Below are 144,179 nucleotides of genomic sequence, written 5' to 3' on the forward strand. Positions count from 1 at the left end.
GGGCTACTGAAGCCTCCGTTCGTGTTTCTCACCTCCCACATGTTGTCCAAGATGTAGGGGGGAAAAAAGTATTTCCAGAATAAATTACTGTCTTGGTGGGTTATTGATCCTTTATCTACAGCACTCTTCCAATAGTTAGGATGCTTTTCTCCAATCAGATCCTACTATAGCTGGCACCCACTAAGAAATAAGTCTTTGGGCCAAAGTATGGTGGCTCATGTGTGTAATCACAGCCACTCAGAGGTAATCAGGAGGATAATGGTCTAAAGCCAACAAGGCAGAGCTCAAGGCTTATCTGAAAAAGGGAAAAAGGGCTGGCAGTATGGCCCCAAAAGCATGTGTTTAGCAAGTGTAAGGCCTTGAGTTCAAATCCCAGTACTGGGGAAAAAAATCTTATTTGTTACCTCTTCATCTTTGCTTACTGCTGCTCCCCTTGAAAGTGTATAATCTTTACTTCTGAAGGAATTCTACCTGTCTTTAATGATAAAAATCAGGAACATTCTATATCCTGTCCCAATTTCTCTAAAGCCACATGAATATCACCTCCCTCCATATCATTTTAGCAGTTACCATTTTTCACACACTATTGAGCTGTATTCTCTACTTTTTATGTCACACTGAATAATAGTACATATCTATAAGAATCACCTTTTATCTGTCTTCTATATATACATATCATCCTTATAGTATGTATAGATACATTTTTATATTTATACTATCTGTACAAATACCTATTATCTCTAGATAAACACTATCGTTATTCTGTTCCTTTTTCTTCAACACAGCTCTCCTCAGATGGTCCCTTGGGTCAGAAAAACAGGTTACTGAAATGAGCAGGATCTTCAGTATCCTCTCCTGGGGGAAAGATGAATAGAACATAAAACCAGGAAGATCCTGTAAATTTCCAAGTTGCTTAACCTTTTCCGAATGAGCTCACTGAAGACCAAGCCAGATGAGGTTGAGAGCTGCAATAATTAAGGGGACTTTATCCTTAGCTCTTCTTTGCATTTGAAAAACACAGAGACATGAATTATGGGCTCTAAAAATCTGAAACATTTCAATTCATCTACTTCAGAAAAGTAAATGTTAAAATGTAATGTTTATTTGAAAGTTTTCTCCTAGTAGCATCTAAAAATCTAAAATCCAGATGAGTCACAAGTCTATCTTTATGTTTAATTCAGGGACCAGAACTATCCAAAGGTCAGCCCAGAGCTAAGTAGCTACAGATTAACATGTTTAAAAAAATCCTCCTGGCAATTTATGTTGTTTTTTTTTTTCAAGGGGTGAAACAGTTGCAGGGTAACTCAGCAAAGGATTAATTTATAGTTATCTAGTTCAAAGTTAAAGTATTCCATTAGGAAAAATATTGATTAAAATGTTAATTACTGCCCCTCTTTCAAATTGGCAAGTGAATTATCTGTTTTCTCTTATAACATTTTTACCTACAGAAGAACACAGAAAAATGATTTAGAAGGAAGATTTTATAATGCCAACTGGTGCTTCCTTAAAACTCTTCCATGTAAGACCGACTTTTAATAGTTTCTTAGAGTGCCATGATTCTCCTCTTGATTCCAAGGAAATAAGAAAGGGTTTAATCATTTAAAAAGAAAAAAACATTTCTCTTAACCTCTACAGCCTTGAGTAAGAGCTCACCAGGTCATTCAGTGTTGGCAGAATGTGCCTTGAAGGTCCTTAGAACAAGAATCAAGAACAAAAGACACTATCCCTGGAATCACAATCTGCTGTCAGAAAATTCCAATACATTTAACTTAAAGACCTAAATGGACTTTGTTAACAATTCATGAGCCCTGTGGTATCCCACCTAGAGATTTTAAAAGGTGTTCCATTAGTACTACTTTCAAGAACTGTTGAATTTACTTGCTCATTTATTAATTGGATTGCATTGGTGTTTAATTGTTGGATCGCTTTATATATTCCAGACATTAAATTCTTTATCTAATGAATATCTGCCAACCTTTTTCTCCCATTCTGTAAGTTGTCTCTCAACACTGATAACAAGAAAGAGAAATACCACATATTCTTTCTCATGTGTGGAATGAAGAACGTAAAAAGGTAGACACAAGTATAAAATGACAACTTTGGGAAAAAGCTAGTCAAAGGCAGTAAGGCAAAAGGAGAGGGAATGACAAAAAAATAGATTATATATGCATTTATAAAAGTAAAATAATGAAATCCATTAAAGATTGATCAAGAGGATATGTTCAGGGGGACAAGAAAGCAATAGAAGGCATGAATTCAATCAAAGTACATTTTATGCATAACAAAACTCCTCTGTAAAATTAATATATGCTCACAAGGTTAATGAACCAAAATCATAAAAGTTAAAAATAAAAAGGCACTTCATGAGCTTAGCAGAAAGCGTAGAAAAATGCAGAGCAAAGCAAAACTAGAATAAAAGGTAAATGGATCATTACAGAGTTGCTTTCCTTAAATGATTAAAACAGAGAAGTGTTGCCTATCACATCAGCTGACGTACCTTGGACCCCTATGATCTATTGCTATTTTTCACTTCCTGTCCATGAGGTAAGTGGTTTTGCTTTGTTTCATGCTATACCATCATGATGTACATTCCATCAATCATAAGCCAAAGTCAACTTTTCTTTGTACATTGTTACAGTAATAGACAGCTGACTTCCACAAAAGGGGGAGATAACCCAAATATCCATCAACAAGTGAATGGGAAAACCAATGAAACAGCTATAAAATTGAATATTATTCAGCCACAAAAGAACTAAAGTCTTATTATATATTGCAATGTAGATAAATCCCAAACCATTATCAAATGAAAGAAGCCACACACAGAAGGACATATATTGAATGAATCCATTCATACAAAATCTCTACACTTGATCAATCCTTACTGTATATGATGCTTTGCTACGAAACAATGAAAATATTTTGCAAAGATGCAGAGGTGGTAGTTGTACAACCTTGTGGTCATACTAAGTGCCCTTCATTGTTCATTTTTTTTTTCAATTTTTATTTATTTTTTGATAGGGTCTATTTTTTCCCCCAGCTGGATGCAACCTAGCTGGATTATAACCTAGACATGTGCCATTTTTCCCAGCTAATTTGTTTTTTTTGTTTTTTTTTTAATTTAATTTTATTTGTGAACATACTGTACAGAGGAGTTACAGTTACATGGGCAGGATAATGCGTACATTTCTTACCAAGCATTGCAGCCTCCTCCTTTGTTTACCCTTCACATCCCTTCCCAGCCTCCCCCCTCCCCCCCTAATCCCAATCCTTCTCCTTCCCCCCCCACCCCCCCCAACCAACGTTGTAAAGCTCGTTTTGGACATGACAACTTGTACTTCTCATTGTTGCAACAGGTCCACCTGTATCCTTAAACAACTGGTTTTTCCCCATCTCCTCCACAAGTTATACTGACATCAAATATAGTGAAAGCAGGGGTTATACTGTGGGGGAGGGACATACAAAGCAACAAAGAGATAATCTTATAAATGTGTTAGAAACACATGCATGAAAGAAAAAAAAACATTAAAATACACATCTAAGGGTTCATTTTCCTGACATCACATTATCTGACCTTTTCCGCTTGACTCATACATATACTAGATATTACAAATAAGGGAAACCTCATTTTTAAATAGTTCAATTTAAAACAAAAGTGATTGACCTTCACCACAATAAATTATTCCTTAAAAAACACATTGATTAACAACACAACAGATGTCATTCACAATCTAGTTTTAGATATGAATTCCAAAGCAGTCATTAAGCTTTGTAGTAAACAACACAACTCATTTTATCCAGAGTACTTGATGGAAAGATTTCTAAAAGATAAGATCCACAGTAAATGGCAGTCATTATTTCTCAAATAATGGCATGACACGCAAAATGGCACCTTTACTTGCATTTCACAGAAGAAGCTGGCATTACCAAGAGAATGAGGGTGGCCACTGATGATAGAACTCGGCCACTCTGCCGGTCTAATGCTTCAAAGTGCTTGTAGTAGCCGGATGCTGGTGGCTCATGCCTGTAATCCTAGCTACTAAGGAGGTTGAGATCTGAGGATTATGTTCGAAGCCAGCCCAGGCAGGAAAGTCTGTTAGACTCTTATCTCCAATAAACCACCAGAAAACCAAAAGTGGTGCTCTGTGGCTCAAGTGATAGAGCACTTGCCTTGAGATGAAGAGCTGGGGGACAGCGCCCAGGCCCCAGAGTTCAAGCCTATGATTGACAAAAAAAAGTGCTTGTAGTATTGTAGTATGTGTGTGTGAGAGAGAGAGAGAGACAGAGAGACAGAGACAGAGACAGAGAGACAGAGAGGGAAAGAGAGAGAAAGAGAGACAGAGAGAGAATATGAATATGTATGTTGGTAAGGGATTTGAACTCAGGACCAGGTGCTGTCTTTTAACTTTTTTGCTCAACACTAGCACTTTAACACATCTCTACTTACGGCTTTTTGATGGTTAATTGGTGATTACAATCTCAGCTACTTTCCTGTACAGGCTGGATTTGAACTACAGTCCTCAGAATCTCAGCTTCCTAAGTACCTAAGATTACAGATATAAACTACTAGTAGCTGGCAGTACTTAGATTCTTGAAGAAATGCATTTGATTCAACAGTATCACCACAATGAGTAGAAAACTTCTCCTAATTCAAACTCATATGAAGATGAGGATTATAGCTAGAAATATAACCAATGCAAGCTACTTAGATGAATTCAAATGTCCTTGGTCATTTGGCAGCTTCTTAATCATACTTTGGTGTATTGATTGTGAAGATCCTATTTAATCCATGTTTCATGTACTACAACAGCATTGCACACTGGAGATACAATGATGTAAGGTTTTGTTTACTTTTCCTTTGAAGGGAAAATCAAATGATATGGGAACATCCTAAGCATTTTGGTTTTTTTGGCAACACTGCCCTTTTCTGCATTGTTAACAAGAAAAATAAATATTAGCTTTTTAATGGGTTTCAGTGAAGAGGGAATTCAGTGAAGGGAATGCAAATACTAGCTTTTCAATGGATTTCAACATAGACGTAGGGATTGTGACATACAGAAAATGGTGCTTGGAACACAGAAGGATTTAGCTCCAAAACCTGGCCCTACCTTTCTACATTTACATCTCAGTGCATGAAGCTGAAGTTCAATTCACAGTGGGTGTGATTACTATCATTACTCAGTAGGACCCGAGGTCTGGAACTGAAAGGAAATACAGAAGACAGTGGAAAAAAATCAAGGCAAGGAAGGAGCTAGAGAGGAAAGAGTAGGAAGGACTTGGAGAACCTAATGGCTGTAGATGCTGAAATAGATGAACGAATCCTGGACCTCTCTTTCTCAGGTTTTACTATTGTGCTCTTTTTCTTCACTCTTTTCAGAGATGTTACTTCCTAGGGTCCCACGTCTCCATGGGTAGTACAATATGAATGCACAGAGTTCATTAATGGGCGACAGAGACAGTAAACCAGCAAGACAAGACAGTGTGTGAGGTCAAATTTTAACTACAACTGAACATAATGGAAATCTAGCTGCTTAAGACCCAAGAAAACACTTCATTTTTCCTAATGACTCTTTTCTCTGAATATTAAAATAATAATAATAGTCACCACAGTGTATTTAGAAACACAAGGAATCAGAAGAAAATTTAAATCTCAATGAGTCTCCCCACCAGAAATAAAATTGAATACTTTTTTCCATCCAGTCTTCTTTTTTTCTTTTTCCAAGTCCTGTGGTCTCAGATGATAGTATATGTCATATTGTTTCCTGATTTGGGGTTTTTATTATAGAGTGACTATTTTCTTTGACATTGGGTATTTTTCCAAAACATCATCTCAATTGCATTCATTTGACACTAAAAACACATTAATTACAAGCCTTCTATACTAACCTCTAACCCTCCACACATAACCCTCAGCATATAATCACAGCTGAAAAAAAAAGGCAAAAAATGTTATTTGTCTTAGGGATGGTGTACTGCTGAGGTGTTTTTTAATTTTATACATAATCACAATGATGTATCTGAAAATTAAGGGGAATAATGCTGCCTCTTCCCAAGTATTTTTTCCTCTTCACATTCTACCTGTCATTGATAAGTCAATTCCCATAGTCCCACTACATAAAGAAATCTCCTCTGGAGTCTTCCACTTGAGCTTATGACTTGCTTTAGACATAGTACCCTCTAAGGTACAAAGAGATTATTATGGACGCAGAGATGCTCAGGCCTTCACTTTTCCTTTGTCAAGGAGACAATTGTCAACAAAATTAATTATGGTATATCTCAGTTTACTACAACCAAATAGTTTTCCCTAAAATTCAATCCAACTTGCCCTAGACTTGAAATTAAAATGAAAAGATAAAAATAAAAGCTCAGGACACCATTATTACACTAGAAGGACAGCCAACAGACTGGGGGAAAAAATCTTCACCAGCAATACATCCAACAAAAGCCTAGTCTCCAAAATATAAAAGGAGCCCAAAGAACTAACACCCCCACCCCCTCAAGAAACTAATAAGCTAATCAATAAATGGGCAAAGGAGATAACGAGAGACCTCTCAGAAGAGGTAAGAATAGCAAATAGATACACGAGGAAATAACTCAACATCACCAGCCATAAAGGAAAAGCAAATCAAAACAACTTAGAGATTCTTTCTAACTCCAGTTAGATTAGCCAATATCAAGAACTCAAACAACAACAAAAGCTGGCAGGCAGACAAATCTAGCCCATTAGGCTTCTTTGCCCACAGTCTCTAGTCTCCAGCTCCTAGGGCTCTCATATGGCTTTTCTTTAGAACTATAATTATTACCACTCACTAAAAACTTTTCAGATACATACTTAGTAATCATTAAGTTTTAAGAACTCTTGATGCTCTGATAATAATAATAATAAAAGCAAGAAAACCTGTTTGTCTTTTCCCCTCTTCTAGTTTCTTACACAGTATAAATTTTATTATTCATGAGATACCTATCAGGCAGAAGCATTTCAGAGCTAGTATTTTTTTTTCATGGATTTGTTTTTTATTTTGAAACTCTTCTCAAAAATGTCAGCTACTCCTAGAGGCCATTCTTCTAAATAAGACCAAAGGTGGCTCTTGCTGATTCTGACTGGAAGCAAAACTCCTTTTAATTGAGGAAGCAATACTACCCACACTCAGAATTACATCTTAAGTCTTTCCATGCAGAAGTTTCTTCAGAACTATTTCCTAGAACTAATTGCTACCATTCTACCTGGTCCATTTATCCTCTCTGATAGAAATCCAATGATGAAGAAACTATAAAATCCAGACAGAAAAGAAAACTTACTCCACAGATATTCAAAGGTTGCTTCAAGGTTCTCAACCAGCATTCTACACAGAACTCATACTGAAGGTGATCTTGTGACAGTCCTGTGTGTGTCACATCATCTAACAACAGCAAGTGACCAACTGAGGACCATATAGGGGACCAGGACACACCAGTACCTGCTGGGATAAGGCATCTTTTCCTGTTCTTTTTGTACTGTCACAGAGACATCTCACAGTCTCTAAAGTCTAAGCACACAGAATTCTCTCCAGGATAAAAGCAGAAGGAAAACACTAGAAAAAGAAGACAACGCCCTCCTTGAGGGTAAATCAGTTCCATAGCAAACTTCCACTTCTGGACAAATTCAAATGACTGTTCCCTGATTGAACACATCCTTCCATGACCTGGAATAAGATGCTCAAACACTGGCAGTTCAGGGCAGCCAGTAACATAAGAAATGAATGGCAGGTCAATGGGATATTGGAAATGGTTGACATTTGGGAACATTTTGAGACTCGATCTGCCTTGTTGGGTTAGAATGTGGGTCTGAGCTGCAAAATCTCTCACACATGCTGGCATAGTCTGGCTTGAATGGCTGGTATGCCGGCGGAATCCATCTTTGGGGTGACTGCCCTTTCTGAATCTTTACAATCACATTGAATATCTGCTGATCACTGTAACAGGCAGCATAAGCAGCAGAGCCCTTATCTGTGTCAAGGTTCATTGACATCTGGGACATCAATACATCAAAACAATATGGAGCATTGTTTTTAGGTTCATTCAGGCCCTGTAAAAACCAAGCCAGTGTTCTCTGACATGGGAGGGGAGCTGGGGGCAGGGGGAATCCAACTTCTTAACATACCTGCTCCAAACCTCTCGAAGACCAAACCTCTTCCTTGTCACTGATCTTCCAAATGATCACAAGTGATACTGAGCTTGCTAATGTGGTTTAAGTTTATTCAAAAGATGGTTTGCTTCCACTCACTCTCCTGAATTTTTTTTTTTCAAAATTTATCAGACTGTAAAGGAATTTCAGTTTAGGAGCTATCTCCTGCAAGGAGATGACTCATAGGAGGCCATAGAAACACCTGTAAGAAATATGTTAGTTCCGTGATGGATGCCGGCCCCCGGAGTCTTATAGTAGTTCCTTTACATATCATGCAAAACATGATCTTTGCAACAGCTGATGTCCCTACTGCTGCCATAATTGCTTCCCCTCCAGACAAGCACATCTTTCTCCACCACAGGATGAGGCCAGGGCCTTTCTTGCTGAAAACTGGGGTGCACCATGGAATATGTCAAGGAAATGCTTCTCTGAAGCCAACCTAACAAGGCAGGGATTCACACGTATTTTAATAGAATACTTCTCTTCACTCTAGCTTTAGATAATACTGAAAAGAGGACTGAAACAGAGAAGTAACAAAAGTTAAAGAAACTCTGTCCTAAAGTAATACTTCACCCCCCAAAAAATATTTCTCTCTCACAAAGGGGTCTTTTCTCATAGCCTAGTATTACAATATTTATGCATTTGTACGTTTCCTTTTTAGCAAGCTCTTTTATACTGTTAAAAGTTAAAAGATACTTCATTTTTAAATTTTTTCCCAAGCCAATATACCATTGATTAATGGAAATATTTGCCATTTAGAAAGCTCTAAAAAAATTGTAACTTTATTTAGAAAAGAAGGGAACCCACAGTACAGTCCCAATTTGTTTCTACTGCATCACAATCACCCCATTGATAATTTTGCTTCTGTTCTCAGAGAATCTAGATATGATGTTTTGGGGTTTTTTTCTTATAATCTTTTTATTCTTATATTTTATCTCAAAGGTCATTTGCATTTAAATACATCTTAATTGTAGGTAACTTCAACCATGAAGTTTAAGTATCATAATTTTGTATTTTTGCATCCATTTCCCAGTCATTTTTATATCTTCCAAATCGAGTTAGCATATTAAACTGATGTTCAATCCAGGCAGTTAGAGTCTCCAACCTTTCTTTTCAAACACATTGTTATTGCCAACTCTAAAATCTGAAGTTAAACTATTGAATACTGTGTTTATTGGTTTAAATTCTTTAGACCTTGATGGAGGAGCTATTTGTCACTACAAATTTCTGTTCTATCATGTGTAAAGCATGAGAGAATAGGCATATAAGTCTCTTCTTCTACAAATCAGTCTCAGGGTGGATCCACTTCAAAAGCTCAGGGTCCAACTTTGAAGTTCTTTCCACTTCAAAAGCTTTGCCTTGAAGTATGTTATGGGGAGAAACATACAGGGACACATCCTGAATATTAAAGTTTATGGAAAATTTACTTCCTGTGGTGAAAAATAAAAGCAAAAATAATCATTTGGGGGAGGAGCACTGTGATGTACTCATATTTTCCTTCATTAAAAAGGCATAACTAAATGTTCATTTTGTAGAAGTTTCGGTGCAGTAGTTTATTGTTTTAGCAACTAAAAGGTTCAAATTTTTCCACCTGAATAAGACACTTTTGTAAATCCAGTATCTTTGGTACTAATAAAATGTAAAGTACGGTATCATCAAGGATAAAGATCTCTGCATAAAACCAAGAATTTTAAAAAAATTAACACTATTTGTCTTTGTCATCTAAAAATGAAGTATTTCGTAAAGAAATACTTCATCCCCAAAATGTAAACATTACTGTCACTTATCTTAAGATTTGAAAGAACAAAAATTCTCACAAATGCATAGTTAAGAAGAATTTAGGCTGGGAATATAGATAGGCCATAGAAGGCTTGCCCCAGCCTGCACAATACTGACTCTTATCCCCACAAGTGTAAAAGATAGAGGAGAAGGAGAAGGATAAAAAGAAAGAGAAGGAAGGAAGGAGGAGAAGGAGGAGGAGGAGGGTTAGAAACAAAAAGAGAGAGGAGGGGCTGGGAAGGTGGCTCAGTGGTAGAGCGCTTGCCTTGCATGCATGAGGCCCTGGGTTCGATTCCTCAGCACCACATAAACAAAAAGAAAAAAGCCGGAAGTGGCCCTGTGGCTCAAGTGGTAGAGTGCTAGCCTTGAGCTGAAGATCTGAGGGACAGGGCCCAGGCCCAGAGTTCAGGCCCACAACCGGACCCAAGAGAGAGAGAGAGGCCGGGGCGGGGGGAGAAGGAGTAAATGAATGTAAAGGACTTTGTTCTTCTAATTCTCCTGAGTGCTTGCAAGGCAATAGGTCCTGTGCCAAATACTTTGCTCATTCTGTCACCAATATCACAATGGCTTTTAGAAAAGAAAACTCAAAGGAGTTCTGCAAATACCTGACACCTACTCCTCAGAGCTGACTCTGAACACTTCATCCTAAGAACTCAGTCCTATTGGTATCTTGAAATCAGCCAAATAGAAGTATTTAGACAGTGGAAGTTGACATACTTACAAACTGAACCTCTCACAAAGCTATGAACAACTCTACTCAGCAGGAATCTCTTTTTACACCACACACAGCTAATACGGAGCCGGACTCAACCTGAACGCAAGCAGTCTATTAGACTGGATAGATTTACAACTTTTTGCACAATACCGAGGCATTTAGAATTTGAGAGGGCAACCAGATCCAGTAAAGTAGGCTATACCAGAAAGCTTCATAGGTTTAGAGGCCAGGAGGATGAAGCAAATAGAGAAGAAAACACTAAAGACATAAAAGAAGCACATAAGGGTAAGTGGAAAGACAGAGAAAATGAAATCACAGGCTCCCATGATGGCTTTGGACAAGAGACCATCCTTATCTAGAAAAGAAGGATCGAAGGTCCAATGCATATACTTGGCAGTTTGCAGGTGATAAAGGAAGAAGATTAAGACATGCGTGTGATACACAGCTCAGTCCTGTCTCTCTGAAGCCCACGTTATCAAGGAAAAGACGACAGGGTCACATTTGAAACTGCAGCAAGGGTTTGAAATCCTATCATCTCTAGTGTCTCCTGAGTCCCATCATAGATATTTGAAATTATCTATAGGGAGAGAGAGACTGTAATCCCACCACATGATTAACATGTTGTCATCTACTCCTCCAGCCTTGCAAATCGCCACTTGATTCTCTCAACAAGTCTAGGTACCACACTTTACACACGTGCTCCTGGCCAGCGGAGCTCTGCCAATGGCAGGTCTCATGGAAGAAGTTGCCCTTATTAACTTTCTTCAGTCAGTGTTGACTAGGGAGAAGAATGCTTAGTAAATCATGTTAAGTGAAATGATAGATATTTGCACTCGCTTTGACCACACACACAAGGCCATTGAGAAACAAAACCAGAACTCTGCCCTCGAGGAAATGTGTTTGCGAGCAATTTGTTTTTAGCTAAAATAATTACCATAATGTATTCCAATCTTCCCAGTGATTGCTTCCTCAAAACTTTCTAATTTCCATGTGATTTGCATTTCACTATTTTCTGCTAACTGGATCAGAGGCAAGGTTCATTTTATTTCTGAAAGAAACATTATTTGGTTTTCAAGTGATTCACAATAAGGAAGATAACCAGGTGGACTATACTTTTTCAAAGATTGGTCATTAACTTCTTTTTCTAAAACTATACTACTAGCATAACAATTGTATATATTCATGGGATAGAGTGTGATAACTTGAAATATCTGTATGATATGGAAGCATCAAAACAGAGTAATTAGTATTTCCAACTTCTTAAATATTTGTCACTTGTGTTGGGAATCCTTAAACTTTTCTCCTAGCTCTTTATAAAAATATATAATAAATTGTTGTCAACTGTAGTCTCTAATATAGAATATTGGAATGTGTTCCTCCTACATAATTGCATTTTGATACCCATTACCTAATCTTTCTCTATTAGTCTTTTTGTTTTTCATTCTTTTTGACAGGGTTTCACTATGTAGCCCGGGCTGGCCTCAAACTCACAATTCTATGACCTCAGTCTCCTGAGTGCTGGGATTACAAGGGTGCAGCACTATACCTGGGACCACTCTGGGACATGTTTTTTTGTTTTTGTTTTTGTTTTTTGACAGTCATGGGGCTTGAACTCTGGGCCTGGGTCCTGTCCCTTGGCTCTTCAGCTCAAGACTAATACTCTACCACTTGAACCACAGTGCCACTCTCAGCTTTTTCTGCTTATGTGGTGCTGAGGAATCAAACTCAGGGCCTCATGAATGCGAAGCAAGCACTCTACCACTGAGCCACCTTCCCAGCCCAGACATACATTCTCATACACAGAGGATGTCAGCATACTAGTGTTTGGTTTCACATTTATCTTCCATGACAGATTTGTGGAAGTAAAATGTGCACATTATATAAAAATTAAATGCCACTAAATGCAAAAAATACACTAAATCTAAAAAATAGTATTAGATTTGTCATGGTATAAAATCAATAGCTAATCACCCTGTACCAGAATCAACTCCAAATGGATCAAAGACCTTGAAGTCAAAGCAGACACCCTGAGAACATTACAGGGCTCCTTGGCACAGGCTGAAATTTTCTTAATAAAGACCCAGAAACACAACAAATCAAAGAAAGGTTGGACAAATGGAATTGCATTAAACTGAAGAGCTTCTGCATGGCAAAAGACATAGCTAGTAAAATAATAGAAAGCCCACAGATTAGGAGAAGATCTTCACTAGCCATACAACAGACAAGGGCTTCATATAAACTATATAAACTATATATATATAGTTTATATAAACTATATAAACTATACTAAGAACTCAAAAAATTAAATCCCCCAACAACAAATCCTCAAAGAAACAACCTCTTAAAGTCTCTTAAAGAGAGACTTCTCTGAAGAAGGAATAAGAATGGCCAATAGACATATGAAGAAATGCTCAACTTCTCTAGCCATAAAAGAAACGCAAATTCTACTTCACCCCAGATAGAATGGCTATAATCAAGAAATCTAATAACAATAGATGCTGGAGGGAATGTGGCCAAAAGGGAACCCTACTGCATTGTTGGTGGGAATGTAAACTTGTTCAACCACTTTGGAAAGTAGTACGGAGGTTCCTCCAAAGACTCTATATAGAGCTCCCCAATGACCCAGAAATCCCACTTTTGGACATTTACCCAAATGATCACAAACAAGGCCATACTAAAACTACCAGCACAACTATGTTTATTGCAGCATTATTCACCATAGCTAAGATATAGAACCAACCCAGATGCCCCTCAGTAGATAAATGGATCAAGAAAATGTGGTATATATACACAATGGAATTCTATGACTCCATTAGAAAGAATGACATTGCCCCATTTGTTAGGAAATGGAAAGACTTGGAAAAAATTCTATTAAGTGAAGTAAGCCAGGCCCAAAGAAACATAGGTCCCATGGTTTTCCTTATTTTCAATAACTAGTACACGTCAAGGATAATCTTACCAGACAAGCAGCAAAGGTCAAAAGCTATGTACATTATGACCATATAAGCTGATGCTAAGTGAAATGAACCACAAGATAGAGACACAAGGTTTTATCTTTGTCATTGTTGTTTTTAATGTACTATGTGGGGTTTTTTGTTTGTTTGTTTGTTTCTCTTGTATGTTCTCCTCCCATGGTATAACCCCTTTTTCACTGTATTTGATTCTGGTGCTCTGCATCTTGTATATACATTTTTCTAATTTGAGGAGGGGAAGGGAAATAACAAAATGCTGAAATAAGGATACAGGTTGACCTATTATAACAATGAGATGTACTATGAGAAGACACTATGCTGAAAATGAACTTTACAACTTTGGTGGGGGGGGGGAAGATTTGGGGAGGTGGGAAGGGAAGGGATGGTAGGGGAAAAACAAAGAAGGGAACAAGGCTTGCTAGGAAATGTACTCATTACCTTACTTATGCAATTGTAACCCATCTTTACAGTATCTTTACAATAAAAAATATTTTAAAAATAAAATAAAATCAATAGCTATCAATTACTGTAGGACTGGTGTTTACATGGTGTTTTAATTTTTACTTCTAATGAGTTTGTAGGCAGTCAAAAGACATTGAAGGAAAAATGGCCTGAAATCTTTTTAAATGATTCTGTCTTTTCAATAGAAAGGAACTTCATAGAAAGAAATGTGTTCTCACAGTGATCCACCCTCTTCTACCTCTTCCATTCTCTCCAGAGTCATTCTCCTTTCTAACCGCTTCTCTTCCACATGACTGGGTTCATCTTGTGCTGGTTTGCAACTAGTTGTTACTGTCTCCATGTTTTCTTCAACCACAGCTCCAGACACCACCTGACAGCGATTCAGAGCCAGACTGAAATATAAACTCAATCTCTTTTCACAGGAAGGTGTGATGCATTTCTTTGGGATTTATTACTGTAAGTTAGATATTTTTACTATTTTCCATGCACAACAGTTGTCCTCTGTGCATTTTCCCCAGTGAGCAAGGACAACCTCTGGAATCTAATGCCAACACTCCATGTGCCTTTATATCTTTTATGTTTCCCCTCTCCAACTACAGTGAACAACACAAAGAAAATTATTGTGCACAGTAAAAGAAATGAATGCCTACTTTGTGTTGCTTTCCCTTTTATCTCTCTATTGTGCCTAGTCAGAGCTCCATATTTCAGAACATTAAAGTCTGTGATGTCATTCTTCATAATGCATCAATATACCACATTAGGAGAAAAGGATCAGCTGAAAGAAATGTAGATATTGAAGGTTGTATGATTTTCAAATTTTACATTGGCTCTTTGCACCAACAACTCACACAACAATTTCCAGAAATCTAGCTACAATTCATAGAGGAAATGTCCACTGTGATCCCTGAAACATTATAGTTCATAAATCAAAACAGTTCTCCAGGCATACAAAGGTAAAGTGCACAGCTCTGCCTACAAGAAAAGAAATCAGAGTTCCTGAAATTGTTCATGATGCACCCAATGAATATGAGAGACCTCACACAAGGACAGGACTGCTCCCTTTATTGTACTTCTGTATCTTTCTGTGACTATTTTTCCTGTGTACCATGCTGTTTCAGCACCCGTGACACACGCTACAGAAAAGCATCTGTCTCTCTGATTTCAGTTACTCCACGTTTAGATTCCAGTTGTCCCCTCAACCATGATTTATGTAGCTCACATCAGACCTGTTTGCAGTTTTCAGAATTAAGTACTTCTCCTTGTGATGGAGCACAAGCTTTAGTTCCCTGTCATGCTGAGTAGTCTCCTACCCAGGACTGATCTAAGCCAGCATGCCTCCAGCCACCTGTAAACACATCTGTGCTCACAGATGCTGTTGAAGGCCAGGGTCTGTTCAAGGTTGGTAGTTGGCATGTTCTCCTACTGTATGGGAGAATTCAGTCTTTTGTTTCCTGTGGCTCTTCAGCCAACATGTTCTTCCCAGCCTCAACACTACTTACCTACCACAATGAGAGCAATCTAACATTTTGCCACTTCAAATGATTTGAACTTACCTAGATTACTAGGAATTCTATACCATGAAGGGAATTATTACATAAGTACCTCAAATGCTTTAACTTTAAGTGTTTGTGGATTATACAAAAAAGTAAATATTTTCTACATTTCTAGGTTTAAAATAATCTCTAGCCTCCATGATATTTTTAAAACATTAATCATCTTCATTTGGCTTATAAATAGCTCCTATTTTTCTTGACAACTAGATACATCACATTAAGGTAAAAAGTTTGCTGTAGCCAGGCACCCATGGCTCTCCCTTGTAATCCTAGCTACTCAGGAGGCTGAGATCTGAGGATTGAGGTTCAAAGCAGCCGGGCAGGAAAGTCCATGAGACTCTTGTCTCCAATTAACCACCAGAAAACTAGAAGTGGAGCTGTGGCTCAAGTAGCAGAGCACTGGCCTGGAGCTTAAGAGCAAGGGACAGCACCCAGACCCATAGTTCAAGCCCCACGACCAACAAAAGAAGTTTGTTGTATATTTTTTATACTGATCTTTTTGTTTTTTAAGCTCTTTCTATCTACAAGAAAACTTAGATTGACAAAAAGTTCACTGGATTTTTCTTCTCAAAACTATAGTTTGATTTAAAAATTTTTAGTATCTTATAATTTCACTGTTTTGCTTCAAACACAACTCAGCAGTATCAAGTTTCATATGCTAGTTTTAACCATTCATACTTCTTTCTGCTTGTTTTCCTTGGGCCTATTTGAAACTTCTTTGTTTTCTTAAAAACTTTTGGCATGATGAAAAATTTCAAGAGTTCAGTTGCTTGCTGAGAATGAAAATACAAGCCACAAAGTGGAGGAAAATATTTGGCAAACCACATATTCAACAAAGGATTGTTATCTAAAATACATGTGTAGAAGCCCCAAGACTCAACCATAAGCAAAAGTATCAATAATCCAATTAGAACATGGACAAGACATATAAAGTAGGACTTCCCCACAGAAGATACACAGATGGCAACTAAGTACATGAAGAAATACTCAACATCAATAGCTACTAGAGAAACGCAAATTAAAACCACAAAGAGGAGGTGGTACTGTAGCTCAAGTGATAGAGCGTTCACCTTGAGCTGAAGAGCTGAGGGACAGTGCCCAGGCCCAAAGTTCAAGCCCCATGACGGACCAAAAAACAAAACAAAAAAAGCTCTCACTACACTCTCATCAAATTTACTAAAATGCAAAATAGCAATATCAAATGCCTAAAAGTATGCAAGGAAACTAGATCGATCATTTATTCATTGCTGATAGAAATCTCAACTATCTTGGCCCTTCTGGAAAATAGTGTGGCAGTTTCTTAAACAAACTAAAACCTACAACTACTATATGACTCCACTTTGCATCTATTCCAGAGAAATGAAGGCTTATGTCCACAAAAACCAGGTACCCTAATGATTTATAGCTCCATTCATAATTACCAAAGACTGGAAGCAATCCTAATGCTCTACAAGGATTGACTGGATAGACAAACTGTGGTGTCCACCTATACCATGAAATTAGAATTAAAAATATATGTAACTATGTACTAATAACACACAATCATCTAGATGAAGCTCCAGAGAAGTTAGGATGAGATTTAAAAAAAACAATACCCTTCTGTGCAGCATCTTTACAATAAAATAAAAAAATTTAAAAATCCCCATTGAGCAAGGAATCAAGATGGCAGAGCAGCTCCCTCTGCTCAAACAGAAAAGCAGGACCTCTGGTGTGAAACTCCAAGAAACCACATCCAACAAACTAGAAATAAATAAGAGTTTGGCACCAACCAATACGATTCAAATTAAGCGTCTACTAGAGGGAAACCCAAACAGGTGCCCAGCCCCGCTGCACTGCAGCTACAGGCTCCAGCCCAGGACCCATCGCCATTTCCCCCACTTCTTTTTCCCCCTCCCTTCCCTCCAGTGACTCAACCCCACCAGTAGACAGCAAGCCACAGCATACCTGGCGTCCGCAAGCTGAATCTCAGAGCCTGATAAGGCAGCCACCGGGTTGCACACCAGGAAGGCCAGTTTCAGAGACAAAGCGACTCCACTATGAAAGTGGGCCTCTAACCCCAGGAAGGGACTAATTCCCCTAATGCTGGGAATGAATAGACTCAGGGATGGGTGGGGGGACTTCTAACTGGGGTCCCTAACGCCTTTAAGCAGACACAGTGAGGACACTATCCTCTGGAAGGGACGCCCCTCCAAACAGTGTCCATGGAGCGTCCAAGGCCTCCACCACCGCAGGTTTCTAACGCCTGCTGAAACCCTGGGAACTATTTCTGAGCACCTGCAAGTTGACACACCTGAGCCTTTAACTCCAGGCATGGTCTCGGGGGATCTCTAACGCTGGGAACAGACTCTGTGAGTCTCAACGCCAGTAAATGGACACAGCTGGGCACTCCTAAAAGCCTGTGCATGTATCCCCACATGGATTTTATACCAGAGATGCAAGGCTGGTTTAACACCTGTGAATCAGTCAGCATAATGCATCAGATTAACAGAGCCAAGAACAAGAACCACATGGTTGTCTCAACAATTGTAGAAACAACCTCTGACAAAATCCAACATCCAAACATGTTAAAAGCTTTGGAGAAGCTAGGAATAGAAGGAACAGTCTTCAAAACCATAAAGGCTACGTATAACAGACCAACAGCCAACAACATACTTTAAGGTGAAACACTAAAACCATTTCCTCTCAAATCAGAAACAAAGCAAAGATGTCTCAATTCCTCTTCAATATAGTTCTGGAATTCCCAGCCAGAGCAATAAGTCAACCAAAAGACATAAAAGGAATTCACATTGAGGAAGAGGAAACCAAACTATTCTGTGCAGATGACATAATCTTACATCTAAAAGACTTGAAAAACTCCATCCCCAAGATCCTAGAGCTTATCGCTAACTTCAGCAAAGGAGTAGGATACAAAATTAACCCACAAAAATCAGTAGCCTTTCTGTATACCAACAATGTACAAGCAGAGAGGGAAATCAGGAAAATAACTCCATTTGCAATGCCTCAAAAAATAAAATATGTGGAAATAAACCTAACCAAGGAAGGAAAAGACCTTTACAGCAAAATCTATAAAAATTTGAAGAAAGACATTGAATACAAAGATGAATATCAGAAAATGGAAAAATCCATGTTCATGTACAGGTAGAATTAATATTATGAAAATAGCCAGACTGCCAAAAATGATCTACAAATTTAACACAATCCCCGCCAAAATCCCAATGACATCCTTAACTACGTTAAAGAAAACAATCCAAAAATGCATGGGGAACAGCAAAAAGACCTTAAATAGTCAAAGCAATTCTAAAAAAACAAAAAACCAATGCTGATGGTACCACAATCTCAGACCTCAAGCTCTACTACAGAGATATAATAATTAAAAAAAAAAAAAAAAAACAGCTTGGTATACATACAACAATAGACCTGAAGATCCATGGAACATACTAGAAGACCAAGAAATAAAACTACATACTTACAGTTATCTGATATTTGATAAGGGAGTCACAGGCATATGGTAGGGGAAAAGATAGCTTCTTCAATAATTGTTGTTGAGAAAGCTTCTTCAATAATTGTTGTTGAGAAAGCTGGGTATCCATATGAATGAATGAATCCTCATTTGTCACTATGCACTAACATCAACTCAAAGTGAATCAAAAACCTCAGTGTCAGGGCTAGGAATGTGGCTCAGTGGTAGAGTGATTCCCTAGCATGCATGAAGCCTTGGACTAGATTCCTCAGTACCACATAAACAGAAAATACTGGAAGTAGTATTGTGGCTCAAGTGGTAGAGTGCTAGCCTTGGGCAAAAAAAAGCTCAGGGACAGTGCCCAAGTCCTGAGTTCAAGCCCCAGGATGGGCAAAACAATAACAAAAACAAACCTCATTGTCAGACTGGAAACTTTGAAATTACTGCAAGAGAGAATAGGAGAAATACTAGAACTTATAGGCATAGGCAGAAACTTAAAAAAAAAAAAGTCCCAAGGGCACAGCAGATAGGGAGAGACTTGATATGTGGTTTACATCAAAAAGAAAAAAATGTTTCTGCACAGCAAAGGACATAGTTATTAAACTAGAAAGACAGACAATAGACTGGGAGATCATTATCAGCAAAATATCTGGCAAAGGCTCAAGAAACTAACTACTTCCAAAGCTAAAAGCCAATCACTAAATGCACAAAGGAGCTAAGGAGAGACTTCTCAGAGAAAAGGGTCAGAATGGCAGATAGACACATGAGAAAATGTTCAACATCCCTGGCCATAAAGAAAATGCAGTCAAAACAACTCTTACCCTAGTTAGGTTGGCCAAGATTGTGAATTTTAACAACAAATGCTAGCAGGGATGTGGGGGAAAAGGAACCCTACTGCACTGTTGGTGGGAGTGTAAACTAATATAACCACTCTGGATAGCAGTCTGGAGGTTCCTCAAAAAAACTAAACATAGATCTTCCCTATGAACCAGCCATACCACTCTTGGAACTTGATTTTCTGATGTCTGTTCAATAAGATTTTCTTTCCTCACTTTCTTTCCAGTATCTAGTGTTTTTTATAGTTTTATTTGTAGTATGTGGAACTTTTCTCCATCTGGATGTTTTTAAAAACCTAGTAAACCTTAGTGTGTCTCCCTCTGGACCATTCTGCAGGTCCCTTGGTAAAACACTACCTGCAGATATGTTCTTTCCACATCTGGCACCTTACCTGCACTCTGATATAACATTCCTCTACCTGTTTTGTCCTGAATCCCACAAACTGCTTTCACAATCATGATACATTCTATAAGTTCTCAAAGGAAGTTGATAATGGAACATGTTCTATTCTGGTGGTTTTATAAGCAAAATACAAGGCCTCAATTTAAAAAAAAAAAAAAGATGGTTATCAATGCTAAAGTAAGTCAGTAAGTTGCAAGTTAAATTCATTATACCATTACCATGAATAAGGTCATTAAGGGTCAAGCAACATCAGACAGCACCATTAACATGAACCTGCTCCAAGTTCAGCGCAGTACCCTTAATGCCAACAAGTCACACTGGGATTCATTTCCCCGCATTCAGGGAGTAAGGTTTATAAGTAAAAATGTTAGAAAAGCTTATCAGCTCACATCTGTAACCTTTGCACTCTGGAGGAAAAGTCAAAAGGCTGGTGACTTTTAGGTCAAGCTAAGCCTCAACAAAGGAAAGAAAAAGAAAGGCAAGGGGAGGGAAGGAAAGAAGAAGAGAAAGAAAGGGAAAAGAAGGAGAAAAAAGGGAAGGGAAGGGAAAAGAAGAAAGAAAAAGGAAAGGGAGGGAAAAGTGAATGGAAAGGAAGGGAAGAAAAGCAAAGGGAGAAGGGAGAAGGGGAGAATGGGGAAGGAAGTAGGGGGAAAGAAACAAAGGGAAAGGAGAAAGGGAAAGGGACCAGAAACATTGTGGGTAGAAGAGAGTGAAAACTGACTACACCATCTTCCTAAACAGCCGGACCAGCATCTGACTGTATTGAGAAATGCACAGAAAAGCCCTTTTTCTCTACCACACCCCCTACTTCCCTGGCTGTCTCTGGCTGAATCTGAAGTGGAGACCCCAATGACTCAACAGAATGAGAAGGGTCGCGTGTCACACAGGAAGTATATTCAGAGCCATGAGGCAACCCATGGCCTTGACCTTCCTAAAGCCACAGGGCTTCCTGACATTTGGAACCATTTCCTGGACATTCTACAGCCCAGGTTTTAGAAGTGCAGCCAGAGGAAATCAAAGAAGGGACCATAACCTTGACTTCTAATCAGCACCAGAGACATGTGATAGTCACAAGCAAACTAATGACCATGAATTTGGAGTCTTGTTGGATGTATTACTTACACATCCATAAACATTGCCAGAAAAAAAAGTCTAAACTGTATTTTAATTATTTGGCTTCTTTGAGGGAATGAGAAAATATTATCATATCAAGTTTCTATAATTGGATGGATGGGAGGAAGGAAGGAAAGAAGGAAGGAAGGAAGGAAGGAAGGAAGGAAGGAAGACAATGCTGTCAAAATGCTTAAACACCGAGACTGGTCATAATAATAGAAAGTTATTGAATGCAACAGAGTGCTCTAAGCCTGAACTAAGATATAATCTTGTAGGTAAATGTCTTTATCATCTTTTATCCACTACCACCACCACCATCCCACCAACAACCACCAGCCCCACTTATGAGTCAGCATACAATTTAATCAAAGGAAAAAAACTACCAGTGAAATTCTAAATAGAAATCCTGCTTCCACAACCAGTTCACCATTGACCTAACTGCCTTCTAATTTAGAGTAACCCATTTTTCCCAGTAAATCAGACACTAAGAATTTTATATTAGGGCTAGAAATAGGGCTTAGTGGTAGAGAGCTTGCCTAGCATTCATGAAGCCCTGGGTTCAATTCCTCGGTACTACATAAACAAAAAAGGCAGAAGTGGTGCTGTGGCTCAAGTGGTAAAGTGCTAGCCTTGAGCCAAGAAGCTCAGGGACAGTGCCCAGGCCCTGAGTTCAAGCCCCCAGGACTGGCACCAAAAAAAATAATTTTATATTAATTTTTTGCCAATTTAAAAATGATTTATTTGTGTGAGGAAAGGGCAGTTCTAGAAGCTGTTTGGTCTTTTTTTTGATTTGCATGCTGCCTTCAGTATTAAGTCCAATAAAGTTTCATGGTGAGGGATTTTGTGTGCCCATAGACCTGGGGATTGTTCCCATTCAAACTCTTCTCACGTGTGCAACCTGATTTATGCTGTATCCTAGAAACTACTCTCAGTAAATATGACTCGAGATAAGCAGGAAATAGAGCTTTATACTAAGATTCTTTTTCATTTGGTTTTCCTAATAAAAGGGCTTGCATCCAACAGTTATATACTAGTTGCAACACATTTAATTTTTTTAAATCACTATGTGCAATTTCTAAAAATCTCCCTCTAAAGAATACTTGAAGGGCTACTGTTTTTCAATAAGCTTAGTGTGTCTAGTTAATAATAGCTACCTTTCTAAAGTCTTACCATCTTCACATACCTAAAGCTCAGGAAACCCTCACAACAGCCCTATTAAGTAGATACTTCTATTGTCACCATTTTAATTATGAGGAAATTGAGCCTTAGAGAAATTGAATGACTCTCCCACAGCACAGAGTTAATAAGTGAAAGAGATAAAGCAAGACCTTGATCCATCGGTTTCCCCAAGTGTGTACTTGACCACTAAGCCAGATTGCTGTCTAGGAGCTCTTGGCATGTTAATATGATGCACAATTAAGGGGGCATCTCCCAGTTGCAGGGTAGTAGGACTGACTTTAGCTTTCCCGAAACAGAGTATGTAGGTGAGTTTCCTGGATCATGTACCAAGCAGTCATCTTTAGATCTAAACAACCAATTAAACATGTTGTTATCTAAACATTTGTGTTTAAATCTAAACAAACAACTATCTAAACGATTAAAGAACTAAAAGAATACGAATTCATACTATTTTTGTTCTAATTTTGCAGCACAGAGCTGTGTTTGTGTATGTGTGTGTGTATGTGTGTGCGTGTGTGTGTGCATTGTGTGTGTGCATGTGTGTGCGCACGTGTGTGTGTGCGTGCGTGTGTGTGTGTGTGTGTGTGTGTGTGCGCGCGCGCGTGCGCACAGGCATGGGCACTTTCCCTTAACTTTCTCAAATAAGCCACACCACCACTTTCAATTTATTTGTTTTTGTTTTTGGGGGGGTTGTGTGTGATGGTCATGGGACTTGAACTCAGGGTGTGGGCACTGTCTCTGAGCATTTTTGCTCAAAGCTAGCATTCTACTACTTTTGAGCCACAGCTCCACTTCTGGTTTTCTGGTAGTTAAATAGAGATAAGAGTCTTACGGGGACTTTTCTGCCTGGATTGGCTTCAAACCCTGATTCTCAGATCTCAGCCTGCTGAGTAGCTAGGATTACAGGCATGAGCCACTGGCACCCAGCTACTTTCAGCTTGTTGATGGTTAATTGCAGATCAGGGTCTGACAGACTTTCCTACCTGTGTTGGCTTTGAACTAAGGTCTTCAAATCTCAGTCTCCCTGGTAGGATTACAGGCCTGAGTCACAGGCACCTGCCGAGATTTTTACTGAGAAGATGTGGTTAGTAAGCAGCAGGGATTCACACCCCAGCAGTGTGGCTCCAGGACCTGAATATTAAACAGCACTGTACTGTAGTGTCTCCCACCCCTCCCACCCCTACCATTTCCAAGCTTGAGCTACATGCTCAGTTCAGTACAGGGTTCCAAGAAAGCTAATGTGATCCCAGCAGATATGGCCTCTGTCCTGGGGTTAAGAGTCTGGTGTGAGAGACATCAGTGAGTCACATACCATGTATTTATGTACTAACAACACTTCAGTCCTCAATGCAGTGTCTATACCATGGTGGGCCCATGAGATGGTCATGGAGCTAGAGACTTTCTATTTCCTAATGTTGTAGCCATCATAATGTCCTGCACAAAAACATGGTACCCTGATGTGGGTGGCAATGTAGCTGCAAGCAAACCTGCCGTGCTGCTGGCCATGTCAAAGTACAGCATCTACAAACATGGATGGTACATAAAGCTTATTCATGATAACAAATGATTGTTACTAGTTTGTGAATTTACTATGCTATAGGTTTTGTTGTTGTTTTAGAGAGCATTCCTACATCGGAGAAAAAAAAAGGCTTTACTGGAAAATAGCATGCTGTCATGAGCCGGCAATAAACTCACACCTCTTGTGTTTACTTAAGCTCTTGATGGCATTGTGTTTCTCTTGTGTTTTATTTGAGCTTGTGTTGTTTTGGTAATCATGGTCCAAGGAATAAGAGATTCTATTATGTGTTGTGTCTGTTTGTGTATCTGTGTGCATGTGTGTGTGTGTGTGTGTGTGTGTGTGTGTGTGTGCGCGCGCGCGCGCACCTGCTAGCATATAACCTGGGGCTTTGTAGGCTGTTCCACATAGGTTTGTGTAAACATATTCTATGATGTCCACACAGTGACAAAAATCACCTATGATGTAGGCCTCAAAATCAACAGGTGGCTGGCATTAAATACTACATGACTGTAGAGTGACAAATTGTAATTGTCTATGAATTGAAGTGGATGGGCAAAGCAAGTTTCTCAGCTGAGATCCAAAGTGGAAAAGAAGCCATGTAAATGATCTCAGCCAGGAAGTAGGTACATGGGGGAGCAGAGAATTGGAAGGCATTCTTACAACCCCAACTTGTTTCTTTATTGCACTGTTTTCAAGTTGTAAGGGAATGCTGAAATATGGATGTCTGTGTTTGCTCTACCAAAAGACAGATAACAGAATAACAGACCCCAAGTACTCCCATAGGACTTGCAAAGAGAATACCCAGAAACAATTTGTAAATCCATAGTCTACTACCAATCTCAAGAGTACAGCAGAGTTACAAAGATTAGGAACAAGAATTCCTCAGGAGAAACTATAATTATGCTTCTTTTCCCTGTCCTCTCCCACAAATGGGGAGAAGACAATATTTTTATTCCCACACTTTGAGAACTAGTGATGAACTCAGGGGTCTACTCCCTGGACCGGCATCAGAAATTACTGCTGTAGAGAAATGGAATTCAGGGCTGAGCAGCACTGGACTGAACTGTACATCCACAAGGACAAGGAGATGTTCCAGAGTCATGGCTTCTGTGGCTCGCGTGGGAGCCAGGCTGGAGCCATCTTCAAAGATGACTGGCTCAAGAGGTTTACCAGACAGAGATTTGTGAGGCTAAAAGCCCAGGCTGCTGAGAATTTGTTTTATGTCATTAAGTGGTCAACCTTATCCCACATCAGAAAAAACTATAATAACTGGAGGTTTCCATTGGGGAGTTTCCTAGAAACCCACAAAATGTACCCCAAAAGAAAGACCTAGGTCTACATTTGCCAATTTGTGTACACAGAAGCTGGGTCATGAGAATAGCCGTGTCTGAACGCTGTACAGCTCCTCACTGTACTCTTTCCAGCTCAGAAAGGGTCAAAAGACAAAGCTGGTGAGCTGGGGTTGAAGAGGAAATCCAGATGGAAGCCAGCTGCTGGTGGGTCACACTTGTAATCCTAGCTATTCAGGAAGCTGAGATCTGAGGATCATGGGTCAAAACCAGCCTAGGCAGGGAAGTCCATGAGATTCTTATCTCCTATTAACCGCCTAAAAACCAGAAGTGGAGCTGTGGTTCAAGTGGTAGAGTGCTAACCTTGAGCAAAAAATGCTCAGAGACAGTGCCCAAGCCCTGAGTTCAAACCCTATGACTGACCAAAAAGAAAAAAGAAGAAAGGAAGGAAGGAAGGAAGGAGAGAGAGAGGGGTGGGACAGAGAGAGAAAGAGAGAGAGAGAGAAAGAGAGAGAGAGAGGGGGAGAGGGAGAGGGAGAGGGAGAGGGAGAGGGAGAGAGAGAAATCCAAGTGGGATGTGGAACTGATTCTACCCATATTTCTTCCTCCCCCCTCAGTGACAGGATGCAAAATCCAAGGGGGAAGAAGTACTTTGTCTGAATGAAGGTGGAACTTTATTACTATGAACATGGAATTAAGTCATTTAATTCAGTGAAATATTACTGTTCTACTGGCAAGAAGTATCCCAATGCCTTCTTCTCATCTAATTCTTACTGGAACAACTAGAGGGCATTGTCAATCATTTATCTAGGAGCAGAGGAGAAAATATGGAAACCTCATCGAATAGGTTTGAAGATTCCTGGGTAGGTTACAAAGAAAATTGTCTTTAATCATTCTTCACATATTTATTGGGTATCTACAGTACATCATGTATAATTCTATTACTTGGAATATATCAGTGAACAGAAATATATATATATATATATATATATATATACTTTCTTATATAATTGGTTTTCTATAGAGGTAGGAGGAATGAGGCAAACAAATCTGACAGATAAGTAAATTATGTATGTTAATAAAAGTGATTATGCTCAGGCTATTGGGAATGTTATGGGATGGGTTCTCTTATTGTTTTAAGTCCCATGTTTATGGTAGGCATTATTGACTAGATGAGATTTGAGGATATTTATATTTAATATAAATATTTGAGAATATATTTTCACACATAAATTAAACCTTCTCAGTCCTCTGCTTGGAAATACAGAGTGGCCTCTAACCTTTGACTTCCGGTCACTATCAAGGATAAGGTTGGAGGCAAAGAAAAATGCTAAGAGGCTATTATGATAATCACAACGGGAGTCTGTAGAGGGTGGCAAATAGTCTCTGGTGGAAGAGTAGAAAGGAGAGAGGTCCTGGAGATATTTTGAGAAAGGATTTGGGAAGATAAGGGATGTGAAGGGGGAGAAAAAGGAATTAAGGTCAATTCCAAGATTTTTCAGCCAAACAATTAGAATGCCAGATTTACCAAAAGCAAACATGAGGAAGAATGTTGGTAGACTCGATCTGGAGGTGAAGAACAGACTCTGACAGTTTTACGGCTGAGATGACCACCAAGTGGAAAGCCATGAAGATGACTGTGTGTGTGGATCTAGATATCAAGAGAAGAGTCAAGGGCTGGGGTCAAACCATTTGGAGATAGAGGCAGAACTCTCTCTAACTTGCCGTAACAACCCCAGGATAAGAAAAAATGCACCCATGGTTTCCCTTATCTGCAATATCTAGTATAGGTATGAGTCAAGCGGAAAAAGTCAGAGAAGGTGATGTTAGGAAAACGAACCCTCAAATATGTATTTTAATGTTTTTGTTTCTTTCATGCATGTGTTTCTAACGCATTTATAAGATTATTTCTTGGTTGCTTTGTATGTCCCTCCCCCACAGTGTAACCCCTGCTTTCACTATATTTGATGTCAGTATAACATGTGGAGGAGATGGGGACAAACAAGTCGTTTAAGGATTCAGGTGGACCTGTTGCAACAATGAGAAGTACAAAACGTCATGTCAAAAGCAGCTTTACAATGTCGGAGGGGGGGGAGGGGGGGTATGATTGGGTGGGAGGGAGGGGGGAGGCTGGGAAGGGAGGTGAAGGGTAAACAAAGGAGGAGGCTGCAATGCTTGGTAAGAAATGTATGCATTATCCTGACCATGTAATTGTAACCCCTCTGTACAGTATGTTCTCAAATAAAATAAAATAAAATTTAAAAAAAAAAAAAAAAAAAAAGAAAAAATGCAGTCCATTGCAAACTAAGGTCATTATAACAAATAAAGTATCTAGAACCTCGATGGAATGGAAAAAAGAAACTTGATTTGTATAAAACCAAAGAGCACTGTTTGCCAAATCTCAAAGCTTGCATATATACATCTTTTACTAATTTAGAAAGATTCTCGTACTAGAAATTCTTCTAAGGATCTTTATGTTTGGATTTATGCTCTTTTTAGTTTCTTAAAATAAGAAATGTTGGCATGGCTTGCAAGCTGTTGAGAAGATCAGAATGCCCAAAATGAAACAGAGGGGGCTAGAAAATGAGATAGAACCTTTTGACTCTCAATAGAGCAAATGTCCTGTGACTAAACCTCTCTCTTATTTCATCTACTCATCTTTCCTCTTACTTGACATAATCTGCCAATCACATCATTGCATTGCTGACCTTGGAGCAGTGAGCATCCTACTCACCTGTGTTGCTAAGAGCAGGAGTAGAGTCTCCACCCACTTTTCCAAGTCGGCTTCATATGCCATCCCAACTTCAGCAAAGCCCAATTGGTTGTAAGAGAATTGCCAGCATATTCCTGGTAGAACCAAAGCCATAAATATCCAAATCACTGTTATCAAACCAAATGTAGTGATTCATATCCCTAGAAGCTGGGGTGACACCTCTCTCACAAAATTTACTTAAAATTTAACGTAGCGTATTTTTTAATAGAAGAATGCTTTGATTTCTTTAAGCCAATTACTCAAGAATATTTTGGACATCTCCTCTGTCTATAAAGTATTATATGTTATCCATGATTGGAAAACACAAAGTGACATTCCTACCACTGTGTCTTGGTAAGACCTCTAGCCACAATAAAAGAAAAAGACTGCCTCTCTTGTGGTGGCCCAAACAAAGAAGATTGCAGCTAGAGGTCAAAAGAGCAACTTCAGGGTCACTATGACCCAAAGCTTTGAGAAGAATATAAAAATCCCACTGTGAAAATTGAGGGGCAAGAAAAGAGGTAGTCATGTCAAACTGCAAGAATGTTCTGGAACTGATTATGTTCCCAAGAATGATGGGGACCAGCAAATACTCTGTCCAACTGAACTCTGAACTAAAGACAAAGAGAAAAACTATCTACTCTGTCCTTAACGGTGCTGCAGTTCAGAGTTGATGAGTAAGGAATTAAGAGATATAAAACAATGGAACAAATCCTTGGAGGAGGGGGGGGAGGGATCGGAGTATAGATCTGAGAATAAGCATAACCAAGCCAAAAGAAAATGTAATAAATTTCAATTTGGAGGTTTTAGCTCCCATTTAGGCAGCCCTGGAAAAACTGCTTCTAAATCAGTCTGGGAGGGTTGTTTGTTTTGCCTCGCTCAAGTCAGATCTAATGATCCTAATGACTTTAAATGTTCTTAAATTATTCCCTAGACTTGGTTATATTTTTGCGCTGGAACCATATTTCTGACAGCAAATCCTGACTTATTTAGCACCCAATTCAACCCAACACCCAAGTCTCAGTTTGCCAGTATTCTGGCCCTCCATCAGAACAGTGACTGCTGAAATTCATGCCCTCGCTGCTAAAATATTCAAGATTACATCTCTTCAGAATTATGGAAGTGGGAGGTGGGGAGGGAAGGGATGGTGGGGAAAAAACAAAGGAGGAGGTAACAATGCTCAAAAGAAAATATACTCTTCCTTACTCTTGTAACTGTAACCCTTCTCTACAGTATCTTTACAATAAAAAATTTATACAAAAATAAACCAATAAAGCAGAATTATGATGTTACCACCCTCCCATAGTTTGAAATAATTTTCTAATTGTAAAGACAGAAGATATATCAATAAGTAAATGTGTAAAATTATAATAAGCTTAAAAAAAGAAAAACAGAATTATGAAAATACTGTGTCTTGATTAACTCTATTGGGTTCTTTGTTGTTTTCTTTTCATTCCCCACCTCTGCCCTGTGGATATGAGATATTTCTCTCTCAACTTTCATTTGCTAAGAATTCCTTCTCTCACTGTAGAGTTTCTGTGACAGACATGTTTAATGCCAGTACTATCCAAGATAGCCTGTAATCCTACTTACTCAAGAGTCTGAGATCTGAGGATCATGAATTGAAGCCAGCCCAGGCAGGAAAAGTCCTCAAACTTCAATTAAACACCAAAAAGAGCTGGAAGTAGAGCTGTAGTTTGAGTAATAGAGCACCAACCTTAATCAAAAGAAAAAGCTCAGGGACAGTGCCCAGGCCCTGACTTCAAGCCCCTGGATTGGCACAGGAAAAAAAAAAAAAAGAGGGCTGGGAAGGTGGCTCAGTGGTAGAGCGCTTGCCTTGCATGCCTGAGGCCCTGGGTTCGATTCCTCAGCACCACATAAGCAGAAAAAGAAAAAGCCGGAAGTGGTGCTGTGGCTCAAGTGGTAGAGCGCTATCCTTGAGCTGAAGAGCTGAGGGACAGCGCCCAGGCCCAGAGTTCAGGCCCACGACTGGATCCCCCCCCAAAAAAAAGAGTAATTTTTTTAGGGCTGCCTTAACAAAGTACCAAATTCTAGATAGCTCTAAACATTATCAATGTGTTGCTGCACAGTTTGGGAAGCTACATGTTCAAGACGGAAGGATGGAAGGGGCCTTACTGTTTGACAGCTCTAGAAGATTCTTGCTAGGCCTCTCACCACTTACGTTGGCCAGCAATCTCTGGGTGTTCTTGCCTGCTAGGTGCAAGACCACACACGGCCATCTTATCTCTGTGTGTCTTTACCTTTTCTCTGCATAATTTCCTCTTTATAATGACACCAATCAAAGAATAGGGCTTATAGTAAATGAGCCAATTTCAACTTAATTGCTTTGTAAAGACATTTCAAAAGTCACATTCTGGATTACTAAGGTTAGGACTTCAACATGTCTTTATGGTAGCATAAAATTCAGCACATTTTTTTTTGTTGAATGACCATCAGTCAACAAATGGGCTTAAGGCTCACCTGTATCCTTTCCTTATCTAGTCTTTCAAAGTCAACAAGACCAGGGTGGAGATCTGGATCTCAGCTCTCTGAGTAGATAGAATTACAAGTGTAACTCACTGGCACCAAGCTCCATTTTACTCTTTTGGGAAAGGAAGATAATCTATTTGTACACATCAGATTAGCCAAACAGATGGTTGACAAGGAACAATTTTACATTGCCTAGAAGGTCAGCATTGTCCTATGCTCCCCAAATGTATCTCTGCTGTCCCTAATACAGCCCACAAAAATCACCCAGACCTTGTTACCATCAGAAGATAAAGGAGAAATGGCACTGGGATGGGGAACTCACTGGACCCTGGCTCCAATCAGAAAAGGTCCATGTCATATCTATTGTTACACATTATCAAGAGTATCTCTGCATGTTTGTCACCTGCCTGCTTCCTGAAGATGGTTGTTGCCACATCTGCTCACAACTTACATGCCTCCCATCATCATCAACAGAGGGCCAACTGAAGTTCCTGTCTTTGCTGCCCCTTTCATCTCAAAATATTTGACTTGACATTATCCTTATGTGACCCCCAGAAAATGACTTTATTCAAGGAAAGTTCCAAACAACTCCTACGTGTATCTCTTGGTTTAGTCATTCTTCTAAACCTCTCTACATGGCTGGCTGTAATTGTTGGACAATTTCCCACAAAATACCCTTCTGCTCCTTTTCTTTGGGTTTTTCCCAAAGCAGACTCCATATGGGTCTGTTGCTTCTTATTGGATTTGAATACGGACTTCTTATGTATGCTTTAATTACCTAAAATGTAGTCCAAACAAAGCAGGAAGAAAAAGAGGAAGATTTTGGCCATAGAAAGTTGCATCATTTGAGAGATGACTATCAGTTTCCTAGTGAAACTCCAATAATCAGAAGATAGAAAACCAGAAACATGATTTTTTTTAATCCATATTTCTGCCTAAGCTAGCAAAATGCCTACACTGTTCAGAGTTTCATCTCAACAACAGACTCCCTAGTAGCCAGAATTTGGATGCATTTCAGAATAATAAGCATTCTATTCAGGAGGCTGTTTAAAGGATATAAAAAGTCACAAAAATCTCTATCATCCAATATGGTTTGTATTAGAATAAATTGATTACCCAAAAACCTAACGTGATCAGAATGTTGCCAAGAGCCTGGCAAGCAACACTTGCTGACATACCCCAAATCTTAATCAGCTATTTGTAACAAGTGATGACTTAATAAGCATTCCCATCCATTCTTGCTCCTCCAGCCAACTTGGGGGTCGGGGCAGGGAAATAAAGAGGAGAACACTCAGTGGAAAGTTAAAAAAAAAAATCTATTTTTTTTCCCTTTGTGAGTTTAGGAAAATGTGTTCATAGGCAAGAAAAATTCAATATTATAGTCAGACCCTGCACAGTGAAAATTATTCCTTCACCCATGAAACTCTGTAAGAACGGTGGATATGGATTTAGTGGACTGTTTCTCAGAATACAAATATTGGAAGAGGAGATTTGGGGTCATGATGTTCCTCTGAAAGCCCAATTATTTTTTTTCTGATGGACCAGATAGGAAAACAGAATAACAAGGCTAGAAGTTACTATAAAGAAATGTGTAATTCTCCTTCAGTTATATTCCACTGAATAATGAGTCCATGACATCAAGCCTCTGAAATCTTAGAAAAGCATAGTAAAGTTGAAGAAAGAATGAATAACATATTTAAAAAGTTTTTGTGGTCTACTAGTAAGCAATAAACTTAAAATTTTACAGGAATCTTGAACAACAAAAACAACCATTTTTCAAAATGAAGCATGCTTATTAAAATAAAATTGAATTTGGTAAATGAGTTTGATCTTAGCTGATTAACTTTCTAACATTATATATACTTTATATGAAACCCTGTCATTTTTTGTGTTAATATCCTGAGATCTTATGAGAAAATGTACTTTCGTAGCTGCAAATGTGATATAATTTTCAAAGGCACATGAATTAATTGTATAAATTTTGAAATACATCATGGTATCATTTGTTCCTTAGTGACATATGTTGTAAACTAAGTGGCTAATACCATAAAACTTCTATAAGACAACATAAAAGAAAATCTATGCATGTTTAGATCTGGTAGTGCATTATTAGAAACAACTCTGAAGTATATGGTATATGAAAGAAAAACTTGTAAATAAAATCCCACTAAAATTAAAAATGTGTTTTGTAAAATATACTGTTGAGAATAAAATGGTAAAATACACAATGACAATATACTTGTGCACATTTATCTGTATCCAAAAATATATAAAAAACTCTTTTCACCAAATAAAAATAAAGCTATATTTTAAACTGTCCTAGAAAGTAGCCCATTTAGAAATTTAGAAATCAGTTTGAGTCTGGCTTACTTCATTTAATATAATTTTATTCCAAGTCTTTCCTTTTCCTCACGAATGGTACAATATCAATCTTTCTGCTGGATGACTAGAATTCATATATATATCACAATTTCTTGATCCACTTATCTATTGAGGGGCATCTGGGTTGATTCCCTATCTTAGCTATGGTAAACAATGCTGCAATGAACATGGTTGAGCTGGTAATTTAAGTGTGGCCTTGTATTCTATTGGACCCAAAGAAATAACTAGAATGTGCCTATAAATCTATAAGTAAACACGTTAAATGGTAAAAGGAAAAACTGGGACAGGTCTCTAGGTATTTACACAGCGTGAGACTAAAAGGAGGATATTCTTAGACGAGAATCACAAAGGCACAATAGCTATGCACATCTGATCATATAAAATAATCTTTATCAGAATGAACTCCAGGAAATGGAAACAAGACGGGTTTATTTTTCCTTTGTTGCTGTTTTTTTTCTTTTCCTTTTGTCTAATTTGTTTATATGTATTTGGGAGGATAAGGGGAAACACAGAAATGGTGGGACAAAGGGGAAACAAATACAGCAGTGATACTCACTGGACACTATGCTGAAAATGAACTATACAACTGGAAGCAGAGACCAGAGGGGAAAACAGAGAAAGAAGGGATGACATTATTTAAAAAGAACTATACTCACTATCTGACTTACGTAAATGTAATCCCTCTGTACATCACCTTTACAATAACAATAAAGAAATTTTTCTAAAAGAAATTTAGAAATCTGAAGTATTAGATTGTAGATCTCTAAGACAAGATTTGCCATTTTCTTCAGCAAGCTAAAGAATTTTCTGGTTAGAAGAACTTTTTGATATCATTTAGATCCCTGTCAATATACACAGATAGGACAAGTGGACAGAATTTGTGGTTTAAAGAAAGCTTGACATTTAAAAAGCGTGCATTTCATTGACTACGTAGGTGTTGTTGCATTAATTGAAAGACTCCAATTCATCTACAAAATACAGACAAAAATCATGGCTTCCCAGAGCTAATTTAAAAGAAAAGAGCGCTTATGGCAGCTAGAGGACTTTTAATAAATCTTTTATTTTTTGCTTCACCCTAACTCAATTGTAACTTTATGTAGTATATCCTATTTGTTAGGTTTTTAAAAAGAGGTAGCCGAGTAAGAACTGCACCACGCACGTGGTATTCAGGTAAGGGGTAGGTTTATTCAGTAGACCTGCTGGGACCAGGCAAGGTTGGCACTCCACGTGGCTGGGAAAGAGAGAGGAAAGAGCTAGAGCAGAGAGAGAGCAGAGAGAGCTAGAAAAGAAGAGCAAGAGCAAGAGAGCTAGAAAAGAAGAGCAAGAGCAAGAAACGAACAGAGAGAGAAAGAAAGAGCATCTGGGCCTGGGCTAGGCCTTATGTAGGGTATGGGCGGGGAAAGGTGTGGCCACATCAAATTCAGATGTGACCTCAGCGGATGCAGATGTGACCTCTTCCAGGTGTTCCAGTTGCCTAGGTAACGCAGGTACTGGGTGGAGACTTTGCTGCGAGGAGGGTGGAGTCTGCTCACCATCCAGGAGCGGACCTTACACTATTAACTTAAGAGATGAATTTAGTGATCATCATCCTTAATGAGGATATAAAAAATATATGACAGAGAAGCAGAAATAGCTATGAAAGGGGTAAAAGCAACAAGTATCATATTTGAGAACTGAAGTTTTCTCCAGGGAAAAGTGTTTCTTCCACCTCCAGAAAGCCATCCGTACTCCTGCTGAGCTATGTTGAAAGGCATCTTTAATATTGAAATCAATTCTGTTGTTCCCACTAGGGTGTCTCCTAGGATCCTCACTTCCTGGGGGTGACAATTCTTACCCCACACTGTGGGGCTCCCCCCTGAGATTTAAAATTGTCATAAGAGAGGCTGAGTTGTATACTCCAGTTCCCAGTCATTCCCTCTTTTTAGGGTTATGCGGGTTCAGTTCTTATTTGCTGGAAATGGAGATCTGGGAATTTTTTTTAAGTCTTGAAGTATTAACATCAAGCCCACTGAAAAGGTTATGTATCCATGATCATTCAGACACATTTGGCATAAATATGAAAAATAAGGGTTGAAGGTTATTTTTCTTTTTTTGGTTGTTGTTGTTATTGTTTTGTAGTAGCCAGGTCAGCCTCAAATTTAGACTCCCACTACCTCAGTCTTCCCTGTACTGGGATGAAGGAATGCCCTACCATGTCTGGCTTATCTTTATAACCTCCACATGTAAGCTCAGCTGTCAACCTCATTCCTAGTATTGTTGTAAGGGGACTCATCCCAGTAGCCACATTTTCTAAAATATAGAATACTGGAGTCTTTATTATACAGTTAACAGGCTGCAGGCAGCCAGTTGTTACACAGGCCTGCAGCACGCAACTACACATAACAAACATGCTAAAAAGTAAAGAAATAACAAAAACAATACCAAAAAGCCAATTCGGCTCCAATGGAGAGCTGAATTGGGACACCATGATGACTGGAGACAAGCCAGGACACAGGACACAGGACACAATCACAGAGACACACGTGGCATGTGTCCTGGCTGCTAGGCTGGTCCGGGCCTAAATAGGTCGGCACAGGGGGCAGATCCTCAGGAAATTCCCAGTCCCAGGCACTGGACTAACAGATTCAGTAAACTATCAGCCAAGTGCCCATCCCTGGCTCCAGGGATCCAGGCACAACCATCAACTGGGAGGCAGGTGATGGGCAGGGCCATTTCCTTCCCCCAGCATGAAGACAATATGCCAGACCCTATCATTCACCATGTGGCCAATATGGCACTGGCCAGATCTGACATCCTTACTTCAGTATGTGGCAAGAGAAAACTCCAGGCAAGTCACAAAACATAGTGAGAGTGATAGGAAAGTTCATTAGAAAAGGAATATGAAGAATACAGGAGATTTATTTTGTGGTTTGACGCCACAAGAAATGGCAATCCAGTTCATAGTCAGCCATCTTCAGTGTTAGGTTTAAATAGAGGAAGAGCATTAGGTTTAAATAGAGGAAGAATTAGGGACGGGGGCAAAGGTATACATAGTTTTGGGTTTTGTTTGTTTTTTGGTGTTTTGTCGGTCGTGGGTCTTGAACTCTGGGCCTAGGTGCTGTCCCTGAGCTCTTCAGCTCAAGGTGAGCACTGTACCGCTTGAGCCACAGCACCACTCCCAGTTTTCTGGTGGTTTACTGGAGATAAGAGTCTCACAGACTTTCCTGCCCAGGCTGGCTTTGAACCATGATCCTCAGATCTTAGCCTCCTGAACAGTTAGGCTTTACAGGTGGGAGCCACCAGTGCCTGGCAAATGTTTAAAAGTCCCAGTTACAAGCGTGACCTAGTTGGCTCTGGTTCTCCCAGGTTCTGGGGAAGTTAACACTTATCATTTGAGGGAATCAGTCTGGTTCCCATGAGATGGTTACTCCAGTCCAGGGTTCAGCCTAATCACTGCAGGTAATTGTCCTAATTCAGGAACAGTCGGTGTTGCAAGGCTCACACGTTCCTCCAGAATAAGTTCCAGTCTCTTGTCACAAAGATGTTACTGATCAGTCGTTTCTTTCCTGGTGTCTAAGGTGATTGCAAAGTGACTGCAGACAGAATGGCTAAGCAAAGGCAAATTCAAAATGAAGCCAAGCTTTTCCCTGCTTTTAGTTAATCTGTAGTACAAAAAACAGTTAAAGAACCTATTCACAAATACACTTTTCAATAGACTGACAGCGGGTTGTCTGAGGTGAGGACACAGCAGCAGCAGCATTTTTGAGTTGGAGTGCTTATTGTCTGTGGTCCAGTCTCTAGGTTGAGCTCATCCAAGGAGTGGGAAGCTAAATTACAGCACCGTGTTTTCTCTGGGACCTTGTGTTCTCCTCGACCACTTTGAGTTTCCTTCACATATCCTACTCACTCATAGGTAGTAATACCCACCATGTCTAGAGTGTATAAGACATTTCTCCACAAATTCGAAATGCATAGAAACTCTACTGTGCTTGAAGAGTCATCTAAGTTTTCTCACTAAAAAAGAAAAAGATAATGTGCCTGCCATCCTTCTAGGCTTCCATTTCTTGTGTCAGCTCAAAGGAAGATTGGGAAGTAGCTGTGCTTGGACGGCACATTAATAGTTTACCAAACCATGGAAGCAAAATACTCCTGTGGATAATAACAACAGCTCTGTAGATTCTGTAACAGTGAACCACAAGGGAATTCTCCATGAGCTGTCCACCCAGTCCATCATTTGAAGTGCTGTGGACAATTCCTTTAAGATGTATCTGTACTGGCGTTAAAAAAACCAACCCTGTAAGGTGGATATCCAGGACTAAGGTTAACATAGAATATCAGGACATCTGGGTCAGATGGTCATTCTTTTTCAGCCCCAGCAAGACAGAAAGCAACTAGCAGCCAGGGAGTCACCAGTAAATATTTACTCCCTGTGCTTGAATTGGGAATATAAAAGGCAAAGAGCCTTTTAGAAAGCGCCTTCAAAGTCAGGTGAGGAGGGAGGAATATACGCATAAGGAGGTACAGGTTACCATGTGGTGACTGAAGTATCAAGTCAATGAGGGGTCACCATGCCATCTCAAAAAGAAGCAGTAAGGGAGGAGGTAGTCAGAGAAGACTGCAGAGAAAGTTGCCCTTGCATTGTGTATCGGGGAATGAAGTAGGACTTAGAATCCAGGGATTTGGGAGGATGAGGAAGAGACAAACCACATAATTTGGTAAGAGTAAATGTTTGTTCTAAGCTTTAGTGAAATAAAATATTATGAGAAGTGAATTTGACTACTGCTGTTTAAAAATGAAAATCATTTAACAGTGGAGTTTTCTTTTCTTAAAAAAAAAATCTAAAAAGCCACAATTACATGGCTGGTTTTCCATTTACAAAAAAAAATCTATATACAGACTTTGAGCAATTATAGTTGTTGGGTTTTTTTAATTAAATGCTCAGCTAAAGGTTGATCGATAACTACTTATTGAAGCTTTTTTCATGCGCACACAGGATTATACTAGGAAATATGATTACAAAGAATTTTCGGGCATGTTCTATTTGGAGAGAGTGAGCATGCAAGAAAACCATTTTTAACTTACAGCAGTACATGATGAATAGAAAATTAGTAACACTTCCGGCTAGGGATGTGTGCTAGCATACACAGGGACCTAGGTTCTATCTGAAGCACCTCTGGAAAGAGAAGAAGGAAGAGAGAGAAGGAAAGAAGGAAGGGGAAAGGAAGGACAGAGGGAAGAACGAAGTAAATAAATAACACAAGTAGTAACAAAAGCTGTGTTTATAGACTGGTTGCAGGTAGCATGTCTGAACCTTAAGTAACTACATCCAGGTAGATGCACATCCATCTCTGACTAAGCATAAGCTAATATTATGCCAAAGAGAAGGAAGAAGAACAGTGGATGAGGTCAATTAGAAGAAGTGGAATATGCAACACAAAGGATGCAGGAAGATCCAGGCTTGAAACAGGGGAGTGTCAAGAGGTAGATGGAGTCTAGAGATACTTAAAGGATAAAATGTACATTTGGCGGTGATTGATGATGTAAGATGTGAGGCAGAAAGAGAAGCCAAGGATATCTTACCACACAGTAGGGTATAAGTGCCATTTAGTTGATGGAATAGGGTGTGGGGGCAGAGATGATAGCATTTCGTAATAGTGACTAATAGGGTTATCTCGTTTTTCTATATCTCCCAAATTTTTGCTGGCAAACACTCATGATTTATACAATTAAAAAGTACAAGGAAAATTAATGATATTTGAAAAGTCTTTGTATAGAATGAAGTTACTAAACAGGTTTTGAGTCATGATTACGCGGAATCTTGGGTGAACTTCCTTATTTCTATACATTAAAAAAAATCTTTATTTTCTTATCATGAATGCGTATGTGAATATATTTTGTAATTTGGAAAAGAAGTGTTGTGTTTTGTGGGTTTCCTTTTTTTTTAGTAGGGAGTCAAAGCCACATTTGAGATCAACAACAAATAAGACGCAAGAATCATGGCTCCAGGCCAAAGGACAAGAAAAACAAAACAAAAAAACAGAATGAGGACCAACAGGGAAGCAAGGACTTAACATCACACTCAGGCCACCAGGACAACTGAGCTACCTCCCTGCAGACACACACAGCCAACTCCAGAACGAGTATAGCCCTACAGAATTCAGGGGCTAAACCAAGAAGAGTGACTCACAGGGAGAAATGGAGTTCTTAGAAAACTACCAAGGTTCATATGAAATTTGCCTTTACTTCCAGATGAGTGCTTGGCCTCCGTGGAGTGAGTCTCATGGGTCAAGGTTGAGGTCATGAAGACTTCAGCTGCAGCATCATATAGATTGTAAATCTTTCATTTCTTTTTTAGGTCAGTCATGGAGCTTGAACTCAGGGCCTAGGCGCTGTCCCTGAACAATTTTGCTCAAGCATCGTGCTCTACCACTTTGAGCCACAATTCTACTTCCTGTAAATCTTTCATCAGTGAAGATCAGTATTTGTTTAATTTTTTTTTTCTCTCAAACCATCTCTGGGTTCTTCCTCACCCATTTATATTCATGATCAATGAATTCCTTGTATATTCATTATCCATTAATTTCTTGTGAAATTCTAGTCTCTAAATATGGTCTATAAATCAACCAATCTCAAGAAGCTCCCTCACATACTGACTTCTATCATTTTTATTTTCTTCCAGAGACTAGGAACCTGGAGAAAGAAATTTAACTGAGAAATTTAATATATGAAATTAGAAAGCAAAGGTTTAAAAAAAACAAAACTATTTTTTCTAAAACTCAGGGTAGAAACAAACCCAACAGAGAATCCAGCCATCTCAGTTTGGTATTTGTGGCTTATACCATCTCTCCATGGGAGTATCATAAAAAGAAATGTATTATTAGTAGCTTTATTACAGATAAAAATAATAAGCTTTAGTTAGGTTGGGTTTACAAACTGTTTAAAAACAAAATATTTCAATCCAGTTTCTAAGTTTCTTGTTACTATTATATAGACTTGCTGTACTGGGACCTTCCTGTAATTATTGAGGGTCCTTTATCTTCTTAAGTATAGTGATCTTAAGTGATCTTAAGAGTAGTGGAAACTTCTAGAAACTTACTCTTAAGATTTTCCCTCCCAACCTCTAGTCTTTCTCTCAAATGATTAATTGCCTTCAACATAATATATGACAGAACTCCTTCACTGTAACTTGAAGAGAACACTAAGGACTTATTTGGAGATGTCAGTATTCATCCTCTGATTTTGTCCTGATTCTTACAAGTTGATAATTGAAAATCAAGTAGGTTATCTACATAAAGGGAAGGAGTCCAGGGGAAGAAAAGAGGAAACCTTAAAACTCCTGACACTTTATATCTGATGATACTCTTTTTAACTTGAAGCCCACAGTGTGTGCCAGGTTTTCAATCTCAAGTGTCCACTCCCCCATGTGCTAAAGAATGGATTGCCAGCTGCAGAATCACGAACGCTCTGGCCTCATCAATCCTCTGATCTATCAATGAGTTCATAAACTGGTAAGCTCTTGGTAGGTGATACTTCAGGAGGAGGAATCTATTGAAGGAAATGGAACTTTAGGAGTATACCCATGGGAACTACAGCCTGTCCTTGGTCCCTTCCTCTTTTTGCTTTCTGGCTACCATGAGGTGAATAGCCTCTTCCACCACACAATCCCACAACCATAATGACCTGACTCAGCTTGGGACCCAAGCAATGGAGCTGGCTGATCACGGACTGGAACCTCTGAAACTATGAGGAAAAAACAAAACAAAACTTTTCCTCTATCAAGTTTTCTCAGGTGTTTTTTCATAGCAAGAAAAAAACAGACTGCCAAGCACCAGTGGCTCATGCCTGTAATCCTAGCTCCTCAGGAGTCTGAGATCTGAGGGTCATGGTTCATAGCCAACCCAGGCAAGAAAAGTCTGTGACACTCTTTAACCACCAGAAAACTGGAAGTGGCACTGTGGCTCAAAATGGTAGAGCACTAGCCTTGAGTAAAAGAGCTCAGGGACAGCATCCACGCCCTGCATTCAAGCCCCATGATTGACAAAAAATAAAAATAAACAAGAAACATACTGTCATTATTAGACAACAAATAGAGAAGCCTTGGAATATGTAAGGAATATGTAACTGTGGACTTGGGCTTGGGGAGAGGCCTAGATTGGGAAGTGGAGAGGCCCTGTGATTCTCTCACCAAAACCAGTGGGTGTTCTTGTCCAGGAGTGAGTCTCCATATTTCCTTAACTTTTACACCCATACTTCTCTGCAGCCACCAACCTAATCCTAGCTCCTATACTGATTTTATTGAAAAGTATCCCCTAACCTTTAAGGTCCAAATGTATCACTTCTTCAATGACACAAGTGACTATTTTCCCCCTCAAAAGTGCAAATAATTAATCAATTTGACTGACCACATTCTCCATTTCTAGTTTTTTAACACCATTCTAAACACCAGAGTCTAGGTTTTGGGCACAGTATGTATGGAAACTGACCCACTAGGGTCTCAATTTCTTTATCTTCAAAACAATAAAGAAAACTTAGATTAATAAACCATATTATTATAACAGAAGTTACAGACATTCTGTGTCACTTGATTTTGAATCTCTGATGATTATCCTTTAAGTAATTTGATGTTTAGGGAAATCATAATAGGTCAAGTAATTAATCATCTCAAGACTCTGGATCAAGAGGAAGTAGAAATTGTGTATCTTTATGTAATTCCCTGTATAAATAAAGTCCATGCAGAGACTAAAATTGGGTTTTAGGCAGATGCTCTGGACCAACCTAAGCAGAATTAATGTGAATGACCGAAGTGGGGAAAGAATAAGTCAAAATACAACTGTGTTTTAAAGTGAGCACGTTTGGCGACAAATCAAACACAAGTATAGAACACATAGGTACTGACCAGCATAAACTCTGAAAATAGGCTTGGGATTAATTGTATCAACAAGCTTTTGAGTGAAGTAACAAGACTTCTTACTGGATTTGCTTAAGAAAAATAATTTAAAATTTTCTGACATAACAAGAGTCCCATGTTATCAAGGGCCAGATCTGTTTCCATCTTTCTGGTCTGACCTTCTCAATATTTCCGAAACACTTCATTTTTGGTCTCAAAACTGGTTACTGCAGTTGTCAGAACCAGTGGCTGTCAAAGGAAATAGGATGACCATAATTGGTTTATGTTAATTATCCTTTCTTCCTTCCTTAGCAATAGGTCCATAATCTTGGAACAAACTGTTGCCAAACATCTTAACAAAAGTGGGGCTCTAGGAACAAGGAAGAAAGACAAAGTGACAGCTGCAGAGGTAGTAACTATCTCTGCCACAAAACCAAAGAAATGTTCTGTCTGGGAACAATGAAAAGCTAAACTGGTTTAAAAATCTTCTCATTGATTACCATCTACACCACGTATGAGAAATCAGCGTAAGACTCTCCCAAACTAAAATATTTTCTCAAACAAGTCTGTGACCAGCTCAAGGGAGAAAATGATCTAATTTTGTTAGACATGTAGGAACAAAGTTTAAGATGCAAATTTGGCCTTCTGATTTTCATAACAACAAACCAGTAGGTGGAATGGGCAGTAAATCCTCTCAAAAAGAATTAGTTTTGAATTTTGGGAAGGATAGATATCTTTCATTTTATTAGACATGCCATAAAAATAGATCCATGAGCAACTGGTATTTCCACATGGAGGAAGCCTATATTTGTCTTAACAGGTGAATATTCAACCTCTGAAAACATTAGAATCAAAGTGTAGCTTCATCTATTTGCCCCAGGTCTTAGACATCTCAGAAGGAAATGACTTCCATATTTACCATACCTGGGCAAAAAAATCACAACAATGTCATTTTTTTCCTTTCCCTATATGCCCAAAGATAGTGATCATGACTATGCCCTCTAGACGAGGCCTAAGATATAGGCTATTTATAACTATCACAGAGAGAACAAAGCACTAGGAGCTGGCACAGGGAACCCTTGTGACCCTCAGCTGGCCTGAGTCCAAGAAGATGACCATGAAAACAACAAACAAATGGTATCTAGGACAAATAACCCCCTCAAGTGGACTGCCCAAAGAGTTGAGGTCTAGCAGAAGGGAGTGGGCATGTGGCCAGCAAATGCTGTTAGATGACACAGCTGTGATTTCAACACCAAGCTGATCTGCCCACATTTAAAACCCAGAAATAATCCAGTGTTTCTCTAGAATATCGGTAATTGTGGACAGCTGCCATTTCCCTACCTTGTTACAAAAGCAGCACCGGAGAAAACAAATATGGAAGAAAGCAAAATTTCTCTATTCTAACCGTAGTGTAATTTTTGGTGGAAATCTAGATGTCATACCCTCAACTGCATCAAAAGGTTAGATGTTAAGTAAAACAAATTTTCCTTAGACATAGTATAGTCTTAATCCTCTCAAAAAGGTGCTGGTGGCTCTCACCTGTAATCCCAGCTACTCAGGAGGCTAAGATCTGAGGATCCAGGTCTGAAGCCAGCCTGGGCAGGAAAGACCATGAGACTCTGATCTCCAATTAACTATCAGAAAACTGGAAATGGAGCTGTGGCTCAAAGTGGTAAACTGCTAGCCTTGAACAAAAAGGAGCTCAAGACAGTGCCCAGGCCCTGAGTTCAAGCCACATGACCAGAAAAATAAAAAGGAAATTTCCTATTGGTTCAGAATAGAATTCAGTAGAATGGCATTTAGTAGAAACTAAATTTCTAAATTTTTCTGTTGGAGGGTGGGTGGAAATACATGACAGACTTCGGACTAAGAGGTCAAGTCTAGAGACTTTTTTGTTTTGACAAAAAATGTAATTTGTTTGGGTCTTTATTATTGTTATTGTAAAGGTGATGTACAGAGGGGTTACAGTTACATAAGTCAGGTAGTGAGTACATTTCTTTTTGAACAGTGTCACCTCTTCTGGGTCTCTTCTTAAATGGTGAATTAGGACCCATTTCACAGGATTAGTGAGTATCAAATGAGAAAGCATTTGAAACTCTAAGAATATACTAGAACAATACCTGCATACTCCTATTATTGAAGCTCTATTCACAATAGCCAACTGAAAGCAGCCAAGGTAATCAACAACTGATGAATGGATAAAGAAAATATGGAACACTGTATGTCTATAAAAAATGAAATGTTATTTCCAGGGAATTGGGTGGAACTACAGATCATAGTGAGGAAGATAAACCAAGCTCAAGTAGCCAAATATTGTATGTTCTTACTCAATTGTGGAGTATAGAACGCTGATGATGATGGTGGTGGTGGTGGGATGGAATTGTAAAAGGGAGACTGTCTACAGTGGACCATTGGGCAGAGGAAGAATGGGAGAGATGCTAAGGGGAGATGAGGAATGAAAGGTAGTCTATAAATGCACATAAAGGACAGAATGATTCCGAACAAATGCTGAAAAGGGAAAAAGGATAGGAATATGGTAGAGCAAGAGAATTTGTTCAAAAGGCCCTGTGTGGAAGTGTCATAATCAAACTCCCTCATATTACTACTCATTCAAAATTAAAACAATTAAAAGAAACTACAACAATTTTAAAAAGGAGAAACCACTGGTGGCTGACATCTGTAATCCTAGCTACTCAGGAAGTTAAGATCTAGGGATTGTGGTTCAAGGTCAGTGAGACCGGAAAGCTCATGAGACTCTTCAGTAAACTCTTCAGAAAAAACCAGAAGTAACTCTATGGCACAATTGGTAGAGCTCTAGCCTTGAAGAAAAAGGAGCTCAGAGACAGTGCCCAAGTCCTAAGTTCAAGCCCCAGGACACACAGACACACAGACACAGACACACACACCAATGATTTTGACAAATATGGCCAAATCATTTTCACACATTAGCCTTGGTCATCTTTGAGATTTTCTAGAAGACAGGAATCAATATAATTACACTCACCTGTCTATGGATTGAGAGGACAGAGGCTGGCAGGAATTTTGAGGGCTTGGAACTCAAGTCTAGAAGTAACAAAAATGTTGGGGATATGGGTTGTTTCTTTGTGATTTCTTAAAACATCAGCATACTAAACCACTTAAAATTTACAGGCTTAGACATCCCAAAGTCCCACAGTGCTGGCATTGCCTGCAGCACCAGAGCCAACAGAAGAGGCCTCACTTCCCCTTTCAGACTGGGAGCAGCTGCAGTCCTACAGAGTTGGTAACCCAAGTTCATGTCCCTATCTCTCTATCCCAAGCCCTCTAGTCAATTCTTTCCCACAAAACAGGGACAAGAGACATGCCAAGCGGGGAAAAAAAGGCTATAAGGTAGCATGAATCTCAGAAAACAGCACTTTTTAAAATATATTTTTCTGCAGAAATAACTCTATGAGTAGCAGAGGGGATTTTGGAGTTGAAACAAACCCAATTGCCAGTTTGACACATTCTGAGCCAAACTGGCTTTCTGCTTGAATTTAGGCACAATTTGCAATGTTGTTTCTATGAGCAAATGTATTCTGAGTACCAAACAACCAATTTAGATTTGAACTTACAGTGCACAACTCATTTGTAAGTAAAATTGCAGTAATTGTTTTCTTTGGGTATTTTTAGCCAGCCAAGCAAAATGGAAAAGCCAGTATATGGTTCATTTGCATGTAATTAAATGACATGTACAAATCTATAGTGACTAAACTTATTTGCAAAATAAGCATTAATGGTATTGAGACTGGTTCTCAATTCTCTTTTGTTGTGCAGAACTTGATCTGAAATTAATGTATTATGTAGGATAAACAGATTCATCTAACAATTCTAAACTGCCACATTTGTAATCCATGAAATTAACAGCATACAGAATGACCAACATTTTACTGAATGCAAAATCATAAACATTGCTAAGTACTATCCAATTAATTCAATCACCATATGCACTCTAAGAGGTATTACTATACCCAACCTTACCAACGAGCTGGCACACAAATGGCCAAGGCAGTGCATGGACCCCTAGGCATTCTGACACCTGACTCTTATTTGTGATGTCTACATTACACTACTCTTCTAAGACTTCTATTTAGATTTTATAGACTTCAAAAATACTCTTTAAAAGGATTTGCTCTTAGTAAATAATGCCTTACTAAGTAATAATGCAGTTACTAGTTATAACTTTATTCATATGGTAACTGGAAAATGAACACAGAACCTCACACATACTAAGCAAGCCACCCGATGGTCCCAGAACTCTTGGTTTTGAGAAAAGGTCTCACTTTGTCCAGGTTGACCTTCATCTTGAGATCCTCCTGCCTCCCCTTCCCACGTATCTGAGCTTACAGGGGTGAATCTCAGCACCTGACTTAATTTTTCCCCACAATTCTGGCATTTGAAATCAGTGCCACATGCTTGTTAGACAGGCACTCTAAAACTGAGCCACACCCCAATCCTGTTTTTCCAGATTAGTTTTTGGAGTCTAGCTCCCTGCTTAAACATGCACATGACTCTCCTATTTTTCACTTCTTAGAGTTACTAGCTAGGATGATATGTTTTTGCCATTACACCCAGCTTCTCCCAGTGAGCTCAGACTTTTCTGCCTAGGCTGTCCTGGAACCCAGATCTTCTGAATCTCAGCCTCCCATGTAGCTAGGATGACACCCAGGCTAGCCTTGAAACACAATCCTTCCAAGGAGGGAAGTGACACGTATAAGTCACCAGCTCCTGGTTTAGAAAAATTTAGTATAGGTTGAAACCTAAGGCCAGACTCATTTTTATTTTGAAACTTTGATATAAAGTAACACAGGTCAAGAACAGTCATCCCAGCCTATGTGTATCTTCATTGCACAAAGAAAAAAAAGCAAAAAAAAAAAAAAAAGAAAGAAAGAAAGAAAAAGAGGCTGGGAATGTGGCTTAGTGGTAGAGTGCTTGCCTAGCACTGGGTTCAATTCCTCAGTACCACATATACAGAAAAAGCCAGAAGTGGCATTGTGGCTCAAGTGTAGAGTGCTAGCCTTGATCACAGAGAGGCTCAGGGACAGTGCCCAGGCCCTGAGTTCAAGCCCCAGGATTGGCAAAAAAGAAAAAAGAAAGAAAGAAGGAAAGAGGGGGGGGGAGGGAGGAAGGAAGGAAGGAAGGAAGGAAGGAATTGTATCATTCATAAGGAAATGGAAAAACTTGGGAAAAATTCTAAGAGGGAAGGGTGGGGCAAAGGAGAGAAGAATGAAGAGGAAGGAAGGAGAACTCAACACGAATTCATTGCATATACCACAGATTTGAGAAATATAAGGGAAGAGATTGGTCAAAGGGGGATAAAGATATTGAAGTGGTAACACAGATCAAAACGCATTTGTATACATAAAATGCTTTTTGCTAAATGGCAAAAAAAATCAATACATAACCTAAAAATTAAGAAGAGTGAGGGAAGGAGTAGGTTGGGAGGGGTAGGTGAGAATGTTGAAAGGGGTAACACTGATCAAGATGCACTGTATTCACAAACTGTTCTGGTGAATGGCATCTCCTTTCTACAACTACTTAAAGATAATTTTTAATAAAGGGGGGAAGCACAAAAACAGTGGGACAGAGGGTGAACTAATGTATCAGTGATACTCACTAGACACTATATTAGAAATGAACTATACAACTTGAGGGGGAGGAGGGTTGGGTGGGGGAAGACTGAGGGAAAATGAGGGAGGGGTAACACTGTTCAGAGACAAGAGGTTTTTCTTTGTTGTTCTTGTTTTTAATGTACTATGTGATTTCTTTGCGTGTGCTTTTTTCCTATGGTTTGTCCCCTGTTGTCACTGTATTTGATTTTGGTGCCTGGATATTGTATATACATTTATTTGAATTAAGGAAGGGAAGGGGAACAACAAAATAGTGAGACAAAGGACAACTGGCAAACCAATGCAACAGCGATACAATATGTTGGAAATTAACTTTACAACTTGTGGAGGGGTGGGGGAAGGTTGGGGGAGAGGGAAAGTGGGAAAAAAGAGGGAGGGGGTAACAAGTTCAACACTACCTTAAGTATGTAACTGTAACCCCTCTGTACATCACCTTGACAATGAAATTAAATTTTTTTAAAAATGTACTCATCAAGTCATTATGTAAATGAACTTTACAACTTTGATGGGGGGGGGAGGATTGGATGGGGGGAGGATAGGAAGGGATGGGAAGGGGAAACAAAGGAGGAGGCTACAATGCTTGATAAGAAATGTACTCATTACCTTGCCCATGTAATTGTAACCCCTCTGTATTTTCGCAATAAAAAAAAAATGTACTCATTACCTGACATGCCACTGTAACTCGGCTGTACATCACCTTTACAATTTTAATTTTAAAAAGTCTTTTAAAAAATCCAAAACATCCCAAAAAGAAAAAAAGATAAGAAGGTGGAAAAGTTACTAACTTCATCTGAATACCTAACTATCAGCATTATTCGGAAACAGCCTGCTTCCAGAGAGGTAGAAGGACCAGAGAGGTTGAAACTCACCTGTACTACTACCTGGGTGAACACTTCACATTTCACCTTTTAACTCACCAGGATAATCCTTGTTTTGCCAGGCTGCTGTGAAACTCATTATCAAGTTATTAAACAATGTCTTCAAGTCAGTGTCTGTTACTTAATTCCAGCCAACAAAATGGAGGTTTCGAATGTCCACCTTCAGAAGGTGTAAGATTTGAGCAAGTATGTGAGTTGGCCTTGAGAAAAGTATGTGGCTTCCCACACTGCTGGGCCATACATAGTCAAGTTCTGGAGCAGGGAGATGAGGATGACTTTCAGGTCCTCTGGACTTTGAGTGTTCAGGTTCTTCAGAGTACTCAGGTTTCTAGTCTATGAACCTAGTCTGAACCCCATTCCACCATCTGAGCAAAAGTGGGAGAGTGCATACTTCAAACTACCCTCAACTACCAACAGGTAGTTACCAATTTCCAGTACTTACCACCTCTCCAAGCAATGATTCCATCTCCATCTCCCTCCTCTGACTCAAGAGAATAAAGAGAAGAAACATCAACGACCAGCTCAGCTTCACTATAGTACAAGACACCTATGAGTTATAGAATGTGATCAGTTTGCCTTCCACTTAAATTTTCTTTTCTTGTTTTGTTTGCTTGCTCAACTAGTACTCTACCACTTACACTACACCTGCAGGCCTGGCTTTTTGCTTATTTTGGAGCTAGAAAAGAACCAAAGTCCTCCAACTCTGAGCCTAAAACATCACTAGGTTTACAAGTATTAAGCCACCAATACACAGCTTCAATTTCATTTAAAATTTCTTTTAGGACATGTTGACATTGTCCAGACGATTTTGGAAGAAGCTGCAAATTCTACAATGTACAATGATTAATGTTGTGAGTTCTACAAAAAATAGTTAGAAGACCTTAGCAGTCTCAAAACCAGTAGGAACAAAAATATGGGAATCCCAGACTTATAAGAAAAGTTGCCCTGACTTCTTCCCAGATTCAAACACCTGCAAATGTGCAAGCTCAAATAAAATTAAAACATTGAAGTCAAATGAGAAAAAAATTCTAAATAGCAAAACAAGTGAATGGGGCCAGAGGGTAGAAGAAAGTTCTTTGGACTCCTCCTGTCTCCCAGTAACATAAAAGGGTGCTGTGGAATGAAGATGGCTTCCAAGCAACCCCTTACTGTATAGATGAGAATCTTGAATCTTAGATCTCTGGACTTGGTTCATTTCTCTATGAGTTGTCGGCTTGGATCTTATTTTTGATGTAACCAGCCTATTAAGACAACACTTGAGAGCTAGAACTATGACGTATTTGTTTTTCTCATCCCATACCCAGTTGAGCTCACAATATAACAAGTTCTTCCAACTTGAAGAAAACAATGATATGGCTGTCCATGTTAAAGTCTTGAACTATTCTCGATAATAAAAGTGCTAGCCCTAGCCCTAGGCAGGAACTTTTCTTGGATAGAGGTACTTTCTCTTTAAATAACACTTAACCTTTGAAGCTCTTCTTTGGTTTCAGGTAAATCAGTAGTGACAAGAAACTGACATAAATTAGCCAAAGCCACCCAGCCCCTCTTCGGTGACCTAAATACTTTGCTCACTATCATCTCCTAAATTTTCCACCCGGGGCATTTCAACCCACTATTTTTTTAATATGCGATATATGAAGTGAACTTCAAAACTGAGTATACAGACATATACACATCTACTTATAACTAATGTTTATCATATAAATATGCATATTTTGCCAATAAAAGATCCTTACCCAAGCAGAATTATTCTCAATGTTTGCTCTTTAACCTTTTCTGGTTGTCCTTATTATCTTTGTACTCCCCATGGGGTAACTCCTTATTATAATAGCATTTTGGTTACAGAGGTATTCCACGTAGCCAAAGCCAGAGCTAGAGCACACCTAGGATATGAAGATGCTTCCAAGACTTAGAAAGGAACTCAGCAATAATCCACCAAGTGGAATCTTCCAGTCACTGGAGGAAGCCGGAAAACAGGGTCTACTCCAGGACATGCCCTTGACTTGAGCACATGACAGTCTTGGGATGACTTATGATTTTGTACTAGACTACAGCCCTGAGAACTCCAGAAACAAGAAGAAAGTAGGATATCACTTTCAGTAGATGAATACTAAGTTACTTAGTTTTACTTCAGTATTATCTAACAGAGGCCACTCTGCAAAGGACAATTGCAAAATATAAAAGCAATGATGTTTGTCAAAGTTGGAGCATCAATCTGAACTGAGAGCCAAGAACAAATAATCTCATGTCCTGAAAAACTTTTTTACCCTGATTCAATGATGCAAGGGCTTGTTCAGAATTTTTTCTAATTTGATATAGCTCATAATGCCTTTCATGTTTTCCAAGTTCTATCATTGATAAATGGAGATGGAAAATACCTCATACTTACACCTTGCTGATGTGATTTAATGGGTATATACAGCATCCTGCCCATGGGCTGGACATGTTACATTCTTATTCAACTTATTAAACTGTGCCTTATGTCTAGTAGATGTTTACTAGTATCACGTGTTCAAATGTCTGTACCATTTGATCAAACACTTTTACTTTGATAAGATGCTTTGTTAGCAAGAAAGGGTGCCAATAACAGGTTCATAATTAGAAACAGCTTTTACAAAATCAAAAGGTGATTTCTTATTAGAACAATGCCACACATTTTAATACACCTTCACCAGAAATGCATACCAAAGATCGATAATAGTCATAAAAAAGAAAAAAGCAAGATGACAGTAGACATGATATATTACACCTCCAAGGAGCTTAGATCCAGACTAACAAGAAATAAACACACCCGATAGACCTCTCATATGTATGTACAGCTTATATAAGCAACGATCTATAAGACACATTGGAAAGGGAGGGGAGAAGAGAGAGAGAGAGAAATAGAGAAAGAGAGAAATAGAGAGAGAGAGAAATAGAGAGAGGGGGGAACATATATATGTGTAAATGTTTTTCTTAGAAACATATTATGGGGTGACTCTTCATTTTATTCAGCTCAAAATAAATGCTTTACCTAAAACTATCAATGCCTAACACGATACATTAGAAAGACTGTAAGTTTACATTTTCCTAGAAGTTGTCAATTCGAAGTATAACGTGTTCTGCTTTTCTTTTAAGTGTAGAATCCACACACACACACACACACACACACACACACACACACACACACACACACAAGTTGTTACAGCATTGCTGCTGAGTTGCAACCTGTTACCACAAAGCTCCACACAGCCCTATTTACGTTAGAGTGGAGGTGGGCGTGGGTGATGACGGGATGATCAGTGCTTCCAAACTCTTCTAATACTTACACATGGGAAGTCTAAAGACCTTAACATACTTAGGACATAAGCCAGGGTTCTCCCCACTGATAAAGTGCTAGCTGCAAAGTCCCCATGGGCAGACTGTCAACACTGACAACTGCCATCATTCCAGCTTCCCTGCCACACACGGTCTCATTGGACACGACAGTTCTCGTTGCCTTGGAGCTTGGACTGAGCCTCTGGGATGGGAGCAAGGCAGTCCCACTTGGCTCTCTGGCCCTCTCCAGGGCTGTCTTTCAAACTTCTCTCAGGAAGACTGTTGATTGAGAGACACTTCATGGTGGGTTCTTGAGGGCTGGTGCCTGAATCCCTTGGGTGATGATGAGCAACCTTCACCTGCAACACATACATCTTTTGTTAGAGGCTTAAATCACATTTACTTCCCCAGCTTGAAAAATGGAGCCCTGTGTGGGGAGGTAAGTTCTTCTGCAGGCGGTTATACAACAGCAATATTTTCTCCTCTGAAAACAAGCCTCACATAACAAAAAATTAGAAGGATGTTGGATATGACACATAACAAACTGCCAAACTTTCTCTGACACCACTAATGGCCAGACTTGCTTGCCAGGTGAGTGTGGAAGATGCTCTACAGAAAGATTTATGTTTTCTTTCCTAGTGCATCCCTGATGCCCACAAAAGGCTTGACTTCATAGTAAGTATTCAAGAGTCACAAGTAAGCACCAAAAACTTACCTGTACATGTTCTAACCAAACCCTGACTGTCGTTCAGAATGAGTATGAGCCAAATGAACTATTCTACCTGGGTAGTTTTATTTATAGCATGTACAACTAGGATCTGCTCCTGATATAAAGGTATTTTATGTAATCATCCTCCTTATACTTTTCTTGTTGTATTCATGTCCCATTTAGACTAGAGTAGAAGGGCAGCTATCTAATGATAAAGTTCAGCAGGCACCCCCTCTTTGATGTCCTATTTTTTAGGAGAAAGGAGTTACCTCAGAAAATATGAAACTTTAAGAAACTGACGAGAGAGAGAGTTCTCAAGATGGCGACGGGGCAGTAGGGAAACGCCACAGCTCTCTCCAACCAAAAAGAGAGTTCGAGTTCCAACCTTTAATCTCCCCAAGAGACCGACAACAACAAAAAGACGAACACTCAGAGAAAAACCAGAGGTGGAAAATAACAAAAAAAGAAAGAGAGGAAAAGAAGAATTTCAGAACAGAGAAGAGCGAAGACCCCTCCCCCAACCTTTACTGGCCGCGCGGCAGTGCGCCAAGCCGCCGGCCAGCCGGCCCGGCGGGGGCTGCCGGAGCCCCAGAGACACAGGGGGCTGCTTGCAGATCACCAGGTACCGGATTGCAGAACAGCGGATCGCCAGGAACAGAGAAACCTACCAGCCGGGAGTCTCCAGGAGGATCCCACCCCACCCATCACTCTCCACCGGAGCGGAGAGGCTCCATCCCGCCAAAGCCGCCCGGCACCAGCAGCGCCACAAAGGGACCTGTCGCGATCGCAACGACCCGGCGGGGGGCCGCCCAACCCAGCCCGCAACCACCCCAACTGAACTCGGACTGCAACAACAACTGACGGACTGCAACAACAACTGACGACCTACAGGGTGAGTACCCATCAGGGGACAGGGAATCCATCAAGGGAGACCAGAGCTGGAGGGAATCCCCAGACCCTGACCTAGACTCCCTACCCCAACACCCGGACCACAGGACCCACTAAAACTGGGAACTGTTCGAGAGCCCCACCAGCCGGTGGAGCACACTCTGCTGGCCAGGCCAGAGCAAGAGCGCCCCGGGAAGGGAGCTTAAATGCTCAAGCCAGGAACAGTGCCCCTGGGTCAAGACTACCAACAGTAGAAGAAATTTGAACTGTGTCCTCCAGGCTGCATAACCAAGGTGGTATACACATTAGCACAGGCCTAACGAGCGCGCTCCAGGCTGGGGCCGGAACCAGGCCAGGGGACCGGCGCCTGAACAAAGCAAAAAGGGTCAGAAGTGGGGCTGTGGCTCAAATGGTAGGGTGCCAGCCCTGAGCTGAAGAGCTGAGGGACAGCACCCAAACCTAGAGTTCAAGCCCACAACCAGCCCAAAACAAACAAAAACACATCAGGAGCCCATAGCAGACTCCAGTATTTGGGAGAGTGCATCCAGAGCATCTGATCTTCCCAAGAGCACCCGCAGGAGCAAACACAAGCAGTCTAGGCTACTCAACCCTTCCAAAGGCGGGAATTGCTACAGCAGAGAGCTGAGAATCCTAAGTGAATAGCAGCTGGAAATAGGCTCCCAACAGAATCCAGATCAGACACAGACTCTCTCTACCAATAGAGAATCAGCAACCAAGCAAAGACAGACACACCAAAACAAGATTGAAGAGCAGTCTCCTGAACCCCCATGCGAAAATCACAGAGAAAAATCACAAGGTTTACCACTACCCAGGACAGCAAGCTCACCTCAAAAGCCAGCAGCCACGCAGGGGAGAGCCCCAGTGGGAGCAAAGCAGGAATGGAAGACAAAAACTACATCCAAGGGTTGCTGGAGGCAATGACTCAAGAAATAAAGCGAGAAATGGATCAGAAATTGAAAGAGCACAAGGATGAACTATCAAAAGATATACAGGATATCAAACAAAAATTGGATGCAAAAATAGAAGCTGCACAAACCTCAGTAAGAAGTGAGATAAACGCCAAATTGGAGGTAATGCATACTGATATCACCTCATTGAGAGGTGAGATCAGTACTCTGAGAACCAACATTGAATCCATAAAGGGATCCATTTCCATCATGCAAACCACAATAGAAGCCACGGTCAACAGAGTGAATGAAATGGAAGGTAGAGTGTCAGATACAGAAGACAGAATACACCAACTGGACCAAAAAGTGACAGATATGGAAAAATCACTCAAATTAAACCAAAGGGAAATTCAAGAGCAAGCAGATAATGCTAAAAAATTTAACCTTCGCATAATCGGAGTGGACGAAGGTGAGGAATTCCAGAGCAAGGGAATGCAACACCTATTTAACAAGATAGTCAATGAAAATTTTCCCCACCTCAAAAACGACCATCTTAACTACATCACAAAAGCTTATCGAACACCCAACAAGCAAGATCCCAGGAGAAACACTTCTAGGCACATAATAGTAACAATGATGGATCTGAATAATAAGGAAACAATCCTGCATGCAGCAAAAATGAAGAAGGAGCTATACTACAACGGGAAAAAAATTAGAATCACTGCAGATCTCTCCACACAAACAATGAATGCAAGAAAAGCCTGGGAAAGCACCATACGAGCCCTGAGAGCCAATAACTGCCAACCCAGACTGATATACCCGGCAAAGCTAGCATTCACATTCGATGGAGAACTGAAAACTTTTAATAGCAAAGAAAAACTAAATGAATACATAAACATTAAGCCAGCATTACAAAGAATTCTAAGAGGGGGGACACAACCTGAAGAAAGCAACCAGGAACTGGGACCTGCCCCAAACAGGCATTACTCAAAGTCTAACTGAGCAAGCACAGGAGGAAAGGAAAGAAGAAAAACTTAGGAAAACGGAATGGCAGGGACAACAATGCATCTCTCTATACTTTCTCTTAATATAAATGGGCTGAATTCGCCAATTAAAAGAAAACGAACTGAGGACTGGATCAGAAAACAAGACCCATCCATCTGTTGCCTTCAGGAGACCCACCTCTCAGCCAAACATACAAACAAACTCAGAGTGAAGGGGTGGAAAAGGATCTACCAATCAAATTCCCCCAATAAGAAAGCAGGTGTAGCTATCCTGATATCTGACAAAATAAACTTTTCATTAAAATCAGTACAGAAAGACAAGGACGGACATTACATATTAATAAAGGGAACAATCCAAGAGGAGGATATAACCATCATCAACTTATATGCCCCAAATATCGGTGCACCCAGATATGTTAAACAAATGCTCTCAAACTTACAGAATAAAATAGATCCCAATACGATAATACTAGGAGACTTTAACACGCCACTCTCACCAAAGGACAGGTCTACCAACCAGAGGATTGGCAAAGAAGCTACCGAATTAAGTGAGGCCATACTTCAAGCGGAATTAACTGACATCTACCGAGTATTTCACCCTAAAACAACACAGTACACATTCTTCTCAGCAGCTCATGGAACTTTCTCCAAAATAGACCATATCATAGTTCATTCAAGGAACTTAAGCAAATACAAAGGGATCGACATAATCCCCTGTATCCTATCTGACCACAGTGGAATCAAGCTAGCTCTCAATAACAAAGCATACCGCAGAAATTTCTCTAATACATGGAAATTGAACAGCACACTCCTTAACAAGGCCTGGGTAACAGAAGAGATCAGAGAAGAAATAAAGCATTTCCTAGAACTCAATGAAAATGAAAACACCTCACAAAGAAACTTGTGGGACACAGCAAAAGCAGTCCTGAGGGGCAAATTTATTGCCCTCAGTGCCCACATCAAGAGAATGGAGACAGACCAAGTAAATAATCTCATGTTGCAACTAAAACAGCTAGAAAAACAAGAAAAAATGGGACCTAAAGCTACTAGACGAAGCCAGATAACCAAATTGAGAGCAGAGATTAACCAATTAGAAAATCAGAAAACCATAACCAAAATAAACCAAACAAAAAGCTGGTTCTTTGAAAAAATAAACAAAATTGATGGCCCGTTGGCAAGATTAATTAAAAAAAGAAGAGAGGAAACCCATACTAATAGGATTAGGGATGCCACGGGAAACATCACAACACGTACCCAAGATATCCAAACAATTCTAACAGACTACTTTCAAAAGCTATACTCTCTAAAGGAAGAAAATCTGGCGGAAATGGATGCATTTTCAGAGAAATACAAGTTACCCAAACTGAGCAAAGAAGAAGTTAACCAATTAAATAAGCCAATATCCTATAATGAGATACAGGAAGTTATCAAAAGTCTTCCAACAAAAAAAAGCCCAGGACCAGATGGATTCACAGCAGAATTCTATAAGACCTTTAAAGAAGAACTAATACCCATACTCCTCAAGCTCTTCAGAGAAACAGAGAAGGAGGGAGCTATCCCAAACTCATTCTACGAAGCCAATATCACACTCATCCCCAAACCAGGCAAAGACCCAACCAAAAAGGAGAATTACAGGCCAATCTCCTTGATGAACACAGATGCAAAGATCCTTAACAAGATTCTAGCTAACAGAATCCAGAAACACATAAAAAAAATAATACACTATGATCAGGTAGGCTTCATCCCAGAGACACAGGGATGGTTTAACATACGTAAGTCAATAAATGTAATCCAGCATATCAACAGAGCCAAGGTCAAGAATCACATGATTATCGCCACAGATGCAGAAAAGGCCTTTGATAAAATTCAACATTCATTCATGCTAAAAGCTCTGGAGAAAATAGGAATAGAAGGAACATTTCTAAAAACAATAAAAGCCATTTATGACAGACCAATAGCCAATATTATACTTAATGGGGAAAAGCTACAACCAATCCTCCTAAAAACAGGAACAAGGCAAGGATGTCCACTGTCTCCACTCCTCTTCAACATAGTCCTAGAACCCTTAGCCAGGGCAATAAGGCAAGAAAAAGACATTAAAGGGATCCGCATAGGGAAAGAAGAAGTGAAACTATCCCTTTTTGCAGACGACATGATACTATACCTCCACGATCCCAAAAACTCCATCCCCAAACTTTTAGAAATCATAAGTCACTTCGGCAAAATAGCAGGATACAAAATAAACCCACAAAAATCAGTTGCCTTCCTATACACTGATAACGCACAGGAAGAGAGGGAAATAAAGGGAGCAACCCCATTCACAATAACCTCCCAAAAAATAAAATATTTAGGAATTAACCTAACCAAAGATGTAAAAGAACTATTTAATGAGAACTATAAAAAGTTAAAGAAAGAAATTGCAGAAGACACTAGGAAATGGAAAGACCTCCCATGCTCCTGGATAGGCCGACTTAATATAGTAAAGATGGTGATACTTCCAAAATTAATATACAAATTCAATGCAATTCCTATTAAAATCCCAATGACGTACATCACTGAAATACAGAAAACAGTCCAAAAATTTATATGGAACAACAAAAGACCTAGAGTAGCCAAAACAATACTAGGGGATAAAGACAATATGGGAGGGCTATCCATGCCGAACTTCAAACTCTACTACAGAGCTATAATCACAAAGACAGCATGGTACTGGCACAAAAACAGACCCGAAGACCAATGGAACAGAATAGAAGATCCAGATATAAATCCACAGGCCTACAGCCAGCTGATATTCGACAAAGGAGCCAAAGACATACAATGGAAGAAACACAGCCTCTTCAACCGCTGGTGCTGGGAAAACTGGGCAGCCACATGCAGAAAACTAAAAGTGGACCCCAGCCTATCACCATGCACCAACATCAACTCAAAATGGATTAAAGACCTTAACATTAAACCTGAATCTCTGAAACTACTGCAGGACAGAGTAGGAGAGACACTTGAACTAATAGGCACAGGAAGGAACTTCCTGAACAGAGTCCCAGGGTCACAACAAGTTGGAGAGAGACTCGACAAATGGGACTACCTTAAAATAAAAAGCTTCTGCACAGCTAAATCTATCGCAACTAAGCTAGAAAGACAACCAACTAATTGGGAAAAAATATTTACCAGCAATATATCAGACAAGGGGTTAACATCCTGTATATACAGGGAACTCAAGAAACTAATCCCTCCCAAACCTAACAAACCAATTACTAAATGGGCAAGGGAACTAAAGAGGGACTTCTCAAATGAAGAAATAAAAATGGCAAAGAAACACATGAGGAAATGTTCATCATCCCTGGTGGTGAAGGAAATGCAAATAAAGACAACCCTGAGATACCACCTTACCCCAGTCAGAATGTCCCACATCCACAAATCAGCCAACGACAAATGCTGGAGGGGATGTGGAGAAAGAGGAACCCTATTACACTGCTGGTGGGAATGTACACTTATACAACCACTTTGGAAAGCAGTCTGGAGGGTCCTTAGAAAGCTAAAGATTGACCTCCCTTACGACCCAGTCATACCACTTCTAGGCATCTACCCTGAACAACAGGAACCAATATACAAGGACACGTGCACCTCCATGTTTATTGCAGCACTGTTCGCAATAGCTAGGATATGGAAACAACCTAGGTGCCCCACCACAGATGAATGGATCCAAAAATTGTGGTATCTATACACAATGGAATATTATGCAGCCATTAGAAATGACAAAATAATGGCATTTGCAGGGAAATGGATGGAGCTAGAAGGAATCATGTTGAGCGAGGTAAGCCAAGAACGAAGAGACAAACGGTACATGGTCTCCCTCATAAGTGGATGCTAAATCCAAAAGGTTAGTGATACGACAAAACTAACAGGACTTAAGAAACAAAGAACTCCCGCTCATCTGGTTGAACCACTACTAAATATCCTCATGCTGCTGATCACAAATATGGTATATAACATGTGAACACTGTTATATATTACAGACTGTGGTAGACAATTTGCCCCAGGGAAGTTAGAATGAACTTGTGACTTTGAAATTATGTAATCATTTAATCACAATCAAAAAAAAAAAAAAAAAAAGAACCTCGGGGAAGGGAGGGAGGGAGGGGATGGTAGGGGGAAAACAATGGAGGGGGTAACAATGTTCAAGAGGAAGTGTACTCATAACCTCACTCATGTAACTGTGACCCTCTGTATAGTAGCTTTACAATAAAAAAAAAAAAAAAAAGAAAAAAAAAAAAAAAAAAAAAAAAAGAAACTGACGAGAGGGTGGGGTAGAGTATGAGTCAAGATCAATTGAGATTATATAGCAGTGAAAAAAGATCAGAAAAGGGAACAAAAAGGAAAGAATTCAGGTGTAATGGCACACACGTTAGTCCCAGACACTTAGAAGGATGAAGCAGAAGAAGCTCTTGAGCCCAGGAGTCCAACATCAGCCTAGGCAAGACGTCTCAGAAAATTAATATGCAAATAAAGCAAAAAGAAAAGCAAGAAGGACAGGTAGATAGATGTTTGGTGCAAATGTCAGATCAGAAAGTGACCAAATTGGGCTGGGAAGGTGGCTCAGTAGTAGAGCGCTTGCCTTGCATGCTCAAGGCCCTGGGTTTGATTCCTCAGCACCACATAAACAAAAAGAAAAAAGCCGGAAGTGGCACTGTGGCTCAAGTGATAGAGCGCTAGCTTTGAGCTGAAGAGCTGAGGGACAGCGCCCAGGCCCAGAGTTCAGGCCCCAAGACCAGACCCCCCCCCCCCAAAAAAAAATCTCTTCCAGAGAATTCTTTTGAAACAAAAAGGAAAGAATAGAAATCTTTTTTATGTTTATATTCTTCCCGCAGGACTGCTGTGGCTTTACAAGGAAGTTAAACACAGAAAACCCGTTGACTCTGGCCAACAGACCACTTCCCTGGAAAGCTTGCTTCTGTTTCAGGTCATGTGTAGCAAAGAAAAATGAGCAGCCTTGAAAGACCAAGAGCTAGTAGAAAATCATTGCCATGGGAAGCTGAAGGAAACTTCAATAGTTTTCACTATATTGTCTTTTTTTGCTTTTTTTGAGAAAGTGATACCAAAGACAAATGTTTCCTTTTACTCATCAAATGCAAGCATGTCAAATGTCATGTCTTTAGGGAGAGAAGGGAGAAGGAGAGGAGAAAGGAAGAGAGAGGCAGAAGGAGAGAGGAAAAAAAAGGGAGAGGGAAGGAGGGAAAGAAAGGATGAGAGAGAAGGGGAGGAAAAAAGTAAGGGAGAGGGAAAGGCGAGCAAGGAAGACAGAAAGGGAGGAGGGGGAGGAACAAGACAGAGCTTACAAGTACTGCATCCAAAACTCATCCATGAAGACTTAATTCCAATTAAATGCCTAAAGTATATTCATGCCTCAGCTTCTCCTTCAAGACTCAATTTCTCTGGTTACAAAATTGAGGAAATTGTACTCTGTGATGGAAACTTAAGGTATAGATCATCAGTCCATAACCACATGAGGTCAAATGCACCAAATCACGGTATTTAATCAGCAGGATAGACCATTCACACCAGTCCTACTAGTGATGCCTATGGTCATGATAGGGAGAAGGAAGAAAGTAGGGGGGGAGATGGTAAAGGGATCAGTGAACACTACTGGCAGAAAAAAAAAAAAAAAGCACTGCTGACTGATGCTATATTGACATCACCGTGGCCATTCCTGGTGGTTTTTACTCTTGAGTAGCTGGTTCTCTGACACTGTCACCAAGCCCATGTCCAGAAGATCAAGTGCATAATTACCTGGTCTCTCATCCTCAGCAAATGAGGGGCTCTTGGGCTGCTTATCACAGGGGCATCATAAACAGAGAAGAGCCCCTTTCCTAGTCACTCCTTTGAAGTCTTCAGATGTCAATGAAGTAACCTAAGAACTCTCAAAACTCAGCCAGGCACTTTAAGAGGCAGCTTGCCATCCTAAGGGTCAAAGCTGCTGCTTCAGAAAATAACCACCTTGCTCTACAGTACTACATGACGAAACATGCTAAACAGATGAGGCAAACATTTCACAAGGCAAACCCAGAAAATGCTGAGTTAAACTGAAAATTACGAGGCTAGGTTTGAACAGTTTGCATCTAATCATAAAGTCCCCTATACCTCTACCTCAAGAAGACCCCCACCATTTTGTTCCAAGCCCACAAAACTGCTCAGCAATCCACATGTGCTTCCTGGACCACATGGAGCTAATGCAAAGAATGCACATCTGCAGGAAACCATGGTTACTGCTCTGCGCCAACAGTGTGGAAAGCAAGCCCCCTAGTGTGCACAACTCTTTTTTCTAGACAATAAACCTGAACACAAACTGCTTTTACCATCATTCCTCATCAAAGAAGCAAAAAAAAAAAAAAAACATGATCCAGGTGGTGATTTCATACAACCATTTCCTAATGTAGCTTCATAAACAAGCATTACTACCATCACTTCAAGACGGTGTCCACAGCTCCATTCACACCACAAGTATTTGCTAAGTGTCAGACTTCATTAGACAATGAAAACATAGGTGAGCCACACACTTAAACCAGCTGTCTACTCATTCTACAAATCGTGAGATATTCAAACAAGTAATAACAAGAGGCCTGCCTTGAGATTACTGAAAGGTATGGTTTCTGTTTCAAGAAGCCCATGCTTCATTTGTGCTCTCTGTGTGTCAGACAGAGGAGAATGGATAAGAGCCTTTACTAAGGGTGGCTCCCAGTCAATCACAGGAGATGGCACAAGCTATATCTGGAACCTAAATATGACTGCTCAGGCTTGCAGGCCCAGTGGCTACTACCCTGTGGCTAAATCCTTGGTGAAGCTTCATAATTTCACACCGTGTGGGTAATTGGCTTGGTTAAAAAGGTACTTTTTTTTTCTTCTTTCTTCTTTGAGCAGTACTAGGGTTTGGAATCCAGGGTCTTAGCTATACCCTCTGCACTAAGTAGAAGATTTTCTTATTATCGTTGAAAAGTCAGGGCCCAAATGATGAACCTGTTAGTCAATACTGTCATTTTTACCACATCTAAAAGTTAAATTAAGATGATAAAGGAGGAGGAGTAGAAAAAGGAGGAGGAAGAGGTAGTAGAAAAGAGAGGAAAGGAGAGGAAGAGGGAAAGAGAGAGAGAGATAAGAATTATTCCTTGGGAAGAGAGAAGAAAGTGTGCACAAAAAGGATTATGTCTCGTATAAGAAATGGACTGCTTCCTTTCAATGAATCAAAGAAAATCTTAAGACCTTTCCTCACCTTTGAACTAACTTTATTATAAATTATAAACTTATTACTAGGTATAATTTGCACATAGCTCTTATACATGAATAAGATCAAGCCAATTTGCATATATGTCCCTGTTTTAATGCAGCCAAAGGTTTTTTGGCCTCTGAAATCCTACTGAGGAGCATCCTTGCTCACTTAGGAACTATTACATTAAACAAGCCAGGCTGCAGGAGCTCACACCCATATTCCTAGCTACTCAACAGACTGAGATCTGAGGACCAAGGTTAGAAGCCATTCTGGGCAGAAAAATCTGTGACTCCTATCTCCACTTACCAGTAAAAGGCCAGAACTGGCTCAAGTAAGCAAAAAAAGCAGACCAAGAACACAAGGTCTTGGGTTCAAGCTCCAGTACTGGCACAAAAATAAAATAAAATAAAATTACATTAAACAAGCTTCTTGTTCTAGCTCACGACTATCAGGGAACAGAGTAATATCACAGAAATTCAAAACTTCTTCAAACTACTCTAGCAATTTCCAGCAGTATTCCCAGGGTCCCATTTGGAGAACGCGGGCATTGTGGCAAGAATGGGAATTAGATGGGAGACTGGAGGGGGAAACCATGGGAGGTAGAATCTTTATGAGTCTCTATTCTTTTATAATATCACTTGCTATATGAGATCAATACAACTTATTGTAATAATTATTGAAATAAAACTGGCGTTAAATAGCTGCTGGTTTAGCCTTGAGCATTTCTAATGATAAAGATCTCTATGCTTTCTTTAATCACATTTTCTGGACTACTGTAAAGAGCACAGCGGTACTGAAGATCCTGCCCCACCCTTAACAATCCCAACAGGAGTATCCATAATCAGAGTACCTCTTTAGCTATCTAATGAAACAGTACTTTACACAGAAAGGGATGAATAAAGGCCATATAGAATCCGGAGCTGGGAGATGATAATGAAAATTTAAAAACAAGTAATTATAGCAAATGCCCATGGCCACAAGCAAAATCACCTTTTGGAATTCAACAGTCAAGCTATAATGTCATTTACTAGCAGACTATTTAAAAGTGACCTATTGTTGGAAGAGATCGGGCCACAGGACCCTGCATGCTCATCTTCCAGCTTGCTCACTCTTTGTCATTAGGAAGGTCAGGCTTGATAAGGGCCTCTTAAGTGACATGGCGCAGTGTCCAACACTATCCCCAACAACGCTGTGATTTCTGGGACCTCAGAGAGAAACTGGCTGTTGACAGTTTTACCTTTTGTGATTTGCTGCCACCAGCTGTTGGTTTGAAGGACTCCACAGGATTCTCTTTGCCCAGAATTAGTGGGGACAGGGCTAACCTCTGCGCAGCAAGGCGGGGGCTGGTCCTTGTGGCCATGGTTGTTCTCCGCAAGACATAGGGGCTGGTCTTGCCTGTTGGGATGTCAGCAAACCCTAAGGGCAAAAAAAGCTCACTGTTCACTTCCATACACAAGGGAAAATCATCAAGTTTTCTGCTGCTTCTATGTGGATGTTTAAAAGCTGGTAAGAAAGACACCAGCAGGCCTGAGGATAACATTAGAACTTAACTTCCTTCCCAAGAAGGAACCAGCCTCATAAGAACAGGCCAGCCTCAAGGATACTGGAAGATAGCACGGCATTACACTCTTCACAGCATCATGGCTAACCAAAGGTAAGCCCTTAAGGCTTCACTGATAATTCACCCATCAGAAAGAGACAGCATACCGTTTGAGAGTTATGGTTACTAAGAACAGTGTTTCATAAACCATCTACAGCAAAGATTTTGCAATCTGCTGTAGAATGATATTTAAAGTAAGATTGGATCACTAGGAAGAAAACAAACAAAGAAACAAGTCAGCCTGTGTGCCCAGAGGATACAATAAGATCAAACTGCTATAAAATCTTCTAAACTCTCAGTATCTCAATTTCTGACTATTTTAATCATGAATCAGTAATAAGCAATACAAAGACTAGACTTGGAGCCCTGGGTCACACTTAAGAGTTAACACTGAGGTTTATAAAACAAAACAAAAACAACAAACAAACATATTCAGAGACTCTGATCTGGTGATTGGAGAGAAACGGATGACATACAAGTTACCAGGCCCATTGTCCAGCTTGTCTGACATCAGTTGTCAAACACAACACAACTCAAACAAGGAAGTATAGGTGGCTCATACCTCAAATGTTAGTACTCAGGAGCCTGAGACTTGGAGAATCACACAGTTCAAAGGCTAGACAGTGCAGAAAAGTTCACTATACTCCATCTCCAAAATAACCGGCCAAAAGCAAGGCTAGAGGATTGGCTCAAGTGGTAGACTGCCAGGCTACCAAGTATGAGGCCTTGAGTTTAAACGTCAAAAAATAATAATAATAGACATGAAGTCCTTGATTCAAGAGATTTTTTTTTTTTTGATTCAGAGATTTTTTTTTCAGCAAAAAAATACCCAATTCTAAAGTGTTCATAAGTCATTTTTAAAATTTACAGCTCTTTTTGTAGTTTGTCATAAGTAATTAATGCTACTCTCTCAAAACCTTACCAATTTTAAAATTGTTTAATACAGTTTCTGTTTTAAAGAAATACAGAAGGCCAGTTAAAACTGTAACATAATAATCTAAAAACCTAAACAAAATAAAAATGCTTCTGTCTTTTCATATGCGAGTTTTAATATGGAATTTCCAATTATCACAGGCAGTTTGGCTTTGATGATGGGGATTGAAACCTAGAATCTAAACTATATCTTCCACCCCGTAATTTCATTTTAAATTATGCATACCTTTCTTTACAACTTCTGGAAGTCCTTCTGGCTCAAATGCATCTTCATCCTCAGCAGAGCAAATTCCACCTTTGACCGCTTTCCTGCTTTTTTTACAAAATGTCTCTGGGGTGGAAGGGACTGATTCTTCACCACTCTCCAAAATCCCACTTGACCTTTGCCTCTTGCCAGAAGCTTTGCTTTGACTGCCTGATAACTTCTTCTCCATAACAGCAGGGACTGGAGACGGCCCCTGGACAGCTGCATTGAGTAAAGGAGAGCTGCGGAGATTATGTCTAGATTGTTTTGAATTCAGAAAAGCAACCTGTGTTTCTAACATTTCTTTTTCGTTCTCTAATTTTTCATGGCTTATAAGCAGGGAACAGTACTTCTCCAGGTATTCTTCTGCCTCCTTGGTTTTGTCATCAAGTGTTTCTTTCAGCTCTTTGATCTCAGTCATTAATTCATCTACATTAGCATCCACAGAAGTACCTGCCAAAATAAAATGACCCACAATCACATGATTCTGCTCCAGTGAACTCAGGGCATTGCAAAGCAAATAATCTTGGAACTTTCCTTTAAATTTCATAGAAGGGCTAAGAATATGTTTACCAGCTTAACATTCTTTAGTTCATTAACTCTTGTTAAGGAGTAATGACATGGTACATACTCTAGTAGATTAAATGCTTTTATTGGAATGGCTTAAATATAAAAACCAACAAAACTCTCTCAACCAACTCATTAAACTTCCTTGTAGAGCTAGTTGAATGGAATCAAATGAATTACTTTCACATAGCCTCCTTCCCCTTTCCATTATTTCCAACATAAGTGAATGAACAATAGAATTCCTTTAAGTTCAAGCAGTTTCTGTTGCATGGCTTTGAGAGAGGTGAAACCAAATGGAGGAGCTAATGGGGAAGGACTTAGGGAACCTATATAAAGGTAGGAACCACAGTTAACTTAGAGATTCCATGCATGGCATTCAATCCAATAGCAAAACTCCCTGATACTTCAAGCTTATTCCAAGTGCTCATCCCAGCAAGGAAAACCATCAACCTGCCCTGCCAAGCTCCACCTCACACTATGCCATCATCTAGGCACATAACAAGTACATCCCAACCTGAGCATTAAGCACAGAAAAGTGACAAAGAATTCATCATCCCCTTACTTTTCATTCTGTCTACACACCCAAGAGGTAGCTCCCTATATTTTCATTTTAGTTGACCTAAGAGACTGGGCCTAAGTCAACCAGAATCAGGTACTTAAAAATTACCAAGGACAATGTAGAAATGCAGATGCTCACTGGTCTTTGAGGAATGTGTTTAAATGCACATTAATGAAGTTCTTAGAAAAGTACCACCAGGAGATTTGGGGGGGGGGGGGCATATATTATATAAGAGATGATGAAAAGAACTTTATTTCAAAATGCAGGCTGCATTCTGAATGCTACAACAACGACTCCAAAATCAGGACAAAATGCAGAAATTTGAAAACAAGTAACAGTTGGAAATCAGCACTCCAAACAGAACATTAAACAACAATAACAAGCGCCACCACCCTCTCCTGGGTGCCCAGCCTAAGTGAGCACTCACTACAGGAGGATGTGCCTCCAGCAAACACCCACCTGTTTTCTGCTTCTGCGCAGCCTCAAGCTGAGAGACCTCCTTCTGCAAGGTTTTCTTTTCTTCTTCCAGCAGCTTGCAGGATTTCAGCAACAACTTTATTTTCCCCTGAGCACGGTCCCGCTCCTTCTTCAGCTGATTTACATATTCAAGATGGTCCAGCTATAAAACAGAAGTAATTCCATTTAAAACCTTAAAGATTATTTCTTTTTGTTAAGCATATGGAAAAACAATTTTGAGACACAGTGAAGAATCTCATATTGTAAATTTAGGAGTTATGTTCAAAACAGAACATCAGAACAATGCTCCCTCTCCACCCAGTTTCCCAAGTCTTCCCAACAGACCACATGGTTTTGCCAATATCTTTTTTTGTGCAGAGTTGTGTTTGAACCCAGGGCCTCACACTGGCTAGACAGGCCCTTTAGCATTTATTTGAGCTATACCTTTAGACTTTTGTTTTTACTTTTTGAGACAGGGTCTCAATAACTTTGCCCAGGCTGGCTTTGAACTCAAGATTCTCCTGCCTCTGCAGGAAATGGAATTACAGTCTTGAGCCACCACACCCATTCACTTGGTTAGCATTATATGCACATAGCTCCTAACAAGGTATCTTGTGGCACCTTTGAAGCTCTTGATAGTGTGAGATGGCAGAGATTACTACAAATCTGAACATGATATAAGCTTGAGTTATTTTCAAAAGCCAATAAACCAGTCTGATACAAAAACCATAAGGTGTGTGTATAACAAATTCTCAGAGCAATGATAATTATTGCTATGAAATGACAGTTCATGGACACTGATAATAACAGAGTAATAAATCTGTCAGGGGCAACTTACTTTGCTGCTCTGTAATTCTTCTGAGAGCACTTTTAATTCTTCAGTTAGCCTCTTTTTCTCACTACTCAGTTCTTCTTTCAACTCAGTTGTTTTCCGGACCATCTCCTGCATTTCCCTCTGCAGTTCAGTTTCCTTTACAGCCATTGTGTTAACCTGAAATTTAACCTTTATTAGCATCTGTTTTGGATGGCTTACTGTATTCAAATTATCTACTCCAACCCAACATCTTCATGACATTAACTTTAGCATCCAATCATAAAATGGAACCTAAATCATTCACTATAGAGTGAATAGTATCCCCAGAACCTACTAGTAAGCTTGCTTTCTCTTCTCAGCAAAATTTTAACAAAAAAGAGGTATGAAGAAAATCAAAGATAAATAGTGTTAAATCTTAAAATCCTTTAGAAAGGTATTCTTTTGAATTAACATCAGAGACAATTCTGTGCCAAATGGTTTAGGATTTTATCAGTTTTTGGATCTTTAGTAATCCCCACAGGCCATCCTAATCTGCAAGAACATGCTACAATTAGTTAAAAACCAGTGAATGACCTACTATTTGCACATGCTCCCAAAAGATGATGCAGCATAGGTGTCTATGTTATCTCACCTCTTGCAAGATGTCCATAAACCTAAAAAAAAAAATCTTAGAAAATACAACCTTCTGATGGACTGCATTTTCAAGACTCTTTTGTTTAATCTGTTCAGTAAACACAGAAATCCCTTTCCTAGATCACTAAGTAAACAGAGTGGGCCACAATGTAATGTCTTCTCTAATATTGTGCCTTTTGATGGCAGATTGTCCCTTAAATCATCAGCTAGCAAAACAAGAGACTATATAGCAAAGAAGGAAGCTCAAAGTAGAAGCCCCCAAGATGCCCAGGGGCATGAGTGCTCTATAAATATGTCTGTATCTTTACACGTTCTTTCTCCTAAAGATGACAAGGGCAGGGTAAGTCAGGGGATCTCTTCTGATCCTACCTAGTATCTGTTAAGATTGTGGCAAGCAGTGCTTCTCAACTGGTATGCAGCAGTTCCACTCTGATATACTATAAAGGAACCATAATGACCAGGAAGCTTGGTTCCTATATGGAACTTCTCCTATGTGGAGCTGTCACATTACTAACTTAATCCAAACCATAAAAATGTCTCACAGGAAAGTATCAAAGCCATCACTAATGTCTGGGCCAACATATGTTCCAGCATTTCACAACCCTATAAAGAGACTAGATCAGTAGCTTATAACTGTAATCCAAACTAATTGTCAGGGAGAGATGGCGTGAGGACAACTCTGGAGCAAAAAGTTAGTGAAACCTTGTTTCAAGCAGCAAACTAGGCATAGGCACATGTACCATGGCTACTATGTAGGAAAGTGGTAGGCAGGAATCTCAAGGTCCAGAAGCCTACCCCATACAAAAACCAAGAGTTTTTTTTTTTTTTTTTTGCCAGTACTGGGGCTTGAACTCAGGGCCTGGGCACCATCCCTGAGCTTCTTGGTGCTCAAGGCTAGTACTCTATCACTTAAGCCACAGCGCCACTTCCAGTCTTTTCTGGGTAGTTAATTGGAGATGAGAGTCTCAAAGACTTTTCTGCCCAGGCTGGCTTCAAACTGCAATCCTCAGATTTCAGCCTCCTGAGAAGATAAGAATTACAGGCTCCTGGCTCCAAGATCTCACCTGAAAAATACATAAAGTAAAAAAAAAAAAAAAAAGGACTGGGTGTGTGGTTCAAGTGGCAGAGCACCTTTCCAGAGAGCAGCAGACACTGTCTGGGAAGAATTACAATTCATAAAGCGATGTCCTCCACATCTGACATATGTAAATGCAAACACAGAAAGACACTTACTTGTTCAACCAAGGCTATTTTGTCCATTTTCATCAATTCGAGTTCATTCTCTAGATCCTTGTAGGAATTCTGCAGTGAACTGAAGGTGTCCTGCAAAGTGTCATTTTTGGATTGGAGCCCTTGGACCTTCTGCTCCAGTTCCATGGTCAGACTTCCCAGGTCTAGCTTCTGCTTCTGCCAAAGTCTTTGCTCTTCTTCCACCTGGGATAGTTTAGAGATCAGCTGCTCCTGGGCACAAAATTGGTCTTTTAGCCTCCTGACCTCTTCCTCCTCCTTCTCTAGTTTCTGTTTGCCATCTTCTACCTCTTGAATGAGGCCATTCACAGAAGACTGCAAAGTCATACACTTATTTTTGGCTTCATCAAGGTCCCGTAGCAACTGTGTCTTCTCAAGTTCAAGAGAATCGAGTTGAGCACTCAGATTCTGTTCTTTAGTCTTATATGTGGCTTGATCATTGCACAAAGCTACCATTTTCTCATTGAGCTCTACCAATTGCATTTGAAGTCTCTCAGCATTTTCTTTCATCTGAACTTTTTCTTGCTCTTTTTCCTGCAAAAGGTTTTCAAAGGAAGAACTCAGTGTTTCTAATTCAGATACTCGCTCTTGCTCTTTCTCTAATTCTTTGGTGAGCTTTTCTTTCTCAGATTTCGCATTAAGAATCTCTAATTCCAAAGCTTGCAGGGTTTGGGCCCTCTGTTGTATTTCTGCTTTCAGAGTCTCTACCTCTGCTTTGGAATTCTCAGCCTCAATAATCGCATGCTCTTGTTTTTTTGCGGCTAACTCCAGTTCTCTTTCAAGGTTCCCAACTCTATCTTGAAGCAGATCTACATGATGCTGATTTCCCTTAAGTTGTTCTAAGACGTGGTCTTGTTTATTTTTATCAGCTTCTATGCGCGCTTTCAGCTTTTCAATGCTACTTCTCAGCTGAGGCATTTCCTCCCCTTGCAGGTCTAAACTTTGCTCCATGTTCTTCCCCATTTCTTGGTCATCACACAAGGCTGCTACTTCCTCGGCGAACTCTTTCAATTGTGTTTGAAGCATCTCCACTTCAGCTTTAGATTCTTCTTTCATCTGTATTCTTGCCTGCTCCTTTTCTTCCAAAAGACCTTTAAATGAAGAAAGCAATCCATCTAGTTCTGCCACTTGATTGTGCTTTTCTTGCAGCTGCTTTGTAAGATTGTCTTTTTCTGACCTAACTTTGACAAGGTCTACTTCAAAAACTCTTAGGCTTTCAGTCATTGCTTCTATTTGTGCTTTTAGAGTCTCCATCTCTGCTTTGGCATTCTCAGCATCAAGAATCACTAGCTCTTGGTTTTCTTCTGACATCTGCAATTCCTTCTCCAGGTTCTCCACTTTGTCCTTCAGTGAATCATTTTCTCGATGACTGGCTTTCAGCTCCTCTGTCACCTGGAGGTGCTTCTTTTCATCATCTTCAATGCGGACCCTCAGTTTCTCAATGCCTCTTCTGAGCTGATGAATCTCCTCCTGGGTTGAGCCCAATCTCACTGCAAACTCTCCTTTCTCCATCAGTGCCACCTCTAAGGCCTTGGAGGTGGTTTCTCCTTTCTCCATCAGTGCCACCTCTAAGGCCTTGGAGGTGGTTAGGTTTTCACACTCTGACTCACTCAGTCTTGCCTTCAGGCTTTCTGATTCCCTGGTGAGTGATTCCTTCTCTTGATTCAGTTGTCTGATTTGGCTCTCCAGCTCACAAGCTGCCAATGACAATGTTTCTGAGGCCTTCTGCCCACTCTGCAGCTGCTCCTGGAGATGAGCTTTGTCTTCCGACAGTTTGCTTACCTCAGAGGACAGAGTCTGAAGGAGTTCTGTCTTGTTCTTGATCTCGGCCTCCACCACCTGAATGTGATGGAGACTCTCAGCTTGAAGAGACTCCAGCTCTTGTATTTTCTCCTTCATCTTTTCAGATACCTGATCCAGTGCTTCATGTTCTTTGGATGTGCTATCTAATGCTTCATGAAGCCGGTTTCTCTCACTTGTGATGGCAGACAGTTCTTCTTCAAGACTAGTGATAACTTTCTGCTTATTTTCATTATCTTTTTCTAAACACAGCTTCTCTGCTTGAACTCTGTCTAAGTCAGCTTCCACACAGATTGCATGATGCTCAACAGTAGCTTTCTCAGACTTGATCTTGTTCAGCTCATCCTCCAAATCAACAAATCTATCCCTCCAACTACCATTTTCCTTGGCTGCAATGTCTTTCATATTTTCATAAGACAATTCATCTGAGCCCATTTCTACATTAGAACCAAGAACTTCTGAACTTTCTAGTCTCTGGCAGAGTGCCTGGTTATCATAGGGGAAGGATTCCACTTTTTCATCTAAACTAGATTTTTGTTTCGTGAGTTCTTCCACTAATTTTTCCAGTTGTATGCATGTTTCAATCTTGGACTTTAGTTGTCCTTCTTGTAAATCAAGTTTTGAGTCTAATTCTTTTATTTCACTCAGCAAACTTTCAACTTTTTTGTCCCGGTCCTCTATTGTATGAAGTAATCTCAAATTCTCATTTGATGTTTCTTTGACCTGTAGTTGGAGATTCTCGATGAATACCTGATTCTCCAGAAAATTCATGGGTACCAAAGCATTTGGAGCAGAAAATGAAAACTCAGAACTGCATTCTGAATGGCACTGAGTTTTGTCTTCTGCTATAGTCCCGTAAGTCATCTTTGAGGACTGCTCACCAGAATGCTCTCCAGTAAGGTGGACTACATCAGTCTCAATGATTTGTCCTGTCTCTAGACTAAGGGATTGTTGAGTATCTTTATCACAAATCTGATCAGTGTCCTCCTTTGGTATTGTTTCTGTAGTTTCTGAAGTACTTCCTTCTGATTCTATTAAGTCACAGTTATCGTGTTGGCCCCGAATAGCCTATAACCATAGTATATAACAAGAATACATTATTTTGTGCTTCGGGAACAATCAAAAGAGAATCAATAACCTTATTACTTTATAGAAAATGGCACCTGGCCTCTGCAATGCACAGCTGTCTAAATGATTTATTTCCCACCGCGTCCTCTAGCCTTCTCTCTCTGATCAAATACTTAACATAAACATTCTCTAAGTCCCACCTATATGCAAAGCACCAAGCAAGGTCATAACCTGAGTTATTTTATCAACTAGGTCTTAACACTGAAATTTCATCTTTATATTTACTTGCTACAAATATTCTAGATAGTTCTGAATACAAAACTTGTGATCTCCAAATAAGAGGCTAACAAATTCCATATAAAATGTTTAGCTTTCATCTTTAGTATTTATGACTTTTTGGCGGTATAGGGTGTCAGTCATGGGGCTTGAATTCAGAGCCTAGGCACTGTCTCTGAACTCTTTTGCTCAAGGCTCTAACACTTTGAGCCACAACACCACTTTTGGTTTTTGAGTGGTTAATTGGAGATAAGTCTCATGGGTACTTTTCTGCCCAGGCAGGCTTTGAACCATGATCCTCAGATCTCAGCTTCCTGAGTAGCTAGGATTACAGGCATGAGCCAACAGCACCCAGCTTACTAATGATATTTTTAAATAGGAAAAGACAGTGAGATTTCATGACCAGATCTGAAGTCCAATTACTTCATACTGGCCCAGTATTTACTTGACTATTCTTGGATAAGTTCTATCAAGGTGCCTTACTTTCCTCTCATCTATAAAATGGGGAGCTGTTCTTCTCACCATGCTTACTGTTATGTCATAATTCATACCCCCTCAACCTCAGAGAGGTAGACAGAATAAGAGTCAATATTGAACATTATTAGTTATGCCAGTCAACTAGAAAAGACAAGGTCATAAAGTTAATAAAAAAGTATGTACTAGGTAATTTTTTTTAAATGACTGACACCAAATCACAGATTTATACTATTTAAAAATGGTCTGAAACATGCAAGAGGTTAAAAATGCTTTATCACCGTTTACATCATTGTTTAAGTAAGTCTTACTAACTTACAATGAAAACACAAATTCTAAAGATTTGACTCCATGATTATTTTTTCCAGACCTGAGATGCATCTTTAGTAATTTTCCAGAAAGTGTTTCAATCATTAGAGAAATGTATTTCTTAACATCTACTCATTCTGATTGCTTGAAGAAATGTTTGTCTTTTTATTTCCTTGACTCCCCTGCCCCCTCACAATATTCTAATTTTGAATTCAATCTGACATACATCTATTAAAACCCTAGTAGTCCTACAGAGAAAAGGCATGCAAGGGGCTGGGAAGGTGGCTCAGCAATAGAGTGCTTATCTCACATGCATGAGGCCCTGAGTTTGATCCCTTAGCACCACATAAACAGAGAAGGCCATTAGTGGCACTGTGGCTCAAGTAGTAGAACACTAGCCTTGAGCTGAAGAGCTCAGGGACAGCACCCAGGCCTAGAGTTCAAACCCCACAACCGACAAAAAAAAAAAAGAAAAAGAAAAAAAGCCATACAAATCTAGATACGTACATCGTCTACATCGGTACCAAGGAAAGACCGAGAGCTCAAGTCTAGGCCTTGCAGCTGGAGTCGTGCTACTTCAAGTTCATGGGATAGGTGTTCTGTCTGCTTCTTTTCTGCTGCCAACCTGGACTCCATCTCCAGAGTTACACTTGTCAGCTTCTGTTGCCACTGCTCATTTTCTGACAAATACTGTTTCCTAAGGCATTCAAGCTCATTCCTTTCAGAACTTAGTAACTGCTCAAGCTCTTCAATCTCCTTATTTTTCATGCTGCCTTGACTTTCCATTTTCTGTTCCAGGTTCTTGAGAGACTGCAAGTATAGCTGACAGAGCACCTCAAGTTCTTCAACACTCTTCATGGGGACAGAGGGAATTTCCTTCTCCGTCAGACTCTCCTCCCCTAGACTAGTACATGACACTTCATCTACGGTAGACTGGTCTGCACAAACATTCTCTTCTAAATTACACAGAAGAGAAATGTCTCCCGTCTGATCTAAAACATCTTTGTAAAAAGAAGATTCTCCAGAATTTGCCAGCCTGGGGGTAGAGAATGACAGAGATGGAATATGCCCCTCCTCTGGTTCCGGCTGTACCACGTCACTCTGCAAATTTTTCAGATTCAGTGACAAAGCTGAGTTTTCAGCCTTCAATGTATCAACATAGGACTGCAGCTCTAACATCTTGGAGCTTATCTGACAGTGCTGATCTTGTAAGATCTTGTGTTCACTTTGTAAACATGAGAACTTCTCCTGTAATTCAGCAAAGTGCTCTTGAACTTCTTTGTGTGACAAGGTCAACTGCTCAGACAAATTACTATCTTCTGGAGGAGTCAAGAACTCACATGTCTGCCCTTCATGCTGACTGCTAAACTCACCACCTGACCCTTCTTTCACTAACTCACTTTGAAGGTGGCCATTTTCATCATTTAATACCTTCACTTGATTTACTAGTTTCTCTACCTCTTTTGCCATCTTACTAGTCGCTGTGATACACTCTGATCTTGAATCGTTCAGCTCAGATGCAAGTTCTATCTTTTCAACTTGCAGAATCTCACACATTTTTTCTAGCTCACTCAGCTTATTCATTGCTGCCTGTAGAGAACACTGCAGGTTAGCATTGTCACTTTGACTTGTTGACAAGTCTTGAAGCACTGAAAAGTATTTTATTTCTGCATCTACTACTTCACCATTTTTAAGGACACTTGTGTCCTGCAACTGACTGCCTTCCAAGTCTCTAGTTCCAAGTTCTCTTCTAATTGACTGTAATTCCTGCTGTAGGCTTTCTTTCTCCTTCTTGCTTTCCTTGAGCTTTAATTCCATATTTCTAAGCAAAGCTTCTAAGTCAACCAACTGGGCATTATAACTGTCTGGAGAGATGTCTTTAACATCCAAATCCATCTGATACTGGGGACTGCTTTTATCCATCTCATTCTGTGCGTCTTCTACAGAGTCCCTAATTGGTTCTAATTCTAAAAGCTGATGTTCACGTTTACTAGCTGTTAACTGCATTAGTCGTTCATTCTCTTGTAATAAGTCACTAACTTCCTGTTGCATCTTATTTTGTTCTGTCTTTAATGTGATGATTTCTTGCTTTAAGCTATCAGCCTCATTCTTGGAGCTATTTTTGATGTCTGTAATCTCCAATTTCAGAGCTTGCTGAACAGTCCTCAACTCTAATATTAGTTTCTCATTTCTTTCCTCAGAGAAAGCTAATTTTGTGACAAATTCTTGGTGTTCTTTTGCAAATGTTTCCTTCAGCTGTTCCAGTTCTTTTTTTCTATTTTCACAAATACTTGTGGATTCATTTAGCAAGCATTCCAATGTAGAGTTCTTCTCCTTTGCTGCTTGGTATTTTTCATTAAGATCCTCTAAGGCATGACCCATTTCTTCCCATCTCTGTAGTAAAAGAAGTCTTTCTTGCTCATACTGATTAGATAATCCTGAAATGCTTTTCTCTCGTTCCTTTATACAGTTTGAGAAATCCTCACTCTTTTGGAGTAAGTTCATTCTATCTTGACTTAAGGCTTCATTCATTTCTTTAAGAGTACCATTCTCTCGGGCCAGCTCTTCGATTTCTTTTTTACTTAGCGAAATGATGGAACTCATTTCCTTTTTCTCTGAGTTCAGGGTTTCAGATAGAAGTTGTAGCTCTTTCAAAGAGTCTTCAAGTAAATGGTTGCTTTTCTTTAATTCCCGAGTCTCTGCTTGCTCAGCTTCTAATTTTTCTTTCAGCAGTTGCAATTCTTTTTCCTTGTTCTCAAAGGCAACTAAAGTTTCAGTGACAGCATTCTGATGAACGGAAGCATCTTCCTGCAACTTAGTAATACGCTGACTTGTTTCAGCCACAAAGCTCTCGTGCATGTGTTCTGCTTTAGTGAGATTTCCTTCTATTTCTCCTTTGATTTGAACCAACTCTTCACACTGCTTTTGCAGATCTGAGTTCATCTGTTTTTGAGACTCTAAAGAAAACTCAAGAGAATCAACTCTATTTTGTAAGGCAGCTGAATTTTTTGGACTCTGGTCTAAAGCAATGCGGCATTCACTCCTTTCTGAAAACGTGCTTCTTTGTTCTCCCATTTGATTTACAAAGGAGTTATTCATCAGAGGCTGCTGCCCCAGTGCCAAGCACCTTCTCTGCAGGTCCTCATTTGTCTCTACAGAAGAATCTCTGGATGTGAGCAGACCCGTGAGGCTCTCATATTCAGCGTGCAAGTCCAAGTAATGTTGGTCCTTGGTCACTATTTCACTTGACAGGAACTGAAGCTTCTGTTCTAGACCTTCAATTTGTTCAGTAAGCTGACAAATTTTCAGACACATATTTTCTATTTCCTTCTGGTGTTTCTGATCTGAGAACTCAGCTTTCTGCTGCAGATCTATGTATGCTTGTTTCTGAGTCTCAACCTCTGCCGTCTTGCTATCCAGAATATTGTGAAGGTTTCTGATCTCCACATTTAGGTTATCTTTTTCCATTTCTAGTGTTTTAACTCTCTCATTGTATTCATGGATTTTTACTTGTTGTGTCTTGAGGCAGGTTTCCAGGTGATTAACTTTACTCTGTAAATTTTCTTTTTCAGATTCCATCTGACTGATAAGTTTTTCACTTTCACTTTTCCAATGAGAATATTGAGTTTTCTCTTCTTTCAACTCTTCATATTCTTTCCCTTTTAACTCCAAAGCGCTTAGTAAAGCTTTGAACTCGTTCTCTATCTTGCTTAACTTATCATTCAGTTGTTCAATGTGATGCTCCCTTTTCTTCAAAAGATCTTGTGAACAATCTCGCTGCTTTTCTAGATCGGCCACGGCAACCTTCAGTTTCTCTAACATCAAGGAGTTTTCTTGCTGATTTATTTTTTCTTGAAGATCTCTCAACATGATTTCTTGAGAGGCATTCTTAGCTATAAAAATTAAAAAGGTATATATATGTATATATATAGTCATTTTTAATAAATACCTGTTCTATAAGAATTCTAAATACTAGAGCTTTCAGAGTAGCTCAATGGCACAGTAGTTGCTTTGTAGGCATAAGGCCCTAGGTTCCCTTCCTAGCACTACAAAAATAAAGGGAAAAAATTAAGAACAGACTAATAAACTGACATGATGCCAGGCACTGGTGGCTCACCCCTGTATTCCTAGCTACTCAGGAGGCTGAGATCTGATGATCGCAGTTTGAAGCCAGCCCAGGGAAGGAAAATTCATGAGAATCTCATTTCCAATAAACTACTCAGAAAAAGCCAGAAGTGTAACTGCGGCTCAAGTGGTAGAGCACTAGCCTTGAGGAAAAGAAGCTCAAAGATAGTACCCCAGGCCAAGTTCAAGTTCAGGACTGGCACCAAAATTAAAAAAAAAAGTGACAATAGTTAGATTTGGTGGCATATGCCTATAATCCCAGTTTGGGGAGATTCTGTCTCATCTGCTTAGGAGGCTAAGCAAGAGGATCACATAGATCATCCTGGGCAACATAGGAAGATCCTATCTCAATAAATAAAAATAAGGAAATTGGTCATAAAGAAACAGGACATATATTCATGAGTCATATGTTTCAGAGTTAGAAAGAAATCCTAGATGTGCAAACACTAACATAATGGGGAGAAAAAGTTTATGTGTGTGTATATATTACATACATATATAAATTTATATTTATAAAAATACATACATATATATGTATATGCACACCCAGATATATATATATATATATATATATATATATATATATATATAGCACATATGACATAAATAATTTTAAAACAAATGTTGGATTTACTGGTACTTTTTTTTTTTTTTTTACTTTAAAATCAGGAAATTAAAGTCATTCAGTAAAGTCAGTCATCAAAATGCAATGGTCTTGGAAAACATGTCTTTAATCAGGTTTTTCCATTTTAGTGGAAACAGCAATGAGTGAGAACTGTGTGGATGTTATGAACAGCACTGAAACCCAAAGAACAGCAGTCTGGGGTGAGACTCAGCACTCTTGATATAGCTTTGTGTGGGAAATATTTACCCTTCTGTTTCAAAGTAGTAAGAGACATTCATTTGGGATTCAATTTGTTCCAATTTTTAGAAGTTCAATCATCATTGGAGAAACTCAACAGTGGGAGAGAAAAAACTTTCTCCACAGCAACTATAGGCATCTCTTTGGGTAAACATGTGAAAAAAAAATTCAAAGAGGTTTCTCCAATGTCCTAAGCCATCCATCTGCCCTACTCTAGAGAACTAACTTTCACACCCTAAGTTCACTCACCTTTCATTTCCTCTGTAAAATTCTGGCTCTGGTTTAAACACAGCTTGACTTTCTTGAGTTCTTCCTCCAGGTGGCAGACTTCTCTGGCCCTCTGCTCAGACTGACTCCTAAGGAGATCATTTTCCTTCTTCATTTCCTGGAATACATATTTTGCTGGTTATAATCAAAACAAATGTTCAAAGAGTTACAATACCTGAGTTAATAGGAGTCCTCAGCAGAGTTTCTGTCAGAGAAGAATCACATTTTCCCTTTAAGTGCCCAGTGAAGTTAGGCATTCTTACTTGAATCAAATATTGGCCTGTGTAGAGTCAAAACAAAGCAATCTTTTTTCCTTCAAGAAACATTTCTTTGAACTGCTGGTTGTATGTATGTCTATTAACGAATCAGTCTCATAGGAAAAGTCTATTTATAAGACCCTCAAAGACAAAAGCTCCAAAGTCTTATCAAAGATCAAAGATATCTTTGCAAAGAGTTGATATGTTTAAAAAACCAGAATATTTCTCCAACAACAAATCCTCAAAGAAACAACTGCCCAATAAATAAGAGGGCTTAAGACTTAACGAGAAAGTTTTCTGAAGAGGAAAGAAGGATGGCCAATAGATGCATGAAGAAATGCTCAACCTCTCTAGCCATAAAAGAAATGCAAATCAAAAGAACATTGAGATACCACCTTACCCCTGTTAGAATGGCTATAATCAAGAAATCTAATAACAACAGATGCTGGAGGGGATGTGGCCAGAAGGGAACCCTACTGCATTGTTGGTAGGAGTGTAAACTTGTCCAACCACTTTGGAAAGCAGTATGGAGGTTCCTCAAAAGACTCCACATAGAGCTCCCCTATGACCCAGCAATTCCACTTTTGGGCATTTACCCGAATGATCACAAACAAGATTACACTAAAGCTATCAACACAACTATGTTTATTGCAGCATTATTTACCGTTACCAAGATGCCCCTCAGAAGATGAATGGATCAAGAAAATGTGGTATAATGTGAAGGGGTAAACAAAGGAGGAGGCTGCAATGCTTGATAAGAAATGTACGCATTAAAATTAAACCCCCCAACAACAAATCCTCAAAGCAACAACTGCCCAATAAATAAGTGGGTGAAAGACTTAAAGAGAAACTTCTCTGAAGAAGAAAGAAGGATGGCCAATAGACACATGAAGAAATGTTCAACATCCCTAGCCATAAAAGAAATGCAAATCAAAACAACATTGAGATATCATCTCACCCCAGTTAGAACGGTAAAAATCAAGAACTCTAACAACAACAGATGCTGGAGGGGATGTGGACAGAAAGGAACCTTACTTCATTGTTGGTGGGAATGAAAACTTGTTCAACCACTTTGGAAAGCAGTATGGAGGTTCCTCAAAAGACTTCCCATAGAACTCCCCTATGACCCAGCAATCCCACTTTTGGGCATTTACCCAAATGTTTACAAACAAGACCACGCTAAAGCTACCAGCACAACTATGTTTATTGCAGCATTATTTACCATAGCTAAGATCTGGAACCAACCCAGATGCCCCTCAGTAGATGAATGGATCAAGAAAATGTGGTATATATACACAATGGAATTCTATGCCTCCATCAGAAAGAATGACATTGCCCCATTTGTTAGGAAATGGAAAACCTTGGAAAAAATTATATTAAGTGAAGTAAGCCAGGCCCAAAGAAACATAGGTCCCATGGTTTCCCTTATTTGCAATATCTAGTATATGTATGAGTCAAGCAGAAAAGGTCAGATAATTTGATGTCAGGAAAATGAACCCTTAGATATGTATTTTAATGTTTTTTTCTTTCATGCATGTGTTTCTAATGCATTTATAAGATTATCTCTTTGTTGCTTTGTATGTCCCTCCCACACAGTATAACCCCTGCTTTCACCATATTTGATGTCAGTATAACTTGTGGAGGAGATGGGGAAAAACCAGTTGTTTAAGGATACAGGTGGACCTGTTGCAACAATGAGAAGTACAAGTTGTCATGTCCAAAACGAGCTTTACAACGTCGGTGCGGGGGGGGGGGGGGGGGGGGGGGGGAAGGAGGGGGAGAAGGATTGGGATTGGGGGGGAGGGGGAAGGCTGGGAAGGCATGTGAAGGGTAAACCAAAGAAGGAGGCTGCAATGCTTGGTAAGAAATGTACGCATTATCCTGCCCATGTAATTGTAACCCCTCTGTACAGTATGTTCACAAAAAAAATTAAATTAAAAAAAAAAAGTAAATGTGGTATATATACACAATGGAATTCTATGCCTCCATCAGAAAGAATGACATTGCCCCATTTGTTAGGAAATGGAAAGACTTGGAAAAAAATTATATTAAGTGAAGTAAGCCAGGCCCAAAGAAACATAGGTCCCATGGTTTCTCTTATTTGCAATAACTAGTATATGTCTGAGACAAGCAGAAAGGGTCAGATAAGATGGTGTTAGGTGAAATGAACCCCAAGATAAAGTGGTTTTTTTCTTTCTTGCTATTGTTTCTAACATATTTATAAGGTGATCGTTTTGTTGCTTTGTATGTCTCTCTCCCACGGTATAACCCCCGTTTGCACTGTATTTGATGTTGGTATAATTTGGGGAGGGGAAAGGGAAAAACAAATTGTTTAAAGAGAGATACAGGTGGACCCATTGCAACAATGAGATATACAAGATGCTATATCAAAAAACAAACTTTACAACTTTGTTGGGGGTGGGGGTAGTCGTGGAGATGGGAGAACAGGGATGGTAGGGGAAAAACAAAGGAGGAGGCAACAATGCTTGATAAGAAATGTACTCATTACCTTGCTCATGTAATTATAACCCCTCTGTACGTTATTTTCACAATAAAAACTTATTTTAAAAAAAGACTAAACATAAAAAAAAACAATATTCACTGACATCACTTCCAAGTGATCTTAAAGTTCACTGTCAGAGGAATGTCTTTATGGGTAAAATTACCTTCAATAAATGCTTTCATCAAGAAAACCTACAAGGTTCGACAATAGATTCAGCATTATGAAAAATGAAAATCCAAATAAGACATCTTCCTCCAGCAAAGGAATACATGCTAATATGGACAAAGTACTTAAGTCACACCGGTAATTGAAGATAAATGTCTCCTGGATTTGTTTGCACATGGTGGCTTCAAACTTCAGTCCTCAGATCTCAGCCTCTCGAGTACCTAGGAAAATAAGCCACCTGTGCCTGGCTTTGCATTTTTTATAAGTATCAGTGCACTGATACGCAATAAATACTATAAACATATATGCAGTTCCATTCTCATATTTTGGAAGAACCCTAATCTTAGGACCAACCAATACTTAACGTGTCAAATAGAAATATTATTGCTTCCTAAACACCTGAGACTCAAACAATATATTTTATATATATACTATGCTGTAAAAATGTAGTAATTTTAATAATTGCTAAGTACCTCAACCTAAATGATGCACCATCCTATGTCACATACAAACTGACAAAACCAGGGATCTTATACCCTTGAGAAGAAAAGAGATTCAGAAAGCTATTTTTTTCTGCATTTCAAAAAACACCAAAAATACCCTTCTGAGAAGTAGAAGGACATTTTTTGAATCTTAGAGAAACAATTAAGACCCATCCTCCAAAACCCTGCTGCACTGTTAGAAAACAGATGGCCCTGGCAAAGCTGTGTTGGAAGGCTGCCTTCAATTATCAGTCTGGTTACTACCAGCAGATGGGTATCGATGTAGCAAAGCCAAATTCAAGAAGAGGGGGAATCTGGCTAGTAGAAAGTACTTGAAAACTTGCTAGCAGCTGCTCTGTTCATGTATATACATTCACTTCATCATTAAAATGAGACAGGACCTGTTGTCAGTATTATACTCCTGTCTCCCGTGTTCTGATCCTGCCCTTCCACTAGGTGAGTGATGCCATATCAAATCAAGGTATCAATCAGAATTCAAGGGCAGCTCCAATAGATTGGAAGAATGAGAAGTAGTCAAATGTGCAAAGAAAGACTGTGAAGGTGAAGCAATGTCGCTGATTTAGTCAGCATCATGAAATCAGGCTCGAAATAATCACCCATTTAATAAGGTTATAGATGGGAAAGATAGCTTACCTTAAAGCACTTTGACAAAGGTAATGAAATATTAGGATTAGTGTTTCTTCCCCACATTTAGCAGCAAGATCACAGCCATTGATGAGTGAGAAACTAGAAATGTAACCACCTATGTTGACTTTGCATTTTTGTTTCATAACTTTTAAAGTATTTTTAGCCTATGAAACTAGACCTACATCTGCAGGTTGGCCAAACAAGGCCAGAAAACAGTGCATGCAAGCATGGTCACATCCCAACATGATGGAAGGTTAAAGGGTGGACGGAGGCATTAAGAAAGCAGGAATATAATATATGTTTATGTGTCTGTTGGTCTCGATCTCTCTCCGTAACAGGAGACATTTAAATGAATAGTAAGCTCAATGGAAAGATGAGCCCTTCTCTATTCTGGCAATAGCTCCATATTCGTTTCTAATGAAGAAATGTTCAGCCAATCCTGAGACCCAGCAGGCTTATAATACTATAGCTACAACCAACCCAAGAATTTTTAAAGGCCAGAATTTAGAAAATGAACATCTGAAAATGGATGTACAGGCTGCCATCCATCAGCAATTAGTTTTCCATGAGGCTCCAGCCACTTAAGACTTGATTGGGTAGCTCATTAAGCAACAATGAGTTAAGCATACAAGGATATATTCTCCTAGGCATCTCTCGCAACCTCACATGATTTGCAAAATTGGGCACTACCCTGGAAAAACACAACAAAAATCCCTATAACCACAGCCAGCACTAGAGCTTAGCAAGCAATTCCACCCAGATCAACTTCGGTTTAAGAGCAGCAGGGGAAGCATCATTTCCTAGGGCCAGACAAAACAAATTCCAGCTAGTGCATAGTATTTTGTGATCCCATCCGTAAGCATAGCTTAATATGTCCCCTGCTAGGGTGAAGGCTACATATGTGACTATAGAATGGAAGCAAAAGATGTGTTTTTCCCCCTTCCACTTCATCATTCTTGCCTGCCAGACTGAGCTCCTTGGAGAACCTGGTGTAATACAGATCCCTATGCTTGGAAAGGTCCCTAAGCAAGTGTTCCCTCATCCTGCCTGTCAAATGGTGGCATTTTATTGCCAAACCCCAGTTCAATGGAAGCTGGCACTACAGAGGTGGGTGAGCAGCTTATCTAAACTCTCCATACACATTGATACGAAATGTTACTTTATCCCTGATTGGGCCATTAAATCACATTTCAACACTGATAATTTCTCATTGTGAGCAGCATGTTAGTTTACTAAACACGGTCAAGGAAAATTTCAGTACAAATGTCATATTATTTCAGCATCCAAAACTTATAAGCGTGCTAAACTTGCTTTTACTTACTCATAATTAGACATAGAAAGACACCCAGATTGGTGGTATAACAGGCAAAATTTTAAACAGGAAAAATCTCAAATGCACTGTGTTCTGGTCATGATCTTGTATATCTGCAAGTGATAGCTAACAACAAAAGTTATCAAGAGGCCTTAAAGTTGTGATGACAAACAACAACAACAACAACAAAAAAAACAGCAAGCATGTGGACTTCAGTAATTTACTGAGCATGTACATGCTAGACTACAGGCCTAGTGACTTATAAATATACTCCTTCCTTCAAAGAAGGAGTATTATTTGTCCCTATGCAGATGCAGAAAGGTTTAAGTCATGGTCTCAAAGTCACATAGGACATAGGTGGCAGAAAAGTAATACAAAATTCAGATTTACCTCCCTGTAAAGTCAGCATCGTTGTATCTAAGATACACTTCTCTGGTCCCAACCCCAATTCAAAGTTCAAGAAGAGCCAGCTAAACATTTTCACTTTTTTTCTTTCTTTCTTTCTTTTTTTTTTTTTTGCCAATTCCGAGGCTTGAACTCTGGGCTTCGGTGCTGTCCCTGGTCCTTTTGTCCAAGGCTAACACTCTACCACCTGAGCCACAGTTCCACTTCCAGTTTTTTTTCTGTACTTGGAGACCTTCCTGCCAAGGCCAACTTTGAATCATGATCCTCAGATCTCAGCCTCCTGAGTAGCTAGGATTAAGACATGAGCCACTGGTACCTGGCTTACATATTCACTCTTATTATCAAATAAGCCACAAACATGAACAAACATTAGGGCAAATCTCAGGCCCTGTGCTAGCCACTTTCTACACAACTGCCCTCGTGAGACACAGAGATCAATGAAATCTAAGTGAAACATGATACATTTGGAACTCAGGATAGACTGGAGTTAACTGAAGACAGCCGTACAGTAACCAAGTCAGATTGTGTGGGAATGAACATGTCTTCAAAAACACCTGCACAACAAAGTCCAACCCACTATGATGAGTCTGCCCCGCCAGCCACTGTAAAGGTGTTTGGACTCTCCTAACCAGATGATTGCTTTACAAAATGTTTCCACCAGGCAGCCAGTGGAGTCGCAGGAGAGTTCCTGGCTAAAAGGGACGCTCACAGAGGGAAGAGTTCCATGCCAGTCTGCCTGTGAAAATGTTAGCAGAAGCATCTGTTGGTTTGTCCCCACTGGCCAAAAGGCAAACATTTGTTTTTGCTGCAACACACATTTCCAATGGAAAACATTTATGGATGAAACCATCACCGGATGTGAAGGTTCTTCCACATGGCTTACAGGAGTCGACCTCCACCTCCCACGGCAGTGCCCCTTTGCAGCTGGCCAGCTGCTCCAGTAACTATCTCTTTGCTATGACAGCTATGACTTGTAATTTTTACAAGTGTAATACATGGTTTAAAGTGATAGTAATAAATTCAGTAGACTTTTGTCATCTAGGTAAGGAATGATTTATTATAGGGTTTATTTTTTCTCTTTCTTCTTGAACAGTCTAAAAAGTGATAGCAGAATGTTTAAAGAGTAAGTGGAAAAATGTTAAGAGTCTTCCACTCATCTTGTTATTCCTCTTCCAAAATGACAATGTTGACTATGGCTCTATTCATGCTGCTTCGGTCTATTAGTTATTCCTAAGTAGTTCTTAATTAAGCTGTTTAAAATAAAATTTAGGCCACTAACAAATTCAGACAGAAGCCAAATCCAAGTCTGTAGGGATTAAATATCAGTAGGAGTATGAGTTACTCCTCAGACACCCCTCCCAAACTCTTATCCACCATTGTGGAGAGTGAACATGACTCTTCAAAGGACAGTGCATACTTCTGAAGTCAGAGTAACACATTCTAGTTACTAGAGTGGGGATGGGCATTGTTTTCAGTGCTGAGTATTGAGCCCAGTGCACCTCAATGCTAAGCACACATTCTACCACTAAGCTCTTCAAATTTAAAATTTTAAATCTATAAATTCTTCATCCATCATTATTTTTAAGTCTATGATTTTCCACAAGGTTTTGGTTTTTTTGGTTGATCATGAGACATGAACTTGGAGCCTAGGCACTGTCCCTGAGCTTTTTGGCTCAAGGCTAGTGTTCTACCACTTTGAGCCATAGCTCCATTTCCTCTTCCAAGTGGTTAACTGGAGGTAAGAGTCTCATAGACTTTCCTGCCAAGGCTGGCCTTGAACCACAATTCTCAGATCTTAGCCCCTTGAATAGATACCATTATAAGCATGTACCACCAGTGCCTGGCTTCCACATACTGCATAATTCAAAAGCCAATCCTTACAAAAGGAATTTAAATCTTGGCTCACAGGATATCTAGAATTCATTTCAACAGTTTTCTTTCTTTCCTTCTATCCAGAAAAACCTTTCCTTTCTTTCTTCTATACTTTCACAACCCAGGTAGTCTAAAATAATCTTTAAAAAGTGGTTATATATACCACTACTTGGAAGATGGAGACTAGGAGGATCTAGGTTCAAGGCCAGCCAGGAAAAAGGGTTGGCAAGACCCCATCTCAACTAAAAAGCCGAGCATGGTGACACATACCCAACTCTACAGACAGTATAAAGAGAAGAATAATCATCCAGACCAACCCAGGGAAAAAGTCCAAGTCAATGCCACTGGCTCATGTCTAAAATTCTAGCAACTCAGAAGGATGAGATCTGAGGATCACAATTAGAAGCCAGCCTTGGCAGGAAAGTTTGTGAGACTGGAAGTAGAGCTGTGGCTTAAGTGGTAAAGCTCTATTCTTGAGAAAGAAAAAAAAAAAAAAACTCATGGACAGTGCCCAGAGTTTCAAGCCTCAGGGTTAGCATTAAAAGAATAATAATACCATATTTGAAAGACAACTAAAGCAAAAAGGGTTATGGGCATAATTAAAGTCATAGAAAAAATTGCCAGGTAGCTAGAGTTCAAACCCCAGAACTGCCAGGAAAATAAAATTGATTAGATATTCTTTATATACAGCATATTTTCCTATAATTATCAATTGCATAAATAATAAAACAAAGTAGAAAAATAAAACACATATTCTGTAACAGAAGCCATAAACAGAAGATACTGTAACACTGACTCCTGGAAAATAAGAAAGAAAAATACATGGTGGTCATGATACACAATTGCAAAACTCAGTCCTGCGTGTGCTGAGAATTGCTCAGCTCTCCTCCTTCCTCACCTCGCTGCTTTTCCTCAGCTCATCCTCTGTGATCTGACGCGCCTGGAGGGCCTGTTCGGTCCTGCTGAACTTCTGCTTAAACTCTTCCAAATTCTTTTCTAACTGTAGCTTGACTGATGTGACCTACAATGAGGAGTTAAGAGCAACATTTCATGTTTACATTCTTTACAAATAATCTTCTATTTTTAAAGAAAACAACTAGACAGTAATCATGAACAAGCTCAGATTTTTAAAAAAGACTGGGAGAGCACAGTCACTATCCTTCAGGATCTCTTCCCCACACAGGAGACCAACAGGGAACTGCTTCCAGGATGCCCAAAGAAACCCACATCCTGACAACCCTGACACAGAATGTTGCAGTACAGGTATAGTACTGCAACACTATATTCAATATTAAATATCCTGCAGCATCGAAATACTAATAGCCCGTGTCTAACATAATGTACATAATGTGGAAATAGCTATCAAAGTGTATTGAGGGAGGAGTTATGACAATGAGTTTTTATGTGTATGGTATATTACAGGCAACATATAACCATACACAATAAAAAAAAGTAAGGGGGGGGGGTCAAGAAATAGAACCACAACATTTGAGACAAATGATGCAAATGGCTACTGAGAAAAATCACTAGCAATCAAGGAAGTGTGAATGAACACAATGATAAAATGGCATATTTTACTCCTTTGTTGAAATTTGAAAACTCAGGAGTACTTCTAGTTAGCAAGGATAGGAAAAAAATCCTCTCTTCTAGCTGGTAGAAAAGTGTTAACAGCTTTTGTTCAAGGCAACCTGGCAATGTCTACCAGATGTTAGAAATCCACCCCACAGAAATACCAGTGCGAGCTGGGCACTGGTGGCTCACGCCTGTAATCCTAGCTACTCAGGAGGCTGATATCTGAGGATTGAGGTTCAAAGCTAGCCCAGGCAGGAAAGTCCATGAAACTCTTATCTCCAATAAATCACCAGAAATTTGAAAGTGGCACTGTGGCTCAAGTGGTAGAACACTAGCCTTGAGCTGAAGAGCTGAGGGCCCAGAGTTCAAGCCCCACAACAACAACAAAAAAAGAAATACCAGTGCATGTGCATGCATGCACACACACAAACACACACACACACCTGCCCAGTGACAGAACAAACCATGCATGTTACAGTGAGCAAGAACATCAGCAAAAGAATGACTGCAAAAATGACAAAGCATTCAGTAAAATGAAAGCTCAGAGAATATCAAAAGAAAATTCCCTTATATTTAAAACATTAACAAAAAACTGCAATGATACTGCTGTGTGTTGCTGGGAACCAAACCCAGGACCATGTGCTCGCTAGGAAAGCACTCTGCCACTGAGCTGCATCAACTCCAATCTTACATGTGTGAATGTGTTCTTTTAAAGGCTTTGGAGGAATGATTGTTGATATTTTTTCCCCAAGAAGGGGGACCTAAAGATATTTTTAACCAAACTTGGACAGATGGAAAGACAGACATAGCCCTAACCACTTCAGAGAGTTTACCATATACCAGATATAGATGCTCGCTCTCCATTTCAGAGAAAGCAACATAGCCCACTCCATGACAACTAGGTTCTAATCTGTATTGTTCATAATAAAATCTAATGAAATGGAAAATTCTTCATTTTAGAAAACACTAAGAAAGTAAATGGAAGCAACAAGTGAATATCTGTACTATCAAGGTAAACTCTGAAACAGACTACTTTATTCAACAGCCAAAAAACAGAGTAAATGACTGCTCTGCCACTTTAAAGCTATAGGTGTTCAGTACTGACATGCTGAGGATGGAGCAGTAAACAGAAAGATTCCAGTGGCACTCCATGTTTGTATCAGCACCGCTCACATAGCCAAGCTGGGACATCAGCCTCAGTGCACATCAACCAATAAATAGATAAAGGAAACCTGTTGCACAAATACACAATGGAATATTAGACATCCATGAACAAGAATGAAATTATGGAAAACAGGTAGAACTGGAGGTCATCAAGTGCAATTAGCCAAAAAGACAAATACTACATTTTTTTCTCATAGGTGAAATCTAGTTCTAAATAATTAAAAACTAGCAGAACATGAATGTAAAAGGCAGAGGGGGCAGAGGTGGGGGAAGAGATAAGCAGTCGAAGGACAAAAAGAGAAGATGACAGCAGAGAATTAAAGGTGATCAAAGTACTTTATATGAATGTTATGAAAAAAATATGAAACTCATTAAAATTGTAAAGAGAATGATGATTAAGAGTAATAGAGGGTGTAACCCTCTGTATAGTATCTTTACAATAAAAAAAAAAGAATAATAGAAGGGATGAATTTGGTCAGAGGACATTATATACATATATGAACATATCACAGTGAGATCCTTTGGTATAAGATACATACATATACATATATATGTGTATATATGATCCTATATACATATACATATATGCACGTATATAGGATCATATATGTATACATACATTTGTCAATATATATGTATACATACATATATGATCCAATGATAAAATATTAACATTAAGATATCAGGCATTTTTGTACTATGGAGACAGTAAGCTAAAGAGAAGACAAAGCACTTGAGGTCGGAGACACATGCCATGGGGGAAGGCAGGGGAGGGTAAGGTGACCTTGAGCAGAAAGCTCCAGGACACGAAGGAACACAGCCTCAAATCCACTGCGGGAAGAGCCTCTGGAAGTGGAGGCAGCAAGCAATCTGGCAAGCATGTGCTTGGTGCAGCCAGAACAGAGCGCAGGAGGAAAGAAATGAACACTATGCATGAAGCAGCAGGAAGCCACCCAGGGTCAGGCCAACCTCAGCAAGACCTGACTTTGATCTGAGAAGTGACACCTCCTGATGTGCATGATAAAAGGCTCCCTCTGGGTACTGGCTGAAAACTTTGCTGTATGGAGATCAGGGGCCAGCACAGTTCTCAGGACAGTATAAGTGTGCTGCTCACAAGACTCCAGGCGGGAGTCACAGAACAAGAACTGTCATGATGAAAACTGACATGCAAAGCCAACAAACCTGAGTGAGATCACTTTTGGAGTCTTCATAAGCAAATGCATTATAATCATCAGAGCTTTAACTATTTAGGGGCATAAATTACTTGGCGAAGTTTCCACCCAGTTGCATGACCCAGAACCAACAAAATATCAAGAGATATCCAGACAATGAGATGTGAAACCCTAATTCACCCCACACCCTGTTCTCTGAACAAGAAAACTGAGCCAGAAAGTTCTGTTTGCTCTCCATTTTGATATGGAAGTGAGTATATAACATTTTTTATCTAGATGCATTTTGATTCATGTGTGTAACCTAAAAAGAGGCATACAGACACTGAGAGCAGAATGATAATAGCAGAGTCTAGGAGAATAAAGATAAAGAAAGAACAACCAGTACATCCTAACTTAGAGCCAGCAAGGAGCAAAAGCTGATGAGCTAGTGAGCAAGTATGATGACTACAAATAACAATGTGCTAAATTTGAAAAGTGTTCACTATAAAGAAATGTTAAATGATTAAGGTGATAATCACGCTTAAGCTGATTTAAATACCATACAATGTATACATGTATTAGGCATGGCATCCCATTAATATGTCCAATTTAATGCACTGATAAAGGGAGGACTGGGAGGAAGTTAAGTTGGCACCCTACTTTATCCAGTTCTGCCTGAAGAACATTGAGTGTGTTCTTGGCTTGCTGCAACTCCTGGGTTAGTCTGGCTTTCATCTGAGTGCACTCTTGGTCCAAGGTTTGGAAAGATCGTTGCTGATGGGACAGCTCCTGAAAAGCAAAGGTCACAAGCATCAAAGAATGGTTAACAGGCAGAATCTAAAACCAGACACAAGTAGCAGGGCAACGTGGAAAGAGCAAGAGACAATAGGGAGCCAAGCTGGCCATGCACTGACTGACAAACACAATCAACCAGAGCATTACTCCTGGTAATCAAATCCATGTCCCAGAAGGGAAGGCAAAGGAGTCAGCCAACTGGCCATGTGGAAAACTCAGCCTATTTTCACCTCATCTCCAATCTTAAATTTATCATCTTTAGTCTGAAGAGTTGAGGGTCAAAGAATTGAGCTACAATGAACACAATGTACCTGAGAAATCAAACACCCAAAAATAGTGTTAAAACAATCAGAAACAACTCCAATAGTCTTCCCCGTGCCCCACCCTCACCCCTCCCCCCGGTCGTGGGGCTTGAACTTTAGGCCTGGGCGCTGTCCCTCAGCTCTTCAGCTCAAGGCTAGCGCTCTACCACTTGAGCCACAGCACCATTTCCAGCTTTTTTTGTTAATATGGTGCTGAGGAATCAAACCCAGGGCCTCATGCAAGCAAGGCAAGCACTCTACCACTGACCCACCTTCCCAGGCCTCCAACAGTCTTTAAGTTGAAAAGAATAGGAAGCAAATGCCACCAGTTAATTTTTGATTGCCCCAGGATAACAATAACATTCCTGGCTGTAGTTACTGGATATCTGAAAATAGCTCAGGTTACCACATCTAGAAGGACCACCCTGACAATGCCCAACAGCCTGCCTTCTACCCTGACTTCACACCTTTTTTCCTTGCCACACCCATTACCTTCGTAGTTCACTACTAACTCACTCTAGGGATACAGGGACAGCTGGAGAATGTTAGCCAGTTTCCCTCACTGCAGAGAAAAGGGTCTGAAAGATGAAACACGATCTGGTCCTACTCAGGATCAAATCAAGGCACAAAAGGAAACATGGATGAAAAGAGAAACTCTAAAAGGCCCCTCTCTTATCAGACCTGCAAGGTAACAATGTAGAAGGTGTGTGAAAGAGAACATAAAGTGACTTGTGCTCACTAAGCATCTTCTTCCAATAATATTCCAAATTGATTCAAAAGAAAAGATTTTTCCAAACGATCAAACTTTTTCAAAATGCCAGGTCCACAATAGCCTTTTTCAGACAAACCCATCTGCCTTACCTCTCGCAACTCCTTTTCTTTCTCCTTGATTTTCTGTTCCAGAGAGCATCTCATACTTTCTGCATTTTGTCGCTGACAACTCAGATCCTCAGTCAGTTTCTTTAGCTTTTGTTCCAACACAGTACACTAGCAATATATAAAAATATTCCACATAAAATACAGTTAAGAAAGCTGCAAATATTTTATGTATCAGAAAAACCTTAGTCCCAACTTATCTTAAGTTTAAATCTGCTAACCAGAGACTAAAATCACTATCATTATTTTAACACATAGAAAATTCACATTCAGGAAATATTACCAAGGATGGTAAGGATTAGTCCATTTAAATAGGCACTTCATAATGTGTGTTCTGAAAAAAGATACACAAAGTCTAATGACTGATTCAACACTGTTGTATTGCCAGGACAGATTATAAGGCAGTTAAGGCAGTAGTGTTGAGTGAGTAACTTAGGGGACATAAGACAATCAGAAGATGCCCCTTACCTTCCAATAATAGGTTCAAGAATAATTAATTTCTATAGGAAAATGAAACCACTCCTTGGGCTCAAATGCTTAATCTAACCTAAAACAATTCTAGAAGCCCAAAGAGTAATAAGGAAACTTCATATTGGTAGAAGAAAATTCCCTACCCCAAAAGAAAGAAGCCCTGGAAATTGTAGCTGCTAAAATAATTCTAAGATATTCTTCACCGCCTAGTTTAAAGATATCAAATACAACTACTTAAAGATAATTAAAAACAAATGCTCAACTAATGAAATAGAAAGCTGGGAATCTTTTTTAAAAGAAATTTAAGAATTCAGAAGAAGGTCTAGGAGAGTGGCCTGTAGAGCACTTGCCTAGCATGCATGAAACCCTGGGTTTGATTCCTCAGTACCACATACACAGAAAAAGCCAGAAGTGGTACTGTGGCTCAAGTGGTACAACATTAGCCTTGAGCTGAAGAGCTCAGGGACAGCACCCAGGCCCATAGCTCAAGCCCTACAACTGACAAAAACTGACAAAAATAAAAAGAACTCAAGAAAAGAAAAGCACTACATAAGGAGCTATTGGAAAACCAGTCAGATATCCAGTATTAACTAACCAAACATGAACAGTAACAAGCTAGTCAATAATGACCAATGATTTTAGAAATACCAGAACTATAAAAATACAAAATTAAAAGGATAAAAACTTGGACTAGTGGTTCAAATTAATCCACTGCTTTGAATATTAAGGCATTTATGCCTTTATTGCTCTTGAGTTTGTAAATACCCAAGGAAGACTATTACAAAGATTACTTGTAACAACAATATGAATTCAACAAATAGTTATTAAGAGCCTACCATATATCATGAACTATTCTAGGCACTAGTGATAAGAGTACTAAACAACAAAAAACACTACCTAAATGATGGACCAATATAAATGATGGTCCAATGTTTTGCTGGTTGATAAAAATCTCAGGGAAAATCAAACATTCACCAAAGTAAATGAATGAACCCTTGGCGCCCTCAACTGGCATTTCTTCACAGTGCAAAACAATCTACTAAAATTAACAAGCATTTCCTACAGGACAGGATAGATTTAAAATGATCTTTAGAAAATACTTATTCAGATTTTTCTAACTGATATTCTGAGATCAGCAATGCACCAACAGATGCCAGGAATGTTCTGCAAATAAAGGATCCAGAGCTAACTCAGGACAAATATGTACTATATGACTGTGGGTCTTGAGTGTTTTTCTGTGAAATGTAGATGCCAAACTCCAGGTCTGTAGACAGAACAATGTTTCTCCATGTGAACTGCAGCCTTACCCCAAACATAGCTCTAAATACTTAGAAAAGACTCATACTGTAGGAACACCATAAGACATTAGCACCATATTATTTATTTAATTTTGGGGGGTGGAGGTCCAGTCATGGGGCCTGAACTCTGGGCCTGGGCGCTGTCCCTCAGCTCTTCAGCTCAAGGACAGCGCTCTACCACTTGAGCAACAGTGCAACTTCCGGCTTTTTTCTTTTTGCTTATGTGGTGCTGAGGAATCGAAACCAGGGCCTCAGGCATGCAAGGCAAGCGCTCTACCACTGAGCCACCTTCCCAGCCCCAGCACCATATTATTTAATAAGCAGTTCTAATGATAACGGGTCAAGAAACAGAATAAACATAGCATAATTTGGTGTTATCAAAATAACTGACAGAGTTAAGAAAAAAATGGAGATAGGTGAACTCAATTTGCAATTAGGTAGATTTATGGCTGATGGGAGGAAAAAAATCACAAAGCACTGCACAAATGAACCTGGAAGGAACCCTAAGTGATAGCATACTAGAGTTGTGGTCTCAGCACCACCCTAAAAAAAAAAACTGCGATTGAAGATCTGACAAGAGACCTCATCACTAGATACAGCAAGGATTTGGTGTTCTTGTCTCACCAAAACAGCAAAGTACAAAATAAAGTTCTAAAGTAATTCTTACAGGAAGTCCTGGCTATGCAGAAGATTAAACTGAAAATTACCCTACATAAGAATTCAATAGTAGATTGTGATAACAAATAGTGTCATTATACATACACCATGTACTAGGCACAAAACTAAAGCCTTTCTACATCTCATCTCAAGCTTTACAACAACCTTGGACACAAAGGCATTATTATTAACACAAATTTATCAGTTGGGCAACTGAGGCACAGAAGTTAATTAAACAGCTCTAAGAGCAACAGAATTGGCATGTGGCAGAGCCAGGGCTCAAAGCCAAGTCCTTCTAATTGAAAAGACCAAAACACTACACAACCCACCCAGGCTGCATGGAGAGCAAGTACGTGCTGCCAAGGAGGTTCCAGGCCCACGCATCCACGGCCACTTCTTCACACATCTCATCAGTGTATCAAGTTTCCTATGTAAGGTACTATAGGACATGGAAAAGTGAATCTGACTTTGGACATAATTTTACCTGTTCCTCCAACAAGAACATGAAAAACTGTGGACAAAATTGGAACAAACATAACAGGAGAGAGAAGGAAGCTCAGGACCAGATGATAAACACTACACCACAGGAAAAAAACACAACTGTCAGCCCAGAATCCTATACACAGCAAAAATATCCTCAGGAATAAAGAGAAAACTTAAAAAAAAAAATCTCCAAGTGATGGTGAATTAAAAGAACCTGTGGCCAACAAAACTATCCTAAAAGAATGGAACAGGAAGTTCTTTAAATAACTGGTTAAATAAAGAAGCTTGGCCTTAATTGAGTCTAAAGAAGATTCTAAGGCAGATGTATACTGACTACATCCCAAGAGTAGACTCATTAACTTCTTTCTTTTTAAAGCTCCATTAATACTAAGTCCATGTGCTATATACTGTCACCCCTGAAAGTACAAATGGGAAACACACAACCAGGATCAATCCCAGATCCACTCATCTCTGGAGCAACTTACTAGTTTAGTAGCATCAACACTGCCAAGTATATACTAACAAAGATCATTTACTAATATTCATTTTATGAACTTAAGTATAAAGTACTCTTTCGAGAAGGGAGGGAAGGGAAAAGGATAAAGAGGGAAAAATTGAAATATATTATAAATGTGTGGAAATGTAACAATTCTATCCTTTCCCTCTCCCTACTCTCCAATATAACTAAAGTAAAGTGATTTAAAAAAAAAAAACCATAAAACAACTCTTTCTAAAGAACTATATGAATAAACCTTTCTCATTTATGAGAAGTCCATTACCTTGTTCGCTGCCTGGTCATACTGTGTAGTAGTTCTCACTAGTTCATCCTTATTTTTGTTCAAAACTTTGTCTTTTTCAATTAATTCCATTTTTGCTTTTTCCAGCTGAAGTTGCAGCTCTTGAAATTTATTCACTTGACCTTTCATTTCCTTCTCTTGTCCTTGCAGACGTAGCTCCAATTCATTAATCTTGCTTTTCAAATCTTAAACCACAAACAAAAATCACAGTCTGATTCATATGTATATATATATATATATACATATATATATATGTATACACACACACACAATATGTTCAGAAGTTATCCTTTTGCTTTGCAATCTTTGAATCATGTGCTCTATAATCTTTGATGAGAAGAATACAATTTACATTGAACCCATAAACAACTATAATGGAATACTATCTACTGCCATTTGTACTCAAATGCATGATAAAACAGCAGAAAAATATAGAAAAGGAATACTTTTCTAAAATTATAACCAGCTTCTTACAGAAACTGCAAAAAGTACATCAGGCTCTTTGTTAAAAGTACTGCTTGTTTTTATCCTCTGGCAAGCTAGTATTTGTTTTGTGCTTGTATCAATGTAAATTAGTGCTGAGCAGCAAAAAGCCCACCCTCCTCTATTCTCTAGTAGCTACCCCCAGTGAAGATCAAGACAGTGGGAGGCTCCTACACTGCCAAAATTAACAACCATTTTTTTTTCCTACATACACACAATATTGATTCCAATGGTATTGGCAGAGGGACAGTTCTCCCTAGCAAACACTGACGATGACTTTCAATATATCACAGCACTGGAAATTATCATCATCTACAGAGCAGATTCCAAAACACCACCTGGTACGCTTGGCTGCCAGCTGCAGCGTGGCCCAGCAACCAAGGTTACAGGTTTGCTCCCATATGGACAGCCTGGCAGTGCAGGGCAAAGCTGTTCCGCATACACACGCGCACACGCGCAGATATAAACACACACGCATACACACACACAAACACACACACACGCACACACATGCACACACGCACACGTGCCTCACCTCTGGCCAAAGCTGGTCAGACCACAAGCTTGGTTCATGGGCCACAAGGGGAGCCAGAGGAGAGGTGTAAGGAGTGCAGGCTATAACCAATCTAACTCGCTCTACTTCTGGAAAAATAAATCAAAGCTGTCCAGTGCACTTTAAAAGGCTCAGGGGACCAGGTTTTCAACACAAACAAAAGTACCTTCCAAAACTGTGATGTCATTTTGTCATTACCAAAAATGCAATTATTTCATATCCTAAGCATCTGGGAAGATGATCATACAATGTATCTGAACACCTAAGTATAATCCATGACTAAAAATGTTGGGATGCTCCTCTAAAACTCTCATAGGAAAATGTAAATTTTATGTAGCACAAAGAATTTTACCTTGATTTTGGGCTTTGAGTTGATCCAGAAGGAAAGTAGAATTATCACCAAAACTGCTATTAGCATCTCTTTTTCCTACATTCAGATTTGATGTACTCGGAGTCACCTCTTCTTCCCCAAAAAAGCGAGACACAGACACATCTCTCCTATTTGGAGTTTTTAGAGAAGCAGAAGAAAGCCGACTAGGTGTGGTCTCTTGCTGCCATGAGAACACGGAAGAGGAAGCCTGATGGCGAGCAATATCTCGGTAATTCATGGTGGTCTGGGGAGTAGCCTGGCTTGCCTTCTGTAAAAATAAAGACTCTTTAAACCAATGGACATGATTACTTATTTTTAAAAAGAAATAAAACCCTACTGGGTGCTGATGACTCACACTTGTAATCCTAGCTACTCATGAGGCAGAGATCTGAGGATCACAGTTCAAAGCCAACTGGGGCAGGAAAATCCGTGAGACTCTTATTTCCAATTAACCACTAAAAGAGCCAGAATTGGAGCTGTGGCTCAAGTGGTAGAGGAAAAAAGCTCAGGGACAGTGCCTGGGCCCTGAGTTCAAGACCCAGCACCAGCATACAAGAGAAGTCTAATTCTGGGCTGGGAAAGTGGCTCAATGGTAGAGCACTTGCCTTGCATGCATGAGGCCCTTGGTTCGATTCCTCAGCACCACATAAGCAAAAAAGAAAAAAAAAGCTGGAAGTGGCACCTAGTGGTAGAGCGCTAGCCTTGAGCTGAAGAGCTGGGGGACAGCACCCAGGCCCAAAGTTCAGGCCCCACGACCGGACCCAAAAAAAAAAAAAAGAAAAGTCTAATTCTATCAAGTTGACAATTCCACAGCATACCGAGAGAACATTCAGTAAGATGAGAAAACTGTGTACTTCAAATATCAGTAATGAAATTTTCTAAAAGCCACTTCTCAGCATTCAAAGAGTAAGTCACTAACATCTGAGACTCAACCTACTTATAAATGGTCAAGTTTTTAGGATTTCTTCTGTATCCCTCAAACATTCCACTAAATTCCTAAACTGGCTCTCCTTTGGTTACCTCCTCCTAGAGCTCTACACAAAGATCATCAAACATAAAGGACTCTTTTAAGAATCTGACTTTTGGAAGAAGCACTGTAGCTCAAAGTGGTAGAGCACTAGCCTTGAGCAGAAAAGCACAGGGACAATGCCCAGGCCTTAAGTTCAAGCCCATGACCAACAAAAAAAATAAAATAATCTTATTTCTATCAACAATACGCCTCTCCTAAAAAAATGCCATTTACAATGTTTTTTATTACATATTACACACTTGTAGATGATCTACTGCTTTGAAGTATTTGTTCTTCTTACCTTCTTGCATACATCAAGACTTGGCTGTAGAGAGTGCATTAAGTATTTTAATAGTTAATATTTTAATAAGTGTTTTAGGTAGAGGCTACTATAAGTAGAGGTTTAAGGTTTATGAGGCTCAATCTACATAAAAATAACCCTGGAATCAGTATCAGATGCAGAACTGGTACCATGACAGAGCATAAGGTGGTTTCTAGCACAAACTAGAACATTCTTTTTTTTTTTTTTTTTTTTGTCGGTTGTGGGGCTTGAACTCTGGGCCTGAGTGCTGTCCCTCAGCTCTTCAGCTCAAGGCAAGCGCTCTACCACTTGAGCTACAGCGCCACTTCCGGTTTTCTGGTGGTTTTTTGGAGATAGGAATCTCACGGTCTTTCCTGCCCGGGCTGGCTTTGATCCGCGATCCTCAGATCTCAGCCTCCTGAGTAGCTAGGATTACAGGCATGAGCCACCAGCACCCGGCCAACATTCTTAATTTTTATTTGTCTTGGGAGCAATGTGTTTGCTATATATCGGAATCCTGGTAATCTCAAAACAAAGGCTAGCAGCACGAAAGAACAAGCTGTTAATGCTTTAAGAAACAAGTATCTGAGCTGTGAATGGGGCTCAAGTGGTAGAGTGCTAGCCTTGAGTAAAAGCAGCTCAAGAATAGGGCCCATGCTCTGAGTTCAAGTCCCAGGACTGGCAAAAAAACAAAAACAAAAACAAAAAAAACAAGTATCTTTCTGATCCTCATTACTTAAAGAAACTTATTTTAAATTCAGCCTTAAATGGTTTCTTGAATTGTGCCATATCACTTAGCTCCTATATTTAGCAGAAATGTACCAATAAATGCCAAAAGAGGATGTTTTCCCCTTATTTTTAGAAACTGGTGTCTTATTAGCAAAAATGCTGTATGTGAATTTGACAGTATTAGGTCAGGGTTGGGCCCTGAACTAGAAGGATGAGTTTTTGAAAACTGCACTGCACTTTAGAAATATTCAACTTGGATGACATTAAACAAACATCTTTAACTAACCCGTACTTACTTACTCTGATCAAAATAGGGATTAAAATCCTTGTCAGCAGCTTATTTAAAAGCACTATTAAAAGCACTATGTACAATGTGTCAGCAACTGTCTCCTCTGAAATGAACTTTCCACCAATAACAATCCTCAAACGCCATATTCCAGGCCCACCAGGGGACTTGTTTGTTCCTCCAGGTAACAAGCTGCCAGTGAACATCAACAATTCTCTGGCCAGACCTCTCCCAATGTACTCCTTTATTTTTCAAGTCCCACAAACATTCAATATTGGCAATAAGCTAGCCTCCCCACTCTATACCTCTCATTATTTTTAAAACTAAAAACTAGTCACCAGTAATGACTCACAAAGGTTTTCAGTATAAGAAAACATATTCATCCTATGGAAGGCATTTCTTTCTTCCTTTGCTCTATGGTACAGAAAAGGCTTTTCTTACTCCAGGTTCCACCAAAGAGCCCAGAGTAAACTTACCTTTGTCTGTAAAGCTTTAACCTCTGCTTCTAATCTTTTTCGTTCTTCAACTTCCTTATTATATTTGTCTTTTAGATCTTCATACTTGGAAGCTAAACAGAGACAATGAAATTTGGTGTTATGCCTATTATTGACTTTAGGAAGGAATCCACAGATTGACAATGATTTTAGAAATGAGTACCTTAGTAAATCAGGTAGAAAGAACATGCATTTAGAGCTACAGGTCAAAATACCAGTCAAATTATTCAAATATCAAAATACATGGCAACACAGGTATTCTGAGTATTCTGAAGCTCAGTTTCAGAAACTAAGAAAGGATAAAGTGAAAGTTAATATTTACCCCACTGCTCAACATAATTTGACAGACACGAAATGAATGTGCAATAGGTGGAAGCATTTTTTTTTTTTTTGGGTCCGGTCGTGGGGCCTGAACTCTGGGCCTGGGCGCTGTCCCTCAGCTCTTCAGCTCAAGGACAGCGCTCTACCACTTGAGACACAGCACCACTTCTGGTTTGTTTTTTTTTTTTTGCTTATGTGGTGCTGAGGAATTGAACCCAGGGCCTCAGGCATGCAAGGCAGCGCTCTACCACTGAGCCACCTTCCCAGCCCGGTGGAAGCATTTTTGAAACAATAGAATGGAGAAGAACTGAACCCAAAGTTTAAATCACTCATTTTCTTCATAGATTTAAAATCTCAACTAAAGAGCTGTCTATGTTAAAGGAAAAAAAAAAAAAACTTTACCACTGTAATATTGACTTGGTGTTAATGGAGTTGCAAAAATTTTCTGTGGTGTGTTGCATGAATTCAGGGAGACATCTGCCGACTGCACAGTTTGTTGGCTTCTTTCAAGTTCAGATTTACACCTGTTAGAAAAGATACAAAGTAATCAGGTTAGGACTAAGGTTTATAGACTACCAGTGGCATACATTGCCAGAGTGCAAAAAAATGTATACAGCCATTCCATCTTCTAAGAATTTTTTAAACTGTACTTGCCCAATAGATATTTAAGTAAGAACTGACAGGCCAGAAGTGAAATTGTCCTGTCTTGATAAACTGATCATGTACTGCATAGTACTGGGACTTGCATTGAGGGCCTCATGCTCTCCCTTTGCTTTTTTCACTCGAGGCTGGCACTCTACCACTTGAGTCACTTTCAGTGACTTTTGGTTGGTTAACTGGAGATCAGAGTCTCATGATCTTTTCTGCCCAGGCTGGCTTCAAATCTCAATCCTCAGATCCCAGTCTTCTGAGTAGCTAGCGATTACAGGTGTGAGCCACTGAAGCCTAGCTAGCACCTGCCTAAATTATTAAAATCAATAACTAAAATGTGTTTCCAAAGAAGTGATTTTGCCAGCATAGTGAGGTAAGCTTCCAACTTTCCTAACTGCTTTCCAAAACTAATGTCTCTTGAACATTCTTCTAACAAATATTTTTTTGTGGGGAGGCTACAATCATCAGGGACTTTAAATACAGTAATAAACAAGGCAGACAAGGCCTCTGTTCAATACATTTTGGAATAGTGGGCAAACAAGAAAAAACTCAAAGAGAAAAAAAGTATCATTTTAACATGTAACTTAAAACTACCTCCTTTCATGATAGGAAATAAAAAGATATCTCTGCCCAGCCACTAGTGGCTCACACTGATAATGCTAGCAACTCAGGAGGCTAAGATCCAAATGATCAAGGTTCAAAGCCAACTTAGACAGAAATGTCCACAAAAACCCATCTCCAAAATAACCAGGAAAACGTGAGCTAGAAGCATGGCTCAAATGGTAGAACACCAACCAACCAAGCACAACAAACCCAGGTACAAGGAAGGAAGAAAAGAAAGGAAGGAGGGAGAAAGGGATGGAGGGAAGGAAGGAGAGAGGGAGAGAAGGAGGGAAGGAAAAAGATTTCTGTTCAGGAAAATTCACAGAAAGACAATTATTTTAAATGCTTTAACTTGATATATTCTTTGTTGTTGTTGTTGTTGGTCATGGGGCCTGAACTCTGGGCCTGGGTGCTGTCCCTCAGCTCTTTACCTCAAGGCTAGTGCTCTACCACTTGAGCCACAGCATCACTTCCAGCTTTTTCTGTTTATGTGGTGCTGAGGCATCGAACCCAGGGCCTCATGCATGGTAGGCAAGCACTCTACCACTGAGCCACCTTCCCAGCCTCTTGATATATCCTTGATATATTAGATGTATTGCAGCTATGCTAGGAAAACTTCATGGTACAAAGGTATTTATTACAAAGTGAAAAACTGATATTATAGTGGAGGCACTCACAACTTCACAGTAGAAGTTATAGCAATAGAACCTTAACTAAGTGGCCAAGATGATAAGTTACAGTAAATCAAGTATCCTCTGCTATGATGCAATGAGAAAATCCTATCAAATCCTTCTGCAGTATTAAAACCCCAATCCAATACAGTGGTTCTTCACATTTTTAATTGTCTCTACTTACAGGACATGTGGATACTACTGGCATCTAGTGGTTATAGCCAAGAATGTTATTAAGAATCTTTTAAAACCCAAGCCCACCCTCATGACAAAAAGTAACCCAGTCCAAAATGTCAGTAATGCTGTGTTTGAGCAACCTGCTCTAATCATTTTTTTTTTTAAACCCACAGTGGCTCTACACAGGTGTATGTACTTAATTCTATCTATTCAGGAGGCTGAGATCTGGGGATCAAGGTTTGAAACCAGCCCATTAAGGAAAATCCGTGAAACTTTTGTCACTAAAAAAACAAAAGTAGAGCTGTGGTTCAAGTGATAGAATGCTAGCCTTGAGCACAAAAGCTCTGAGTTCCAAGTCCCAGAGCAGGCACAAACAACCAAAAAAATAAAGCCAGCCAAACCCAAACTAAGGGGCAAAACTACTTTCCAAAACTATCAAGGTCACAAAAAACAAGAAACAAGTTTAGCCGGGCACCAGTGGCTCACATCTGTAATCCTAGTTACTTCTAGGAGGCTGAGATCTGAGGATCGAGGTTCAAAGCCAGCCCAGGCAGGAAAGTCTGTGAGATTCTTGTCTCCAATAAACCACTCAGAAAACTCTAAGTGGTGTGGTAGCTCAAGTGGTAGAGCGCTGCCTTGAGCTGAAGAGCTAAGGGACAGCGCCCAGGCCCAGAGTTCAAGCCCCACCAAAAAAAACAAAAAAGAAACAAGTTTAAAGAAAACCTGAACTAAATTCAGTGTGGAATCCTGTATCTGAATCTGGCCCAGAAAAAGGACATTACTGCAGAAGTATATGAAATGTAATAAAGTCAAAAATTGGTAGTACCAAACTAATGTGTCAGTGACTTAGCAATAATACTCTGGTTATGTGAGAAATTAACAACAGGAGATTCTAGGTGAAGAACACATAAGAATGGTACTATGTACTTCATCTGTAACTTCAAAGTCATTTCAAAATAAAGCTATCTTTAAGTTTCTGGACTCTACAATGTGTAGACTCCACAACGGAACAATTTACTAAAGTCTCACTTGTTATCTCACCTTTTTAATATACAAAATGTCACCATAAGAAGATGCATGTTTAGAATCTATAAAATTTATTTTCATTAACACCTCTAATCGGGGTATTTTTTTTAATGGAAAGTATAATAAACTGCTTTATTTATTAAATTTGGCAAAGAAATAAGCAAATTGGTTTTGTGATGCTTAAACTGGAAGCTGGGGATCTAAGACAAAGATGTCATTGAGAAGGTACCTTTTCAGGTTTCCTCTTTCTCCCGCTTAGAACCCACGGCAAGCTACTTCAAATACTCTGTGAGATCCAGGTATCCTGGCCCCCAAAAATCTGAAATCAACCTGCCTATCACCCTTCTCAGCATTTTATACTTCATGCTACAGGAAAACATACCCACACACTTGACAGACTGGTCCTGCTGTAGATGCCTTGTCCTACCCTAGGCCTTCGTTCTTTCATTCTCTTTTTCATTCTCTATAGTAGCTTTCTCACACAAAGAAACTATGAGCCACCAGTCTGAGCTATGACTTAACTTCCCTCTTTTGTATTTTACTGTATCATTCAGTGACCAATGGCCCATGGGATATGGACCAGATACTGGTCCATATTCTAAACAATGGCCACGTATTAAATAAACAAATGAGTGAATAGCTACCTATTAATGAATTTACACTGAGCTTTATAATGACAGAACTGAATCACTACTTACTCCACCAATGTGTAAGTCTATCATTAAGGAAAACAGTAAATGCATCTCATGAATATATACCAACAGTATTCACTCCAATGTCAAATAGTTACCTTTTAAGCTCCTGTTCCAGTTTTTCTATTTGTTTTTTGCCTGAGTTCAGTTGTCCTTCCTGGAAATTCAATTGTGATTCCTTAACTTGAAGTTCATGAGAAATTTTCTGTTTCGTTTTCTCCAGATTTTCACATATTTCCATTAATCTTTGATTTTCCCTTTTCAGATTTGTGCCCTCATTTTTTTCATTTTCAACCTAATAGGAATAGTTGAAAAGAAAATAGATTCCTCATTTTGTGACTTTTTACCAATTACCAGATCTGAGTCTCACATCAACTATTAATTTTCTGATATATAACTGGAATAGGCCTGGTATCACTGATCAGACATCTGAGATGACCAAAATCCGAATCCAACAGAGAGAAAAGTTCTACAAAGTTATGTGTAATATTGTCTTTGATCAAGACTACACTTACACATCCCAGAGAGGAGCATTTTAACATTTATTAAAAATAAAAAATAAACCTTACAACCTTACAACTCTCTAAGCAACTCATTTTCATGTTTCCCTGGAGAAGTTATAAGAAATCATAAATTTTTGTCAAGTACAAACACCTATTAGAAGCAACTGTACCACTACTTTGTTAGTTTTTATAAAAGTATAAAGAAGTTTTACATGTTATTTACTAGATCTGAAGAGATGTGGTTAGGAAATACTAAGGTAAAAATGCCAGCCCAGGTAGAAAAATCCCTGAAACCCTTATTATCTCCAATTAGTCAGCAAGAAATCAGAAGTGAAGATGTGACTCAAGTAAGAGAACACCAGCATTGAGCAAAAAAAGATAAGAAATAGTGTCCAGGGCCTGAGTTCAAGCCCCAGTACCGGCCTGTGTATGTGTGCGTGCGTGCGTGTGCGTGCGTGCGTGCGTGCGCGCGCACGCATACACACACGCATACACACACAACCACAACCACAATCATTCTTAGTAAACTACCTCTGTAGGGGAGAAGGATTGGGACGGGGTAAACAAAGGAGGAGGCTACAATGCTTGGTAAGAAATGTACGCATTATCCTGCCCATGTAATTGTAACCCCTCTGTATGTTCACAAATGTATGTTCACAAATAAAATAAAATAAAATAAAATAAAATAAAACTACCTCTGTAAAGCATTTGCCACTGTCTCCAGACTTAGACAGGTTGCTGCATAATGTCTGTAATCCTAGCTATCAGGAGGCTGAAATCTGAGGACCACAGTTCTAAGCCAGCCTGGCCAGGTTAAGTCCCTGAGAGTCATCTGCAATTTCACCAGCAAAACCCATAAGTGAATCTGTGGCTCAGGTAGAGTGCCAGCCTTCAGCAAAAAAGCTAAGGGACAGTGCTCAGGCCCTGACTCCAAGCCCTAGTATCAGAACAAGGAGGAAAACTCAGCAGCCACAAATATCAAGAGATATGATAATGAGCCAGAGATCAGAGATGGAGAAAGTTACAAAGTTAAAGGCAATTAAAAAGAGGGGGGGGGAGGCTGGGAAGAGATGTGAAGGGTAAACAAAGGAAGAGGCTGCAATGCTTGATAAGAAATGTACTCATTATCTTGCCCATGTAATTGTAACCCCTCTGTACAGTATGTTCACAAAAAATAAAAATTAAAATTAAAAAAAAAGAGGGAGGAGGGATGGTCATCTGAAGATAGCAAGATCACTTTATTCTAATAAGTAAATAACCCCAAAATAAGTGACCAGTTCACAATCCCAGAATACAGAGATACCTTCTGTTTCTGCTTCTGCAATGCCGCCTCTAGAGTGTCAAGCTGAAACTGCCTTTGCTGCTTCTCTTTCTTCAGTTTGTCCAGCTGTCCTTCAAGCTCTTGAACTTTCTGCAAGGCTCTGGTAGGAAGGCCTTCCTTCCATTCTTCCAGTGCCCAGCTCATTTTATTCTCCTTTATTTTTCAAGCATACATACGTAACCTGAAAAGTAAAACCAAACTGTTGGTCTTATAGCAAAAGGAAACTTAGAAACTAATGAATGGGTCCACCTAACTGTAAAAAAAAAAAAAAAATCAACTTGTAAAATACCCCATTTCAAAAGACAATACAGTATATAAATTTATCTTCTCCATCCTCTGAAATGTGAGTACCAATAACTAAGAAAGTACAGAATACACTTGCTTCTCTTTGCTTTTTGTTTTGACTTCTTACATCCTTACTTGCTTCTTTTGGCTCACTTTGTTTACATTATACATAACAGGAATATCACAGGGTCCTAGCTACCCAGGAGGCTAAAATCTGAAGATCACAGTTCAAAACTAGGCTGGGTGAGAAAATCCCTGAAACTCTTATTTCCACCAAAAAGCCAGAAGTGGAGCTATGAAAAGTGGCACAGTACTAGCCTTGAGCAAAAATGCTCAGGGACAGTGCCCAGGACCTCAGAGTGAATAATTCCTTTTTTAGTAAGAATGATGATAAAGATTTTCAAAACTTAAGGAAAATAAGGGATTTGGACAATATATGTTAGATGTCAAGCTATGGGAAGCTTTGTTTTCACTTCCAGTTTATTCTTTTCCCCCAGATCTCAGTTCTGAGTAGCCATCTTAAACTCCACTCTCACCTGCCCAAAAACTAGTAAAAGAAATTTCATTCAGACTGTCCCAAGAAACCACACCAACTTAGGAATGCAACTGCTGTATACCAGAAGTATGCAGAAGTGACTAAAAAAATCAAAGCCATTAAAAATAAACAATAAAGAAAGCACTGACTAGCAAACAAAAGGACCTGAGTTCAAGCTTCAGTACCAACACCCCACAAAAGGAGCATCAACCTAGAAAGATAACTAACATGAAGGGAATAAACAAGGAAAACAGGCAAGCTGAATATTTTTCCATTTCAAAATTAAAGACTATAATACTATATGTAAATACATGTCTATAAAATATATACTATATAATATATAACAAGTATATAAATAAATGTAAGATATAAATATAATGGCATGTATTATATGATATATAATATAAATATATATTAAAGCTTAGGAGGTACAGTGATCCATTTGTTTATATTTAAATATATATTGCCATATAAATAGGTGTAACTATAAAAATATCCTTAAGTATAGTCATACACTTGTTCTTTATATACTTGCAGTGATTAACATATAAATACAAAAGACCCAAGCTAATTACGACTACAAATGTTGACACGTGAGGGCATCAAGCTCTAAATTAAGCCACTAAGGCAAAAGAAAGAACAGAAACCTATAAAGTAAGTTTTCAGGGGCAGGGACTGGGTAAAAGAAAAGGAATGAAAAGCTTTGGATGTGAAGGCCCTAGAAAAGAGGATTTATTTGCAAGGCTAGCATCTTTTCCAGTATAATAAGGACCGAATTCTTCACGCAGAAATCACCAACTCCAGTGGAGCCGAAAGGGAAGTCGGTAAGTTCTCCTGTAAGCAGCCGCATTTTCTTCGTTCATACGTTGCCCTTTATTAGAATCCCCACCCCCATCTACACACACACACACACATCCACGTGCCCCACCACACCAACCCCCCCCACCCCCAGGTCCACTGCTGAAGAAGCCAGGCTCCTCATGGGCCTGACTTGGGTCCTCTCATTAAGGGTCCCCAGCATATCACACCTGCCAGGCACATCCAGAGAAGGGAGGGAGGGAGAAGGGAAGGGAGGAAAGAAGGAAGGAGGGAGGAAAGAAAGGAGGAGGGAGGAGGGAAGGGAGGAGGGAAAGGAGGAAGGGAAGGAGGAGGGAAGGAGGAGGGAAGGGAGCAGGGAAGGGAGCAGGGAAGGAAGGAGGGGAAGGAAGGAGGGGAAGGAGGAGGGAAGGGAGGAGGGGAAGAAGGAGGGGGGAGAAAAGAAAGAGCAATAAGCCCCTAACCGCTGACGGGCCATGGTTAGCCTCGTCCAAATCCAAGCAGCCCGGGACGGGGCCCTCGACTTCCCAAGCGGAGCCCCGGTTCCCCAACTCTGCAACGCTGCCTGGAACCCCCTGGTCGCCTCCAGTGTTGGGCGAGCAGGAGTGGCCGCTCCGCCCCGCGCAGGTCGGCTCGCACCACCGCACGCTCGCCCCGGGCCGTGCTCCGCGCCACTCGCCCACCCGGGGCGCCCCACAGCACCCACCGGCCCGGGAGCGCGACCCCGGGCGTCCCGCCCCGCTGTCCCGGGCAGAACCCGGAGGTGCCGAGGCCCGGCCTCCACGGTGAGACCCCGGCAGGACGCTCACCTCGCCACCTGCTAAACCGGACAAAGGAAACGGAGTCCTCCGGGGCCGTGCGAGCCGGTGCCGAAACCAACTCAAACTGCCCGCGGCGCCACTCGGCTTGCACCCGCTCGCTTCCGGTCCCGGGCCAATCCTAACCCCACGCCCATTGGTCACTAACGGTAGCGATGGACCAATCATCTCCCGAGTCCTCTGTTGGCCGCTTCTGATTGGCTGTTTTGGATGGATTTTAAAAACAAGCCTTCGCAGCTGCGGGTGATTGACCCAGCCTGCGGCTTTCATCTGGTTGCTTGGAGACGCGGACCACGTGATCGGGCTGAAGCGGGCCAGCTTTTGGAGGGTTTTGAATCGCGATTTCTGCAAACGGGAAGGCGTGAGCTGGCTCATTAAGAAGGTGCGGCTTGTAGGCTACTGCCGGGGACTGTGCTGTTTGGTGACAACGTGGAGATTCCTCATATCTACTTCTATAAGTGGATAGTGCTGTATATTCTTTGTGCAGCACTTGGAGGGAAACATTGACCTGGTTTTATTGATAAGTTAGGAGCTGCAACGTCACTCCTTGGGAGGCTGAGAGCTGAAGGAGCAGGGTTCAAAGACAGCCTAAACAGAAAAGTTCAGCCCTGCTCTCAAAAATAACCAGCAAAAGCTGGCCACCAGGGGCTTACACCTGTAATTTCCATGGATGAAAGCTGTCTTCAGCTCTGAGTCATGAAGGCAACATAATCTTACACTCTTTGGGGCCTGATTCTTTCACAGTTCCTGAAACAATATATTTTCAAAACATGTGAAACTGAGGGTTTTGTTTGTAATATTTCTTCTCATGCATGTACAACTGAACCACCTATTGACCTGTTGACCTGTTGATAGGTGTTTGTGTGATTGATGACTTGGAACCTTTATGAATGCAGTTTCTGTAGGCTTTTGTTGTTGTTGTTGTTGTCAGTCATGGGTCTTGAACTCTGGACCTTGGCACTGTCCCTCAGCTCTTCAGCTCCAGGCAAGTACTCTTCCACTTGAGCCACAGCACCACTTGCAGTTTTCTGGTGGTTAATTGGAGATAAAATGTCAGGGACTTTCCTGCTTTGGCTGGCTTTGAACCATGTCAGATCTCAGCCTCCTGAGTAGCTAGGATTACAGATGTGAGCCACTAGCACCCAGTTATAGGTTTTTATAAATGGGTTATAAATAGGTTTTTATAAATTATAGGTTTTTATAAATGGGTTATAGATTTTTATAAATGGGTTATAAATATAACCCAGATAGTTTTCTTCTCATGCATTTCTTTTCTGGAAGAGTTTGTGTAGAATTAATACCATTTATTTTTTAATGCTATGGCCTAGAGTTGAAGGATTTTGAAATGAGAAATTAATAATAAGAATAAAAATAATTTTAAAACTTAATAATAAAAGATAATTTTGATCATTTTTAGCTTTAAAGGAATTTTATCTTTTTTTCTTTTTACATAGGTCATCAAAATTATTGGTACAGAGTTTCAAAAGTCTACATTATTATCCTTTTAATGGCCTATATTATGGGATTGTGCACTCTCTTTCATACCTATTGTGGGTAATTTCTAAATTTTGTTTTTCCTTGTAATTTTTTTATTTAACCTGTGGATTATTTAGGAGTATATTGATTAATGGCCAAATATGTGTAGCCTTTCTATATATTTTTCTGTCAAAGTTTTTAATTTAATTCTGTTGTAATTGGGGAACATATTTTGTATGACTCCAATCATTGCAAATTTAGTGAGACTTAAATAAGTTTAAGTACATTGGTCAAACCTAATTTATTGTACCACTAGAAAATTAAGCAGCCGGGCACCGGTGGCTCATGCCTGTAATCCTAGCTACTCAGGAGGCTGAGATCTGAGGATCACGGTTCAAAGCCAGCCCAGGAAGGAAAGTCTGTGAGACTCTTTATCTCCAATAAACCACTAGAAAACCAGAAGTGGCACTGTGTCTCAAGCAGTAGAGCACTAGCCTTGAGCTGAAGAGCTGAGGGACAGTGCCAAAGCCCAGAGTTCAAGCTCCATGACCGACAAAGAAACAAAAATACAAAGAAAACCAATTAAATAGATAATGAGTTGTCTTTTAATAATGTGTAAATAAGAGAGCAAGTGAGTGGTTGTATAAAGGTGTGGTAAGAATCATCCTGGTGATATAGGAAACACCTCAGACATTTGGGAAATACTATGTTACACACAGTAAACAAAGAATAGATATTTCAATCTTGGCTTGTCCTTGGCTCCTCCAAATACAGCTTTCTCTTTCTCTACCTTAAAAAAAAAGGAAATTTCAGCTGGTCACAGGTGGCTCATGCCAGTAATCCTAGCTATTCAGGTGGCTGAGGATCATAGTTCAAAGCCAGCTTGCCAGGAAAGTCCCATGAGCTACTTAGCTACAATTAATCACTCAAAAACAACAGTGGTACTGTGGCTCAAAGTGGTAGAGTGCAAGCCTTGAGCAAAAAGAGATCAGGGACAGCGCCTAGCCCCTGAGTTCAAGCCCCATGACCAACCAAAAAAGAACGTTTCACATGGTGTACAAAAAGTGTTTAATAAATATCAATAAGTCAGTTTTGTCTTGCTCTCATTATAGATTTTCTCACTGTTATTTCTTTTAATTGTTGAAGGGATGATATTAAAATCTTCAACTACTATTCTGGGTTTTCCTCTTTCTCCTTTCAATTTTAGATTTTTGTTTCATGTAATTTGGTTATTCTCAATGAATTATGCCTTTTATTATTATGAAATAACCTTTCATCCTTAAACTCTTCTGGTTCTAAAGTTTTATTTCTCTGACATTGCTATAGCCACTCTAACTTTCTTTAGTTTGTTGTTTCAGTGGTATATCTTGCCCATTCTTTTAACCCATCTCTGTCTGTATAATTAAAGTGTGGTTCGTGTAGGCAGAACAGTTGCATCCTTTTTTATTGTCTATATCTTATTTTAATTGAAGCCTTTAGAATATTATTTGCATTTAAACTTTAGTATGGTTATTTATAGTCTTATTTGGGGTTTTGTGTATGTGTTGCCCTAACCTCATTAATTGTTTCCTTTTCTTTCTCTTCTAGATTATTTTTAAAATAATAATAATTTTATAGTATATTTTTATATCTAATATTAGATTATTAGCCATAGCTTTTTGTTTGTTTGTTTTTGGGTGGGTTGTGGTGTTTGAACTATGGGCCTGAGCACTGTCCCTCAGCTCTTTAGCTCAAGGCTAGTGTTCTACCACATGAGCCATAGCACCACTTCCGGTTTTCTGGTGGTTTATTGGAGATAAGAGTCTCACAGACTTTCCTGCCTGGGCTGACTTTGAATCTCAATCCTCAGTTCTCAGCCTCCTGAGTAGTTAAGGTTACAGGCATGAGCCATCAGCACCTGGCTTAGCCATAGCTTTTTTGCTTTATTTTGAGCAGTATAGCTCTGAGACACCTGGAGCCGCTACTATTGGGATGGTTTTCTGAAGCTTGAATGTCATGACAATCCTTAGCAAGTAAGATGGAGAAATTAAAACAATATTTAAGCACTGGTACCAGTGGCTCATATTTGTAATCCTTTGTACTGAGAAGGCTGACATCTGAAGATTGTAGTTCAAAGCCAGCTCAGGCAGGAAAGTGTCTGATTAACCATCATAAAGCCACAAGTGGAGCTGTGGTTCAAGTGGTAGAACCCTAAACTTGAGCAAAAAAAAGCTCAGAGACAGTGTCCAAGCCTTGAGTTCAAGTCCTAAGCCCAGAAACATGTATGTGCACGCACGTGCACACACACACACATACACACACACACACCATATCTAAGAGCATTGAGAACCAAACTAAGGAATTAGGAAAGTTAAATTGGATGTTTTCACTAAGAAAGCCTAAGAGAATGTTGCCTTTTGAGTACTTTTAGGAAAGGCTTGAGGATGAATATTAAATATTGACCAGGTGAATATAATTTATAAAACTGATTGCAAAAATAAATACTGAACAGCTAAGAATGTTTTAAGGAAGTTGACTACAAACCTTACTAGGTATACTGTTTGTAGTCTACCTTTTTCTTCTAAAGCAGAAGAAAATGGATGTGAAAGATGTGAAACTTTTAGAAAGCGTTTTCTGTTCTCACCACTAGGTGATTCTCTACACCTAAGAAAGGCTTTGGGAATAACCTTCCTAGTTTCACACACTTCATTATTCCTTCTCTCTCCCTCGACCCAATTTATCCTTCTCTTGTTGGCTCTTTTTCTAAAAATAATTGCTTGTTTAAAGCAAGGAAAACAAGAAGATAAAAAGGTTCATAATCCTATTGCTTATTTATAATATCACAAAATAAGAAATTCCAAACATTCAAAAGAAAGATAACAGATAAATTTGGGTAACTAGAACACTAACTCAAATCCTCCTTCTCATATAACTCATATAATTCATATGACCAGCTACTGGCAGAAAGAAAGAAGGAAAGGAAGGGAGGGAAGGAGGAAGAGAGAAAGAGAGAAAAGAAGGAAGGAAGGAAGGAAGGAAGGAAGGAAGGAAGGAAAGAAAGAAAGAAAGAAAGAGAGCCCAGTGCTGGTAGCTCACATCCATCATCCTAGCTACTCAGGAGGTTGAGATCTGAGGATCATGATTTGAAACCAGTCTGTATAGGAAAGCTCATGAGACTCTCATGTACAATTAAAACCCAAAAATGTAAATGGAGGTGTGTCTCAGGTGGAAGAGTAGTAGTCTTGAACAAAAACGCTAAAGGACAGTGCTCAGGTCCTGAGGTTAAGCCCAAGTACCAGCATAGAGAGAGAGAGAGAGAGACAGAGACAGAGAAGATGATAGTTTAAACAGACACTAACAATTTTTTAGCCAAGTGCTATGGCTCACACCTGCAATCCTAGTGACTTAGGAAGCTGAGATGTGAAAACTCACAATTTGAATCCAGTCTGGGCAGACTCACCTGCAAAAAGTTGATCCAGAGGGCTGGGAAGATGGCTCAGTGGTAGAGCGCTTGCCTTGCATGCTTGAGGCCCTGGGTTCGATTCCTCAGCACCACATAAGCAAAAAAAAAAAAAAAAAAAAAAGGAAAAAAGTTGATCCAGAGACATGATTCAGCCAAGCAAGCAAGTTAAGTAAACAAGTCAAGCAAACATGGAGTCTTTAATTCAAACTCTAGTACCAGGGAAAAAAACAGACAAGCAAAACTCAGCATTCTGGAATCAATTAATTTTCAGAAACTCAGAGCATATTCTCATGATAGTAAGTTTTTGATTGCTCATTAACCATATTAATGATTACATTGTAATATATTTTGGGTGTTGATAGTCATGGAGCTTAAACTCAGGGTGTGGGTGCTCTCTCTGAGCTCTTTTTGCTCAAGGCTAGTGAGCCACAGTGCCACTTCTGATTTTCTGGTAGTTAATTGGATAGAAGTCTCATGGACTTTCCTACCCAGGCTAGCTTTGAACCACAATCCTCAGATCTCAGCCTCCAGAGCAGCTAAGATTACACGTATGAGCCACCAATGCCCAGCACATTGTGATGTTTATATACATGTATGTAATGTTTTGTCATCAAATTTTCCCTTCCCTATCCTATTTTCATATATGTATACGAAATACTTCATGTTCATAAAATAGTGACTTGTATGGATGCTCAGTGGTAAAGCATGCATTTAATATACACAACATCCTAAATTCATCCCTGGTAACACATAACAAAAAAATCTCCTACTGAAATATTCAACAGCATTTCTTAGGAAGAAAAAAATACTTGCCCTGTGTCTATCCTATCCAGGATGTTTAAATTATTTAAAACAAGATTGTTGGGGAAAGCTACCGGGATTTGAACTCTGGGCCTCGCATTTACTGAGCAAGCTCTCTCCTACATAAGCCATGCCTCTGACCCTTTTTGCTCTTGTTATTCTTCAAATAGGCTCTCACTTTTGCACGGGCAAGCCTATACTACAATTTTCCTATGCACACTTTATATGAAGCTGAGATAACAAGTACCCAGCATTGTATCCTGCTTTTTATTGTTGAGATGGGAGGGAGAAGTCTCACAGAACTTTTTGCTCAGGCTATCCTCAAACCATAATCCTCTTGATAACACCTGCTAAGTAGCAAGGATTACATTGTGAACCACTGTGTCCTTGTTGTTGCTCTTTTGTTATTGTTCATTTTGGGTTTTTTTAGATAGAGTGTTGCTAATGTTTCCAGGGCTGGTCTTGAACTTGTGATCCTCCTGCACCTACCTCCTGAGTAGCTAGGATTACAGATATGCACCACCACACATCCTGGCTAATGTTTTTAATTTACCATTTTTTTTTGTTTAGCAATGTCATCCTCAAAGAAAGTGGTTTATGTTAAGTCCAATTCAGAAAAGACAATGACATAATAAAAAGAAAACTTACAGGGATGGAATGTGACTTAGTGGTAGAATGCTTGCTTTGCATGCATGAAGCCCTGGGTTGGGTTCCTCAGACTACATGAACAGACAAAACCAAGAGAGGTGCTGTGACTCAAGTGGTAGAGTGCTAGTCTTGAGCAACAGAAGTTCAGGGACAGTTTGCAGGCCCTGAGTTCAAGTTCCAGGACTAGCAAAAAAGAAAGGAAGAAAGAAAGAGAGAAAGAAAGAAAGAAAGAGAGAAAGTACTCAGAGTTTGACCATGAAATGACTGAGTTAAAGATCTTACTTTTTGTAATATTTTTGACCTGGGTGTTAGGTTAACCATGGAGTAAAGCACATTGCTTTCCTGAGCACTATGGCTGTGTGGTTTGACACCTTGCAATAAAAGGCAAATAATTTCCCTAAACCAGTAATAACCTTAGTGTCCAAAAGAATGACATTTTTTGGGGGGGGGGATCCAGTCGTGGGGCCTAAACTCTGGGCCTGGGCGCTGTCCCTCAGCTCTTCAGCTCAAGGCTACCGCTCTACCACTTGAGCCACAGCGCCACTTCTGGCTTTTTTCTTTTTGCTTATGTGGTGCTGAGGAACCGAACCCAGGACCTCATGCATGCAAGGCAAGTGCTCTACCACTGAGCCACCTTCCCAGCCCCAAGAATGACATTTAAATGCATTTAAATACTTATTTGGGGGTTACTGCTCACTCTGGCTTAATACGTATGGGTTATAGAATACTAAAATCTGTATCATGAAGCACCTGGGCAATCAATAACAAAAGCTGCACATATTTCCTGATTTCCTTCAAATTCCCTGTCACCTCTCTTGTCCAACGTGTGAACCAGAGTTGTTCTAATAACCTGTTGTTAGCATTCATTCCAATCAAACAAGCTAGGGAGGACATTTTATTTCTATATTCTATACATTCTATATTGTATTCTGTATCCTTCTGAAGCAGATTTGAAATACAGGTATAGTTAATAAAGTTCCATATAAGTGGTTATATCTGAACTATCACTGATTACTGCTTTCACTCATCTCAAACCTTTCTTGACACAGGTACCTAACTTGCCCATTTCAGGGAGAGCGTATAGCATGCTAGCTGATTTTTTTTAATAGTACTGCCTTCAGGTGGCTTGGAACAAATAACTTCCGGCCTAAATAATGCTGCTCAAGTGTTGGCCATTGCTGCCACGGGTGGCAATGGTTTGTATCAATGAGTTATGTCTTGCTTCTGTCAAAGATAGCCAGCATGCTGATGAATGGTATCAATGCCAAATGTGGGGAACTAGAAATTCAATGAAGGAAAAGTAGAGGTGGAAAGTGGTTAGGCCCGAATTGTCTAAGATTAACATGAACAATCCTGCTAAAGTGGCTCTACTATTTTCTTCAGTAGCATAGATCTCTAGCTATGTACCTTATTTTTCAGTAACCATTGTCAGAAATTCAGTTATAGTGAACCTCTGAGCTGTAAAGAAGTCAAGAAACAACACAAAATAAAAATGCATGAAATTTTAAGTATAGGATTTTCATTTCTAAGTTGATGAATGTGCAATATGTTGGCTAATATTCTCCATCCTCCATCTGAAAGCTTGTAGTAATGAAAATGGTCAGACATGAATATGCTAAAGAAGAAATACAAGTTACTTTTAACCTTAGATGTTATTTTAAGGTTTTCTTGGACAGCCATGAACTATGAAGCAATAGCTGTTAATATGTTTGGTTTAATTAGAAGAACTTTACAAAGAGCATAGTGATTCCTGTATTATGTCCAGATGCTTCAAATTAAAAACTAATTCTACTAATTGTTCAATTTTTTAATGAAATTCATGCAGCCAAAGCATTTGAAAGTTCCTCAGACCTTATTTGACTGTAAATTTCAAGTAGGAATAGTTTAATACTGAAGATAAAACACTGTGTTCATAAGGATTGTGCAAATACAAATTCTGATGCTGCATACATTGCATTTTTTGTCAACAAATTTCTTGCCAAATTAGAAAACAATACAGCAGAAATGTTCAATGAAGTTATTTTGTTGTTTGCTGTTTTGTTAGTACTGGGGTTTGGAATCAGGGTTTTGCAATTGCTCAGCTTTGCTTTCTTTATTTGTACTCTACCACTTGAGCCACACCTCCAGTGTGGCTTTTTGCTGGAAGAGTTTTGCAAATCTCTACCTCCTAAGTAGAGAATTACAGGTGTGAGCCACCAGTGCCCTCACTTCAATCAAGCTTTGGTACAGGAATGAGGAACATCTGGTCTGCGAGCCACCGAAAGCCTATGAAATCATCTAGTCTGGTCCTGCTAAGAACCACAGGTGGGACTTGAAATTCAATAAACCAAGGAGCATTTTTCCATAGCAACATGTATTTATATTTAGTGAATCATCATAAAGTAAACTTTAAGGGGCGAGCAAGGAACATCTGTTATAGGATAGAGAGGATACATGCAAGGATGTGATGGGAAGACATGAATGCTTTTTGTCAACAGCCCACGGCCCATCTGTCTCTGTGTTGCAGTGACTCAGATGACTGTCAGCAACAGGCAGGCTGGGAGTAAACATGTTGTGAAAGTGTTAACACACTAGTGGAACTGTGGCGACTCAAGGCTGCAATGATTCCTTGACATATGGACGACCTTGCCTGCAGTGATTGACAGTGATGTTGTCGTCAACTTCTTCATCCTCAAAGAAAACTAACTTTACCCCTTGTTCACATATCCATGATCAACAATGCAAAGGTGCATTTGAGATGAAGATTAAAGAAATTACAGTACACAGACAAAACTTCAAGAGTATGACTCAAAGCTTGGATATGTTCCAAATCCAAGATGAAGCATAACAGTGGACAAAGGAAAATAATCATATTGTGGTGACACACACTAAATAGATAACAAAATGTAAGTGGCATGACATCTTAGGATTTCTTATATAATCTGTTAGAGTGTACAGTGTTTGAGTTTTTCTTTATCATGGAAGGTTTTTATTTCCTTTAATTGTGAAGTATATCCTTTCTGGATACAGATCCTTTCTTGAATTGGAAGTTATTTTTCTTTCAGGGTTTGAAATACATCACTTCATGCTCCCCTTGGTTTCAGAGTTTTTGTTGGGAGAAATCTATTACTTTGATGGGTTAGAGTTTCTGTTGAGAAATCTGTTACACTAAAGAGTTTGCCTTTTTGTGACTTGACACTTTTTTTTTTTTTTTGGTCGGTTTTATGGAGCTTGAACTCTGGGTCTGAGCGCTGTCCCTGAGCTCTTCAGCTCAAGGCAAGTGCTCTACCATTTGAGCCACTTCTGGTTTTCGGGTGGTTAATTGGTGATAAGAGTCTCACAGACATTCCTGCCCAGGCTGGCTTTGAACCAAAATCCTCAGATCTCAGCCTCTTGAGTAGCTAGGATTACAGGCGTGAGCCACAGGCACCCAGCTTGTGACTGACACTTTTCTTTTAGAGTTTTTAATATTTATTCCTGGTTCTATATGTTACTGAATGTTTTGACTATAATATGACATGAAGAGATTTTTTTCTGGTTTTATCCTATTGGTTTCCCCAAACTCGCTTTTGCCTAAATGACTCTCTTTCTCAATAGTTGAGGACATTTCTATTTTATTGAAAAGATTGCATTTCTTCTCTTTTTCTACTCTTTATTCATAAGTTTGGTCTTTTGATGGGTTTCAGATTATCTTTTTTTTTTAAATAAGTTTTTTATTGTGAAAATACTGTACAGAGGAGTAACAATCACATGAGCAAAGTAACGAGTACATTTCTTATCAAGGATTTTCGCATTTACCTTTCTGTTTCGACATGACTTTTATCTTTCCTGACAGGTCTTTCATTGTTTTCAGTGTTCTTCCTCTTTTCCTCTCTTCGGAATATAGTCTCTCATTTGTTACTGACTCTTCTCATTGATGGAGTCAAACTGAAGAAGGTCCTACTCCATTATTTTGGCCCAAACATCTTCAGTGAAAATGGTTTCCAATGGAATTATAGAGATCCAACAATATAAAAACTGTTGCAAATAAATGTTATGAAATAGAACCTCTTAGTAAGTGTAGTCTTAACTTTTATTCTCAAAGTGTCTTGTTTTGGTAGCTACATTTCATGGTCACCCTATTTGTAAGCTTATAGTTGAGAAATCATTATATCACTCATGCCCTCCTAAATTGCTAATAGTTTGGAATATTTCCAAGCAGATTTGGAACAAGGTTCTTTTGTTGTTATTTAGAGTATAAGATATAGGGGATGGGGGGAAGGTAAGAAAATGCAACATTTTGAAATAGTCCCAGTTGATCCTAAAGAAAATTTAATCTGCATATGAAAATTGCATATGTATAGCTTTCCGAATCTCATTATGCAGTTAAGAGAAGTGATCTGACAGTATTTCCCATTTGTGGAACTTGAATCACGCCAGTTGAGGTAATCCCATACAATCCAGAGATAATAGATTCTTGGCTACTGGTTGAAATTCAGACTTCCATTGTTTAGAAGAGGTCTAGAGAAGAAATATCATTAACTATTGAGCCTCTGTGTTAGGGTTTCAGTGTATCATAAAATAGACAACTTTAGTACCTCTCATACTTCTAACATTAGATAAGTGCGTTGTGATCGGTTACTTTCTTTCTCTTTCTCTCTAGGGTAGTCTTATCTTCAGCTTCTTTCTTTTGTTATCCCAGTCCTAACAACTATACCTTCCTGAGCCGCATCAGGGACTGGCCCAGCCTCAGATAAATATGGCTACCAGAGTGGCCAGCACAAGGACTACGCATCAAACCTTACTGCCAACCTCAGTGTTTATGTTTGCAATAAATATATGTGTAATTTGTGAACCAAAGACCAAAGAGTGGAACATTATAAGGCATCACTCAGTTATGGGATGAAAGAAAGTTACTCAGGAGTCAAGGAAAAAGAAAAAGTTGAGTAACAATGACTTCCCTTTTTTGCCCCACCCAAAATCTTAGTAAAGTGAAGTGCAGAGGAGCCACATATTAATGGAAAAAACTTCATCTCTGTTTTCTTTACCTCTTGGGGGATGGAAAAGGAAGTAATAGTTAAAGGACCTGGCTTTTCTTTTTCCTTGGTGGCATTGGCTAGCCAAATCAAGGACAAACATTTTTTTCCTTGTATTTCCTCCCCAGAGAATCTGCTTTTGAGATCCTAGAACCAGAAAACAGGTATATTTTAGTATGTTTAAGATAATGAACTAACTCTTTGGAGGTTTTAATTGGTTAAAATCTGAAAGAAGAGATATTATCTCATAAATAAGTCAAATGTGACAGAATATGTATTTGGGATATCAAAGATTAACCTGATGACCACTACAATGAAGAAGTGCTGTTGCTGGACACCAGTGGCACACACCTGTAATACAAATTTTTCAGGAGGATCTGGCGGAGCATGGTTTGAAGACAGCCTGGTCAGAAAAGTCTTTGGGAGTCCATCTTTAAAATAACCAGAGAAAAAGACCAGACTAAAGATGTGACTCAAGAGGCAGAGCACCAGCCAAGCAAGCAAGCTGAGTAACAATGGGGTCCTGAAACCCTAGTACCACCAAATAATGATGATGATGATGATGATGATGTGCTTTTCTTACCTTCTAGATCCCATGTAGTCTGATATTCAGGAATGTACACTGTTCAGAAGTATAGATACTAGACCAAAGAACAGACCTGGTCTGTTCAGAGCAGCTATGAGGTGTTTGGCAAATTACCCAACCTCTCTCTACCTTTATCCACCTAATATAGGGTTGTTATAAGGATTATGTGAAATAATCTGTGCAAAGCTCAGAGTACCAAGCTTGTGGTGAATACTCAAAAGATAGCTACTGGTACAGTTTTAGATAGACTATGTCATCTAATCACCTATAATTTCTACTGGAAAGGTTTTTAATGCCTCCTAGTAAGTTTATAAGGTATATTAATCACAGGAAAGGTTATACACTGAGTTGGTTGTTGCTTAATTTGATGAGTCAGATTGTTTTCTTTTTTTCCACTTATGTGGTGAAAATAGAAATTTAGGTCAATAATTTGCCTGAGGCAGAAAAGCCCTCTTACTTAGTTATCTGACATGGAAAAAAAAAATGACCTCTCCAAACATCTGGCCACCTATGCAGCCCTATAGCTGATGTTCATAGATTCCCTTTGGGAACTACAACAGGGGTCTCAGGACAGTCTCTATATGGCTTTATACCAGGCAGGATAGATTAAAAAAACAACAACAGTCTCTTATCCATTAAGTCACCTGAAATGAAACATTTAAAACCCCAGAAGATGAAGATTCCTCAGTTGAATTTGTGCTTGTGGACAGCTAGCTCTACCAGACAGTGTTAATTACTTCATTCAATCATGGGGCAGGAGCTGGAAGAGCTAGCAGTGAGGATACAGTTGAGGAGTATCTTGGGGATGGCTAGGAATGGCTAAGGTGAAATTCCTTCGGAGATCTAATCTAAACAATTGCTTCTGGGTTGCTGGTGATCATTCTTCCCTAATTAGCCATAAATGAACATCTATTTAGCTAACCCAAAGTCCAAAGGCATCCTGAGCTAAATCCAGAAAGGTGAATTATTCATTGTCATTATGAGTAAGTGTCATCACATTAACAAAAGTGGAAGATTTTTATTTTCTCAGTCTTCCCTCCGGTGCCTGAGACTGGGTGCTGGTTTGACAGCCTCATGCCATCAAATACTATAACATGTTGGCTCATGCTGGGTGGCAACGGGTTTGTTTTTCATGATTATGTAACCTGAATTCCTTTTCCAAGAAAGGATTCGAGCATGAGCTATTAAAACTGGATTGCCAGCAAGCGTATAGTCTGAAAGCACATATGTTTTAACTATGGCAAACCCAGTCCCTTTCTCTTAAACTGTCACCCCACCCATCCCTATGCCAAATGGGAAACTAGAAATCAATATGACCCATGAGAAATATTGTTTGATAGCTGGCTAGGGTTTGCATGAAGCATAAAAATGCCTACAAGGACTTTTTAGAAGAAATACGTGATCTAGTCACTCCACAACAGCAACCTCTAGGCAATGTGTATGCTAAGCCATCTTGGAATTTTGTACCCTAGTACTATATATAATTTGCTTTAAAAAAGAACAGTATTTAAATAGTATGTAAAAGGTACACATTAGCCTGGGATCCAGGACTTCAGGTTTGGGGCAAGTATTTATTGACTAGAATGCTATTTACAAGAGAAGTTCATACTGTTCCTAAAGCTCAAAACAACAAACAAGTAACCTCTTGGACTCTTGCATTCCTTATTCCTGCCACTCATAGACAAACTTCCTGTTCCTTCTTGGCTGGCAGACCCAAAGGCTAGACAATGAGCCATTTGATTCTTATATTTGGAGAATCTGCAATGGCTTCTAGCTCTTAAGGTTCTGGGTGCCAGACCAGGTGTTATTTAGAAAACAAAACATTTTTCTCAGGGGTTTGGATTTTATTTGAAGATAACAGAGCAGGTGGAACACAAGACTGACTGAGACATTTAGGCAAAGATTATATGTAAGAAAGACACACATACCCATGTGTATCCCCCCTCCCAAAAAAAAGAATGGTTTCAGAATAAACCAAAAGACAAACATGCAAGCTCTAAAAATTCCCTGGCATTTTCTTGGTAGATTTCAGGAATGAGCAAAGTATAGAAGGAGAACAGAAAGGGAAGGAGAAACTGACAAAGATTCTTGGACCCTCACTCACCTCACCCTAGGGAGTGCATAGCAGATGTTGTTCAAGTCTTAGGAAAATTCTGTGTGTTCTTATTCAACATACATATATATATATATGCAATCATATGTTTATTATTAGCTGAGGTTTGCTCCACTTCCTTCAACAGCAGTATCATGTTAAATGAACCTCAGATCAGAACCAAATAGTAGAAATTAGGTAAGAGAGGGAAGTTATAACTTGAAAGTTGTGTGCATGTTCCTGTGTGTGTGTGTGTGTGTGTGTGTGTGTGTGTGTGTGTGTGTACATGAGAGAGAGAGAGAGAGGAGAGAGAATTCCAGAACTTGTCTGTATATGGAGTAGCTATGAATCTGCTCTGAATTTTAAGCAAAAACAATGAATTAAGAGAATACTAGAACATACTCAAGTGCTTAGGAAGAGCTCATAAGTATTTTTCTGGTTCATTTTCCCCATAATATTAAGACAAAGGGACAGAATCTTGAATCAAGGACAGTGAGGGAGGAGAGGCAGAGAGAGCCGAATGTTAACTTGGCCAGAGGACTCATTTCCTTAGCAGTTCAAAAGTTCTTAATGAAGGCTTTCTGCCAAGGAGAACCAGCACAGGCCATGGCCCAGTCATGCAGAGGCCTGTCCAAGCCTCCTTCAGAGAACGGAGGTTCCTTGTGGTAGTTCTCTCCTGGACAGGGAAGGCAACTTTCCTCAGACCACTACCACCACCAACAACTCTACTACCACCACCGTATTCCTTGCACCGTTACCTTCTTCTCACACTGCTTGGATTTATCTGTTCCCACTTTTTTTTTTTTAAACTTAACCCTTACTTTCTTCCATGTCCACATCCTCTAAAAAGTTTTACTCTGTAAAAGACATGAATTCATATGATGCTCCCTTCCTGTAACTGTTGAATTATCCCTGCTTATAGTAGAAACTTTGAGCTAGTTGATAAACTAGAGACAAATCCCTTCACTTTTTCTTCTTGTTGTACATTTCTTTCCCTTAAAAAAATAGAATAGCTTCCCAGTGTCTACCTGCCTTGTACCATTGTTTATATACCCAGAGAGGTAGAATATAGCTGACTTCTTTTCAGAGCCGTTGCACCAATCAATGTGTGATTTCAATTTCTTGACCCTCTGTGCACCACACAAGCCCATATTTGGTTTCTGCACAAGTGCTCCCACATTAGAATTTAAAAGCAATTCAAGGAATGGAAGTTATTCCTCCAACAAGAACAAGATGAACCAAGGAAGAAATTAGTACATAAAAGGTATATTATATCACTCATTATCCTGTATTTTAGTGACATATGATATAATGACCTGGAAGAACTTTCCAGAAATATGCTGTAAGATACTAGAAAGATCTCTCGCTATCATGGCTTCTATAAGAAACAAACAAACAAAAAGTAGAAATGTTGTCTCCCAGGCATCCTTAAGTTTTAAAAGCTCATTTTAAAATAATCAGAGGTGGACACAGAGCCTAGGGCTTTCATGGAAAGAGAAGTAATTCTTTTTTATGAATCTAGACTTTTCTACCTAAAAGGAAATTGAGTGCAGTCAACCTGCAAGGGTGAGCAGAGATAATTGAAATGCACTGATAATTCAGAAATCTCATTTCCACCTCGTTAATTTTAGCCTCTGCCCCCTTCTATTGGTACTTCCAAAGAAAAACAAAGCAGACCAATTTGGAGATAATATCCTATGCCTGCTCCCACCCTCCTTGACCCTGAGGTGCTCAGTCTTTTTGTCAAAGCAAGTGAACCATGTGGTTCACAGCCTAGCGGTTCCACCATCTCTTACTTGTGCAAAGGCTGCCATAGTGCTCATTTGCTATTGATTAGAAGTAAGAGGAAAATCACACCTATTCTTGGTCTTCTACCAATTTGTCAGTGCTCTACATTTGGCCAAGTTAGGGAAACAGCATAATTATAGCCACATGAGTCATCTGATTACAGTTAATGAACTTTTCTACTATCTGTGGCTTTCTGCTCTTTGACAAGGAGAATTTTGCCTTGTTTATAGGACGTGCCTATTAATTATTGCCTACACTGGAAAGTGATTGAGGTTCTCTCTCTCCCAAATAATATTTTCCTCTGACATTTTACAAGATGTGTTCTCTTTTAAGAGATGAGATCTCGCTATGTTGGCCACACTGGCCCTAAATTCCTGAACTCAAGCTATTTCCCAGGTTCATCTTACTAAAAAGCCGGGGCTACTAGTCCCAGTCACCATGCCATGACTCTACTTTTCTTAATAGGGAGTATGTGTCACTTTTTTTCACTATAAAGAAATTATAGGTTGCAAGAAAAACTTCAGGATTTAGAAAACTTAAGTAACTCATCTAGATACTAATTGCAGTGAACATCAGACATTAAGTATATAGGAATTATCAACCTGAGATTCCAAAAGGGGGAAAATGTTATTCAGAGCCTTGGGAACCCATGGTAAAGAGAGAAGGGGAAATTAAAGAACAGATATGAACAGTAAGATGAAAAAGAAAGAAAGTTGGAGAAGATCCTTTTCTGTGACTTGAGGGGAGCCCTGCTCAAAAATTAGAGCTAGACCAACTTCATCCACTACCCCTTTTCCTTTCCTTACAAAGACCTTCTCAGAATTCACAATACCAGGACAAATATTACTACTACTAGTGGTATTTACAGTTTGATAGTGTTTGATACTTACATTTTGGACTAGAAAAATACAGCTGGCAGTGCATTTATGGAAACAATTCTCTAGCCCAGAAATACTGTTGCATATCAATAGTGTCTTAATCCAGGCCTGGAAAGACTAACAAGGAAAATATTATAGGCCCTTATCTGGATACTGGTATGAGGAAATAAGATGTATATGCCAACCATATAAAAATGAAGACTGAATGAGCCCAGTCTTTCCAGCAGGTTGTGTTTGCTTAGTTTTATGATTCAACTTGGCAAAGCTACATCACCAAGTTATTCCACTAAGCTCTCATCTGTGTGTTTCCATGGAGGTATTTTGGAAATGTGGCTAACATCCTCTAACAGTGAGGTTAGGAAAAAGAAGTTATCATGGATAATAAAAATGAGCCTCCTTCTATCAGTTGAAAAGCCTTAATGGAAACATTAAAATTTAGACAAGGAAGAGTAAGATTTTTGTCTCAGAAACATAGCATCAGCTCCTACCTCCAAATTGCCAGCCAACTGTTTGTCCTGAAATTTTAAGTTGCCTACAGTGTGTAACTAGGGCTCAGTAGTACAAAGTCTGGTACTTGGTAAGAGTTCAGTCTATAGTCATTGACCTAGGAATGGTGTGGCACATGTTTAATCCCAATACACAGGGGACTGAGGCAGGAAGATTGTGAGTTCCATGCCAGCCTGGACTAGAAAAGCAAGAGCCTGTCTCAAAAAACAAAGAGAGAAAGAAAGAGACACAGAGAGAGATAAAGAGAGACAGACATAGTTGTCAAGGTAATAAATTACAAAAACACTTGTCACAATAGAAAACTATATACAGAAATAGGCAGGATGGAACATACATATAATCTCAGCTTGAGAGGCAGAGGCAGGAGAATAATGGTTTCAAGAACAGCCCAAAGTTTTCAGATAGTAAACTAGCTAAAAAAACAAACTGAAAGCTAAGGACTGAGGTATGACTCAAGTGGTAGAAGCATGAAGCCCAATGTTCAGTCCCTATTACTGCAAAAAATAATTTAAGATTTTAAAAAGAAAAAGAAAGGGAATTCTATAGCCAGAAGCATGTAGGCATAAATAAATCAGTAAAAGTCAATGACCTTCTAGTTTTCTGCATATGTTAACTTCTAGTTGTTTATACTACCTTCCTCTACCACCCACCATGTGCTGATAGGAATTGGAAATTCAAGAAATTATATGGAAGAAATGAGTAATTGAGAACATGTTATATGCTAACTTACTTTGTTAAATGAGAAGACTCTCATTATATGTGAGGCATAAAATAGCCCAGTACTTATTGAGAGTTTGATGTTGGTGTTTGGATATTGAAAGGTCTTGGTTGTTGGTTTTTTTCTTTCTTTTTTTTTTTTTGACATGTCCTGAAAAATCCAGATTCAATGGGAAGTCTAGATGCTATGGGAAGTCTACTACTAATATAGCTCCTATGACATTGGCCAGAACCATGGCATGACAGAGCATGTAACTATGATGAACCTTTTTTTTTGGGGGGCAGTCATGGGGCTTGAACTCTGGGCCTGGGCACTGTCTTTGAGCTCTTCAGCTCAAGGTGAGTGCTCTACCTCTTGAGCCACAGTGCCACTTCCTGTTTTCTAGTGGTTTATTGGAGATCAGAGTCTCACTGATTTTTCTGCCCCAGCTGGCTTTGAACCATGATCCTCAGATCTCAGCCTCCTGAGTAGCTAGGATTACAGGTGTGAGCAAACCTTTAATGCCTCAAGGCAGCAGAGAGTTTAGTGAGATCAGCCAATCATACAGTTTCAGAGCGGAGTCTGTAAGTCAAGTCCCCTTATTATATAGTTTGGGAAATAAAGGACTATACGTGTGTGTTGATACAGATGATAATAATGTCATGTACAGAATGGACACATTGGGCAGAATAGCAGAAGAGCATGGCAGAGCTGAGTTGCTCATCTCATGGAGGCCAGGAAGGAGGAAAGGAGGAAAGGAAGGAGGAAGGGAGGGAGAGGGCAAGGGAAAGAAGAAGAGAGCAAGAAAGACAAAGAGAGAAAGAAGGAGTGGGGGGGAGATGGAGATTGAGAGGGAGAAAGAGTTCTGAGCAGCTAAGCAAGTGCTCTATCACTGAATTACATACCTAGCCCAGAACTATAATTTTTGTATTAGGTGTTTTCTGAAGAGAGGCAACACTGGGCTACTCGGGATGAAATCTTCATTTTAGTAGAAGTGGAAATGTCACTTTCTCTCCTTAGGAGCACTTACTGAGACACTGTGGAAGCTCACTGTGTGTCGTAAAGTGAGACTGTAGCCATGTGTTCATGGAGGAGTCACTCATACATCGATATTAAAATTCCTATGCTCACATTTAAAAAAAGATTTGCTAAAGTTTGATGTCATAGATCATTTGATTTGAGTAATTTTTTTAAAGAATACAGAAAAATGTGCTAATGATATTATTTTGAGAAAAGTAGATATGAGCATAAATCCTACATCCTGTTATTTTTATTGTATTTTATTTGTTTTTTGTCAGTCCTGGGGCTTGAACTCAGGGCCTAGGCACTGCCCCTGAGCTTCTATTGCTTAAGGCTAACATTCTACCACTTAAGCCACAGCGCTACTTCTGGCTTTTTCTGTTAATGTGGTACTTAGGAATCCAACCCAAGGCTTCATGCATGCAAGGCTGGCACTCTGCAAGTAAGCCACATTGCCGGCCCCATCTTGTTATTTAAACAACAACAACAACAAACAAAAACCACTTTTGCCTTTATTAAAAATCAAGTATTCACTACATATGTATAGCAAATTTTTCACAAGATAATGACAGAGACCTGCTTCAGCAGAAATATCATCACTTTCAGCAAATAGTTGAAATGTATGAACTAACGTTGCCATTCATTATATACATAAAAACAGTAGCATTAGTCAACATCAATCTATATGTAGTATTTATTGATTACATTGTGACAAATATAGTCATGTAAATATGTATAAAGAACTTGTAGAAAACTTGGATTGAAAGCATGCTTGCCTTAGCTGGAAAAAGTTTTACAAGAGTATGTTGATTTTATACAACATATGGAGCTGGCTTGACAGATGGGGGAAGTAGGTGGTTCCAGACTGGCAGAAAGACCCTTATAAATCCATCTCCCTGCTTCTCCTCAGAAGAGGGAGAGTAAGAATCAATGTACCCTAAGTGTTCCTCTCTGTTTTTAAATAAGGTTCATGTAGGTAAGATATTTAGTTGCTATTTATATTTTTATGCTTATTGAGTTTTGTTTCATCTTTCTCTTTTCTGGAAAAGTCTACTGTGATTAGCTAAAACTGAACCAATGGGATTAACCAGTTATTTTCATACCCTCTACAAAGCTTATTATACAAAGATTCTTGACTTCAAATCTAGACCATGGACTATCCCATATGGGCATATGCATGAACTTGAAAATGATGTCACTTTTACTGAAAATTCTTGCTATGCTCCAATGCAAATTTGATTCTCAAACTTGGATTTTTTTAATATATACCTTCTTTCCAATGAAGCACCTTCAAGTTCAAATGGCAAAGCTGGTATGAACAGTAATGCCAACTTCTCCCCACATTGTTAATAGTTGCATGTATATGTATTCCCAGAATTAAAAAAAAAATAAATCTCATGTACTCAGCAACCAAAATGTAAGAGGACTACAGTCATCTTAACAGCTAATATTTCATCTCTACTTTTCTTACATTCATTACCATGTACATATCATATCACACATATTACATCTCCATCAGTACAAAATGGAATTAAAATGATTGCCTTGAGGGAATGTTGAGGTTGATGAGATATGAATAGACATCTAACCTTTCGATATACTTCAATATTGTCTGAAAGATGAACACATTATTTTTGTTATGGATTTTTCTTTTTACCTGACTTAGGAAATGGTAACACCTTATAAATGTATAACACCTTATAAATGTGTAACACCTTAATAATAACAAAAATTATATTTTAAAAGCTCTTCATTATTGTTTTTGCCTTCATTGTTTCAACCCTATAGAAAATTAAACAAGAGTATAATGAACTCACTCCCCAGCCCCTTCACCCAGCTTCAGAAATCACTTGTTCATGGCCCATCTTGCTTTATCTACAGTTCTATCCATTTATCAACTATTATATTATTTGGAAGCAAAACTCAAGTATATGACATTTCAATCATAAATATTTCAACTCATATCTCTAAACGAGGATTCTTTAACACAAGACAAATGATCACATCTAAAATGTTTTGTAATGACTCCTTAATATCTACTCAGTGTTCAAAAAAATTTTTAAGAAATAGCGTGAAGGTCTTTTTATTTTAGAATTTATTTGAATTAGTCTACAAATAAGGTCACATGTTGAGAGCCGATAAGTCTTTTACAGTCTTTTTAATCCATTGGTCCCTCTCTATCTCCTCCTTCTCCCCCTCCCTTTCTCCTCCTTCTCCCCCTCCCTTTTTCCCCCTCCCCCTGCCCCTCTTCTCACTCTTACTGTCCCTCTCTCTATGGTAGCAATTGAATCCAGGATCTCCTAATTGCTAAGCATGAACTCTAACAATGAACTATAATGCCACTGCAGATTCTACTTACTTCTTTCCCCTTTCATTGAAAAGTATTTGTTACCAAAAAAAAAAGTCTTCCTAATTTTTTCACAGCCTAGATTCTACCAATCATATCTCTTGAGTCTGTTTGAACATGTTCCCCAGTTTTTGGATCTTTGGCAAATTGGTTTTCTGAGTCCATTCCAGGGGCTCAGTCAAGTATAAGTTATCTTGCTCAAGACAAGTCTTGATAGTCTAATATCTGATTACCTCTGCTGTTATCACTATCACTTATGTTCAAGTCTGGATCTCCTACTATGTCACAGGTCACATAATGGTGATATTCTAATTTCATAGTCCTTTTATTATCTAGAACATGCTCATAATGAACAATTCAACATTGTCTACTATACAATTAAAAGTGGTGGTTGTTGTTTTTTAAAAAGAAAAGATAAGTGATTTAGTCCTCTCTTGTTTCTTTGTTTTTTGTGGTACTAGGATTTGAACTCAGGGATTCACATTTGCTAGCAGGTATTTTTACCATTTAGGTCACATCCTACCCACTTTTTTGCTTAGAGTTTTGGATAAGGTTTCATGTTTTTCCAGGGGCCAGCGTAGACTGTGATCCTCCAACTTACAACAGTAGCTAGGATCACAAGTATGAAGTCACCATGATCAACTTATTAGTTGAGATGTCATCTTAATAAATTTTTGTCCAGACTGCCCTTGAATTATGATCTTTCTGTTCTCCACTCCCAAATAGCTAGGTTTACAGGTATGAGCCATCACAGCTGACTTTTTTTTCTTCTGAGATGGGGTCTTGGTATAGTTTCCCAGTTGGGATCAAACTTCTCAAACTTTTAGTCTCAGCCACTATACCCACCTTTCACATTTACTTCATCCATTTATCTGTTAATAAAAATTTATTTCCACATTTTTGCTCTTTGAATAATATCGTAGTGAATATCTCTTTGAAACTTTAATTCAAGTACTTTCGAGGTAAATATCAAGAAGTGGAATTGCTAAAGCGTATTGGAATTCTATTTTAATATAATTGGCTCAGTTCAGTGTAAACTTTATACTGCTTTCTATACTGGATCTACAATTTTTTTGGCACTATGGAGTTTGAATTCAGGGTCTTGAACTTGCTTGGCTGATGTTCTACCACTTGAGCAATGCTTTTGCCCCGGTATTTGTTGGGATGTTTCCCTGGAGTTGACTTTGAAACTCATTCCTCCAGATCTCACCCTCCTGAGTAGCTAGGCCTAAAGACATGAGTCAACAGTGCCCAATTCAAGACTGGAAAATTTTGTGTTCTCCCTACCACTACACAATTTTCCTTTTCTGCACATTTTCATTATTTAAAAAATTCCTATTACTGTTAATTAACTATACAAAGAAGTTTCATTGTGCTATTTCCATTCATGCATAGCCAGCTCTTATTGCCTTTTGATTTTTGATTATAGTATCTCAACAGGTGTGAAATGATGTCTTTTTGTAATTATGATTTGAATGTACCCAATGATGGGCATCTTTCTGTATGCCATTGCCATTGGCATATCTTTTTTGGAGAAATGCAAATCTGAACAGTCAGATTAATTAGATTGTTGAAAATTTTGATATTGAGATTCCTTATACCTTTTACAAATTAACAAATTACCCTTTGTTAAATGTAGTTTGAAAATTCTTCCTCCAGCTCTAGGTTGCTTTTCACCCTATTGGTGGTTTCCTTGACTGCGAGGAAGCCTTTTAGTTTTGTCTGACCCCACTGCTCTTCCTTGGCTTTTGTTGCCCGTGTTTCAGTGTCGCTGGTGTAAATCATTGCCAAGGCTAATTTCATGAAATTTGCCCCATAGATTTTCTTCTAGGGGTTTTCTTTAAAGCCATGTTGAATTAATTATTTTTGAATGCTGTAAAATAAAAGCTTAATTTTTTTCTTTTCTTTCTTTTGCAGGTACATATCCAGCTTTCCCCACATGTTCTTCTGTTGAAGAGACTATCTTTTCATTGTTGTGTAATCTTGGCATTCTTTTTTTTTGGTCCAGTCATGGGTCTGAACTCTGGGCCTGGGCACTGTCCCTCAGCTCTTCACCTCAAGGCTAGCTCTCTACCACTTGAGCCACAGCACCACTTCCAGCTTTTTTTTTTTCTGCATACGTGGTGCTGAGGAATCGAACCCAGGGCCTCATGCATGCAAGGCAAGCGCTCTACCACGGAGCCACCTTCCCAGTCCAATCTTGACATTCTTAAAGCCCAGTTGACCATATCCACATGGATTTATTTCTATTGGTTGTGTTTCATTGACCTATATATCTGCATGTGTGTAACTACCAAACTGCTTTAATGACTGTAGCTTTGTGATATATTTCAAAATTACCAATATCCCTGATGAATATTGATACAAAAATCTTCAACAAAACATGGTCATTGAGATAGTGATGCACTCTTGTAATCAGGAGGCTCAAAGCAGGACTGAGAGTCCAAAGCCAGCCTGGCCTATCCAATAAGACCTTACTTCAGAGACAGAGAGAGATAGAGAGAGAGAGAGAGAGAGAGAGAGAGAGAGAGAGAGAGAGAGAGAGAGACAGAGAGTCCCAGCAGCACAACCATTAAAGGATGATATATCATGATCAAGTGGAATTTATCCCTTGGATACAAGGATAGTTGAAAATACCAAATGAATTAATCTGATGAACCACGTTAACAGAAGAAAGGACAGGAATCACATGATGATCTTAGTATTCTTTGGTTAGTTTCTTTCCTTCCCTCAGATCAGGAGACTGCCATTTGTCAATGCACCCAGATTTCCTTTAGTGGGAAATATGGGAATTAAATAATGTTTTTAGTTGAATGGCTAATTTAACTTTATCATTTTTATAATCCCAGAAAGTTCTGAAAGTAGTGGAAAGATAACAAAAATACAACTTTTGAATAGTTTGAATTCCAGCTCTCTAACTTAACTCAGTGACTTTAGAAAACTTGCAAGGCTTCAAGTTTGAGATAAGGTAGCAGAGTAGCACACACAAAACATTCTTTTCTGGAAATGCTACAGGAAGGCAGATGATGTGATCAGGTCCAAGCCCAGTAACCAGAAGCAGACATCCTTGGTCCACTGGGGGGAAAGGTCGGGGGGTGGGAAGCTGGCCAGTGGTAGAAAAGCTTAAAGCATGAATTTTTTTTTCAAAATTTTTATTGTGATTAAGTGGTTACATAATTCCCCAAATTTCACAGCATTGTGGGATAGTGATGCTCAGTTAAAGTCACAAACACATTCTAACTTTCCTGGAGCAAATTGTCTATTACGGTCTATAACATTTATGAGTTCTATGAGCTTTGCGATACAGTTATTTCTTCCACATTGGGTGGTATGTACATTTCTTTTGTTTTGCATAGCATCAGCTGTTCCCTCTTTCCCACTTGTTCCCTCCCTCCCATCACTACCATTAAGTTGTTTAGTTCATTTTGGTCAATGTCCAGTGCAGCTGATGAGTCCCGCTGTTATATATTTTTCCCTGATTCCCTCTAGTTCTGTGTCATCTTCCTGGATCCCCTCTGGTGTACACATATATACCATACATGTGATCAGCATCATGGGGTTATTTAGTAGTGATTTGACCAGATGAGTGGAAGTCCTTTGTTTCTTAAGTCCTGTTAATTTTGTCGTATCACCTAATATTTTGGATTTAACATCCACTTGTCAGGGAGACCATGTGCCGTTTGTCTCTTTGCTCTTGGCTTACCTCGTAAAGCATGAATTTTTAATTTTATCTTTTTTTTTTTTGTACTTCAGGGGCTAACAGCAGAAAAGCCAGAAGCAATGACCAGCCCTTAGGCAATGCTATAATCTATAATCTTAGGCAATGCTATAATCTGGTATGCCTAGGGGAAGATGACAATGAGCTTTTCGTCTGACCAACCCCCCCCCACACGCACGCACGCACGCATGCACACACACACACACACACACACACACACACACACACACACACACACACTGAGGCACCCACATGCAGAAGTGGAGCATGCCTCTCCTTTTACCACTGAGTGGGCCGGTCCTTATGATACAGAATTGCTGCTTTTCAATGCAAGACCATTTTTTTTTAAATTATTATCTTTAGTTGTACAAAAGAGTTGCCATTTAACAAAGCAGTTTAATGCGTACAATATATCTTGAGAGGTCCCCTTTCTCCAACACAACAGCAAACACACTCGTTCCCAGGGAGAAGAGAAGCACTGGTTTGGCTAGATGGCTCCCTTCTCCGGAGATGCCTTTCGCTACTCTAGGCAGTGAAGGGTCCGTAGAGAAGAAGCATGACCTCAAAAGGTGAATTCTGAGAAGTGAAAGTTTGAGGAGCAACAAATTGGACAATGGAAAATATTTCTTAGGAACTAATGCAAAACAGAAGAGGAATAATAAAAATAATAAACGTGATTGAAGAATTGAGAGAAGATATTGGGCTTATGAAGCCACGATAAGCAATGCAGTGAATGAAGTAAAATATTAGGAATAAACGTTGATAGTTTTTTATTATTAAGAATTATTATTGTTATTACTATTATTTTCACTGCTGGGGATTGAACCCAGGGCCTCATATATGTGGGGCAAGCTCTCTCTTACTGAGCTATATTCCAGCCCAATGCTGTTATGATGGAATAAAGAATTAGGATTGGTTTTTAATAGTGAAAGTATCTGGTAAATAAATGAGCTGGAAAGATAAAGTTGTGAGTTCTCCTGGTAGGCATCAGGAAAGGATAAAGATTTAGAAATGGAAGAAAAAAGAGAGAGAGAAAGAAGGAAGGAGGGAAAGAAGGAAGGAAAGGAAGAAAGAAAGAAAGAGAGAGAGAGAGAGAGAAAGAAAGAGAGAGAGAAAGAAAGGACAGACTGAGTTCAGTTTGAAAATATATTTATTGGTGATCCCTGAATAAAAGGAAGTGGAGAGAAGCAAATCACTGAGACCGTAATGACCAAGAATTTCCTGAGGTCACACAGCTAGTAAATGGCAAGGTCTGGCGGCCAGCCCAGCAATGCGGCTCCAGTCTATGTTCTTAACTGTTATTTACTTTCTGAGATGTGGCACATCTAAAGCCAGTCTGGAGAAGGAGAATTACATTAGGAATAGAGTTTCAAGGCAGGGGAGGGAGATTATAAAATAAACAAAGAAGGGCAATGCAATGGGTGATTGTTTCTGAAGTAGAGATCAATCTGAGTGTCACAACACTCTGTGACTAGGGGACTTAAAATACACACACACACACACATACACACACACACACACACACACACAGAGAGAGAGAGAAACTTCCAACCTAGAAATAGCAACAAGAACAGACACATTCGCTTTCTAATTCTTGATTTCTAGATGTATAAATGGGTGACTTTAACACCTACCTCATAGGGTCGTTATAAAGATAAAATAATGTGGAATTCTGGACACAGAAAAATAAGCTGCTCATAAAATAATTTTTATGCTTACATAAAAGTAATCTCAAAATGGATTTATCCAAACTTTTGATAAAGATTTATGGAAGCTATTAATCTCAACCAAGGTAGAGCTCCCAGTGAGGGAGAAAAACAATAACTTATAAATATAACTAATAAACTGATATAACTAGATGATAGAATGACACTGGGAAGTACTAGTAAGGAAACCGCAGGAGTAGAGGAGTACAGATAGGGTGTGAGGCGGGGGTTTGGATCGGGTGAGAGAGAAAGGTCTACAGAAGGAATGAGGTGAGTGAATAGGTCAGGAAACATCTGGAACAACACAGTTCTTGGTGGAAGGAACATGGAGTCCATGGGTCCCGAGGTGGGAGGGAATGTTTGGCATTTTCCAGGAATGGCAGAATGCCCGTATTGTGGGGGCAGAGAGAAGCAGGAAGAGTGGATGGAAGTCAAATCAGAGAACTAGCTCATAGCAAGATAGGATGGTTCATCTGCCACTAAAAAAATGTTCTCTTCCCTCATTCGTATCTCACCCCTTGCCATGAGAGGTGCCCATTTCAGAGTGAAAACCACCGGTTACCTACTTTTGTTATGAACCTCCTTCTAGCCTCTGTCAGATGTTACCTCTGCCTCACAGTTGTAGCCGAAGGCTACTCGCGTTGGCTTTTCTTATGGGATTTGCCTTCTCCCTGCTGACCACAGGAAGTGGCTTTCCATGGTCAGTCCAAACCAGTCCTCTAATTGCCCTTGTCCCAGTCCATGTACATTACTCAGATGCATTTGAAATACCAGACCCAGCCACACTCTGAGTCACCTCCTTCATTCTAGGGGAGGCGGCCAGGAAGCAGCCAGGTCTTGAGGGAGGTTTTGATTTAGTGCTGAGGGATTTTCTTACACAGCCTGGCCCATCCCATGGGTCACCCTATCTCACCCCTCCAGGATAGGGTGCCCATGTTCTTTGGAATGGCATCCCAAACACGACCTGATTCCTCACTCCCCCAGTAAAGGTTGTTCCTGGCTGCTAATCACAACAGATTCCTTTCAAGTCTCATAACTTCTCAGAGGGTTGTTATGGCTACAGCTCCTGAGGTTAGAAACAAATGCAACTTTGTTCTTATTTTACTTTCTGGTCATCTTAGAATTTGTCATTGGTCTAGAAGCCTATCCGGTTTTTACTTCCATAAATTAGGTTTGCATTATTATTTGTTGACAACTTCATCTAGGTGTTTAAATTATTATTATTATTATTATTAGCCTGTGGCCAGGCATGGTAGGGCATACCTGTACTCCCAATAATATGGGAGGTGCATCTGGGAGGGGGCATGTCTCACCATTCAAGGCCAACCCACAACATCCCAAAATGGCAGCAAGCAGATATTTTGGAGAGGATTACATGAGGGTAATTCTGGATACCATTTACCTGCCACATGTAACTCTGAAGGCACTGATAGTTCCTTAACTAAATATATTAAATTGTATAGCTGTGGACCCCCTTCGGAGCTGGTTCAGAGAGGGGCATAAGCAGGATGATGAACAGTTGAGGGATAAGAGATTTATAACTATTTGTTGAAGCTAGGATATTTTTTGACATTTTAAGATTATGAACAAAAACTACTCCACAGTCCAAAGAAGTGTGACTTCACACCAGTCTAAGGCAACCTCCTGTCCACCAGAAAGACTGTTATCCCAGATTGTTACTTTACAGCTTTCAAATAGCTAATAATTCCAACTCATTGGAACCTTGAAAGCCAAGGAATACATAGGTATTAAAATCCTTTGTAAGGATTTGTTCTTTGATCAATAGTGTCTAGTCCCTGTTGTATTAGGTGCACTTAGATAAACACAGGTAAAGAAGGATTTTGAACAACTGAGGAGGGTTTAGGAGGTATAGCACAGGGCAGAGTGCTCACCTAGCATGCATGAGGATTTAAGTTCAATCCTCAAAACTGCAAAACAAAAAAACAAAAAAAAACACAATTTCATTTACATATTCTGGATACATGCCTTCTTATTAACTCGGAATAGTATCATCCAAATAGAAGTGTTCCTCAGAAAATTCTGAATCCCTCTTCTATCCTGCTTTTTGTTTTGTTTTGTTTTGTTAACCACGTATTTTCTGCTACCTCCTATAACATTGTGTTGCAACATGGCAGATTAGAAAGGACATGAACTTTGGAATTCAAAGGATTCAGAGTTGAATTTTGATTTTATTGTGTATTTAGGGATTTAACACTATGGTATACGTACAAATACAAAGTAGTCTCAGTTTATTTCTGTGTTAAACACATATGCATGTACACACATCAGCTTCCATGTCTTAGTCTGGTTTGCTTTGATGACAAAATACCCAAGACTGTATGGCTTAAAGATCAACAATTTATTTTCTCATAGCTCTGGAGGCTGAGATATCATCAGAGTTGGTTTCTGGTGTGTCCTCTTTCCTTGGCTTGAAAATGGTGCCTTCTTGTGTTCACATGGTTTCTTTTAGGACTGGTATAGAGAAACAGAGCTAATGTATCTTTTTCTAGGCACAAGAATCCTAAGAGATTTTCATATTTTATTTAAATTTAATTAGCTCCTTAAAGACCTTATCTCTAAACATAGTCATACAGGGAGTAAGGGCTTCAACACAGGCCTTTGAAAGGAACACAATGCACTCTACAGCATTTAAGCACTGTTGCGAAGGATTGTCCAGATCATATATAGAAGTATAGAGTGCCCAGTGGACACTGGTGCCTTTACTCCTATCCCTGTATCACTTTCTACCCTGGTGAGTAGCCTCTTATGCACATAACAAGTCATGTCTAGCCTTTTCATTGGTGTAATCACCTAAATGAACTAAGGGATTCCCAAGTCTTCTCTTTGCTAAAACACGTCTCTGTTCCCTTATTGGTTTGGTTTCAAATGTCCCCTGGGCTACTCTTTGAGCATCTTTATTCCTCTCCAAGGCTTAGGCCAGCAACCTTTTCCTTCTCTAAAACCCTAGCTTAATGACTCAAGCCGGGTTTTTTATCTTGGGAATTTGAGATTTGGTCCCCACCAAAAGAGAGTGACTCCGTCTGCAACGGTAGAAGGAGGTTAATGATAACATCAGGTTATGTGATAAGAATTCAATGTGTACCAGGTACAGTCCTAAGATTTTCACATATTGACTCACTGAGTTGTGACCACACTGTGAGGTAGACACTTCTGTATTCCCCTTGTAGAAGTGAGGAAATTCTGGTCTGAGTGGTTTAGTATTTTGTCAGGCTCACACAGCTATCAGCCTGGATATAGTCAAGGTTGCACTCTCAGCCAGAGGCAGAAAAGCAAGGTCCTCTGAATCTCTGTGCCCTCTTCTTTAATATGGATCCCATGACATATCCCAGTGTTCATGATGGTGTGTGCTTTTTTGCTAGTACAATTAGAAGGAGAACCAGGGAATCTTTTACTGAAATCCTTTGCCATGCCTACCAGAGCTGTCACACATAACATTAGAGTACAGGCTTTGAATTTATCAATCTATCTACCTATTATCTATCTATCTATCTATCCAGTTATATCTCTCTCTCTATATATATCAATATATGTCATATATACATGATTGTAGATAATTTTTTACACAATACTTTTTTTTTTTTTTTTTGGTCGGTCGTGGGGCTTGAACTCTGGGCCTGGGTGCTGTCCCTCAGCTCTCCAGCTCAAGGCAAGCGCTCTACCACTTGAGCTACAGCGCCACTTCCTGTAGATAATTTTTTAAATGACTCTTTCATTACAATGCCAAGTAAAGCTCAGGGAGAAGCAATCTAAAGGAAAGTATAAACTCATTTTTCCGTATAGTAGATGAATCTCAGGCAATGGGTAGGGATGGGTAAAGTCTTCATTGGCAAATATGCTCCAGAGAGAACGCGGTAATGAATGGATCCTTATATACATATACATATACATGTACATGTACATGTACATATACATATACATATAGGGGGGAGGGATGATATACAGTCTATTTCTATAAAGCTTGAGAAACCTGGAAAATAAAGTTGGATTGAGGGAAGGGGAAAAATGTCAGCAAGACATGATTCAAATACTGTGACTTAAAGGAAAATAGAGAATGATAACCTATGCATAAAAATTTATAGAATACACTACTGAATTTTGGCTAGATTTTATTTATTTATTTATTTAGTTAGTTAGTTGTGGGGCTTGAACTCAGGGCTTAGGTGCTGTCCCTGAGCTCTTTTTTGCTCAAGACTAGTGCACTACCACTTTCAGCCACAGCACCACTTCTGGTAGTTAACTGGAGATAAGAGTCTCACAGACTTTCCTGCCCAGCCTAGCTTTGAACTACATTTCTCAGATCTCAAACTCCTGAGTAGATAGGATTACAGGTGTGAGCCATCAGCACCTGGCACAGTTTTATTTCTTTTTAATCTTGCTAATAATGTGTGGGAACTATCCTCTTTATGGCGTGCATTTTTGTTATATGGAATTTTTTTATTGTCAAAGTGATGTACTGAGGGGTTAGAGTAACATAAGTAAGGTAATAAGTACATTTCTTGTAAGCTTGTTACCCCTCCCTCATTTTTCTCCCACTTTCCCCCCAATTGTACAGATCATTTCTAACACATTGTCGTGTGTATGTCGCTGCTGCATTGGTTCCCCCTTTGTCCTTTGTCTCATCATTCTGTTGTTCCCTGTCCCGTCCCTAAATCCAATAAACATATATACAATACCAAGGTGCCAAAATCAAATACAATGACAACAGGGGGAAGAACATACAAAAGAAACAAAAAATCACATAGTACATTAAAAACAACAACTACAACAACAAAAACACCTTGTGTCCATGTCGTGGAGTTCATTTTGCTTAGCATCATCTCACATGGTCATTTGTTCATAGCTAGCTATTCTGCTCATCTGCTAAGATTATCCTAGACGTATACTAATTATTGCAAATAAGGGAAACCATGGGACCTATGTTTCTTTGGGTCTGGCTTACTTCACTTTTTCTTTTTTTTTTTGGGTCTGGTCATGGGGCCTGAACTCTGGGCCTGGGCGCTGTCCCTCAGCTCTTCAGCTCAAGGCTAGCGCTCTACCACTTGAGCCACAGCACCACTTCCGGCTTTTTTCTTTTTGCTTATGTGGTGCTGAGGAATCGAACCCAGTGCCTCATGCATGCAAAGCAAGCGCTCTACCACTGAGCCACCTTCCCAGCCCCTTACTTCACTTTTTCTAAGTCTTTCCATTTCCTATCAAATGGGGCAGTGTCATTCTTTCTGATGGAAGCACAGAATTCCGTGTGTGTGTGTGTGTGTGTGTGTGTGTGTGTGTGTGTGTGTGTGTTGTGTAACATCTACTGAGGGGCATCTGAGTTCTAGTTATATGGAATTTTTAAAAAGTAAATAATTGGCTGAATCTTGATCCTGCCTATTGTGAATCTGCCCTCTTGATTGTAGTGACTGACATCATCAACCACATGACATACCACTGATCGGGCGGTGCCCCAGAGCTTCATATTTCCCCTCCCCAGCTTGAAAATCTATAACCCTGACATTCTTTCCAGAATGAATTAATAGGGAAATAGTTCATTTGTGGTCTACTTGGTAGGCACAGAATGAGGCCTTCTCTACAATGACTCAGGAAGAAAGCTTTTTGGAAAACAAGGAATCTTGAAAGATGGGGAAAGGGAAAAGAAGTGAAATGGAGAGGTGGCCAGGGATGGGGGTGGGTGTAGACAGGGATCTGGAGAGGGAGACAGGAGGAAAAGTAGAACGGGAGACAATATGCGGCTTAAAAGGGGGCCTTCCCAAAGAGACTAGAGAGCAAATCCCAAACATTTTACAATTTTGTCTGTTCGATTCCTCCATAAACATCTTCCATTATCTCACCTTACCAAGATTTGAGAATACTGATTTCCTAGCCTATGCAGCCCACTGAAGGCCATGATGTACACGGTTTTTCCTCTGCCTTACGCTAAAAGACTTCAAAGGTGTGGCCAGGAGAGAAGGGCCCAGTCTTAGTGTCAGAAATAGTTCTCTAAGAACAAATCACCAGAAGAGGACAAGAGGAACTTGTCACCGCTACATACTGCACAGCTCCTGGAGGTGTCATTCTTATTGTAGTCTAGCTCCTGCAGTTGTATTTTGTACTGTGTGTGTGGTTGTATATGTCAGCTGTGAACACTCATACAGCTTTTTAAAACTCATTAGATTATAAACTCATGTTCCGAACTTACTACCATTTTGGCATTCTTAAAGATACCTGTTCTAAAAATGTTCTTTTTAAAGGTGTTCATAATCTAGCCTGATTTTTGTCATGTTATGCCTTAAGCCAGGGCTTTTGAATTGCAAGGAGGGCAGGTAAAACAGAATTACTTGAAAAGTATTTCCAGTATGTACCTGACCAATATGTTAACAAGAGAAGGGACAAGCCAATTGTGTTATTGTTCTTATTTTGGGATTTGTTCCATAATAAAGGAGAACATACAATTGGTCCATTCAATAACACACATAAGTCTCAGAAACTGGCCCAGATCCCCCAAATACATACTATATTAAAGTGCTACATGTGCTATACAATATGAAAGCATAACATATATGATATGTAAGAACTTCATTTAAATGATGTCATTTAAGTGAATCTAAGAACTAGCAAAACAAATCTATGGTAGTAGAAGCCAGAGGTGCTGTGTTGATTACAAAGTCACATTTTCTATGTCTTGACCTGGGTAGTGATTACATGCATGTCTACAAGTGAAATGTTTAAATTGTATGTACACTTAAGATATATGCTTTGTATTGAATGCAAATTACATCTCAGTAAAATAGCCAAAGTATCCCATACACAAAAATAGGTTTACACCCCCACCCATCTCCAGCCTACATCTATAATATCAAGAAAGGGTATTTTGAAAAAGCTTCTCCTTTTTCTTCTTACACATAATGTATATGCTGGTATATGTGTATGTAATTTGTAGAAGGCCCCTAGAAATCACCAGAATTTGTCTCACAAAGTTTATTTGCTTTTCAGTTTGCTATGATTCTGGAACCTATTTGTCTCTCAGGGCCTTCAATGTCTTTAAAAATATAAAATTAATACATTAGAGCTGAGTACCAGTGGCTCACACCTGTAATCCTAGCTACTTAGAAGGATGCGATCTGAGAATCCATTTGAATCCAGCTTAGGCAAGAAAGTCTGTGAGACTGTTACCTCCAATTAACAACAAAAACACTAGAAGTAGAGTGGTGGCTCCGGTGGTACAGTGCTAGCTTTGGGCAAAAACACTCAGAGTCAGTTCCCAGGCCGGAGTTCAAAGCCCAGGACTGGCACACACACACACACACACAAACATACTGGAGGTAGGAGGGGTCATGAAGGATCCTGAGATTCTGCGTAGCTTGGAATAGGTAGGAACATTGTTTGGGGAAGTTTAAGGTCCATAAATTCTTAAAATTGTAAAGCTTTAGAGTAGACGTGTAGAAATGTGTTCAGAGCTTATCTCATAACTCCTGTTTATCCTGATGAATACTAGGAGAGACTTGCTTGTGATGCAGACTTATGCAATGGGCTGCATTTTTCTTTACAAAAGAAGCTATGACTAGTTATAGAGAAAATGAAAGATGTAAGTGCTGTGGTACTGAGCTACATCCTCAGCCTCTAGCCGTACTTTCTATTTTTAAAAAGGGCCACCAGCTCAATGGTAAAGTGGTTACCTATGCATGAGGCTTTGGGTTCCCGCACCAGAAGTATTACTTTTGAAGTGGGACACAAACGTTCATTCTGTAGATAAATATAACTAACCAAAAATTCTTACTTGCATTGACTTTCTGTGACCCCTTCTAAAGACAAAAGAAATAGCTGGTCAGATTTACTTTATAGACTTTAAAATTAGTAATGTATTTTTAATTTTTTTCCCCCAAGAGCTGAGGATTGAACAAGGGTCTTGTACTTGCTAGGCAAGCGTTCTTCCTCTGAGCTAAATCTCTCCAACCCTTGCCTTTTTTTACTTTTATGAGTAAATTTAAGTTAAAAAAAAAATGAGTTCACAGGGTGAGCACTAAATCTTAGCTGTACTCATGATTGAACTCAGCAACATTTGTTGGGTTCTCAACATTAATTTTGATCTGAAAGTGATGTGCAAACAGTTTGCTCTGCTCTGGCATGGCTTTATTGCTTAGCTTCTTCCCTGGGCATGCCATCTGTCTGGAGGAGTTATACACTCATACAAGTTCAGACCTGGGAGAGACCTCAGAGATGAACTAATCCAACCAGCCCTGTCCTCTATGTCACACTTGGGTTTAAAAAATGAAGTCAAGGCTCAAGGGAAGTGGCTTGTTCACAGTCACATGGCTGGTCAAAGGCTGAACCAAATTCTTGCATCTGTGTGTAAATCCTTTGCTCTTTCTTGTAGACCACAGCAGCTTGCAGGGGGGGTTGGGCTCACTGTAGTATCACAGTGAATTTAGAGTCATAACATATATATGTCACTTCCTTTCCACACTGAAAGATGCCAAGAAGCCTCTCATCTTCCAGGGAGGAGTAGTACTTGCTTTTCACATTTGAGGAGCTTGTGGGCATTTCCTTATCTTTAATCAGTATCCTGTTTTGGTCAAATGGAAGAGATTAAGAGCAGTCAACATTGGGCTAGACAGACTGGGGTCCATAATCACACGACACTACTGAGTGGTGACACAGGTAATCTCTTCCTGCCTTCCTCCTCATCTAGGAAATGAAAGTAATTATGTAGGGGTGTGTAGTGTGTGTTTTCACACTTTTTTTTGACAACACTGTAAGCCACTCCCTAAGGTTTTCTTTGGAAATTCAACAATCTATACAGCTATTTCCTTGAAAAAAATGGAGACTGACCTGATTTCCCTTCATCTTTTCTTTCCATTCCTTTCTGTCTTGC

The 144,179-nt window shown here is 39.4% G+C and overlaps 1 protein-coding gene across 1 annotated transcript; it reads right to left on the reverse strand.

Moving 5' to 3' along the window:
- Positions 1 to 51,067: 51,067 nt before the first annotated feature.
- Cenpf (centromere protein F) lies at positions 51,068 to 108,678 on the reverse strand. Its single transcript, XM_042681962.1, has 19 exons — positions 108,602 to 108,678; positions 106,139 to 106,337; positions 104,431 to 104,627; positions 100,915 to 101,036; positions 100,174 to 100,265; positions 97,355 to 97,640; positions 95,949 to 96,151; positions 92,246 to 92,371; positions 90,948 to 91,076; positions 87,299 to 87,421; positions 78,739 to 78,874; positions 74,010 to 77,395; positions 71,158 to 72,443; positions 69,561 to 71,112; positions 67,719 to 67,871; positions 66,884 to 67,043; positions 65,281 to 65,751; positions 63,759 to 63,937; positions 51,068 to 52,113 (listed from the first exon to the last, which is right to left on the reverse strand). The coding sequence occupies exons 2-19, from the start codon at positions 106,298 to 106,300 to the stop codon at positions 51,910 to 51,912; spliced, it is 8,967 nt and encodes a 2,988-aa protein (XP_042537896.1). The 5' UTR covers positions 106,301 to 106,337; positions 108,602 to 108,678; the 3' UTR covers positions 51,068 to 51,909.
- Between the last annotated feature and the right edge of the window lie 35,501 nt (positions 108,679 to 144,179).

This window comes from Dipodomys spectabilis, unplaced genomic scaffold, assembly GCF_019054845.1.
Source record: "Dipodomys spectabilis isolate Male_0828 unplaced genomic scaffold, ASM1905484v1 ptg000069l, whole genome shotgun sequence".
NCBI lineage: Eukaryota > Metazoa > Chordata > Mammalia > Rodentia > Heteromyidae > Dipodomys > Dipodomys spectabilis.

Bases quoted from the DNA above. Each gene is read 5' to 3' on its own strand.
- Cenpf (XM_042681962.1), bottom strand. From the start codon at position 106,300: ATGAGCTGGGCACTGGAAGAATGGAAGGAAGGCCTTCCTACCAGAGCC. The intron at 78,875-87,298 runs GTGAGGAAGGAG...TATGTATTCCAG, and splicing joins AGCTGAGGAAAAGCAGCGAG to GAAATGAAGAAGGAAAATGA. The intron at 72,444-74,009 runs GTACGTATCTAG...CTATGGTTATAG, and splicing joins TTGGTACCGATGTAGACGAT to GCTATTCGGGGCCAACACGA.